We start from the raw sequence: 124149 nt of genomic DNA on the forward strand, positions 1-124149 counted from the left end.
CTAAATAATATTATATTAAGCTTTCTTATTCCTGTACTTCTCAACGTGGCCCACAAACATGAGATGAATGTCATTATTTTAAACGATTCATTGAAGTTTTTTTGATAATTGCAGGCTGTCTCTAAGATCTCTTCCAATAATAAAATTGGAAGATTCTGTTTGAGAAATTATGTCAAATCCTCTCACTAGCACAGCTGTCAGCAATTTCTTTTATGGTTGCTAAATCATGGACTGTCATATTACTCTATTTATTTGCAGAGGTTGCATTGTTTTTCACATGTATAAATACAGGTCTCTAGAAAGTCTGGAAAGCCCCATGACATTGGAGAGGTAAGGTAAAAGTCCAAAGTTCCAGCAAGAAAAAAAGTGGGAGAAATCAGTGCAGCCAAATTCAGAACTAAAGAGAAGAGAATAAAGACTCATAACTTTCTCATTGAAGCTGCCTTCTTACCAAGTCCAGAGGATCTCTACTCTGGGTAAGACTACGACTTATAAGGATTTCATGATTTATAAGGATCCATTAGTTTTCTCTAAGTTGACCATCCCCAAGATAGGCTGCAGAGCCAGCTACAGGATACAAGTCCAGATGAAATCCTGGCCTCTTAGGTGGCTGTGTGTACCTTAGTGTGCTCTAATTCCTGCTGTGTCAGATTAGGCTTCAGTAGAGGTGGAACAGATATTCAGAGAAGCCAGTGTTCTAAGATTGTTATTTCTTTCCTGACACCATCTTAAATTACCGTTATCTTTAAATATCTGCCTAATAGACTCTGTCACTTTCTTTATTGGGCCCAACATTTATAGCTCTAGGTAAATGAAGGTAGGCAACTTGGGATCTGCAAAAAGAGGCAACACATTATTATAATCGAGGACCTTATAACATCTTTGTGCCACCACCTTTCTGAGCCGGTGATTGATTGATTCCTATGTTATGGTAGCATAGTATATGCTATAGAACTGGACAGATGCATACTCTGTTTTCACTCATCTTCCATAGATACCCAATCTTTTTAGTTTCTGGTTTGCCCTTCTTGCTTGCCAGCAGATCCTGTAGGCCATTGCTATAAGAGGAAATGGGTCATGATCACAGAAAAATAAACGGCTTTTTTTCCATCTTCTGCTGAAGTGATGGGAAGCCAGATAATTTAATATAAACCTCCAGAGGAACAAGTCAGAAGTAACCAACTCTATAGTGGAAACAAACCACTCTTTATTATAGGATAAAAAAGAAAACTGCAGTATCTATCATCTATATTTGCTTGTATCTTAAAGAGATTATATATTTTGTATCATGATCACATAAGTTACAAGGATTGAGACATTCAACTTAAAAACACAAAATTAAAGCATTACTACAAGAAGGCTTTTCACTCCTTTTAACTTTACAAAATTATCAAAATATTTAATTTATCAAGGCCTGGATAAAGATAGCATGATTACAATTGTGCATATGCTACCCTCTATACAGCAGAGATCAGACAAAAAACAAGCCATGGTTTTTCAAAGAATGTTTCATGCTGTGACTTCATTACATGAAATAATTAAAAACAATATGCAGACTGATATACATGGAGGTAATAAAGAATCAATCTTCAAATGCAGAGAATTCAAAATCTGTTAACATAATCGAGTCAAAAATCAACAGTGTAAGTGTCAGGTGCGAGCTATCAGGCTTGCATGAATAACGTGTGAATGCTGATGCACAGTGAGAGGAGGAAGCCATTGGGTAACCTGAGTCCCACAGTCTGACCAGTCCCTGCCCACAGAGGGGCTTGCAAGAAATCAGGACCAAGAATGGGTTAGAATGGTATCTATGTTTCAAAGTATAGAGATATGTATAACACAATGTTTCCCAGGTGAAGATTACTATTACTATATACCTGAGCTCAGCGAGCTCAGCTTTGCTCAGTCCAAAGATCTAAATGTGAACGTGAAAAGCTTCCAAAGGAAATTTTGTAATTAAGTCAGAAGAGCAAGCGGGGCACCTAGGAAAAACTCCATTTTCTAGAAAATGACATACAAGATGAGCTGGTGGGAATGCAACCTTGTACAACTTTCTGTAGGGGAACTTGGCAATATCTACAAAATTATATACTCTCATCTTTTGACCAAGCAATCCCGTTGGTAGGACTCTATCCTGAAATTACTCCTGTAACAATATAAAAATACACATGCATAAAGTTAGCAGAGTTATTCACTGCAGCATTGTTTGTAATTGCAAAATATTTGAAACAATCTAAACGCCCATATATTGAAGAGTGATTGAATAAACTGGGGTATAATCCACATAAAGGAGTAGATACATGTTAAAAGGATTTTAAAAGCTTTCTATGAACAGATGTGGAGGGATTTCCAAATTTCTATATGATGAGATCTTCGTGTTAGAAAATGTGAAAAAGAAAATATGTACATTCTCATTTGAGAAAAGAAAATCCAAGAAGGGTAAACCAGAAACTAACAAGATTGGGTATCCACGGAGGATGGGTGGGAATGTGGTAGAAAGAATAGAAGACCACTGCAATGGGAGTGGAGTGGTAAGATGAAGGAAAAGTGACACTTCTCTGACTGTAACTTTTTGAAAAGCTCTGAATTTCAGAACCATGATATTTCACAAACTCAAAAAATAAATCATACTTAAAATCAACCAAGATACCAAGATGTGAAGGAGGCCAAACTGAAACACAAACAGTAACAAATGTAACTAACTGTTTTACAAATGAATAATTTAACCATACTGAAGAAGGTGGAGAAGGAAAAAGCTAACCTAAGCAACTTTGGAATGCAATGTTTTGAGTGTGTATGTAAGGCTAAAGACCAAAAGAACTGTACACTAATAATTTTCTATAGGAAGTAAATTTATTTTTCCACAGACTTATTATCAATTTTGAAACTACTATATGAATATACTAGGACTGAGCAAGGAAACAAATGTATTATGTGTTAGAAGACCAAAGTCTAGCTTACTTGGAGAAAATAGTTTAAAAAGGAAAGTCAAAAGCTTGAATAAGCTCAGATGTGTTGGATTGGAACTGGAAATATCAACAGAATCTCAAGACTTATTATAGAAATGTACAGATAAAAATAAATATAGGTGTGTCCTAGTATACATACATATATTTCTTAACTTTGCCCCTGAGTGGGTCTAGAAATAATGAACACACCTAGAGTGATATCTTGGTGTCAAAGTACCATTATCCATTGAAAGAAACCAAAGATACTGGGAGAAATGTTAGATTCTAGGGATAAAGCAGGAAAAATACAGATATTTTTTCTAGAATATGTTGTGGAGCCAAAAAGGAAAGAAGCGCTGAAAATATGATGGAAGCATGTAAAAAAAAAATGGATCCAGCTTGAAGAAGCTCTCAATGACAAAATCTAGGACAAGTTGAGTAACAAAATAAATATTGACAGTAAAGTATTGAAACCCTCAGAATAAAACTAATATCTCTGAGTCTGCATTGATACAAGTAAATGATTAAATGAGCAAACAAAATAAATACAGAAGGAACAGCCCTTGCTCATGGTAGAACTCCAGTTAATAAATATAGAAAGAATGACTATAATAGAAAATCCTATTTAGTCAAACACCACAAAAAGAATCATCAATAAAAACTAAAAGTAGTGGCTGAAAAAAAAAAAAGTATGATGAGATTGTATTTGCATAGTCTCCAAACTGTTTCTCAAAATGGAAACTTTTTAGTGACAAAGTGGCACATAACTCTTTAAGGTGGCGAAATCTGGCAGCAAGCACTTTAACCAAGTGATCAAAGTTAAGGCCATAGCACCAGTAAAAGTAATGTCAACATCATGAATCCCTTAATACAAGACACTGAAAATGGCAGAACATCACTTCTGTGACATTTGCAAAAAAAAATGCATAACTTCAATCAACGAGGAAACATCAGAAAACTCCAAATTGAAGGATATTCCTCAAAATCACAGGCCAGTGCTATTCTAAAATGTCAAAGACATGAAAGACAAAGAACGAATAACGAACTATCAAAGATGCAAGAAAACTACAGAAACATAATGACTAAATGCAATGAGGGATCCTGGATTGGATCATGAAGCAGAAGGACATTAGTGGGAAACTGGTGAAATGTGAATAAGGAGTGTAGATTAGTTATCATTGTATTGATGCTAAAACCCTGGTTTCAGTAATTGTTCTATGGTTAAGTAAAATATCTACATTAGGGGAAGCCAGGGAAGTGGTGTATGGGCACTCTTCATACCTATCATGCATCTTTTCTGTAAGTCTGTTTCAAAATGAAATTATTTTAAAGGGCAGACAGTGGCCCAGTCTATAGGACAGCCTTAAAGGGCCACAGGTCTTCTTAGAAATGCACAAGAAACAATGTTCAAGAATAGAAAACAAAGATTTATGCCCTATTGTAGATTTCAGCTCAACTGACTTACCAGACATTACTTTCCATTTCATTTTTTCCTTGCAGGCAAAGGAACGCCCTGAACATGGCATCAGAGATCCACATGCCAGGCCCAGTGTGCCTCATTGAGAACACTAAAGGGCATCTGGTGGTGAATTCAGAAGCTCTGGAAATCCTGTCTGCCATTACACAGCCTGTAGTAGTGGTGGCAATTGTGGGCCTCTACCGCACAGGCAAATCCTACCTGATGAACAAGCTGGCTGGGAAGAACAAAGGTGAGTGGCACCAGCAAAGCATGGATGAGCCCCATCTGTCCAGTTACACAGTCAGTATCTAGTATGAAGATGGGATGAGAGAAAGTTAGTGTTGGGGATAAATATTGATAGCTAACTTTGAATTCATCAGTGAACCCTTCAAATTCACTCTGGAGGATTGGAGTCAACTGACTCTTCTCACTTTGCCTTTATTTTCACATTTCATATGTAAATAAGGTATTAATAAAAAAATTAAATAATAATGCATTATTAAATATTTACTAAAATATTTATGTAGTGATAGCAAGTTTCCACAGAACTTTAAGATAAAATGAATGTTTCAATCCATATTGGATATTCTAATTTCTCTATTTTTTGTAATTAAGGTCACTATTGGTTATAATTTCTCTTATCTCTTTTACATGAGACTGTTGTCCAGTGTCAGGGGCTCAGTGTGGCTTACAAAGCACCAAGCTACCAGTCAGAAGGCTGATGTTAAAGTGTAGTTTGTATGTCTTTCTAACTAAGCCAATCAGTTACTATTTCTACTCTTCAGTTTCATCATTCAGGAAATGAGTGATTTGACTACCATATCTTGAGTTCCTCTGTTAACTCACAATAACAACAGATAGTCACTCTCCAAAGAAATGAATATATTCAGGAATAAGCAGGGGATTTATAAATTCTGGAAATGCATGCTATAACAAATAATAAACTCATCTGGAAATGTTAAGGCAGTGAGAAACTTTTAAAGGCAAAAAGGAGACATATATGCCAGTTGATGTAAAATGAAAGTTCATTGGTTTACAGGATCATATTGCAGGTGGGGACATGTGCATTAGCTGTTGCTTGAGAGAGTTTTATGCATAGAACCCTGACTGCAGGGACCCTGATGGCAGCAAGTAAGGCCACTTGCAAGATTGTGGTTAGGACTGGCTATTACTGGAAGTACAGAAGTAGCCTTTGTCGCAAGGTTGTAGTTTGGCAATGTCTTAATGGCAGTTTCCACTACAAGAAAGTATACATGAAAGCCCTTCCTTCATGAACTCCTGACTCCATTTTGTTAGGGTTTGGCATAAGTGACTCCATTTTGCTTCTGACAACTTTTGCAGTTCCCCCTTTGATCAAGATCTTTCTCTGAAAGCATCTCTGATCGATCATCCTGTAGTTTTATACTTTGTGTTCCCTAGTGCTTGGATGCACTTGATTTGGTTGGTTTGGTCCCAAGTCAGGGGAAAGTGATTGGTGACTGGGAGTCATTTTCAAAACCATTTTAGCCACATTTGAGCAACAAGGAGGTTTGGAAGGAGTGGGTTTCAGGCTAATTCTACCTGGAATTCATTATTAAGTCAATTTTTTCAATTCCACATTTTCAGCATATTCTTTAAGTGCTGAGCCAGCATTATTCTGTTAGGAGTGTCGTTTCTGCAGAAGTCAGACAGGTAACAGGTACAAAGCTTAAAGAAAATAATGCAAAGCAAAACCAACAGGAGCATAACAAATTCATTTTGGATGATGGTTCTGAACCAAGAGGCCAATTAAACAAATTAAAAGACCATGTGGAACTGGGTAAGATTTTTTATAGGCATTGAGTCTTTTATGTAGTTTGATTAGTGATTCTATTATTTAGCATCTCATAACTTGGTTAAATTAAAGCCAAGAGTGCTAACTCTGTAAAAAGGGATCACTGGTACAATCTGAACAAAAAGTTGTGTTAGGAATATTGCCAAAGTTATTCACTACATGGAAGAAAGCATCTGTTAGGTCATGTAAAGATTTGGGATTGGCATGACAGATCCAACATTCCATCAAGTACGCACAGAAGCTGCTGATTATGAAATTATAACTATAGCATTATCCTGTCAAGTGAAAAAGAAGGCACAAGCAAAGAAAATTTAAGAAGGATAAGAGTCTCATTTTTATAAGTATTGTTCTATCATTCTTAGAAAAAGCTGTCCATAGCATGAAGCCATCAACTTCTCACACTGGTTTACACACTAAATGTCTTTGGGTATGGCACTGAGTGGTTTGGTGAACTTTTTGTGTGGCCCAAACATGAGACATGAGACTCATCTCTTGAAATTTACATTGAGTTGTGTAGCTTTAGTGTATAGAGCTTCAGGAACAGAGCAGTTTTTTATTTTAGCAATTCCAGGCCAGAAAATTGGGTTGGACAAACCTAGAAGAATTCAAAATTTAGTCCAGGTTGTAGATAAATAATAATAAACTCAAAAGTAATGCATAGGGCTGCAATCTAATAACAGATGAACTATAGTTTTCCTTTCTTAATCATAAATTTTCTCCTCTAGTCGTTCCAGTTATTACCAAGATAAGGTTTCTTTGTTTGCAGAATAAATTTAACCTCATCAAACAAAGCCTGATTATTTATACAAGTACAGCAAGAACAGTCATGAGGCTCTTTTAAGTTTGCTTCGTTGACACTTTAAGCCAATTAAATAGAGCTCTTTCACATATCTTGGGAAAATTATTACATACACAAAACATGCAAACATAAATACATACACAAGCAAAGGTCACAGGGTTTTTCACTTTAAAAATTTTAGTCATAACATGGTAAAACAGAGATACAAACTCACTTGTTTGTAAAAAGGACAGCTAAATCCAAACTTATTTTTCTGAAAAAACAGAATAAGTTAAGGTTACTTGCTCAAATGGCTAACCTTTTGAGATTTTCCATTTGCCTTTAACTGTTAATTCTATGAAGGCTGTGGACTAAATTTGGGGTAAACTGCAGCTTCTACAGGAGTTTTTTTTGGTTTTTGTTTTTTTTAACTTGAGGCGGAGTTTCGCTCTTGTTGCCCAGGCTGGAGTGCAATGGCGCAATCTCAGCTCACCGCAACCTCCGCCTCCCGGGTTCAAGCGATTCTCCTGCCTCAGCCTTCTGAGTAGCTGGGATTACAGGAGCCCGCCACCATGCCTGGCTACTGTTTTTTGTTGTTGTTGTTGTTGTTGTTGTTGTTGTTGTTGTTTGTATTTTTAGTAGAGACAGGGTTTCTCCATGTTGGTCAGGCTGGTCTTGAACTCCTGACCTCAGGTGATCCACCCGCCTTGGCCTCCCAAAATGCTGGGATTACAGGTGTGAGCCACCACACCTGGCCAGTTTGGTTTTAAGTATAAAAATATTTGTCTTCCTTTTAAAAAAAAATCAGTCTCAAATGAGTATAGTGGTTAATTCATCAGGTGTTTATATTTTAGCTAGAGCTGGTGGAAAAATACATGCTCCAAGCAGTCTTGAATTTAGTAACAAATTTACCTTTCTTTTGTTTGCGTTTTGCTTTGCTCAACTAGTCAGCATGGGTGGAAAATATTTTAGGAATATTTTTTAAAAGGTTATTTTCAGTTTTTCTGTTTTCTCTGGTCCATATGGAAGTGAAGACATTTTCTACTCACAGAGAGACCTATTATTACTCTGAGCTCTAGATTTTGGCCAAAGCACAAAGGGGTTAAAAAGCAGACCTAGTTGATTGGAGAGCCTAACTTTTATAAATACTTATCTAGTTCTTTTCCTTTTTTTTCTCCTTAGGAATGGGTAGGTAACCAAGCGAAAAAGTAAGAGGAAAAATAGAGCAAAAATAGAGAAGTTAGAAGCCTCTATATGCCAATCAGAAATACATCTCATTGTTTCTGAGATGTTTGGGATCCCTTCCAATTTTAAATGATCTTCTTAAAGTGCAGTTCTTGAAAGTTCATCTGGAATGTTCCACATAATGGCCATTGTAATTCTAAACTACTTTTGGTGTAATTTCCCCATCAATTGAGAAGTGTGCATGAGATGGACCATAAATATAGCTGGCTAGAGTCCCAGGAGAAAGATTATTCTGACATGCCTTTAAATTTGAGTATCTCATTTTGTTTCTCATTAATCTCTGAAGAGAAAAAAATAAAATCCTATGAATCTGGTTGGGAATGTCAGGAGTTTGGACTGGTGTTTTGTTTCACAATGTACCTGGTCCAGGGTATTTATTTTAGTTGGTGGACAGTCATTGCCTTAGTTGTCCAACCCATGACCACATTTTCCCTGCTGCATGGACATTTTCTTAAGTGTGGCAGATGCTCTAATGGTAACCTTGCCCATCCATGGCCAGTTTACCTTCACACAAAATACTTTATCTTCAGAGACTGGAGTCCCTCATTAATGATGGCACTGCTTTAATTGCTTTAAATTGGTCAACCCATGCCTATGTTTGGTACATTTATTTTTGCTCTTGGCAGATGTTCAGAAGTAAGAAAAGACTCAATTCACCCAATTTTTAAATCAAGCAGGCAGACATAACAAAATATTAAACCAGGCATGCAGAAGTTAAAACAAACAAACAAACAAAAAAACACAGAGTACTCACCAGAAGGACAATGTTCTTATCTCATGAAGGGCTTCCCAGAAAAGACAAAGTTGTTTTTAGGCTAAGAAGGGATTCAAGGCCTTTTACTGAGGTGACCTTATCCAAATAAGATCCTGAACTAGACAAAAAGAAGGGATTTTAACCCAAGGGGAGACTCAACACAGTAGAAAAGGTCAGCTGTGGAAATGAAGAAATCAAAGGGCTCAACAAGTGAATACCATGCATGGTTTCAGGGGCTGATGATCATTCCAAGATGAGCTCACTTTGGGTCCTACTTCTGATGCCAGATTATGTCAAGCTAAAATAACAAGAGAGAAAGTAGTTCTCCAAAGAAATGAGTTTATTTAAGAATGAGCAGGGGACCATATGCATACCAAATTCAGGTATGCACATTATAATAAATCATAGGTGCATCCAGGGTGGTTGAGACAGTGGGAAACTTTAAAGACAAAAAGGAGAAGTACATGCAGGGTGTTCTGAAACAAAAGTTTATTTGTTTACAGGAGCTTACTCACAGGACTTAATATGTGTGCTGGCTCTTGCCAAGAGAGAGTCTTCACAGAAGGCACCCTGATTGCAGGGACTCTGATTGCAAGTTAGACCACTTGCAAGTTTACATTTAGGACTGGCTATTACTGGAAAGATGTCCTCAGAACATTAGCCTTTGTTGCAAGGTTGTGGATTGGCAACATCTTCAATGGCAGTTCCCATCACAGGAAAGTGTGCGCGAGAGCTTTTCCTTCATGGTCTGCTGACTTCATTTCATTCAAGTTTGGCATTTTGATGCTGACAACTTTCACACTTTCCACCTTTAAAATTCTAGAACTCTTTTACTAGTCCAAGGTATAACTTTTTAATTCCTGCGGTATTCTAATACCTCATGGATTTTCTTAAATATTTTCCTGATTTTTGTCATCATCCATCTGAAACACTTCAGTGGGTTCTGTTACTAACAAATCTGGTCTACTGGGCTACATATTCAGGGGTTCAAATCACAGACTCCTCAACTACATTTCAAGATTTTATTCTCACTACTCCACTCCTGGAAGCCATTTCAACAGACTGTACTAGAATGGATGCTTTATACTGTCCTTCCCATGTCAGAATCTCCTCTATTTGGATAACCTTCTGTTAACGTGGGACCTGCATAAGGAAAAAGAATCACTACATGAAGATGAACCCAGTACCCGGACCTCTTGTATCAGCCCTCTCTCTAATTTTACTTATGAATGCATGCTTTTTTCTTCCTCTTGAGTGTTGCATAAAAATACACAGGTATCTTAGTTTGTGTCTGCCACTATGACAAAATACATTAGACAGGGTAATTTATAAATAATAAAAACTTATTTCTCGTAGATCTGGAGGTTGGGAAGTCCAAGATTAAGGCACAAGGAGATTCAGTGTCTAGTGAGGGCTTGTTACTCATAGAGGGGGTTTCCCACTGTCCCCATATGGCAGAACGGACAGAAGGAACAATGAAATTGGTCTTTTTATATATATACTTTAAGTTCAGGGATATATGTGCAGAACATGCAAGTTTCTTACATAGGTATACACGTGTCATGGTGGTTTGCTGCACCCATCAACCCATCATCTGCATTAGGCATTTCTCCTAATACTATCCCTCCCCTAGCCCCCACCCCCCAACAGGCCCTGTTGTGTGATGTTCCCCTCCCTGTGTCCATGTGTCCCCATTGTTGGACCCCCACTTAGGAATGAGAACATGTGATGTTTGGTTTTCTGTTCCTGCGTTAGCTTGCTGAGAATGATGGTTTCCAGCTTCATCCATGTCCCTGCAAAGGACATGAACTCATCCCTCAAGGCCTTTTATAAGGGCATTAACTTTATTACTGAGGACATGACCCTTCATGACTTAATCACTTCTGGCTTTTTTTTTTTTTTTTTTTTTTTGAGACGGAGTCTCACTCTGTCACCAGGCTGGAGTGCAGTGGCACAATCTCAGCTCACTGCAGTCTCTCTGCCTCCTGGTTTCAAGCAACTCCCCTGCCTCAGCCTCCCAAGTAGCTGGGACTACAGGCGTGCACGACCATGCCTGGCTAATTGTTTGTATTTTAGTAGAGACAGGATTTCACCATGTTGGCCAGGATGGTCTCTATCTTCTGACTTTGTGATTCACCTGCCTCGGCCTCCCAAAGTGTTGGGATTACAGGTGTGAGCCACCACACCCAGCCCACTTCTTAATATCATCACCTTGGGGTTTGGTTTCAGACTTCACTGAAGTTCCAACGTATGAAAGGAGGATTGGAGGGACTAACTTCAGACCATAGCAACAGGTTAATAGAGTTTACATTAATTCTGTAATATAACTTATTTGAGCCCATATAGACATGAAGTGAATAGGGGACCCAAGTACTTCCTGAGAAAGTCATTTATACAAATAAAGATTTGATTGATTGTCTTTGCTGAAATGGAAGCAACCCGTTTCCCCTGCCAGGAACTTAACGTTCCTATACATTTAACTGGTATAGGCCTTGTCTGCCTGGATTCTGCTGTCACTATATGTTGTTTCTCCTCTTCCCTTGAAGGCTTCCCTCTGGGCTGCACAGTGAAGTCTGAAACCAAAGGCATCTGGATGTGGTGTGTGCCCCACCCCTCCAAGCCAAACCACACCCTGATCCTTCTGGACACGGAGGGCCTGGGTGATATGGAAAAGGTAAGAAAGAGACATAGAGAAATCTTCTTTACCTTTGATTCTCTATTTATGTTTTTATGCATAGTATCAATCCAACTTCTCTGGCCTATTCCTGAATCACAAATCTGATTATGGGAAACAAAGCTAAATTTCATTTCCTGGAACTTACTTTCTTGGTAAGCACAAATATTTTGGACTATTGGTGATACATCTTCTTATTTTTAACAGTTGGATGAATTATAAAATTTAATAAATACTTACTGCATGGCAGAAGTCTAGGGCTGTGTGCTATATTAATACAGAATCCTGAATTTCAAAGCTCTACGCTAATCAATGAACCAGGTAAATGCTCAGAGCCTAGCGGCGAAGACAACATTGTGACCATTTAGAGTGCTCAGATGCTGAAAGTGAGGGCCTAACCTAATGATACAATTTAGGAGAAAGCTTCCTGGAAGAAGCTGTAACCTGTGGGATTAATGGGTGCTACTAGTTAAGGTGTGTGGGGTTCGTAGGCTTGAAGGTAGAATCAGGAAAATAGAGTTTCACTGAAATAACCTGTTTTTAAATGTCTAGAAAAGCACTAGCTAGCCGGGCACGGTGGCTCACACCTGTAATCCCAACACTTTGCAAGGCCGAGACGGGTGGACCATCTGAGGTCAGAAGTCCGAGACCAGCCTAGCCAACATGGTGAAACCCCATCTCTACTGAAAATGCAAAAATTAGCCCAGCGCAGAGGCGGGCACCTGTAATCCCAGCTATTCAGGAGGCTGAGGCAGGAGTATCGCTTGGACCCGGGAGGTGGAGGTTGCAGTGAACCGAGATCATGCCACTGCACTCCAGCCTGAGTGACAGAGTGAGACTCCATCTCAAAAACAAAACAAACAAACAAACAAAAAACAAAAAAAAAAAAAAGAAAAAGAAAAGAAAACCACCAGCTATACCGGGAACATTTATAAAATTTTTACCCAATTTACTGGGCTAGGCAATGTAGTCATCACTGACTTCTAGAATAGTGTGAGCTAGCCCCACACAAAAATTTGCAAATTGGCTAATTCTAGATAATTTTGCTTTATAGTATTAAGTGCAGTCTTTTCCTTTATTTATATTAGTCTGAGTGTAAATTGAAAATAGGATTAGTCAGAAACGACAGGGGGATGTTACCACTGACCCCACATAAACACAATATTAAGAAAACCTCCATGGACATAAACTAGACAATCTACACAAAATGGACAAATTTGTTGACACATATACCCTCTCAAGACTTAACTGGGAAGAAATTGAATCCCTGAACAGATAAATGACGAGCTCTGAAATTGAGGCAGTAATAAATAGCCCACCTACCAAAAAAAAAAAGCCCAGAAACAGATGGATTCATAGCTGAATTTACCAGATGTACAAAGAAAAGCTGGTAGCATTCCTACTGAAAATATTCCAAAAAATTGAGGAGGAGGCACTCCTCCCTAACTCATTCTATGGGGCCAGCATCATCCTGATACCAAAACCTGGAAGAGATACAACAACAAAAGAGAAAATTTCAGGCCAATATCCTTGATAACATCAATGCAAAAATCCTCAACAAAATACAGGCAAACTAAATCCAGCAACACATCAAAAAGCTCATCCAGCATGATCAAGTAGGCTTTATCCCTGGAATGCAAGAATGGATCAAGATATGCAAATCAATAAATGTGATTCATCCCATAAACAGAAATAAAGACAAAAACCACACAATAGATGCAGAAAATGTTTTCAATAAAATTCAAAGTCCATTCATGGTAAAAACTCTCAATAAACTAGGTATTGAAGGAACATAGCTCAAAATGATAAGAGCCATATATGACAAACCCACTGTCAACATCATACTACATGGGCAAAAGCTGGAAGCATTCCTCTTGAAAACCGGCACAAGAGAAGGATGCCCTCTCTCACCACTCCTGTTCAACATAGTATTGGAAGCCTTGGCCAGGACAATCAGGCAAGAGAAAGCAATAAAGGGCATCCAAACAGGAAAAGAGGAAGTCAAACTCTTGCTGTTTGTCAATGACATGATTATATGTCTAGAAAACCCCCTAGTCTCAGCCCAAAAGCTTCTTAAGCTGATAAACAACTTCAGCAAAGTCTCAGGATACAAAATCGATATGCAAAAATCACTAACATTCCTATACACCAACCACAGTCAAGCTGAAAGCCAAATCAGGAACAAACTCCCATTCATAATTGCTGCTTAGGAATACAGCTAACTAAGGAGGTAAAAGACCTCTCCAAGGAGAACTACAAACCACTGCTCCAAGAAATCAGAGATGACACAAATAAACGGAAAAACATTCCTTCCTCATGGAGAGACAGAATCAATACTGTTAAAATTTACCTTACTGCCCAAAGCAATTTATAGATTCAATGCTATTCCTATTAAACTACCATTGAGATTCTTCACAGAATTAGAAAAAAACTGTTTTTAAAAAATTCATATGGGACAGAAAAAGAGCTCAGGCAAAAAATAGCCAAGGCAATTCTAAGCAAAAAGAACAAAGCTGGATGCTACTCGACATCAAACTATACTACAGGGCTACAGTAACCAAAATACATGGAACTGGTACAAAAACAGACACATAGACCAATGGAACAGAACAGATAACCCAGAATTTAAGACTGCACAACTACAACTATCTGATCTTTGACAAACCAGAAAAAAAAAAAAAACAATGGGGAAAAGATTCCCTATTCAATAAATGGTGCTGGGATAACAGGCTAGCCATATGCAGAAGATTGAAATTGGACCCTTTACTTAGACCATATACAAAAGTTAACTCAAGATGGATTAAAGACTTAAATATACAACCCAAAACTATAAAAAACCTGGAAAACCACCCTGGCCATATCATTCAGGACATAGGCATGGGCAAAGATGTCACGATGAAGACACCAAAAAAGCTGTAGTAACAAAAGCAAAAATTGACAAATGGGAACTAACTAAACTAAAGAGCTTCTGCACAGCAAAAGAAACCATCAACAGAGTAAACAAACAACCTAAAGAATGGGAGAAAATATTTGCAAACTCTGCAGCTGACAAAGGACTAATACCCAGCATCTATAAGGAACGTAAACAAATTCACACACACACAAAAATACATTAAAAAGTGGGCAAAGGACATGAACAGACACTTTTCAAAAGAAGACATACATGCAGCCAACAATCATATGGAAAAAAAAAACTTAACATCACTGACCATTAGAGAAATGCAAATCAAAACCACAATACTATCATGATCACACCAGTCAGAATGGCTATTATTAAAAAGTCAAAAAATAACAGATGCTGGTTAGGTTGTAGAGAAATAGGAACACTTATCCATTGTTGGTGGGAGTGTAAATTAGTTAAACCATTGTGGGAGACAGTGTGGCAACTACTCAAAGACCTAAAGACAGAACTACCATTTGACCCAGCAATGCCATTACTGGGTATGTACCCAAAGGACTATAAATTGTTCTATTATAAAGATACATGTACGTGAATATTCATTATGGCACAATAGCAAAGACATGGCATCAATTTAAAGGCCCATAAATGATAGACTAGATAAAGAAAATGTGGTACATATACACTATGGAATACTACGCAGCCATAAAAGAAGAACAAGATCATTTGCAGGGTATGGATGGAGCTGGAGGTCATTATCCTTAGCAAATGGATGCAGGAACAGGAAACCAAATACCACATGTTCTCACTTATAAGTGGGAGCTAAATGATGAGAACACATGGACACATAGAGGGAAACAACACACATTGGAGCCTATCTGAGGGTGGATAATGGGAGGAGGGAAAAGATCAAGAAAAAAAACTAATGCGTACTTGGCTAAATACCTGGGAGATGAAATAATATATGCAACGAACCCCCATGACACAAGTCTACCTATGTAACAAATCCCTGTTGTGCAGTATGAAAGCCAAAACATACTAATTCTATTTTTTTCAAAAGAAATTTTTTTAAGTGTTGTTTTTAAGCATTTGGAAAGGAAAGAAATAAGCCTTTATTGTGACAAAATTATTTCTTTTTTGTCACCTCTATTTCTAATTTTAGTTATTTACTAAACACATATAGCACTAACTATGTGCCAGGAACTATTCTAAGCACTCAATAAATAATAACTTGTTTAATCATACAATGACCCTATGAAATATGTACTATTATTATCCCTACTCGACAGATAAGGACACTTAGTAGAGAGAGGTCAAGAAACTTGCCCACGGTCACACAGCTACCAGCGGTCAAGCTGGAATCTAAGCCAGGCATCCCATCTGTGAAATCTGTGTTCTTCACTTTGCTTCCTCCCTAAGTGAAATTTTAAAATCTTCACATATGAGGAAGTTAAGGTACATTTTTTTTATTATACTTTAAGTTCTAGGGTACATGTGCACAATGTGCAGCTTTGTTACATATGTACACACGTGCCATGTTGGTGTGCTGCACCCATTAACTTGTCATTTACATTAGGTATATCCCCTAATGCTATCTCTCCGCACTCCCTCCACCCCACAGTAGGCCCCAGTGTGTGATGTTCCTCACCCTGTGTCCAAGTGATCTCATTGCTCAATTCCCACCTATGAGTGAGAACATGCGGTGTTTGCTTTTCTGTCCTTGTGATAGTTTGCTCAAAATGATGGTTTTCAGCTTCATCCATGTCCCTGCAAAGGACATGAACTCATCCTTTTCTATGGCTGCATGGTATTCCATGGTATATATGTGCCATGTTTTTTTACTCCAGTCTATTGTTGATGGACATTTGGGTTGGTTCCAAATCTTTGCTGTTGTGAATAGTGCCAAAATAAACATACATGTGCATGCGTCTTTATAGTAGCGTGATTTATAATCCTTTGGGTGTATACCCAGTAATAGGATGGCTGGGTTAAATGGTATTTCTAGTTGTAGATCCTTGTGGAATCACCATGCCGTCTTCCACAATGGTTGAACTAGATTATGGTCCCACCAACAGTGTAAAAGTGTTCCTATTTCTCCACATCCTCTCCAGCACCTGTTGTTTCCTGACTTTTTAATGATTGCCATTCTAACTGGTGTGAGATGGTATCTCACTGTAGTTTTGATTTGCATTTCTCTGATGGCCAGTGATGATGACCATTTTTTCATGTGTCTGTTGGCTGCATATATGTCTTCTTTGAGAAGTGTCTGTTCATATCCTTTGCCCACTTTTTGATGGTGTTGTTTGATTTTTTTCTTGTAAATTTGTTTAAGTTCTTTGTATATACTGGATATTAGCCCTTTGTCAGATGGGTAGATTGTAAACATTTTCTCCCCTTCTGTAGGTTGCCCGTTCACTCTGATGGTAGTTTCTTTTGCTGTGCAGAAGCTCTTTAGTTTAATTAAATCCCATTTGTCTATTTTGGCTTTTGTTGCCATTGCTTTTGGTGTTTTAGTCATGAAGTCTTTGCCCATGCCTATGTCCTGAATGGTATTGCCTAGGTTTTCTTCTAGGGTTTTTATGGTTTTAGGTCTAACATTTAAGACTTTAATCCATTTGAATTAATTTTTTTATAAGGTGTAAGGAAGGGATCCAGTTTCAGCTTTCTACATAGGGCTAGCCAGTTTTCCCAGAACCATTTATCAAATAGGGAATCCTTTCCCCATTTCTTGTTTCCCCATTTCTTGTCAGGTTTGTCAAAGATCAGATGGTTGTAGATGTGTGGTATTATTTCCGAGGGCTCTGTTTTGTTCCATTGGTCTATATCTCTGTTTTGGTACCAGTACCATGCTGTTTTGCTTACTGTAGCCTTGTAGTATAGTTTGAAGTCGGGTAGTGTGATGCCTCCAGCTTTGTTCTTTTGGCTTAAGATTCTCTTGGCAATGTGGGCTCTTTTTGGTTCCATATGAACTTTAAAGTAGTTTTTTCCCCAATTCTGTGAAGAAAGTCATTGGTAGCTTGATGGGGATGGCATTGAATCTATAAATTACCTTGGGCAGTAGGGCTATTTTCACAATATTGATTCTTCCTAACCATGAACATGGAATGCTCTTCCATTTGTTTGTGTCCTCTTTTACTTCATTGAGCAGAGGTTTGTAGTTCTCCTTGAAGAGGTCCTTCACATCCCTTGTAAGTTGGATTCCTAGGTATTTTATTCTCTTTGAAGCAATTGTGAATGGGAGTTCACTCATGATTTGGCTTTCTGTTTGTCTGTTATTGGTGTATAAGAATGCCTGTGATTTTTGTACATTGATTTTGTATCCTGAGACTTTGCTGAAGTTGCTTATCAGCTTAAGGAGATTTTGGGCTGAGACAATGGGGTTTTCTAGATATACAATCATGTCATCTGCAAACAGGGACAATTTGATTTCCTCTTTTCCTAACTGAATACCCTTTATTTCCTTCTCTTGCCTAATTGCCCTGGCCAGAACTTCCAACACTATGTTGAATAGGAGTGGTGAGAGAGGGCATCCCGTCTTGTGCCACTTTTCAAAGGGAATGCTTCCAGTTTTTGCCCATTCAGTATGATGTTGGCTGTGGGTCTGTCATAAATAGCTCTTATTATTTTGAGATACATCCCATCAATACCTAGTTTATTTAGAGTTTTAAGCATGAAGGGCTGTTGAATTTGTCCAAGGCCTTTTCTGAATCTATTGAGAAAATCATGTGGTTTTTGCCTTTGGTTCTGTTTACATGATGGATTATGTTTATTGATTTGCATGTGTTGAACCAGCCTTGCATCCCAGGGATGAAGCCAACTTGATCGTGGTGGATACACTTTTTGATGGGCGGCTGGATTTGGTTTGCCAGTATCTTATTGAGGATTTTTGCACTGATGTTCATCAGGGATATTTGTCTAAAATTCTCTTTTTTTGCTGTTGTGTCTCTGCCTGGCTTTGGTATCAGGATGATGCTGGCCTCATAAAATGAGCTAGGGAGGATTCACTGTTTTTCTATTGATTGGAATAGTTTCAGAAAGAATGGTACCAGCTCCTGCTTTTACCTCTGGTAGAATTCGGCTGTGAATCTGTCTGGTCCTGGACTTTTTTTTTTGGTTGGTAGGCTATTAATTATTGCCTCAATTTCAGAGCCTGCTATTGGTCTATCAAGAGATTCAACTTCTTCCTGGTTTAGTCTTGGAGGGTGTGTGTGTCCAGGAATTTATCCATTTCTTCTAGATTTTCTAGTTTATTTGGTAGAGGTGTTTATAGTATTCTCTGATGGTAGTTTGTATTTCTGTGGGATCGGCGGTGATATGCCCTATATCGTTTTTTATTGCATCTATTTGATTCTTCTCTCTTTTCTTCTTTATTCGTCTTGGTAGTGGTCTATTAATTTTGTTGATCTTTTCCAAAAACCAGCTCCTTGATTCATTGATTTTTTGAAGGGTTTTTTTGTGTCTCTATCTCCTTCAGCTCTGCTCTGATCTTAGTTATTTCTTGCCTTCTGCTAGCTTTTGAATGTGTTTGCTCTTGCTTCTCTAGTTCTTTTAATTGTGATGTTAGGATGTCAATTTTAGATCTTTCCTGCTTTCTCTTATGGGCATTTAGTGGTATAAATTTCCCTCTACACACTTCTTGAAATGTGTCCCAGAGATTCTGGTATGTTGTGTCTTTCTTCTCATTGGTTTCAAAGAACATCTTTATTTCTGCCTTCATTATGTTATGTACCCAGTAGTCATTCAGGAGACAGTTATTCAGTTTCCATGTAGTTGAGTGGTTTTGAGTGAGTTTCTTAATCCTGAGTTCTAGTTTGATTGCACTGTGGTCTGAGAGACAGTTTGTCATAATTTCTGTTCTTTTACATTTGCTGAGGAGTGCTTTACTTCCAACTATGTGGTCAATTTTGGAATAAGTGCGATGTGGTGCTGAGAAGAATGTATATTCTGTTGATTTGGGGTGGAGAGCTCTGATGTCTATTAGGTCCTCTTTGTGCAGAGCTGAGTTCAATTACTGGATATCTTTGTTAACTTTCTGTCTCATTGATCTGTCTAACGTTGACAGTGGGGTGTTAAAGTCTCCCATTAGTATTGTGTGGGAGTCTAAGTCTCTTTGTAGGTCTCTAAGGACTTGCTTTATGAATCTGGGTCCTCCTGTATTGGGTGCATATATATTTAGGATAGTTAGCTCTTGTTGTTGAATTGATCCCTTTATCATTATGTAATGGCCTTCTTTGTCTCTTTCGGTCTTTGTTTGTTTAAAGTCTGTTTTATCAGAGATGAGGATTGCAACCCCCGCTTTTTTTGTTTGTTTTCCATTTGCCTGGTAGATCTTCCTCCACCCCTTTATCTTGAGACTATGTGTGTCTCTGCTCATGAGATGGGTCTCTTGAATACAGCACACTGATGGGTCTTGTCTCTTTATCCAATTTGCCAGTCTGTGTCTTTTCATTGGAGCATTTAGCCCATTTACATTTAAGGTTAATATTGTTATGTGTGAATTTGATCCTGTCATTATGATATTAGCTGGTTATTTTGCTAGTTAGTTGATGCAGTTTCTTCCTAGCATAGATGGTCTTTACAATTTGGCATGCTTTTGCAGTGGCTGATACTGGCTGATCCTTTCTATGTTTAGTGCTTCCTTCAGGAGTTCTTGTAAGGCAGGCCTGGTGGTGACAAAATCTCTCAGCATTTGCTTGTCTGTAAAGTATTTTATTTATCCTTCACTTATGAAGCTTAGTTTGGCTGGATATGAAATTCTGGGTTGAAAATTCTTTTAAGAATGTTGAATATTGGCCCCCACTCTCTTCTGGCTTGTAGAGTTTCTGCCAAGAGATCTGCTATTAGTCTGATGGGCTTCCCTTTGTGGGTAACCCGACTTGTCTCTCTGGCTGCCCTTAACATTTTTTCCTTCATTTCAACTTTGGTGAATCTGACAATTATGTGTCTTGGAGTTGCTTTTCTCGAGGAGTATCTTTGTGGCATTCTGTGTATTTCCTGAATTTGAATGTTGGCCTGCCTTGCTAGGTTGGGGAAGTTCTCCTGGATAATATCCTGAAGAGTGTTTTCCAACTTGGTCCCATTCTCCCCATCACTTTGAGGTACACCAGTCAGACAGAGATTTGGTCTTTTCACATGGTCCCATATTTCTTGGAGGCTTTGTTCATTTCTTTTTACTCTTTTTTCTCTAAACTTCTCTTCTCACTTCATTTCATTCATTTGATCTTCAATCACTGTTACCCTTTCTTCCACTTGATCAAATTGGCTACTGAAGCTTGTTCATGCATCACGTAGTTCTCATGCCATGCTTTCCAGCTCCATCAGGTCATTTAAGGTCTTCTCTATGCTGTTTATTCTAGTTAGCCATTCGTCTAATCTTTTTTCAAGAACATCCTCCTTTAGCTTGGAGAAGTTTGTTACTACTGATTGTCTGAAGCCTTCTTCTCTCAACTTGTCAAAGTCATTCTCCATCCAGCTTTGTTCCATTGCTGGCGAGGAGCTGCATTCCTTTGGAGGAGAAGGGGTGCTCTGATTTTTAGAATTTTCAGCTTTTCTGCTCTGGTTTCTCCCCGTCTTTGTGGTTTTATCTACCTTTGGTCTTTGCAATGGTGATGCACAGATGGGGTTTTGGTGTGGATGTCCTTTCTGTTTGTTAGTTTTCCTTCTAACAGTCAGGGCCTTCAGCTGCAGGTCTGTTGGAGTTTGCTGGAGGTCCACTCCAGACCCTGTTTGCCTGGGTATCACCAGTGGAGGCTGCAGAACAGCAAGTATTGCAGAACGGCAAATGTTGCTGCCTGATCCTTCCTCCGGAAGCTTTGTCCCAGAGGGGCACCCGGCTGTTTGAGGTGTCAGTGGGCCCCTACTGGGAGGTGCCTCCCAGTTAGGCTACTCGGGGGTCGGGGACCCACTTGAGGAGGCAGTCTGTCCATTCTCAGATCTCAAACTCCGTGCTGGGAGAACCACTACTCTCCTCAAAGCTGTCAGACAGGAATGTTTTATTTTATTTTTTTAAAATTTTATTAACTTTCATGGTATTTCATTAAGTTCAGGGGCACCACTGGACTTAAAATATTTTTTAACTTCTTTATTTTATTTTATTTAGTTTGGGGGTAAGCCTGAACTTAAATTTAAAGTTAAAAAAAAAGGAAAATAGAGGCCAGGTGTGGTGGCTCACACCTGTAATTCCAGCACTCAGGGAGGCCAAGGTGGGTGGATCACCTGAGGTCAGGAGTTCAAGACCAGCCTGGCTAACATGGTGAAATCCCATCTCTATTAAAAATACAAAAATTAGCTGGGCATGATGGCAGGTGCCTGTGATCCCAGCTATTTCAGAAGCTGAGGTGGAAGAATTGCTTGAACCCGGAAGGTGGAGGTTGCAGTGTTTGCACCATTGCACTGCAGCCTGGGCAACAGAGCAAGTCTCCATCTCAAAAAAAAGAAAAAAAGAAAATAGAATTTTTGGCTTTCATACTGCAAAAATTATAAATGTGTGTGGGGTCTCATTTAGAAACAGTGAATTTAAACATACAGTACTAAAGTTATCAATCATCATTTCAGTGTACAACAAAGATAAAATATTGATTTGAAATAGATTGTAATGGGCATAAACTTTTTTATTTGCAAAAGTATGACTGTTCAAGGGACCAAAATATACAAATATATACATGCTTGATGGAAGCAAAATTACTTGTCGGCCTTGGAATTTGTGGATTTGGTCAGCATTTAATTCTATTTAAGGGACCTTCATGTCTTGCCCTGAATATTATTTCCAGCCTTGTCTTCTCCACATACCCATTCACTCATGCAGTTGAATTAAATAACTCTGTAATGTCATTATATGATCATACCCTAACAATTTTGACTTGGGTTCTGTTGGGTCTCTCACCTTTTTAATTCTTTCATTTCCACAAGTCCTGATTTTATGTACTCCTTAACGTCCAGCTCGTTTCAACCTACTGCCATCTTATTTGAGTTAGACATAGTAACTTCTTGCTTGAACTCACAGAGCATTTGTTTCTCTTTATTTTCCTTCCTTCCCACTTCTCATTTTTTGGATTGTTGTCTGTTTTGTTTTTTACATTACGACTTTCGTTCCACTCCTGGCAGAAGTTATCATCTTGCTTGCATTTTTATGTTGACAATGCTATCTGCCACTCCTGAAAGTCATCTTCTTGTGATTATGGAACTTTGCATCCACAAAATCAAAGGCAGCATCTGCATTTTGTACATAGCTGAATAATTTTTGGTGAATTCAATTGATTAACATTGGCATTCCTAATATAGGCATGATTGAGAAAATTTGCAAAAGGATTATTGTTCACTAATTACTACATACTTACTATGCTGTAGGCACTGCATTAAATATTTTACACATTGACAGTGTCAATTGCTACTTTTAATATCTAAAGAAAGAGAAGCCCTGAGAAAATCAATATAAATGGCAAAAATACAGCTTGACTTTAACATGATCTTCAAAATTCATATTACATGCCCTACTATTCAGCTATATATACTACAGCTGAAATAGTGAATGAACAACCAAATGAATGAATTAATAAGTGAATGAATCAAAAGGAGACTCTTAAGTCCTATCTGTAATGTGCTTTCTAGTGTCACAAACAATATCAGATTACGTTTGGAAAAATTTAAGTTTATTGCATACAAAAAGTAGAGAGCATCATTCAGGAGACTTCATACCAAGATGCTCTCCTCATAATGGTTACAGCACCACTGATAAAGCATAAAGGAAGAAATATATTTACTTATCGTGTGATTGGCTTTATACATTAACAATATTTTTAGGGCAAATAGAGATGTTTAGGCGCTTTTTCTATAGCTGATTTATTTAATTTCACTGAATCATGCTGGCAAGCATATAAAGCTTACATTTGTGTTTCCTTTAGACACAGCATTTTGGGAAAACTGGAATGACTTCAGTTTTGGTTACATGGATACAAGTAGTTGACCTTGAGATGTATCTAAACTGTGGCTTCCATTTTTTTTTTTCTTTAACACTAGAGTGACCCTAAGAGTGACTCGTGGATCTTTGCCCTGGCTGTGCTTCTAAGCAGCAGCTTTGTCTACAACAGCATGGGCACCATCAACCACCAGGCCCTGGAGCAGCTGCAGTATCCTTCCAGGAAGTGAAGAGCCAGGTTTTATGGAGTTTAGGGGAATGGAAACTGATACTGTGTCTTCTTTGTTGTGACTCAGTTGTCCTGGTTGAGTAAGAAGAGAAACAGTGCAAAAGGGAATGTGTATAAAACTTGTTTCTAAGTGAGATGTGCAAATGATGGTGTAGGGTGCTATCCTTCCTTAGCTGAGATCCCAGCTACGTGACTGAGCTAACAGAGCTAATCAGGGCAAAATCGTGCCCCAGACCTGATGAAGTTGAGGACTCCAGCGAGTTTGTGAGTTTCTTTCCAGACTTTATTTGGACTGTTCGAGATTTTACCCTGGAGCTGAAGTTAGATGGACACCCCATCACAGAAGATGAGTACCTGGAGAATGCCTTGAAGCTGATTTCAGGTATCAGAGCATGGCCTAGATGGGAGAAGGTTCAGTAGTGGGTGGGATCAACTAGGACCTACCGTTCAACACCTGACACAAATTTTTATATTGGACTGGATTGAGGCCCTTGCTCATGGTGGTTGGTGATTGACAAGTGATTATGATTTTTGTGGTTATTTTTGCTTGAAATTTCCCAGAGGCTGAGGGTCAAATTCATTGAGAAAACTTAAATCTCAAAGTTCTATCAAATGATTTTAGACCAATAAGTACCATGAAAAATATATTGAGGATTACAATTAGTATTATCACATCCTAAGACTCATATATTTGTGTTACTTATTAACTTCAAGTGCTCCTCCTATTCTATTTGGAGAAAATTAACTAATAAGCTTGGAAGCTGGTAAACACAGAATCGCAAGAAGTCAAATGATCCAATTTTGGAAATATATTTCACTCAGTCTATTTTATTAGCCTGGATACTTATAACCTTTAGAGAAAAAGGAGATTCATACAGTTAATGATTCAGGAAATTAAAAAAAAAATACACAGACATATGCTTCCAGTAGGACTGTCAAATCCTTTATTTTACCGTTTTCATAACATCACCTACTTCATTCTACAGTCTCATATAATATGTTGTCAATCTATTATACATTTGTTAAACAGATTATATTTAGTGGAGTGGATACCTGTTGGCACCTACAATCAATATCCATCTTTGTTCATTTGTTCATCCTTTCAACAAATATTTGTTTTGAATAACTGATATATGTCACAGAATCCCTCTGCAAGACAATGTTAGACCTAATATAATCTGACCTGAGTATTTTCCGTCTCTTTCAAACATTTTTCCCAGCCACATCTTGTCCTTGTTTCTAGCATTTAAATTTTAAGCCCAACATTTCATTTCTGACATGTGGACAATAAGATTGAGAAAGTCCATGATGCTATGTAATATTAGCCAGAAACAGGAAGAAAAATATGACAGGACCTCATTTCTATATGGATTCTATTTCAAAACGTCAAATACATAGAAACAGAGAGTAGAACAGTGGTTACCAGGGCATGGTGAGGGAGGAAATGAGGACATGTGGGTGAAGGGTACAAACTTGAAGTTATATAGGGTGGGAAAGTCTAGGGCTCTAATATACTGCAGGAGAACTATCCTTAACAATATTGTATTTTACATTTAAAATTTACAGAGATTAGGTTTTAGGTACTCTTACCACAAAAAAAGGGAAGAAAAGTATAGAAAGTATTGGATATATAATTTGCTTACTTAGTAGTAATTTCACTATGTACATGTATATCGAAACATCATGTTATAACATGATAAATATATACAATTTTTAAAGAAAGTACTTCTTATCATATTTTAGTTAATCATAATTCAACAAACATTTTAAAAATCGTCAGTCTACCAGACATCATACAGTAGCTGAGGAAACCAACCACAAATTCCTTCACTTGAGGTGGATGCATTCCCTTCATTTCCAGGAGTACCTTTTTGACTCTGCTTTGTGCAGAAATTGACTTTTCATACCTTAAGTAGATTAGCATAAGTTTGGTTGCATGAGAGGTTTGATTACATAGAGTAGATTCACAGACACAAGAGACTGTAGTGATTGATGGAAGGAACTTTGGAAATGAAAATCTTCAGGCTCACTTAAAACCTGTTCTTCAGTAGTCACTTTTTCACTAATTCTGCAGGCAAGAATCCCCAAATCCAAAATTCTAACAAGCCCAGGGAGTGGATCAGGCATTTCTTTCCAAAACGGAAGTGCTTTGTCTTTGACCGGCCAATAAATGACAAAAAACTCTTACTCCATGTTGAAGAAGTACGAGAAGACCAACTGGATAGTAATTTCCAGATGCAATCAGAAAATTTCTGTTCTTATATCTTCACCCATGCAAAGACCAAGACCCTGAGAGAGGGAATCCTTGTCACTGGAAACCGTGAGTCTATTTCCCTATATGGGTGTTTACTGAGGCCTACTGTATCTCAAAAACTAGTAAACTAAGCTTATGAGCACGAACAACTGGTAAGGAGATAACATCTGTGTTATGAGGTGTGGGATAAGTGAAGGATTTTTTCTCAGTGAGGGTATAAAAGCTGTATTGTGAATTTACACAAAACAGAAAGTAAGTAGCATGTCATGAGTTTCTGCAAGCCTACTGAGATTTTGAGATACAAAATTCAGCGTAATCTTATAAACAAAGCTGGCTTCATGAACATGTTACCTGTGCAGTCTTTTAGTGCTCTGTACAGAAAAGAGCTTCTCACAGGGTTTGATGTTCTGGCACTGTCTTAAGTGTTTTTATAAAAGCACCTGCATTTACATTCAGAATTATGATCCACAAATGATATAATTTACTTTGCTGAATAAACGCTTTTAAATTTTTACTTAAGCAGAAAAGTTTTTTTTTTTTTCAAGAAACCCTTGCTACATATTGTTTGTGATTAGTAATTAACTTTGTAATGTGATGAGCTGGAGAACAAAATAGAAAGAATAAATAGGAACAACAGTCATGTTATCGTAGGAAACTGACTCCATAAAAAGTAGTAGTAGTAATAGTAGAATTGAAAGAAGGAGGAGGGAAAATTCATGTTAAATGGAATTTTTTCTGATTTTTAGAATGCTGATACATACCACTCGTAAAACAATGAGTGAAAACTTTCTATCTATTCCCTAAATTTCCTAAATCATTCAGGGCTGGGGATGCTGGTGGAGACCTACCTGGATGCCATCAACAGTGGAGTGACTCCTTGTCTGGAGAATGCAATGGCAGTTCTGGCCCAGTGTGAGAACTCAGCAGCCGTGCAGAGGGCAGCCAACCACTACAGCCAGCAGATGGCCCAGCAAGTGAGATTCCCCACAGACACACTCCAGGAGCTGCTGGACGTGCATGCAGTTTGTGAGAGGGAAGCCATTGCAGTCTTCATGGAGTACTCCTTCAAAGATAAAAGCCAGGAATTTCAGAAGAAGCTTGTGGTAATCTTTGTATTTTTTTTTTCTTGATTCCTGCCTTTCTGGAATGATACTTATAGTCCACCTTTTTAATGCCATGGTTCATCTCCTTCTTGTGGTAAAGGGAGCTTGGATTATTTTATGTGACTGAATTTAATGGGCTACAGTTTTTTATTTTTCTAAAATATGGGAAATTTATTAATTTTCTATCATGCATAAGAAATTATGATTGTAGCACATTTAACAACACATTTATACAACATACTAACTACATTTAATAACAATGTATTGCATTCTTGAAAATTACTAAGAGAATAGTATTTAGAATGACAAATATTTGAGTTAATATATATGTTAATTAGCTTGATGTAGTAATTTCATAATCTATACAAGTTAAACAGAATTCTTGTACACATTATGTTACATTTCAAAATAACCTGATGTAAGCATTATACATATAGAATTTTTTTTTATTTTAAAAAGGTAAAATAAAGAAGCACTTGCCTGACTGAGTGTGGAAAAAATGCCTAAGCTCACAGCTCCGTAAGTCAGAAGTTCTTTTTAGGGCATCTGTGTGCTCCACTCAGTGTATCACAAGCTGAAAACAAGGTGTTGATTGAGCTTACTTCTTACCTGTATGCTCAGGGGAACCTCTCTCCATCTTCAAGTCAGCAATAATGCATCAAATGTTTCTGTTGTTTCTAATTTCTCTGGCTTCCTCTTCTGCCTCAAGGTAAACAAAAAAGCTCTGCTTTCAAAGAGCTCATGTAATTTGGTAATTCTTAAATACTTTCTTGAGTGTACTCAGTACTACTTGAATACTCTCCATTTCTAAAGTCAACAGATATCATATAATGTTACCTAAACACTGGAGTACACTCCATCATATTAATAAGCGCAGGGACTATGGATAGTGTGGAAACCTCGGAGGGGAAATCCTGGGGGATATCTTAAATCTGCCATTGGCACTGTTATTGAATAACCTTCTTTCAGTCTGTCTATTACCAGTCCACAAGTGACAGAAATCCCTTAGTACATATTGAGAAAACCCAGATGCAATCATAGCTTAGAATTGTAAGCAAAAGATAATAATGTTCCCATATCTTCACATTTTAAGATCCTTTTTGGAAGAATTTCAAAAGAGTTCCAAGCTCTGTTCAGGGTACAATCAAGTCATTACTGGGATGTGATTATCCAGAAGGGTTGATTTTCTGTGTGCACATTTTATCCATAGCAATCCGTGTTCTCTAAGGACACTACTACTGCCACAACTGAATTGTCCCTTGCTTGTTGTTTATAGTTAGATCACTGTTAATCATACTTTTGCTGAAGGAAAGATAGAGTTCATGAACTTTCTACAGGTCATGCAGAGAATTGACCAGAACTGGAACTAAAACAAGTCTTCTGACTCTTAGTCTACACCATAACTCAGCCTGCTCTGAGGCCATGAGACTACTTCTTCCAAGAGGATCACAGTTGGACCTTCCCTTCTAACAGCTTCTTTCTACTGTTTTTCCCTACACTTTTCTGGCAGGACACCATGGAGAAAAAGAAGGAAGACTTTGTGCTGCAGAATGAAGAGGCATCTGCCAAATATTGTCAGGCTGAGCTTAAGCGGCTTTCAGAGCTCTTGACGGAAAGTATTTCAAGAGGAACTTTCTTTGTTCCGGGGGGGCACAATATCTACTTAGAAGCAAAAAAGAAGATTGAACAGGACTATACACTAGTGCCCAGAAAAGGAGTTAAGGTGAGGAATAAGGGGAGAAGGGGATGGATGACAGAGGATAGTCAGAGGGTCTTTGTTGCCTCTTCTGAAAATCTAAGAACACAGCACCATTTATCGACAAAAATTGAAGCATGGCAATACCTTGATATTTTAAATCTTAAAATCCACAATTATTTAGCTACTCTTACTAAAACAGAACTATTTTTTTTCCCAAAGAGGATTTAGAATCAGAAGTCAGGATGAAACAAACCATTTCTTTTATTTATCAAATAATGTGATAGTTTTTGTGCTAAGTACAGAAATACACTATGAAAGGAAAAACTTTGTTTTCAGAATCTTATGATTTTACACAAGATGGACAAATTAATACTCATTGGATATGGTGTGATTGTGGTTATCATATTGGTATACATTGATAGGGGTGATGATGATGGTGATGATGAAATGAATGGTTCATAGACATTGAGCATTCATTTTGTGTATCAGATATTATTTTAGGTGATTTTGTTGGATTATCAATTTCATTCTCAGAATAATGTAAATTAGTTACTACTATCTTCCACATAGGCAATTGAGAAATGTTAATGCATGGAGAGGCTAATAAATTTCCTAAGATGACACAATCACCAAGTGGTGGAGCTGATGGGCTGATCTATGTACTTGAACGCCACTGGAAACTCAGGATTTTCCTTTTTGAAGAAACTGTCCTGTGTTCTATGATGACTATACTAATTTACTTTCCTCCCAACGGTGTCTAAGTGTTCCCTTTTCTCCACATCCTTGCCAACGCTTTTTATCCTTTGACTTTTTGATAATCATCATTCTGTGTGAGGTGATATCTCATTATGGTTTTTCATTTGCATTTCTCTGAAGATTAGTGATGCAGAACATGCTTTCACATACTTGATGGCCATTTAAATGTCTTCTTTTGAGGGATGTCTGTTCAGGTCTTTTGCTCATTTTTTAAAAAATCAGTTTTGTTGTATTTTGTTTTGTTGTATTGCTATTGAGTTATATGAGCTCATTATATATTTTGGATATTAAGCACTTATCAGATATATGGTTTGCAAATATGTTCTATTCTGTATGTTGCCTTTTCTTTTTTCCTTTCTTTGTTTTTTCATTGAGTGGTAACTTAGTTTGATGTAGTCCCACTAGTTTCTTTTAGCACTTGTTTCCTGTGCTCTTGGTGTGAAATTCAAAAATATCATTGCCAAGACCAGTGTCAAGGAGTATTTCCTGGGTTTTCTCTTAGGAGTTTTACAGTCTCTGGTCTTATGTTCAAATCTTTAACCAATTTTTAGTTGACATTTGTGTGTAGTACAAGGGTCCAGTTTTCCCACCACCATTCCACCATTTATTAAAGATGCTATCTTTTTCTCATGGTGTACTCCTGACACATTTTTTTGAAAAGTCTTTGACTGTAAATGTGTGGGTTTGTTTCCTGGCTCTCTATTCTGTTCCACGGAGTTAGATGTCTCTTTTTATGCCAGCATTACACTACTTGATACCTTTGTAGTAGATTTTGAAGTCAGATAGTATGATGCCTTTGGCTCTGTTTTTCTTGTTTTGGCTATTTGGGGTCTTTTATGGTTCCATATGAATTTTATAATTGGTTTTCTTACTGCTGTGAAAAAACACCATTGGAATTTTGATAGAAATTGTGTAAACCTGTAGATTTTTTTTAGATAGTATGAACATTTTAACAATATTAATTTTTCCAGTCAATGTACATGGAATATCTCTCCATTTATTTTATGTCTTCTTCAGTTAATTTCATCAGCATTTTATGATTGACAGTGTACAAATCTTTTACCTCTTTGGTTACATTTATTTCTAAGCATTTTATAATTTTGATGCTATTATAAATGTGATTTTCTTATTGTTTCATATAGTTTGTTCTTAGTGCATAGAAATGTAGCTGAATTTGTATGCTAATTTTGTATCCTCCAACTTTACTGAATTTATTAGTTTAACAGCTATTGGTGGACTTCTGGTTGTATTTCCAAAGGAACTAAAGTCACTATCTCAAAGAGATATTTTCACTCCCATGTTCATTGCAGCATAATTTGCAATAGCCAAGACATGAAAACAACCTGTGTCCATCCACAAATGAGCAAGTGAAGAAAATGTGATATATATACATATCTATATGTAAATATAGATATATAAAATAAAGTATTATTGAATCCTAAAAAGAAAGAAATCCTACCACTGGCGACAACATGAATGAACCTGGAGGACATTATGCTTAGTGAAATCAGCCATTCTTAGAAAGACAAATACTGCATGACGCACCTTTATGTGAAATTATTTAAAAAGAGCGAAAGTCAGCTAGGCACAGTGGCTCACACCTCTAATCCCAGCACTTTGGGAGGCTGAGGCAGGTGGATCACAAGGTCAGGAGATCAAGTCCATCCTGGCCAACATGGTGAAACCCTGTCTCTACTAAAAATACAAAAATTAGCCTGGCATGGTGGTGCATGCCTGTAGTCCCAGCTATTCTGGAGGCTGAGGCAGGAGAATTACTTGAACCTGGGAGGCAGAGGTTGCAGTGAACCGAGATCACACCACTGCACTCCAGCTTGGTGACAGAGCGAGACTCCGTCTCAAAAAAAAAAAAAAAAAAAAAAAGAGTGAAAGTCACATTAACAGAGAGTAGAATGGGTGGTTACCAGACAGAGAGGGGTGGGAGGAAAGGGGAAATAGTGGTCAGTAGGTACAAACATTCAGTTATAAGATGAGTAAGTTCTGGATGCCTAGTGTATAGCATGGTGACTATAGTTAAAACAATGTACTGTATACTAGAAATTTGCTAAGAGAGTAGGTCCCTTGTGTTCCCACCACACACACACACACAAAAGATAACTGCATGAGGTGCAGATATATTAGCTTGATTATAATAATCCTTTCACAATGTATACCTATATCAAAATATCATGCTGTTCCTCTTAAACATAATTTTTACTTATCAATCAACTTCAAAAAACTTGTAAAACAAAATTAGAAATTAGCCTATATTATTAAAAAGGGAAAACTAGCACATACTGGTTAGGTTGTAGAGAAAAGGGAACGCTTATACACTGCTAGTGGGATTGCAAATTGTAAATTCCTCTGTGGGAAGCAGTTTGGAGATTTCTTAAAGAACTAAAAATAGAATTATTATTATTATTCAACCCAGCAATCCCATTACTAGGTATACACCCAAAGGAAAATAAAACATTCTACCAAAAAGACACCCACACTCATATGTTTATCACAGCACTATTCACAATAGCAAAGACACAGAATCAACCTATGCGCCCATCAATAGTAGACTGGATTTTTACCATGTGGTGCATATACACCTTGAGACACTATGCAGCCATAAAAAGAATGAAATCATGTCGTTTGCAGAAAAATGGATGCATCTGGAGGCCATTATCCTAAGTGAATTAATGCAGAAACAGAAAACCAAATACTCCATGTTCTCACTTGTAAGTGGGAGCTAAACAATGAATACACATGTACATAAAGACGGGATCAATATACACTGGGGAATACAAGAGGGAGGAGGCAGGGAGGGAAGTAGGGTTGAAAAACGACCTTTGGGGTTCTACATTCACTATCTGGGTGACTGTTTTGACTGAAGCCCAAACCTCAGTATCACGCAATATAGTCATGTAACAAACCTGCATGCGAACCCCATTGATCAAGTTGGGCTATTTGTCTCCACTCAAACCTCATATTGAATTGTAATCCCCAGTGCTGGAGGTGGGGCCTCGTGGGAGGTGTTTGGATCATGGGGGAAGATCCTTTATGGCTTGCTGCTGTCTGTGTGATAGTGAGTTCTCTGGAGGTCTGGTCATTTAAAAGTATGTGGCACCTGCACTCTCTCTCACTCTCTCTTGCTCCTGCTTTTGTCATGTGACATGCAAGCTCTTGCTTCACATTCCACCAGGAGTAAAAGCTTCCTGAAGCCTTACCAGAAGCCATGTTTCCTGTAAAGCCTGCAGAACTATGAGCCCATTAAACCTCTTTGCTTTATAAATTACCCCGAACTTAAAATAAAAGTTAAATAAAAAAAATTAAATGTAGATCCTAACTCTATACCTAAATCATTATTGCTCACTCACCCTAAAACAGTAGTGTCCAAAAAACTATTTTAAATTCAGATCAGATAAAAATAAATAGCTACTTGTAATCCTCCTTGGAAAGATACATATATCAAATCTGAGTATGATTTTTTACTTCATAAGTCACTACCAGTTAAACAGAAAAAAGTGCTTAATTCTGAACTGAAAGGTCCTTTGCATTCTGAGAACAAAGCCTAGTACAGGTCAGGTAATTTCACTTATCTGAGTTTCAATTTCCTCACAAAATGAAAAGAAGGTGACTGTTTAAGAAATCAAAATTCCAAGTGTTGACAAGAATATGAAGCAACTGGAATTCTCACACATTGCTAATGAGGTATAAATCAGAACATCAATTTGGAAAACTGTTTGGTTTTAATTGCTAAAATTGAAAAACAAATACCAAATGACCCAGCAAATCCGTTCCTAGATATATGCATTCACTTAAAAGACTGGGACAGAAATGGTCACAACAGTATCATTCACAATAGCACCAAACTGAAATTTTACCCTAATGTCCATCAACAATAGAACAAGTAAACTAGTGTATTCACATAATGGCGTACTATATCACAATGAAAATGAATAAGCTACAATCACACAATAAGAAAAAAAATTACCCAGTCTCAGGTATTTGTAGCAATGCAAGAATGTCCTAATACACCCATGAATCTAAATTTTTTTTTGAAAGAAGGGAACAAGGAAAATAACCGTCAAAAAATGCCTAGGTCCTTCCTTCTGTGATGTGCCCCACACACCCAAATTTCAGTCACTAATCACTTATTGGCTGAGGTATTTATGCCTCTTTTTCCTTCCCATGTGTGACTGTTAAGTCTATGCAGTGTTGTATTTTCCTTGATTGGTAATTTCCCATTTTGGACAGCCATGTTACTCCCTTAAAGTTTCAAATTCTTAAAGTTTCTCAGGCCAGGTACAGTGGCTCACACCTATAATCCCAACGCTTTGGAAGGCCAAGGTAGGAGGATTGCTTAAGACCAGGAGATTGAAACCATCCTGAGCAACATGACAGGACTTCCATCTCTACAAAAATAAAAAATAAAATTAGCCAGCCGCGGTGGCACACATCTGTAGTCCCGGCTATGCAGGAGGCTGAGGCAGCAGCATTCAGCCCGGGAGTTCAAGGTTGAAGTGATAATACCATTGAACTTGTGCTTGGGTGACAGAGTGAGACTGTCTCAAAAGAGAAAAAAAAGTTTCTCAACTGTTTAATTTTCCATTATATTCACCACTACTCCTGTAAATAGACTAAACAGTTACCTGTTCGGTCTTTTTAAGGTTTTAACTTTTTAAATTAAATTTGAATACATTGTTTACTTTTAATGAACTATTATCAACATTCTTAACAGTGATCAAAAGTAAATAAATAAATAAATAAATAATTAGCCTAGAAAAGCTTCCAGTGAGGTAAGAGCTATTAGGTAAAGTATCAATAGGTGTTATCCTAATTTGAAAAGGGTAGACAGGCTTTCAGGCAAAAGAAAAAAGAAAGCAAATAATGCAAACTATGGAGGATGTGTGTTTGTAGAACTGCATAGAAATCTGGTTGTCTGCACCGGGGGTGGGTGGTGAGCAGCATCCCTGGGAGAAGAGGCTGGACAGGCAGGAGGGAGGCTGCTACACAGGGTTTTCATGTCTCAACAAAGAGCTTGGACTTTTTCTTGTGGCTGTGGAAGGAAAGAAACCACTGTGGAATCTTAAGAATAATGTGAAGTTTACAAGGTTAGATTTGTGGCTTTGTTGAACAATAATTTCCTCATCACAAGACAAGATTTCTGCTGCCTGACAGGTCTTTGCTCCTTCTTGGTTCTTCAGGCAGACGAGGTCCTCCAGAGCTTCCTGCAGTCACAGGTGGTTATAGAGGAATCCATCCTGCAGTCAGACAAAGCCCTCACTGCTGGAGAGAAGGCCATAGCAGGTACAGGGGCAGGGTTCAGCTCTCAGGCAAATGGGTAGGTTCTTGCAACACTCTCTTGATGTTCAGAAAAAAGGATTTTCCTTATACCAGGAGCTTTCTTCTCATAGGGAACACATGCTCTGCTAAAACTGAAAATAACAAGGGGAGTTGGGATTGAACATCCAGCCACTTAGTTTCTTCCCACAACATTCTTAAACATGCTCTTGCTGACATGGCTAGTGACAGAATTCAGAGATTCTCAATTCCCCACCTTGGTGCTTTTTTCAAAGTCATTTTGGCCTCTGAACTCAGGAGAGTAGAACTCAGACAAGACTGTTACTTTCTTTTTTTTTTTTTCTTTCCAACTTTTATTTTAGGTCCAGAGGGTACACAAATAGGTTTGTTACATGGGCAAATTGTGTCATGGGAATTTGTTGTACAGATTATTTCATCACCCAGGTAATGAGCATAGTACCCAATAGGTAGTTTTTCAATCTTTACCCTCTTCCCATTCTCCACCCTCAAGTAGGTCCTGGTGTCTATTGGTCCCTTTGTGTCCATGTGTACTCAATATTTAGTTCCCACTCATAAGTAAGAACATGTGATATTTGGTTTTCTAGTCCTGCATTAATTCCCTTAGAATATTGACCTCCAGCTGCATCCACAGTGCTGCAAAGAACATTATTTCATTCATTTTATGGCTGTGTATGTTTATGTGTATGTACATCTAAGGCATATATGTACAACATTTTCATTATCCAGTCCACCACTGATGAACATTTAGGTTGATTCCATGTCTTTGGTATTGCAAATAGTGCACCGATGAACATGCACATGCATGTGTCTTTATGGTAGAATGATTTATTTTCCTTTGGGTATATAAGCAGTAATGGGATTGGCGGGTCAAATGATAGTTCTGTTTTAAGTTCTTTGAGAACTCTCCAAACTGCTTTCCACAGTGGCTGAACTAATTTACAAGCCCACCAGCAGTGTTTAAGAATTCCCTTTTCTTGGCAACCTTGCCAGCATCTGTTATTTTTTGACTTTTTAGTAACAGCCATTCTGACTGGTATGAGATGATATCTCATGTGCTTTCTACTTGCATTTTTCTTTTTTTTTCAGTTATTATTATTATTATTATACTTTAAGTTTTAGGGTGCATGTGCACAGTGTGCAGGTTTGTTACATATGTATACATGTGCCATGTTGGTGTTCTGCACCCATTAACTCATCATTTAGCATTAGGTATATCTCCTAATGCTATCCCTCCCCCCTCCCCCCACCCCACAACAGTCCCCAGAGTGTGATGTTCCCGTTCCTGTGTCCATGTGTTCTTATTGTTCAATTCCCACCTATGAGTGAGAACATGTGGTGTTTGGTTTTTGTCCTTGCGATAGTTTGCTGAGAATGATGGTTTCCAGTTTCATCCATGTCCCTATAAAGGACATGAACTCTTCATTTTTTATGGCTGCATAGTATTCCATGGTGTATATGTGCCACATTTTCTTAATCCAGTCTATCGTTGTTGGACATTTGGGTTGGTTCCAAGTCTTTGCTATTGTGAATAGTGCCACAATAAACATATGTGTCCATGTGTCTTTATAGCAGCATGATTTATAATCCTTTGGGTATATACCCAGTAATGGGATGGCTGGGTCAAATGGTATTTCTAGTTCTAGATCCCTGAGGAATCGCCACACTGACTTCCACAATGGTTGAACTAGTTTACAGTCCCACCAACAGGGTAAAAGTGTTCCTATTTCTCCACATCCTCTCCAGCATCTGTTGTTTCCTGACTTTTTAATGATTGCCATTCTAACTGGTGTGAGATGGTATCTCATTGTGGTTTTGATTTGCATTTCTCTGATGGCCAGTGATGATGAGCATTTTTTCACGTGTTGTTTGGCTGCATAGATGTCTTCTTTTGAGAAGTGTCTGTTCATATCCTTCGCCCACTTTTTGATGGGGTTGTTTTTTTCTTGTAAATTTGTTTGAGTTCATTGTAGATTCTGGATATTAGCCCTTTGTCAGATGAGTAGGTTGCAAAAATTGTCTCCCATTTTGTAGGTTGCCTGTTCACTCTGATGGTAGTTTCTTTTGCTGTGCAGAAGCTCTTTAGTTTAATTAAATCCCTTTTGGCTTTTGTTGCCATTGCTTTTGGTGTTTTAGACATGAAGTCCTTGCCCATGCCTATGTCCTGAATGATATTGCCTAGGTTTTCTTCTAGGGTTTTTATGGTTTTAGGTCTAACATCTAAGTCTTTAATCCATCTTGAATTCATTTTTGTATAAGGTGTAAGGAAGGGATCCAGTTTCAGCTTTCTACATATGGCTAGTCAGTTTTCCCAGCACCATTTATGAAATAGGGAATCCTTTCCCCATTGCTTGTTTTTGTCAGGTTTGTCAAAGATCAGATGGTTGTAGATATGTGGCATTATTTCTGAGGGCTCTGTTCTGTTCCATTGATCTATATCTCTGTTTTGGTGTTGAGCATTTTTTCATATGCTTGCTGGCCATGTGTATGTCTTCTTGGATAAATGTCTGTTAATGTCCGTTGCCCATTTTTTAATGGGGTTGTTTGCTTTGTTCTTAATTTCTTTAACTTCCTTATAGATTCTGGATATTAGACTTTTGTCAGATGCATAGTTTGCAGATATTTTCTCCCATTCTGTAGGTTGTCTGTTTACTCTGTTTATAGTTTCCTTTGTTGTGCATGAACTCTTTAGTTGAATTAGGTCCCTCTTGTTAACTTTTTGTTCGGTTGCAGTGGCTTTTGAAGTTTTCATCAGGAAATCTTTGCCAGTGCCTATGTCCAGAATGGTATTTCCTAGGTTTTCTTTTGGTGGTTTTATAGTTTTAAATTTTACATTTACATCTTTAACTCATCTTGAGTTGATTTTTGTATATAGTGAGAAGAAGGGGTCCAGTTTCAATCTTCTGCATATACCTAGCCAGTTAACCCAGCACCATTTATTGAATAATGCATTCTTTCTCCATTGCTTTTTTTGTTAGCTTTACCAAAGATCAGATAGTTGTAGGTGTGTGGTATTATTTCTGCTTTCTTTAAACTTTTCCATTTGTTTATGTGTCTGTTTTGTTTTGTTTTGTTTTTTGACCAGCACCATGCTATTTTGGTTATTGTAGTCTTGTAATATAGTTTAAACTCAAGTCATGTGATGTCTCTGGCTTTGTTCTTTTTGCTTAGGAGTGCCTTGGCTACTCGGGGTTTTTTTTTTGTTGTTGTTCCATGTGGATGTTAGAATAGTTTTTACTAATTCTATTTTTAAAAAGTCATCGATAATTTGATAGGAATAGCATTGAATATGTAAATCAATTTGGGCAGTATGGCTATTTTAACAACATTGATTCTTCCTATCCATATGCATGAAATAATTTTCCATTTGTTTGTGCAGTCTCAGATTTCTTTCAGCAGTGTTTTATAATTCTCATTGTAGAGATGTTTCACCTCCCTGATTGGCTGTAAACCTAGGTATTTTATTCTTGGTTATTCACAACAGCTATTGTGAATAGGATTGTGTTCTTGGTTTGACTTTCAGCTTGGACATTATTGGTGTGTAGAAATGCTACTTATTTTTGTACATTTACTTTTTTATCCTGAAACTTTGCTGATGTTTATCAGATGGATGAGACTTTGGGCAGAAATTACGGAGTTTTCTAACTACAGAATTCTATTGTCTATGAAGAGAGAGAGTTTGACTTCCTCTCTTCCTATTGGATAACTTTTTTTCCCCTTTGCCTGATTTCTCTGGCTAGGACTTCCAGTACTATGTTGAATAAGAGTTGTTGAGAGTGGGCATCCTTGTCTGTTTTTGGTTCTCAAGTGAAATGTTTCCAACTTTTTCACATTCAGTATGATGTTGGCTGTGGGTTTTTCATAGATGGCTCTTATTATTTTGAGGTATGTTCCTTTGAGGCCCAGTTTGTTGAGATATTTTAACATGAAAGATTGAATTTTATCAAAAGCCTTTTCTGTGCCCATTGAGAAGATCATCTGGTTTTTGTTCTGAGTCCCGTTTGTGTGAGGAATCAATTTATTATTAGCATATGCTGAATCAACCTTGCATTCCAGGAATAAAGCCTAATTGACAGTGGTGGGTTCGCTTTTTAATGTGCTGCTGGATTTGGTTTGCTAGTATTTTGTTGAAGATTTTTTCATCCATGTTCATCAGGAATATTGTCCTGCATTTTTCTTTTTTTGTTGTGTCTCTGCCAGGTTTTTAAAATCAGAATGATGCTGGCCTCATAGAATGTATTAGGAAAGATTCCCTCCTCCCCATTTTTTTTGGAATAGTTTAGTAGAATTGGTGCCAGCTCTTCTTTCTATGTATGGCGGAACTGACTATGAATCTGTCTGGTCTAGGGCTTTTTCTGCTTGGTAGGCTTTTTAATGCTGACTCAATTTTGGAACTTGTTATTAGTCTGTTCCAGGTTTCAATTTCTTCCTGGTTCACTTTTGGTAGGTTGTATGTTTCCAGGAATTTATCCATTTCTTCTAGGTTTCTTAGTGTGCATAGTGGTGTTCATAATAGTCTCTGAGGATTTTTTGTATTTCTGTGGAGTTGATAGCAATGTCCCTTTTGCCATTTTTTTATTGTGTTTATTTGGATCTTCTCTTTTTTTGTTCTTTTTTAGTCTAACTAGAAGTATATCCATCTTATTTATTCTTCCAGAGAACCATTGGTTTCACTGATCTTTTGTATGGTTTTTCTTGTCTCCACTTTATTCACTTCAAGTCTGATTTTGGTTATTTCTTGTCTCAGCTAGCTTTGTGCTTGGTTCACTTTTGTTTTTCTAGTTCCTCAAAGTGTAATGTTAGATTGTTAATTTGAGATATTTCTAACTTTCTACTGTAGTCGTTTAGTGCTATTAACATTCCTCTTAACACTGCTCTAGTTGTGTCTCAAAGATTCTGGTAGGTTGTATCTTTGTTTTCATTAATTTCAAATAATTTATTTCTGCCTTAAATTCACTGTTTACCCCAAAATCATTCAGAAGCAGATTAATTAATTTTCATGTAATTGTATAGCTTTGAGAGATATTCTTTGTATTGATTTCTATTTTTACAGCATTGTGGTCTGACAGCATTGGTATGATTTGGGTTTTTTTTTTTTTATTTGTTGAGAATTGCTTTATGGCAGAGCAAGGAGTCAATTTTAGAGTATGTGCCATGTGCAGATGAGATGAATGTATATTCTGTTATTGTTGGGTGGAGTGTTCTGTAGATGTCTGTTAGGTCCATTTGGTCAAGTGTCAAGTTAGGTCCTGAATATCTTTGTTAGTTTTTTGCCTCAATGATCTGTCTAATATTGTCAGTGGAGTGTTGAAGACTCCAACTATTATTGTGTGGTTATCTAAGTCTCTTCATAGGTCTCTATGAACTTGTTTTATGAATCTAGGGTTCTCTAGTATTGGGTGCATACATATTTAGTATAATTAAGTCTTCTCGTTGAATTGAAACTTTTATCATTATGTAATGCCCATCTTTATCCTTTTTGATCATTATTGGTTTGGAGTCTGTTTTGTCTGAAATAAGAATAGCAACCCCTGCTCTTTTTGTTTTCCATTTGCTTGACAGATTTTTCTTCATCCCTTTACTTTGAGCCTATTGGTGTAATTGCATATGAAATTGGTCTCTTGAACATAGAAGACAGTTGGGTCTTATTTCTTTATGCAACTTGCCACTCTGTGCCTTTTAATTGGGGTAGTTAGCCCTTGTACAGTCAAAGTTAATATTGATATGTGTGGATTTGATCCACACTTGATTGTGTTTTTGCTCTGTAGTGTCAATGATCCATGTACTGAAGTGTGCTTTTGTAGTGGCTGATAATGGTCTTTCATTTTCATGTTTAATGCTCTTTTCAGCAGCTTGAGTAAGGCAGGTCTGATGGTAACAAATTCCCTTAGCATTTGCTTGTCTAAAAAGGATTTTTTTTTTCTTATGAACCTTAGTTTGGCTGGATATGAAATTCTTCCTTGGAATTTCTTTTCTTTACAAATGCTGAATATAGGTCCCCAGTCTCTTCTGGCTTGTAGGGTTTCTTCTGAAAGTTCCACTGTTAGCTTGATGGGATTCCCTTTGTAGAAGACCTGCCCCTTTTCTCAAGCTGCCTTTAATATTTTTTCTTTTGCACTGACCTTGGAAAATCTGATGACCATTTCATGTGTTGGGGATGGTCATCTTGTATAGGATCTCACAGGGCTTCTCTGATTTCCCGAATTTGAATGTCAACCTCTCTAGTGAGGTTGGGGAAATTTTCATGGGCATTATCCTCAAATATGTTTTCCAAATTGCTTGCTATCTCTCCCTCTCTTTCACGGGTGCCAATGAGTCATAGGTTTGGTCTCTTTATGTAATCTCATATTTCTCTGAGATTTTGTTCATTCTTTTTTATTCTTTTTTCTTTATTTTTGACTAAGTTGATTTGAAAAATGGGTTTTTGAGCTCTGAGATTATTTCCTCATCTTGGTCTATTCTACATTTAATACTCTGATTGTATTATGAAATTCTTGTAGCATGTTTTTCAGCTCTATCAAATCAGTTTGGCTCTTTTTTAAAATGGCTATTTCATCTTTTAGTTCTTGAGTCATTTTACTGAATTCCTTCAGTTCCTTGGACTGTATCTCAACTGTCTCCTAAATATCGATAATCTTCATTGCCATCCAGATTCCGAATTCCATATCTAATATTTCAGCCATTTCAGTTTGATTAAGAACTATTGCTGAGGAGCTAGTGGACTCATTTGGAGGTAAGAGACACTCTGGTTTTTTGAGTTGCCAGAGTTCTGTCCCTGTTTCTTTCTCATCTGGTGGGCTGATATTCCTTTAGTCTTTGAAGTGTCTGTTTCTTTCATGGGGTTTTTTGGCTTTTATTTTGTTTTATTCTCTTGAAGATTCAACTGGTATAAGTTGGGTTCATTTGACCCGGTTTTTTTTTTTTCTGGATGATTTCAAGGGGCCAAGGCTCAGATCAGCACTCCTGAGCTGGGGGCTTGAACCTTAGTAGGCTGGGACCAGGCCCATGGCTTTGTTCTCTGGCCCCTCTAGGTTAAGCACCTGCTGTGCTGCAGGGGCCAACTTGCTACTGGTTAACTGGCAACAACACACCGATGAGGAGTGCTGGCAAAAGTACTTTCTCAGAGCAGTGGCAGTGGGGTCCAAGGTCATTGGTGAGCAGCAGCAGGGCAGTAGTGCTGCAGGTTCTGTGCATGTGCATTGGTGGTGGCAGGTTGACAGGGTCTCCACAGGTATGTGTACCAGCAAAGCGGTGGTGAGAGGCTGCAAGCGAGTGTGTGCCAGCAAAACAGTGGGGAGAGGGTGCATTGAGTGCACACTGGTGTGAGCCCATCTGCTGAAGCTCTATGATGGTTAGGTAGGGTATGTCAGCAAAGAAGATATGGTGATGGCTGCTGGGAAGTGCTTCAGTTAGGCATCTGACATTGCACTTTAAGTGGATGCAGCCAGGCAGGGACCATGAGAGAGGCTAGCAGACTGGGAGGTGCTCAGACCATACTGGATCCGTCCCACAGGCAAGATAGCCCAGTTCTATCCAGGACCAATAGTCGACAAAAGCCAAGGCCATGTATTTGGGCATGGCAAGCCTTGGGGGATGGGAGTTCCTGGTTGTGCTCCACTGCAGCCATTCCTGTGCCAAATATCTAGGCTCCACACTGGCCAGAGTCCTGTCCCTACCAAGTCTCCAAGCAGCTCTCTTTGCCAGCTCAAACATCTATGGGAGTTGTGGGGTCTCCTAAAGCTAGGATTTCAGAGGTCCATGGCGAGAGTGGGCCACTTCACACCAATTTACCTCACCCCTTCCCCAGGAGCTGCTCAGGATTAGGAATGAGTCTTGGTGCTTGGCAACCTGTGCAAGGTTCCCAGCTTCCTCTCCCTTCAGCCTTGGGTCTGCATCCTTCCTTCATCAACTCTCAATGCCTTCCTTCTGAAGTCCTGCTTGGAGTTTATCAGTCTTCTTTACGGTCTGGTCTCTCAGTGGGAGAAGCTCTTCCTGACTCCATCTACTTAGCCATGATGGTTCTTCTCCCACCTGACTGTTATTTTCTTCCCTCTGTAAAACCTCGGTGGAACAGCTAAGCAGGCTAAGAAGGAGGCAGCTGAAAAGGAACAGGAGCTGCTAAGACAAAAACAGAAGGAACAGCAGCAAATGATGGAGGCTCAAGAGAGAAGCTTCCAGGAAAACATAGCTCAACTCAGGAAGAAGATGGAGAGGGAAAGGGAAAACTATATGAGAGAACTGAGAAAGATGTTGAGTCACAAGATGAAGGTGAGTCTGGATGAAGCTTGGCAGTGCTTGAGGCACAATGCCAGTTCCTCATTTAGGGAAGAGCCAAAATTTTAAGCTCAGTCAAGATTCCAGAAGGAAACACAAAAGATATATTTCACTTAAATTTGAAATACATATGAATTCTACTGAAGCCTGTAAGTTTACAAGACTTCAGCACTTTCTGTCATGTTAGACTTTGGAGAGTACACATGACATCCCCCAGGGTGCTGGGCTGCTGTTTGTGGTGATTATAGGATGGTCTCACTGTGCCCCAATTAATTAGGACCTTAGTCCACCAGCCCTTAGGATTCTTGGCACAACCATCAAAAGGACCCAAAATACATCCATCTGGATGAAAGTATCAGATTTGGCTTGATATGAAATGATACTGAATGATCTCAGATTGCTCCATTTGTTTCTGTATCTGCCTGACTCATCCTATACAACTAGAGTAAAACATATTCCTTGTCCCAAACTGGAGCTTGACAACCAGTGTTTTATACAGGGTCAGCAGTCCCCATTATTTGCTAGATGAGCATGGCCTTGCTATATCGGTGGAAAGGGGAATCAATTAGAATTAAATCTGCACTCCCTCTCAAAGGGCATTCATTGTGCTGGAACAAAATTCTTCCCCACCTCCAGTGAGATGGTGCTGAGGAAATGTCACAAAGGTGTATATCATGGATACTCCCCTTATTTAGGTCCAGTCATCTGGAAATGTCAGACAAACTCATCAAAGATTTTCTAAGATGTTAGAGAAATGGACACATGTTTAACTAATGAAATTGTTAAATACAAACCTCGGTCTCTTAAAAATTGGGGATTTTCAAAAGTAGGCTCTTTTACTTTTATAGGTCCTAGAAGAACCGCTTACTGAAGGATTTAAAGAGATATTTGAGTCGTTAAATGAAGAGATTAATCGACTGAAAGAACAAATTGAAGCAGCTGAAAATGCAGAGCCCTCAGTGTTTTTACAGATTCTTGATGTGGCTGGCAGTATATTTATTGCAGCACTACCTGGGGCTGCTAAGCTAGTTGACTTAGGAATGAAAATTCTTAGCTCATTTATGTAATAGGCTGAGAAATCCTGGTAAGAAAATTATAAGCTGAGGTTTCTTTTGTTAAAATGGTATAACACTGTTGCTCATTTTAAAAGTATATGTGTTATTGCAGTTTCATTTAAGAAAAGTTTAAAATTAAAAAGCAAATTTCAAAGAATATTATGGCCTGAAGTTCATAAAAACAAACTTAATTTTGACTAAAGTAATAATTAATAGAAATGGGGAACAAGTTAGAAGATAAAATTATTCCTAGAAAAGATTTAAGTAAAGCAAAAGGACAAATGGTAATATAAAGAAATTATTTTCAATTAATGTCATAGTCACAGAGATAATTTAAGTTATAATTAGCTCTTGCAAATCAGTGAGAAGAGAGTAACGCCACATATTTTAAACAGGCAAAAATATGATAATAAAAATGTTTAATTTTACTGACAATAAAAGTTGTGCAAAGAAAAACTATGAGGTTCTTGCTTCAATTTATCATGGGCTTGAAAGAACAGTTTGACAGGGCACTGAGCTGGCAAGGGTTTGAGGATATTGTCAGTGTCTCATATTTGCTAGTGAGAGTGTGAACTGTTGGAATCATATATGAAATATTTAAGTGCACATACCTTTGATCTAGCATTTCCACATTTAGAAATCTATCATATAGATTGATTTACTCAAATTGAAAATGGTATATATAAAATAGTACTTATGTTGCAGCATTGTTGTAATGCCAAAAGACTGAAAAAAACATTAAAGCCCCTCTTTCAGGTACTGATAAGGGAAATCTTGGGAAACACTCGTAAAGGAATACTCTACAGCCACTAAAATGAAGGGAGAAGCTCTATTTGAACTAACAATGACAAGTCTCCAAAATGTATCATAAGTAAAAAAAAAAATGATGCACGAAGCATGTATAATTACTACCACTGAATTTAGAAAATAATAAATGTGTGCATATATTATTATCTCCTTCTGGAAAAATAGAAAATTATCTAGTATACATGGTCACAGCAGGAATGAACCTGAATAGTTGAGGTGAGAAATTAGAAAATAACTCATTTCACATCATATATTCTTCTGTGCCTTTTTTTTAATAAAAATTGATTGCATTAATGTTATATTTATTATCTTTGTTGAGTGCTTTAGGTTAACAAATACAGATTTCATTTAGTTCTTACTATAACCTTGAAAGGCAAATGTTATTATCTATGGATAATAAAAGGAAGATAGTGAGATTAATCTATTTGCCCAAGATCATCCGTTAGGTTGCCAAGTTATGACCTCAACTTGTATTTCATAACTCCAAATCCACTACATAGACTCTATTATCAAGGACTGGAATAATCAGTCTTAAAGTGGGTTGTCAGACATATCAAAAGCAAAACAAAGATAAGATTGTCAAGATGAACACAAATATAATATACTTAGTTGAAAAAAAGGATACATTAAAGGATTTTAAACTACTTATAAAGTCTTACTTTCTTGTATTCCATATAGGGAGCTCCATTTAGTTATAAAGAATTGCTGCCGCAGCATGGATTTGATCTTTGATCTGATTTGTTCAAGATTTTGGGAGGCCAAGCAGTGATTGCAAATTCTTATGAAAATCTCTTGTTCTTTCCTCTTTCAAGGCATTATGAAGCCAGAAGGAAGCTCCTCTGATGTGTGCACTCCAGAAGTCTTTCACTCTTTTGTCAATATGGTTTTGTCCCACTCTCTTGAGTCTTTCTATGCATTTGTCCTCTTCACGCAGGCAGCATTAACCAGGGTGACCTCAGCACAATAGTAAATTACATTCTATTGTAGCACCTCTACCAGCACCGCAAGCACATAGCCTCCACCTCCATCCAGCCTCTCAGGGAGCCGAAAGCAGTTTCTATATACTAATCCACCAAAAAAAAAATCATATTTCGTGATCTTCTGTGTCTTTAATATTTTATACGAACTTATTATTGATATGTATTCAAACATGGACAAAAATTATTATTAAAATTAAAAAGGAAATAATAATGAATGGATGGGAGAGTTCCCATGATAGGAAGAAAGTGATTAACACCACTAGAAATAGCATAAGTCAGCTCAACAGGAAAAGCTCGCTCATCAGAACAAGGAACTAAAAAGGGCACAAGACATGCATCCTAATTTCGTTTTTATTGTGACCTTTCAATAAAGATTTCAAAGTTTATTCCAAAGTATACTTTCAGATACAAAGTCCCCTGGGATGTTGCTTGGAATGGTCTCTAAATGCTGTCCCATATTTATAAAGACGATGAAGTAGAAGGAAATTTTTTTTTCAACTCAACATTTTAGGAATTTGTTTTGGCTTTCTAGTTCTCAGTACTTGAATGAACTCGAATGAACTCCTTATAAGTCCATAAGCTGGGCATATTCTCTTGACTGAGGGCCTTTGCAAAAGGGGCAAAGATTTCTTAAAATCCTGCTTCCTCACACTATATCTGTTATTTCTCAGCCCCTGCTCATCCTTAAAGTGTCCTACTTCCTAAATTTCCAAGGCTGGATGAGATGCCCTTCCCAGTTTTGCCATGGCACCATCTTGTCACTCCTACCATTGAAGATGTTATATAATTGTAACATTGAAAATGCCTATTTACACCCGTCTACCACCTTTGATCTCAGGTGCTAGGTCTTCTTCATCAACTTAGGTTTAGTTCCAAGCACAAAACCCACCACATAAGCTCAGGTGTGAGCTAAGTACATAAGCTACCCTCCAATATGGCCCCAATTTACCATAACCTCACTGTATTCCCAATTTCTAGAGCTCTCAAAATAAAGGACACAAGTTTAGAAACTAGTGCAGAAGGGAGTCACTGAATTAGAAAGAACATGCACACTTGTCTGAATTTACCCTGTTCTCTCTGAGGGACTGGACACCACATGGCCCCTGTGTTCCTCAAGTTTCTCACCTATGATAATCACCCTGGAATGAAGTTACTGCCTTTGGCTCACAGGGCAATTACAATGTTTAGCATAGTGAAGGAAGGGCCAGAAACTTAGAAAAAAGGGCTCTTTTAGCTAATAAACAAGTATTCATCTTTACCCTTAAACTATACATAATTCACAAAGATTCAGTTGTCCCTGGAGCTATTTTATGGTTCCCCGATATAAACGATAGATTTTATTGTTGAGAAGAAAAAAAGCAGCTGATTTCCTAGAATTGCTTCTATTTTGAAATAACCCTGCTCTACTTTCACTTTCAATGTCACCAGTATTCACACACACACACACACACACACACGATCTTACTCTCTTCTCTCACTGTTTATTTTTTTCTCTTTCTTTTAGAGACAGTGTGGAACACAGATATAACGTGATATTAATTAAATTGATTTTTCAAGTTAGAATCTCACATAATGACTTGCTAGTTTGAAGTTGCTCAATGGTTTTAGTTAAACATTACTTAATCTCTTTCTCTTTTTCCTCCTTGGACAAAGGGAATAACAAACACCCCATATTTTGAAGCAGTATTGTGTTGTTTAAATAATATATGTAAATAATCTGGCCTAGAAAGTAATTGATAAATAAGAAACGTTATTGTTGTTCACTCACCAAACACAGAGGTATTTTAGTCAAGTTGTTGATAAAGACAGGTGACAGCGTGCTGGCAGTCCTCAGAGCCCTCGCTTGCTCTTGGCACCTCTTCTGCCTGGGCTCCCACTTTGGCGGCATTTGAGGAGCCCTTCAGCCCACCACTGCACTGTGGGAGCCCCTTTCTAGGTTGGCCAAGGCCAGAGCCGACTCCCTCAGCTTGCAGGGAGGTGTGGAGGGAGAGGCGCCAGCGGGAACCGCGGCTGCGTGCGGCGCTTGCGGGCCAGCTGGAGTTCGGGGTGGGCGGGCCAGCTGGAGTTCCGGGTAGGCGGGCGTGGGCTTGGCGGGCCCAGCACTCGGAGCCGCCGGCCAGCCCTGTTGGCCCTGGGCAATGAGGGACTTAGCACCCGGGCCAGTGGCTGCAGAGAGTGTACTGGGTCCCCCAGCAGTGCCAGCCCACCGGCGCTGCGCTCTATTTCTCACCGAGCCTTAGCTGCGTTCCTGCAGGGCAGGGCTCGGGACCTGCAGCCCGCCATGCCTGAGCCTCCCACCCACTCCATGGGCTCCTGTGTGGCCCCAGCCTCCCCGACAAGCACCACCCCCTGCTCCATGGCGCCCAGTCCCATGGACCACCCAAGGGCTGAGGAATGCGAGCGCACAGCACGGGACTGGCAGGTAGCTCCACCTGCAGCCCCGGTGCGGGACCCACTAGGTGAAGCCAGTTGGGCTTCTGAGTCTAGTGGGGACGTGGAGAGTCTTTATGTCTAGCTCAGGGATTGTAAATACACCAATCAGCACCCTGTGTTTAGCTCAAGGTTTGTGAGTGCACCAATCGACACTGTGTATCTAGCAGCTCTGGGGGGGCCTTGGAGAACCTTTATGTCTAGCGCAGGGATTGTAAACACACCGATCAGCACCCTGTGTTTAGCTCAAGGTTTGTGAGTGCACCAATCGACACTGTGTATCTAGCTGCTCTGGGGGGGCCTTGGAGAACCTTTATGTCTAGCTCAGGGATTGTAAACACACCAATCGGCACTCTGTATCTAGCTCAGGGATTGTAAATACACCAATCGGCACTCTGTATGTAGCTCAAGGTTTGTAAACACACCAATCAGCACCCTGTGTTTAGCTCAAGGTTTGTGAATGCACCAATAGACACTGTGTATCTAGCTGCTCTGGTGGGGCCTTGGAGAACCTGTGTGTCCAAACTCTGTATCTAACTAATCTGATGGGGAGGTGGAGAACCTTTGTATCTAGCTCAGGGATTGTAAACGCACCAATCAGTGCCCTGACAAAACAGGCCACTGGGCTCTACCAATCAGCAGGATGTGGGTGGGGCTAGATAAGAGAAGAAAAGCAGGCTGCCGGAGCCAGCATTGGCAACCCGCTCGGGTCCCTTTCTGCAGTGTGGGTGCTTTGTTCTTTCGCTCTTTGCAATAAATCTTGCTACTGCTCACTCTGGGTCCACGCTGCTTTTATGAGCTGTAACACTCACCACGAAGATCTGCAGTTTCACTCCTGAGCCCAGCCAGACCACGAGCCCACTGGGAGGAACAAACAACTCCAGATGCGCGGCCTTAAGAGCTGTAACACTCACCGCGAAGGTCTGCAGCTTCACTCCTGAGCCAGCGAAACTACGAACCCACCAAAAGGAAGAAACACCAAACACATCCGAACATCAGAAGGGACAGAATCCAGACGCGCCACCTTAACAGCTGTAACACTCACCGCGAGGGTCCGCGGCTTCATTCTTGAAGTCAGTGAGACCGAGAACCCACCAATTCCGGACACAATAATATGGGTTTTAGAGGAAGACTTGGGTTCAAACCTTACTTGGTAGCTTTGTAATATTAACAAGTTGTTAAATTTCTTGGTAACATTGTGGTGAAATTACTGTAGAATGCAAGGGGGAAGGGTGCAGTGATTCAAACCTGTAATCCCAGCACTTTGGGAGGACAAGGCAGAACAATCACCTGAGACCAGGAGTTGGAGACCAGCCTCACAACATAGTAAGACTTCATATCTCACACACACACACACACACACACACACACACACACACACACGCTGGTATGATGCCTCATTTGTAGTCCCACCTATTCAGAAGGCTGAGGCAAAAGGATAACTTAAGCCCAGAAGTTTGAGGTTAGAGTGAACTATGATTGTCATTGCACTCCAGCTTGGACAACAGAGCAAGAACTTGTCTCTAAAAAATAAACAAATACAAAATAAGAATACAATGGTATGATTTATATAAAGAAGTTATCACTGTGTCTGTATCAAGTGTGCAATAAATGAGAGTTACCTTCATCATTATTATTTATTAAATGTTAAGTGTCAGGACCTGGGTTAGGTGCTGATAATTCAAAAGTATATAAGACATAGATATTCCCTCAGGGCGCTTAACAGTGCTCAAGCTAATATTCAAGGTAATTGGACCTAAGAAAATATTATATGAGGCTTTCTCATCCACATGCTTCTCAAACTGGCCCACAAACATGAGATAAATAGCACTATTTTAAATGACCCAATGAAGGGGTTTTTAAAACTTAATATAGCATGCAGTCTCTAAGATCTTTTCCAATGATAAAGTGGAAAGTTCCTGGTTGAGAAATCATGACAAACCCTCTTACCAGCACAGCTGTCAACAATTCCTTTTATGGTGAATGAGTCACTGCTTTAGTTGATACTTTGTTTCATATTAGTGCATTTCTTTGCAGAGGTTACCTCTTTTTCTTGTCTCTCGTCAGGTCTCTGACATTGACAGAGCCTGGACGTTGGAGGAAGCCCCAGGACGTTGGAGGAGTAAAGTAAAAGTCCACAGTTACCGTGAGAGAAAAAAGAGGGAGAAAGCAGTGCAGCCAAACTCAGAAGAAAAGAGAGGAGGAAAAGGACTCGACTTTCACATTGTAACAACCTTCTTTCCAGTGCTAAAGGATCTCTGATCTGGGTAAGACTGGGGCAGGGGTGGGAAGATATTTACCAGGGTTCATCAGTTTTATCTAAATTGACCATTCCCACGATAGGCCGCAGCTGAGCCTGCTGTGGGACACAAGTCCACATACTATCCTGGCCCTATCAAGTGGCTGCAGGTTCCTTAGTGCTCTCTGCTCCTGCTGTGAACTAGTCTCCAGCAGAGGTGGAGCCTACATAGAGAGATGGGAATGTTTCTAAATTGTTATTTCTTTCTTGACACTATCTTAAATTAACTTTATCATTATTAGTATCTGCTTAATAAAGTTAGGGCTCCATCACATTCATTATTGCCACTTGTAGAGCTCTAGGTAAATGAAGGTAGGCAACTTGGGATCTGCAAAGAGAGGGAACAAGTTATTATAATTAGGGAGCTTATACAATCTTTGTGCAGCTACTTTTCTGAGTCAGTCATTGATTGATTCCCATTTTAAGGTGGTTTACATCATGCTATAAAATGAAACAGAAGTCTTGCCAGAAGTGTCTGTGAGCCATTGTTGTAAGAGAAAATGGGTCCTGACCACAGAAAAATAGTTTTTTTGCCATTGTCCCCTGAAGGGATGGGAAACAGATAATTAGATATAAGCCTTCATCAGAGCAAGTCAGAAGTAATCGACTCCATATTATAAACAAAGCACTCTTTATTATAGAAGAAGGAAAGCTGTAATGCTTACAGTCTATGATTGTTTGTTAAAGAAGTTATAAATGTTATATCATGATCATTTTAAGTTACAGGGATTGAGACATTCAAGGCAAAAACACAAATTAAGATGTTACTACAGGAAGGCTTCTTGCTCATTTTAAATTTACAAAATTATCAAATTATCAAGGCCTGGTTAAACAGGATATGCCTACAATTGTGTATATACTGCTCTCCATGAAGCAGAAGTCAGAAAAAAACAAGCCCTGGTTCATCAGAGAATGTTTCCTGATGCTGGCTTCATTACCTGAAATAACTGAAAGCAATATGCAAACTTATATACATGCAGGTAATAAAGAATCAGTCTTAAAACACAGAGAGGTTAAAATCTGGTAACATAATTGAGTAAAAAATCAGCAGATTTTCTACATGTCAGATTTGAGATACCAAGCTTTAGTGAATAACAGGTGAATGCTGATTCACAGCAAATATTAAGAACAAGTGATGTCCTGTGGTAGCTCAAAGGGCTTCCTGCATAGTGATAGGAAGAAGCCACTGGGTAACCTGAGTCCCACAGTCTGACCAGACCCTGTCCGTAGAGGGGCTTGGAAGAAATCAGGACCAAGGCTGGGTTAGAATGGTATCTATGTTTCAAAGTATGGAGATATGTATGACACAAGATTCCCCAGGTAAAAGTTCCTATTACTGTGTACATGAGCTTAGTGAGCTCAGCTTTGCTCAGTCCAAATATCTAAACGTGAATGTGAAAAGTTTCCAAAGAAAATTTTGTAATTAAGTCAGAAAATGTGACATATCTAGAAAAAAAATCTATTTTCTGAACAGTGAGATACAAGATGATCTGGTGGGAATTCAACCTGATACATCCTTCTGGAGAGGAACTTGGCAATATCCAACAAAATAAAATGCTCTTACCTTTTGACCTGGCAATCTCACTTATAGGATGCTATCCTAAAGTTACTCCTATAGCAATATAAAAATAAACACTCACAAGGTTAGCAGAGGTTTTCATTGCAGCATTGTTTGTAATTGCTAAATATTAGAAACAATCTAAAAGTCTATACATAAAAGAACGGTTGAATAAACTGTGCTATGTCCACATAAATGGAGTAGATGCCTGTCAAAAGAATTGAGAAATCTTCCTACGAACTGATATGGAAAGACTCCCATATTTCTAAGTGATGTGATCTTTTTGTTGGAAAATGTGAATAAGAAAATATACATGTATATGCTCATTAATGAAAAAAAGTCCAAGAAAGGTAAACTAGAAACTAACAAGATTGGATATCTATGGAGGATAAGTGGGCATGAAGTGGAAAGAATAGAAAGACAGATGGAATGGGAATGCAGTGCCAAGATGAAGGGAAAGCGACACTTCTCTGACTACAGCTTGTTGTAAAGCTCTGACTTTCAGAACTCTGATATTTCGCATACTCAAAAATAAATGCATACTTAAAATCAACCAACAAATGAACCTAACTATATTACAAATAAATAATTTAACTACACCAAAGAGAATGGAGAAGGAAATAGTAGTCTAAGCAACTTTGGAATACAGTGTTTTGACTGTATGTGTAAGACCAAAGACAAGAACTTTTAACTAATAGTGCACTCTAGTTAGCAAATTTATCTTTCAAACACTTATGAGTTAGTAACTTTAAAACAAATTATATGTACTAGAATTGAGCAAATAACTAAATTTATTATGTATAATGACACACTCAGAGAAAAGGTTTTAAAAACAAGGGGAAAACATGAATACGTTTTGTTTTGTTGAATTGGAATTAGAAATATCAGAAGAAACTTAAGCTTATATATAGAAACGGATAGATGAGAAATAAATGTAGATGTGTGTATTCATGTGCTGGTATATAAACATAGATTTCTTAACTTTCCACCTGAGAGGGCCTAGAAGTAATGACTACACCTAGTGTGATAATCTTTTTGTCTATCTACCATTATCCAATGAAAGCAACCAGAGCCCTTGGGAGAAATGGTCGATTCTAAGGCTGAAGCAGAAAAAATATTAGATAAGCCTGGCATATATTGTAATGTCAGAAGGAAAGACGCACTGAAAATATGATGGAAGCACGTCCATAGAACCTGGGCTACAGCTTGAAGGAGCTCTCAGTGAACTAATCTGGGACGAGTTGAGCAATGAGATAAATAGTGATAGTAAAGTGTTACCCATATGATAAATCTACACTGATCTACTGTAGATCTACACTGATACAACTAAATGATTAAATAAGTAAATAAAATAAATAGAGGAGAAAGGGCAGTTCTTGCTCACATTAGAACTCTAATAAATGTAGAAGGAATGAAAATAGAAAATTACTTTTAGTCAAACATCACAGTAAGTTATAAGCAAGAATTATCAACAGATGCTAAAAATAGTAACTGAAAAAATTATGGAAGTATGATGAATCTTTATTTGCATAGTCTTCAAACTGTCTCTTCAAATGGTACTTTTTAGTGACAAAATGGTACATAACACTTTGTGGTAGAGAAACCTGGCAGAGAACACCTTAACCAAGTGATCAAAGTTAAGGTCACAGCACCAGAAAAAGTCATGTCAACATCATGAATCCCTTAATACAAGACACTGAAAATGGCAGAACATCACTTTGGTGACATTTGCAAAAAAAAATGTATAACTTCAATCTAATAATAAGGAAACATCAAAAAACCCAAATTGAGGGATATTCTACAAAATCATAGCCAGTCAACTTCTAAAATGTCAAAGACATGGAAGACAAGGAAAGAATAAGGAACTATCAAAGATGCAAGGAAAATACAGAAACATAATGACAAAATGCAATGAGGAATCCTGGATTGGATCATGGAGCAGAAGGACATTAGTGGGAAACTGGTGAAATGTGAATAAGGAGTGTAGATTAGTTATCACTCTACCAATGTTAAAATCCTTGTTCTATGGTTATGGAAAATGTTAACTTTAGGGGAAATGATATATGGGAACTTTCCATACCCATTGTACATCTTTTCTGTAAGTGTATTTCAAAATAAAGTTATTTTTAAAGAAAGCCAGTGAACCAATTTGTAAGACAGCCTTAAAGAGAAACCAGGCTTTAAAAAACGTATATGAAAAAATGTTCAAGCATAGAAAACAAAAATTTAATCCATATTGTAAAGTTCAGCATAGCTAGCTACCTAAAAACTGCTTTCCATTTCATCTTTTTCCTTGCACACAAGGGAACAACACCCTGGACATGGCTCCAGAGATCAACTTGCCGGGCCCAATGAGCCTCATTGATAACACTAAAGGGCAGCTGGTGGTGAATCCAGAAGCTCTGAAGATCCTATCTGCAATTACGCAGCCTGTGGTGGTGGTGGCGATTGTGGGCCTCTATCGCACAGGCAAATCCTACCTGATGAACAAGCTGGCTGGGAAGAAAAACGGTGAGTGACACCAGCAAAGCTCTAAGCCCCTTCTGTCCGTACACACGGCGAACATCCAGCTTAGGGATGTGAGAATAGAAAGAGATGAGAATGAATGTTGAAAGCTAACTTTCAGTCCATTAATGGGCTCTTTACATTGACTTTGGAGGATTACAGTCAACTGACTCTTCCCACTTTACTTTTATTTTATACTAAGGGTATAAATGTGCTTTTCTGGAAGGAACACAATGTTAATAAAGAAAATTAACTTCTATAATAAGGACTTATAAAACATTTATTAAAATGTTCATGTAGTGACAGCAAGCTTTCAATGAACTTTAAGAAAAATATGAATGTTTCAGTGTGTATTAAATATCTAATTTTCCTGTTTCCAGGATTGTAATTAAGATTTATGCCAGTTGTATTTTCTTTTATCTCTTTTAACTTCAATTATGTTAACTTTTATCTCAATTTCCAGAAACACCTACTAAGTAATTTCTTTTCCCTTTTATCCTCTCCTTCTTCTACAGGCTTCTCTCTAGGCTCCACAGTGAAGTCTCACACCAAGGGAATCTGGATGTGGTGTGTGCCTCATCCCAAGAAGCCAGAACACACCCTAGTTCTGCTCGACACTGAGGGCCTGGGAGATATAGAGAAGGTAAAAAAAAATAAGTATTTTAAAAATTTCACTTAGGTAGATTAAAATCTACATAAACCAGGTCAGATCGATAACCATCTTTGCACAATCACTCCTACTCCTTGATTTAGGGCTCTAGTTAATTATATTAATATATTATTTCTTAAAATTTGTGTGGTATAAGCATTCAGAGTGCACAATAAGTTCAATTGATTAATTATGGGTAAACCTATGAAATAATGGCTAATGATGTTTTCAGTTATTTCTCTTTCATATTATAGTAAAATGTTTTGGTGAGGCTGCTGAAGGTGCTTATAAACTTCAGTAGACGTTTTACAAACATGTCTGACTTTTTACAGTGGGATCCCACAAAGGTAGTAAAAACGTTCACATCCACACCAGCACCAGTAGAAAGAGAAGCAAAGTGTAAAATCTAATGATAACATCTTTGCTCATTAAGGATAATATATTACTACTGTTATAAATCTTAGACATAGAAAGCTTTTATTAAAGGAGCTTATTTTAACTACTGTAAAAAATGTCTTACTATGATGTGCCATGGAAATGGAATAGAGTCATAAACTAAGTTTAGGATACCAGTTTGAATTTTAGTAGCTGATCAAAATAGCTTCTGCTACCAAGTGCTCATGTGTTTCCTGCTGACATATATTTATATATAACACCTTAAATTATACATCATAAATATTATAAATTTGTTCTACAGGTAGAAAAAAAATACTGCATAAGGAAGTGAGTTACCTAAGTTTTCAGAACTAATGAGAGACAGAGTTGGAGTTCAGTCAGTCTTCAGCTATCTGAATTGATTGTACATTCTGCTAGTCATTCTTCTATGTGGCTTCTACAATGACTTACAGGGTGACAATGAGAATGACTCCTGGATCTTTGCCTTGGCCATCCTCCTGAGCAGCACCTTCGTGTACAATAGCATGGGAACCATCAACCAGCAGGCCATGGACCAACTTCAGTATCCTTTTTTGTGGTCCAGAACAGCAGTAAACCTAGAAAATAACAGCTTCATTTTTTCACCAAGTACAGAGGCAGACAGACAGGTACTGAAGAATTCATAAGTCCTCTCTTTAATAAATCTCATTATGCTGAACATCTCATTCTATCTCAATCTCCATCTGAACTTCAAGTCTTCCCAGTTACATGTCTCCTTAGATACTCAGCCACCCAAGACTCTGTATATCCTCTATCTGACTTAATCTCCTGTGCCTGTCCAAACCTTCAATGTCCTCTAGAACTCATGTTCTCACTTCTGCAACTCTCTATATTCTTATCATCTGCTCTAAGTGTTGCCTTCTAACTGATACCTAGCTATATACTATAGATACTATTTCTCCTACAGACCTCTCCAGTGGTCTTATGTGATGACTATTTTTAATCCCATACCTTGCATATCATAAGTGTAAGAGATGAGTTAGGTATCCTCCTTGCTCCATATTAGAGTTCTGGACACTTTCTCATTCCTTTACCGTTAAAAAGAGAATCTTCTTTAATATATATGCCCTCAGACTACACCACTATTCTTTGTTGCAATTATCTAGTAACGTTCCAATAAATACATCCTTCATTCATTAAAGATTTTAGTTCCTAGTGTCTTTTTAGAGAATAGCAACCAATAGACAATTATTTAACACCCTGGTGTCTCAGTTCCATCACCTTATTGGAACTCTCCACCCTTATTGTCATTCTCCACTCTCACACATTACTTAACCTAGTTCAGTATCAATGACCTCACCATTTCCATTAGCTTAGTTTCAAGCATTATACTGAATTAGATTTCATCAAGATCACCTTCATATTCCTATATGTAATGCACAGTTCTCACCTCATTTGATCTTCCAATCTTCCATAAGCCTTTTATTTCTCTAGGAGCATTACATAAATTTGATCCCTTCCACCTTTCTGAAATGCCTGTTTCACTTGGAATTGGTTCCTATTAGAATACCACATTTCCTAATTTTCCACCTTCCTTATTGGTAGACTTTTTCAGATTACTTTACTCTATCCTCTTTCTCCTTTTAGCCTCTAAATATTATAACACTTAAGTTCTTGTGCCTCTTTTCTTTTTCTGCTTTCAGTCCCCAGATGATCACATCCAGCTTCAAGGCTTTCAGTAGCACCAATATGTTTATCACCATCAAATCTGTATTCCCAAGCATGAGCAAATTCAAACTTTTGTATCCAGCTTCTGGTGAAACATCTCCATTCAGATGTGTAAGAGACATCTTGAGCCTAAAGTGTACAGAACAAAACTTAATTTTCCTGTCCAAAACAACTCCTTCCCAGTCTTTCTAATCACATTAAATTCCCACATCATTCATAGAAGTGCTCAGATCAAAAACTTAGGAATCATCTTGGATGATTCCATTCCTTATGTTTTGGAAATTATTAATCATCAAACTCCTTCAGCTCCACTATCAAAGTTATTTCTCTAGACTAGCCAATTCTCACTACTTCCTCCATTGCCTCTCATCTTGGTTATCTTTTCAACTACCTAATTGTTTTTTGTATTAGTTTTGTTTGTTTGTTTGTTTTTGCATACACACTTGACTCAGAGATGCAATGCCAGCCAGTATGATTTAAAAAACAAAAAACGATACTATATCCTCTCTTCACTTAATAACCACCAATGACTTCCCATTAACTTTCTATTAAATTTCAAACTTCTTACTTTGGTTTACAGAGCTTGCATATCCCAACCTCTATTTATTTTAAGGCTTCTGCCCTACCACACTGGATTTCTTGATATATGTTGTACACACTCAGTAATTTCCTATCTAAGGGCCTTGCAGGGTCTGTGATCTCTGTCTGCAATGTTCCTCCATTGGATTTGTACATGACTGGTTTCTTCAATTCATTCAGATCACTGCTCAACTACAATGTCAGAGATAATTTACCTGGAAAACTACATGAACCAGCACCACATGCAGATACACACCATTATTCTCTGCCTTCCTTATTGGTAGATTTGGGAGACACCAGAGTATTAGATGAATGTCTATTGGTTGCTAGTTTCTAAAAATACATTAGGAGCTAGTTGCCCAGTTTATTTTCCTTCAAGACAATTGTTATCAATACCTGATAATTTATTTTTGTTTACCTGTTCATTGTTTGTCTCCATCATTAGAATGTAAGCTCTATAATGGTAGCATTGTCTCATTCATTACAGCGTTCTTAGTCCCTAGGGCAGTGCTTGGTTCATAGTAGGTGCTCAATAAATGTTTGTGAGTGAATGAATTCTGTAAATAAATGTTTGTGAATGAATGAATGAGCTAATAAAAAGAAACCAAATTATTTTAGGTAAGCATTAGGATAAAATGTAGTATAAAGAGTGGCATTTTCTGTAGTTTTCTTAATTTAGCATCTCAGCTATGTGACAGAGCTGACAGATCGAATCAAGGCAAACTCCTCACCTGGTAATAATTCTGTAGACGACTCGGCTGACTTTGTGAGCTTTTTTCCAGCATTTGTGTGGACTCTCAGAGATTTCACCCTGGAACTGGAAGTAGATGGAGAACCCATCACTGCTGATGACTACTTGGAGCTTTCGCTAAAGCTAAGAAAAGGTTACTGGGTCTGATGCTTGGTTGGGTAATAAAGAGAGAGCAAATAATATCAAAATAACCATTTCTGTGTAGTGCTAAAAATTATAATTTTTAACTGTATTTTTCTGACTGTTCTGCTAGAGGAAATGGAAACATTGCTTGACTATATCAGTTGGAACCAATTTTAAATTGCATTACCTACCTCTTCTCGGAGACTTTCCTTTCTCTACCCCTTTAATTTTTTATTTCTTCTTCCTAATTAATTTCCTCCTTACATGGGCTTTGTGAAAATTATAAAATTGAAAGATCATATTTGAAGTAATTAATTTGAAGTTTTACTACTTCTAATTTTCATTCCTGTAGGTACTGATAAAAAAAGTAAAAGCTTTAACGATCCTCGGTTGTGCATCCGAAAGTTCTTCCCCAAGAGGAAGTGCTTCGTCTTCGATTGGCCCGCTCCTAAGAAGTACCTTGCTCACCTAGAGCAGCTAAAGGAGGAAGAGCTGAACCCTGATTTCATAGAACAAGTTGCAGAATTTTGTTCCTACATCCTCAGCCATTCCAATGTCAAGACTCTTTCAGGTGGCATTCCAGTCAATGGGCCTCGTGAGTCACTCTCTCCACCCACTTCCTACCTGGACTTTCTCCTTCTGCCCATTGTAGAGGATAAAATGGAAAGCATAAGGGTCACTTCTGACAAATGCATAGTCTATTGATGGCAAGGAAAATACAACATGAAAATCATATTATAAATTTTACATGAAAACTATAGTATCTCATATTCCTTGCAAGGAGAAAAAAAAGAAAAGAACTAGAATTGAGTTCTGTCATGGTAAACTTCTCCACCAACTTCTCAGCTCTCTCTTTATCAAATAAACATCCAGGATATATATACTGAGCAACAAAGAAAAAAGCAAATACTATATATAAGTGAGACTTTGCCACTAACCTAACTGCAGTACAATTCCTTTGTTCAGCAATTCTAAAATATTTAGGGAATGCCTATAATGTAATGTACCAACCACTGAGTATAATGATGGATAAAAGAAAAGTGACTTTTATCCTCATTCCAGCGTAATAGGAGCAAAAGATACTTCTGTAAAAAGTAAAAAAAAAAAAAAAAAGTATAATGATAAATAGTAGTTAACACAATGCATAAAAATAATAGGCTGCTATGAAAGAGTAAAGGGAGAGGCAGGGAGATATAATTTAGAGTGTGAGAGAATGCTTGTCTGTGAAACTCACATGTAAGATGAGAACTTAAAAATGATTGAGTTGGCTGGGCACGGTGGCTAATGCCTATAATCCCAGCACTTTGGGAGGCTGAGGTGGGTGAATCACTTTGAGCTCAGGAGTTTGAGACCAGCCTGGGCAACATGGGGAAACCCTTCCTCTACTAAAAACACAAAAATTAATCAGGCATGGTGGCTAACACCTGTAATCCCAGCTACTCAGGTGGCTGAGTCTGAAGGATCACTTGAGCCTGGGAGGCAGAGGTTGCAGTGAGCGGAGACTGCACCACCGCACTCCAGCCTGGGAGACAGAGTGAGACCCTGTCTCCAATATATATATACATATATATATATATATATATATGTATATATATGTATATATATATGTATATATATGTGTATATATATATAAAATAAATGGTTAAGAGCTAACCAAAGCATATAGAGGAATAGCTTTATAGCAAATAATGTAATGTGGAAATGCATAGGGCAGGATAGAACTTTGCAACTTCAAGAAAATAGAACACAGGAGGCTAATGCCTGTAATCCCAGCATTTTGGGAGGCCAAGGTGGGAGAATTCCTTGAGCCCAGGAGTTTAAGTTTAAGACCAGCCTGGGAAAAGTAGCAAGACCTCATCATTATGAAAAAATTAAAAATCAGCCAAGTGCAGTGGTGCTTGCCCAGAGTCCTAGCTACTCAGGAGGCTGAGGCAGGAGGACCCAGCATGAGCACAGGAGTTCAAGGCTATGGTGAGCTATGATCATGCCCTGCACTTCAGCTTGGGTAACAGACCAGAATTCCATCTCAATTTTTTAAACGAAAATAGAAGAAAGACAGGCGACTGGAACAAGAGAAGACTGAATAAGAGTGGTGTCATAATTGGAGGGGTATAAAGGGGTCAGGTCTTGAAAGGACTGGCAGAGGACTTTGAGGAGATTAGAGTTTGTCTAAGCTCTAGAGAAGATCTTGAAGAATTTTTGGCAGTGAGGTAAGATTAATTTATGTTTATACATATCTTTCTGAATATTTTGTAGATAATTTGTTGGAGTAGTGAAAGGGAGGGAATGAGAGGATGGATGCTATTTGCAGTGGTTGAGCCATAAATGGGCATTGGATTCGTCTCAGATTATGACAGTGAAAATGGTGAAAATGGACAAGATCCGAACATACTTTGGATATTAAATCTAAAAGGCCTGTTGATAGAGGGAATATGGATTTATGAAGGGAATAAGAAGGAAATGCCAAGCCTGTCTCCAGCGTTTCGAGTTTAGCAATTGCTTGAATGGCTGTGTTATTTAATGAGATAGTAGCATCAAGAGGAGAAATAGTTTTTCAGAGTGGATGAAGTTTTGATATTTAGATTATTTAATATTGAGTTTCTTCTGATTTATGCAGTAAGGAATATAAGATAGGCATTAAAAATAAGGTGCAAAACTTATTTTTAATCCAAAGCTTAAAAGAAATGTCAAAGCAGGAAACAAAATACACCAGCCATCCATACAGATGGTACTTAAAACCGCAGAGAGATGAGAAGGTCCAGGATTGAGTCAAAAAGAATCATCTTTTGTTGTGTGACCAACCACTCCAGTTTGCCTAAGATGAGGTTTTCCTGGCATGTGAGACTTTCAGTGCTACACCCAGCAAAGCCCTGGCAAACTCGATGAGTTGATTATCCTATCTGTAGTTCTGATGAGAGAATATCTAAGAAGACATATTTACCTAAGCCAGACACCAGACTAGTGACTAGTGGTCTGCACCACTAAAATTAATAAAAATAAAAAGGCTAAGTTTTCTCATTGACTTTTTTCATAAATTAGTAGTGAAGAGAGAAAGGGAATAGAGGGAGAGGTGAGAGAAAAGAAAGGTAAGAAAACACATTGACCTAGTATCTCAGCCCCAAAATATCCTAACCTATTCATTTCAATATCTTCCTTTTGGGTGAAGGAAATAGGAAAGAGCCACTCCAATTTCCTCTGTGATTAGAGGTTAACAAATTATTCCATTACTATTCTTTATCCAAAACTTATTTAAAAGTATTATTTGTGACACTCACTTGAAAAGCACACAAAATATTCTGTCCCACCAACTGATAGTCACATTTTTTTAAAAATTCCCTTTTGCAGGTCTAGAGAGCCTGGTGCTGACCTACGTCAATGCCATCAGCAGTGGGGATCTACCCTGCATGGAGAACGCAGTCCTGGCCTTGGCCCAGATAGAGAACTCAGCCGCAGTGGAAAAGGCTATTGCCCACTATGAACAGCAGATGGGCCAGAAGGTGCAGCTGCCCACGGAAACCCTCCAGGAGCTGCTGGACCTGCACAGGGACAGTGAGAGAGAGGCCATTGAAGTCTTCATGAAGAACTCTTTCAAGGATGTGGACCAAATGTTCCAGAGGAAATTAGGGGTATATTTGGTGTTCTACGTCATGAGAGGCAGAAAAATATGGGCCCTTCATGGGAAAATAATTCTTTCTAGACCCCAAAATAGTTACACTCAGTTATGTGTACATATTTGAAATAATCATTAAAAGACTAGAATGTGCATAGCCTTAGACCTTTAAAAAAAGACACCTAATTTTTTACTAAAATTTGCTTTTGTTAGTTTTTCCTCTCTGGGTCCCATATTTTAAGAAAGTAAGTAGATGGTACAACTGCATTGTTAAAGACTATTTTAACTTATTTTGTCCTTTTAAATTAAAAAATACATTGTTTTTATGTTCCCTGGTAATTATCAGTGGGGACTAAATTATTTTTAAATAACCCTAATAATTTTTTTAAATGTGAGCCAATGGCAAAATATTCAGAAGGCCAAGAAAGAGAAATTAATTATATAAATTTTATTAGAGAATGTTTTTAATGTCTGCCTCATTCCAAGTGAACAAAGTATTTTTGCATGCAGAATGACCACTTGACAAATGAAAGTCCTTTCCCTAGCTAGGAAGGCAGGATCTTATAAATGATACGTTGCTACAGTCAGAGGTTCTGGTGAAGCTAGATAGCCGATGTCAGCAATTGTCACCCTTCCAACCTAAGGAGGAAAGAGAAAGCTTCATAGTTAAGTTATCTTGAGTGATTTAATGTAGATAAATGTGCTGTTCTATGAGACTTTCCAAATACTGAAAATACCTATGGCACAATCTTCATTACTTTCATTAGCCCTATGCTGAGAAAATACACAAAAATATTCTTATATTAAAGAATGTACTAAATAATCATGTACTCCTTACTGAGCACTTCTAAAAAGTCCCCGGGCTTAATACTTTACATCACCTCATATAACCCTGCAGAGAAATCTATGAGATGGGTATTGTTCCTCTGCTGCACAGACGAGGAATTCTCAGTTCACAAAGACTGAGTGTCACAAGCCACAGTGTAGTGTATCCGGGAACTCCAGGCAGGCTGCCTGACTCCAGTGTTTGTGCTCAGAACTATTCCTGAAATGAGAGACTTGGAAAGATAAAAGTTTTGTATGAAATAGTGTATGTGCTTTGAGAATCATTCTCTGAAACAGGAAAACTGGGAGAAAGGAGCTTTAGGAAATCACAAACAGAGAAGTAGATAAATTTCTGCAATAAGCACAACTTAGGGATATTCTAGGATCTAACAGCAATGTGAGGAGCATGGCCCTATTTAGAGGGCCACAATTTCTGAAGGAGAAGCATTTTCCAGTCTCCACGTAGTTAACATCCTCCTCATGGCTTTACTGAAACATCTGTGCTGTTTTGTTACTTCACAGGCCCAGTTGGAAGCAAGGCGAGATGACTTTTGTAAGCAGAATTCCAAAGCATCGTCAGATTGTTGCATGGCTTTACTTCAGGATATATTTGGCCCTTTAGAAGAAGATGTCAAGCAGGGAACATTTTCTAAACCAGGAGGTTACCGTCTCTTTACTCAGAAGCTGCAGGAGCTGAAGAATAAGTACTACCAGGTGCCAAGGAAGGGGATACAGGTAAACTACACTGTGGGTACCATTTCTTGGGACTCGCTGAGGGGATGCTTTTAAAGCCCACTGGGAAGAAGGTAAATGGCACTGCAACTGGTGCCTAGGGCCTCTGCCTTTCATTTTTCCATTTACTGATTCATTCAATAAGAGAGCCCACCATAATAGGAATTCCTCCTCAGAAGCACAGATGTAGCCCTCAAAAAGAGGTTTATCGAATTGACTCATTTATTTATTCATCTAGTCATTCAACAATTATGTATTTTGACCTAACTGTATACCAGGAACTTGTCAAGTTGCTGGGGATACGGCAGTTAAAAAAAAAAGTTCAAGCTCTGTCAAAGTACACACAGGCAATTAGCAAATGATAGCTTATGAACAAATAATAATAACAGTTAACATTTATGTTGCACTTACTGTGTTCCAGGAACTGGGCTGAGAGCGTTATTCATTTAATACTCAGAGCAATTCTATAAAATATGTATTACTAATATCCAAAATTTGTAATTTTTTTATTTTTTTACTTTTGTGGGTACGTATGGTACATAGTAGGTGTATATACTTATGGGGTACATGAGATGTTTTGATATAAGTATGAAATGCACAATAATCACATCATTGAAAATGGGGTATTTGTCGACTCAGGTATTTATCCTTTGTGTTACAGACAATCCAATTACACTTTTTTAGTTATCTTAAAGTGTACAATTAAATTATTATTGACTATAGTCACCCTTTTGTGCCATCAAGTTTTATGCTATCAAGTATGTTGTGCTATACTTGATTTTATTCATTCTTTCTACTTGTTTTTACCCATTAACCATCCCCACCTCCCTCCCCCCACCACCCCATTACCCCTCTCAGCCTCTGACAACCATCCTTCTACTCTCTATCTTCATGAATTCAATTGTTTTGATTTTCAAATCCCACAAATAAGTGAGAACATGCAATGGTTTTCTTTCTGTGCCTGGCTTATTTCATTTAGCATGATGACCTCAAGTTCCACGTTCTTGCAAATAACAGATCTTATTTTTGTTTATCAGTTCTAATAGTTTTTTTGGTGTGGAACCTTTAGATTTTTCCAAATATAAGATCATACCATTTGCAATAAAGGAGAGTTTGTCTTCTTCATTTCCAACTTGGATGCCCTTTATTTCTTTCTCTTTACTGATTGCTCTCGCTAGTATTTCCAATAGTATGGCAAATAACAGTGGTAAATGTAGGCATATTTGTTGTATTCCAGATGTTAGAGGAAAGTATTTTTGTTGTTCTTCCCATTCAGTATGATAATAGCTGTGAGTCTGTCATACATGGATTTTATTATGTTGGGGTATGTTCCACCTATACCCAGTTTTTTTAATGTTTTATTAATGAAGGGATATTGAATTTTATCAAATGTTTTTTCAGCTTGAATTGAAATGATCATATGGTTTTTGTCCATTCTGTTGATAGAATTTATCACATTGATTGATTTGCATATGTTGAGCCGTCCTTGCATCCCAGAGATGAATCCCACTTGGTCATGATGAGTGATCCTTTTAATGTATTGTTGAATTTGGTTTGCTAGTACTTTATTGAGGATTTTTGCATCAATTTTCATTAGAGATATTGTAGAGTTTTTAAAATTATTTCATTTCATATAGGTTTTTGGGGGAACAGGTGGTGTTTGGTTACATGAATAAGTTCTTTAGTGGTGATTTCTGAGATTTTGGTGTACACTGTACCCAGTGTGTAGTCTTTTATCCCTTGCCCCCCCTCCTTTCCCACAAGTCCTCAAAGTCCACTGTATCATTCTTATGCCTTTGTGGCCTCATATAATAGCTTATCTCCAATTTATGTGTGAGAACATAGGATGTTTGGTTTTCCATTCCTGAGTTACTTCACTTAGAATAATAGTCTGCAGTTCCATCCAGGTTGCTATGGATGCCATTGTCTTTTTCCTTTTTATGGCTGAGTAGTATTCCATGGTGTGTGTGGGGGGGTATTATATGTTTTACATATATATGAAACAATTTTTTATCCACTCATTAATTGATGGGCATTTGGGCTCATTCCATATTTTTACAATTGCGAATTGTGCTGCTATAAACATGCGTATGCAAGTATCTTTTTTGTGTAATGACTTATTTTCCTCTGGGTAGATACCCAGTGGTGGGATTGCTGGATCTAACCCACAATCACTCTTTCTTCATTCTACCTTTCTCTGTATAACCAGGCCAAAGAGGTGCTGAAAAAATATTTGGAGTCCAAGGAGGATGTGGCTGATGCACTTCTACAGACTGATCAGTCACTCTCAGAAAAGGAAAAAGCGATTGAAGGTGAGAACAGCTGAAAACACTCTACATGATCGGAAAGCTCTCAAAATGTTAGTTAGCAATATTGGTCCACCTGGAATTATTATTGTAGAGAAAGAATGGCAAGTATCATTCATAGTTCTATGAGAGTTTTCTTAACTAATCTGTATGATCATTGGTTTTCTGGTTACCCAAGGCAAAATTACAAGAAGTTTTCTCAATGATGTAAGGATAAGACAAACAAAAACGAGGGAAAGGAAAAGGGAACACCTACAATTGAATATTCATATTTTTTTCTGCTTATTTTTCTTCCACAGTGGAACGTATAAAGGCTGAATCTGCAGAAGCTGCAAAGAAAATGTTGGAGGAAATACAAAAGAAGAATGAGGAGATGATGGAACAGAAAGAGAAGAGTTATCAGGAACATGTGAAACAATTGACTGAGAAGATGGAGAGGGACAGGGCCCAGTTAATGGCAGAGCAAGAGAAGACCCTCGCTCTTAAACTTCAGGTATTCAATTGCATCATCTCAATTTTCTCTTCCAGTGCCCCATATCGAAAATGAAGTATAAGGTTGAGAACCTAATGCCTCCCAAAAAATTTTCTAGCCCAGACACTACTACATTTTTCCTTCCCTAACTATTTTTATGCCAGTCATCTCTGGTTAGTAAAGACTGTTTACTTGCAGGATACAATCACATGGAATTCTTTATTATGCTATCACTAATAAACATTGCTAGGCACTGCACAAGTATTTTACATTATGTGATCAAATTTTCCTCTAATGGTAGAGGAACTATTAGTTTCTCATTTGCTAAATGAAGTAATTATAATCTCATGAGCAATAAGTAACTTTTCTGCATCAGACTACCTAGAGAAATATCTAGCCAGTCTTTCCTACTGAGAGGGATCCATGGGGATTTTGTTTCTGTCATGCCTGCTAAGACTTTATGTCTGGAAGCACTGTTATGAGTAGAAAGATTCCCTAACCAGGCCAGGTGCAGTGGCTCACACCTGTAATCCTAGCACTTTGGGAGGCCGACGGGGGCGGATCACCTCAGGTCGGGAGTTCAAGACCAGACTGACCAACATGGAGAAACCTCGTCTCTATCAAAAATACAAAATTAGCTGGGCATAGTGACGCATGCCTGTAATCCCAGCTATGCAGGAGGCTGAGGCAGGAGAATCGCTTGAACCTGGGAGGCGGGGGTTGCAGTGAGCCAAGATGGCGCCATTGCACTCCAGCCTGGGCAACAAGAGCCAAATTCCATCTCAAAAAAAAAAAAGAAAGAAAGATTCCCTAACCATCTACCCACTTAAGCACACTGGTTAAGTGCCCATGGTGCCAATACTTTCTTGTTCTCTGGGCTCTTTTCCACATTTACGTTTGCCCAGAAATACCCTATGGGCCACTGTAAGCCCTGATCTCCTCAATTTATTTCTGTTACCTCCGAATTTTGGAGACCTGTACTAAATTCCCTGATCAAACACTTGCCCTAGTCTTGAGTTATGTAGTAACCTACCAATTGGAAATCATCTATCTTTCATACCTTCCTAGATATATATTTAAGAGTCCATTCTATATAGATCAGACATGAACAACAACAACAAAAAGAACAAGAGAAAGTTATGGTTTTTCCAGAAAGACTGTTGCATGAGTGCAAATGGTGAAGGGACCGAGGAATAAAACGCTGGGTCACTAATATTTTAGAAACTGTAGAACAACAACATTTTTGAAGCTAAAAAAATCATAGAAAAATTATTGGCAGGTATAGGAGACTCAGAAGAGAGTGATAGTCAAAAATTCTTGAAGGATCAATATAAGTACCAAAAGGGGAACTAATTTGGTGGAAATGTGTTAAGCTGGATAGGCTTAGTCTCCACTTTCCCTTTTAGGAACAGGAACGCCTTCTCAAGGAGGGATTCGAGAATGAGAGCAAGAGACTTCAAAAAGACATATGGGATATCCAGATGAGAAGCAAATCTTTGGAGCCAATATGTAACATACTCTAAAAGTCCAAGGAGCAAAATTTGCCTGTCCAGCTCCCCCTCCCCAAGAAACAACATGAATGAGCAACTTCAGAGTGTCAAACAACTGCCATTAAACTTAACTCAAAATCATGATGCATGCATTTTTGTTGAACCATAAAGTTTGCAAAGTAAAGGTTAAGTATGAGGTCAATGTTTTACCTACAGAGCAGTTCAACTCATGCTTATTTATAGTACTAACTTTTAATATGATCTTTAAATCCTATATTTGAAATCATACACAAGGACTCAAGAGAGATATTGTGTAACTAGGATGCATTTTCCAATGAGATATCTTGCAGTTTCTGTTCCGGGTAGATTTTTTTCTCTCATATGCAACACCCTTACTGTATATTCAGTCCTATACTCTGATTCGGGGATTTAACTATGGTCGTAGCATAGGGCTGAAGTGTTGTGAATATGATGAAAATGTGATGAGACCAAACAAACCATGGGGCACAGTTGAGCATCACTCCTGCCAAGTGGTCTTTGTATGGCATGCTGGCTGCAAATAAAGGAGATCTGGGACACTTAACTAGGCTTTAAAGTACAGACAGTGCACAGTTCTCATTTGGGTGGAGGCTGCATGATCTGTGGGCACTAGCAGAGAAAGTGGTTGCCTCTGTGCAGAATGCATTTATGAGTAGAGGCTCCACCTTCTCTGTCCATGTAAACCCTCTAGGTAATTACTGCCCCATTCCCAGGCCACCTAGATCTCTCTTCTCTAGTCTCCCTTAGTCTTTTCTCTTTCCTGAAGTTTAGAAAATAACTTCTACAATCACAGAAAGGAAAGCTTTAACTCAAACTCAAATTACTTTCCATTCTTCTGAGGACCAGGACTATAATCTTATAAAGCCTAAAACTTGACTGCATTTTTCTCTCTGCTCCTCTGCTGTGACATTATATCCTCAAAGCTACTCAGGGTAAATGACTTACTAGGAAAAAAAAATGACAGATTGAAAAATCAAGAATAATTCATTAATACAAAACATTATCCTACTACAATTGTTTCAGGATGTGTATTATTCAGAGTTCTTCATGGCAAATAACAATCTGCTCAGCAATTTAAGTAAAAAGTAATTTACTTTTTAAGACCATTAGGTTGCACACCGATGCTCCAGAATTGTGAGGGAGCCATACTCTACAGCTATTCCACCGAGGATAATACTACCATTGTAAAGGCATCTCACGGGAAAACAACACAGCTACCATGAACCAGCACCATGATGTCTGGATGAAATGCTGGAAGCTTCTGCAGTGTCAGCTATGAGTAAATGGATGCCACCACCTTCACATTTTCAGTAAACAAATACTCCCCTACCCCATGAAAAGTTGCATCTTTGAGCTGCTCACATCTCCAGCTAAGCCTCACAAAAGTCAATCTGCAGGGAAGAATCTAAATCATATGCCTACCCATGGGAAAGTCTGAGAATTAGAGTATTTTTGTCTTCTACTTTTGGAGGAAGAAACTAATAACGTGGGAAATTTTCCTGTATGTTTAAGTCAACCAGTTTTTCCATGCAGATGTATGGAGATAAATCTTATAGTAGGAATAACCTAAGACTTGAGTTAGTATTTTTGTGTACATCAGATACAACACTCTTCTCATCTTTTTTGTCATTATTTTTCAATGTTCTTTTAATCTTTCCACTGTTGTTTCATGTCATGCACTTTGTTAATATTCTTTAAGTTATTCTTAGTTTTTAACAATGATACTTAAGAAAGACTTAATAGGACTATAGAATAGGTACTCCCTATTCCCCAACCCTGGGAACACAATATAACATATTAGTTCATTTGTATTTAAGATTTATCTTGTTTACGCCTCAGTTTAGTTATTGCTCTTACCTTTCAAACAGTTAATATTTTGTATCTAGTTCTGTGAAAGCAAAAAGCAACTTTATTCTTTCTTACAATTCCCCTTTTACTTAATCGGAACATTTCTTTCCTGTTTGTTCATTAGTCACTCTCAGATAAATGAATAGTCTCTTTTTCTAGAAAAAAAAAATAACATTTGACCTAAATTTTTAAATGTCTGAGTTTTGATTTAAAGTTCCTCCCCTTGTATCTTGCTCCCCCTCAGATTCCACTCAGTCACACAGCCCAGGCCTGATTCAGCCTTACAGGCACACAGTGAGAAAGGTGTGCAGCTTTTTATTTTCATTTCCAGCTCTCCCTCCCACTGGGTACACTAGCTCATGTTGATGATGCCTTCAAGTTGTTAACACTAGAGTGCAGGGAATTAAGGAAAAGAAACCTTACATGATACATAACTGATCTGGTGTTGGCACCTTCTGGTGGTGGCTTAAGTCCTTAAGGATGATTTGGGTTCTTTGCTGATCCCCCTTGCCAGGACCTCCCAATAGCACGTCCCTATTGTAGTCCACTTCTGATTCCTTTCCTCAAATTCTCTCTTCTAGAGATCCACTCATTCAATATATTCTTGGTGTTGAGATCAATGCCTCTTGACATGTTGACATCTTGTGCAGGATTTCCTTCAATATGACCCAAGTCCAGAACACCCCAGTGATTATACCCATGAGAAAAACTCATGCACACCAGTTTAGCCATACACTGTAGGAACAGGATTCCCCCAACTCTCTTTTCTTTCCTATTTTGCCACAAACCATTCCATCCCAGACTATCACTTTTAGATGTTTTTAGGCATAAGTTGGGCACCAGTACTAGTGTCCCCAAACCCCAAAGAGCACATATCAGCTTTTCAAGAGGATCTTTTAAGTGCCCAATGCTACTTAGTTTGTAAAGATAGTAAGAAAGAAGCACCTCTCATTGCCCTATGGGGAAAATGAGCAGAGATAAAGAGAGGGTGGATATCAATGCACACCAATAAGTCTCTCAAAAGAGTTCTCCATTGCTAATCTATTCTGATCAGTCTCTTTAACTCATCTTATATGCCCCAGATGCAACTTGGTGTAAGACTTACACAATCTCTCAGTACTATTATTTTAGAAAATGAATAATCAAACATTCATAATTGGAGGGGAAAGGTAGAGATACACATACTTAGTTCCAGATTGTTCTAGTCCACTTTCTTTCCTAGCCTACTTTGAAGAACAAGGAGCAGTTATTAAACATAATTTAACCTTCTTTTTTTTAACAAAGTGAGTTATCATTTGAACCAAGTGCCAGAACCTTGTGGCATTATGAACTGTCATAAAATGTGGTTAAAAGTCTTAGTAGTCTGCGCAGTGCATTCTGGGGACCGAGGTCGAGCCAGCCACTGCTGCCGTCGCCTGAGGGAAGCAAGAAGAGGCCGCGACCGGGAAGAAAACGCTGAGTCGCCACTGGAGAGAAGTGGACTCCATAGCAGCAGACCCCGCCAGAGAGGCCCGCCCACCCGTTCGCCCCTCCCCCTGCCCCGTTCACAATGCAGCCTGCTTCTGCAAAGTGGTACGATCAAAGGCACTATGTCTTCATTGAATTTTGTGTTGAAGACAGTAAGGATGTTAATGTAAATTTTGAAAAATCCAAACTTACATTCAGTTGTCTTGGAGGAAGTGATAATTTTAAGCATTTAAACGAAATTGATCTTTTTCACTGTATTGATACAAATGATCCCAAGCATAAAAGAACGGACAGATCAATTTTATGTTGTTTACGAAAAGGAGAATCTGGACAGTCATGGCCAAAGTTAACAAAAGAAAGGGCAAAGCTTAATTGGCTTAGTGTTGACTTCAATAATTGGAAAGACTGGGAAGATGATTCAGATGAAGACATGTCTAATTTTGATCGTTTCTCTGAGATGACGAATAACATGGGTGGTGATGAGGATGTAGATTTACCAGAAGTAGATGGAGCAGATGATGATTCACAAGACAGTGATGATGAAAAAATGCCAGATCTGGAGTAAGGAATATTGTCATCACCTGGGTTTTGAGAAAGAAAAATAACTTCTCTGCAAGAGTTCATGACTGAGAGAATTCCTGAGTTGATCTAAAAGCAGATGCTGTAGCTGCCTACTTTAACCCATTTTTCAACCTGTTTGTTTTTTAAAGGGCTTCACTAAGGGTTGATATGTACCATTGTAGGGGGCAATTTTAAGTCAGCTAAGGCAATAACCTTATGCATGAACATTTCCCAGACTTTCATGAAGCTGTTGAGGTCCTAGGCAATTAATGCGGCAGTTATGATAAATAAAAACATCTCACCTAAGTCTCCTTTTCTTCATAATATAGATACTGACATGATGATAGGAAGCTCTCAGCTTAGGGAAAGAGAGCTAAATTTTAGATTATAGAACATGGATTCAAAAGTGGCTGAACAAATTGGCTGACACCTTACTGGTAACCTGCTATTCCTCTGGTGTTATCCTTCAGGATTGTTCCACTAAAATTTATTTTTCAAAAAATTTACTTCACATTATTCTATGTAAGTGATCAGTTGTCAGTGTTCCAGGTGTATCTTAGCTAAAACTAGAGAATGCCCTAACTTAGATGGTTTTTGAAGCCTGTACATTTGGTATTGTTTGACCCTTAAGCTTTTACATCTCTTAGCATGGAAGACGAAGAAAGCTGTACATTGTTGCTTGAGAGTCTGTACATTTAGTCCAGATTTGTATTTGCACTGTCAGTATGGCAAATGAGTGAAAAATGTTTAATACACTATTGTATTTTTTTTTTTTTTTTGAGACAGAGTCTCTCTTTGTCACCCAGGCTGGAGTGCAGTGGCCCGATCTCTGCTCACTGCAAGCTCCACATCCCGGGTTCACACCATTCTCCTGCCTCAGCCTCCCAAGTAGCTGGGACTACAGGCGCCTGCCACCACGCCCGGCTAATTTTTTGTATTTTTTAGTAGAGATGGGGTTTCACCGTGTTAGCCAGGATAGTCTTGATCTCCTGACCTCGTGATCTGCCCCCCTCAGCCTCCCAAAGTGCTGGGATTACAGGCATGAGCCACCGCGCCCGGCCGGATTTTTTCTTTTTTTGATTCAGCTTATACCAGGGCTGAAAACCTCAATTTATGTTCATGACAGTGGGGATTTTTTTAAATGCCTACATTCTTTCTAATAAACTGTTGGAAGACTTTAAAAAAAAAGTCTTAGTAGTATATTTGCTGTAAAATGAGGATGATAACTTACATCAACAAGCTTGTACTGAGGAATAAATTAAATTTCATAAATAATACCTATAAAGAATTTAACACAATATATACTGTATAATAGGCACTAAATGTAATATATATATATATATATAAATTTTATTTATTTTTTTTTTTTAGGCAGAGTCTCACTCTGTCACCCAGGCTGGAGTGTAGTGACGCAATCTCAGCTCACTGCAATTTCTGCCTCCCGGGTTGAAGCAATTCTCCTGCCTCCACCTCCCAAGTGGCTGGGATGATAGGCACACATCATCATGCCCAGATAATTTTTGTATTTTTAGTACAGATGGGTTTCGCCATGTTGGCCAGCCTGGTGTGGAACTCCTGACCTCAAGTGGTCTGCCTGCCTCAGCCTCCCAAAGCACTGGGATTACAGGCGTGAGCCACTGCACCCAGCCTGAATGCAATATACTTTTTATTATAACACTAACCCAGGGTTCAATGCTGCAATGAAACTTATGTATTATACGGTGAAAGTATGATTTAAAAATTACTACATGAAAATATAATTCATCTCAGTAATATTTTAAAACTTATGAAAATAGCATGCCATTTTCCACCTCTCAATTTAGTTAATATTAAAAAGCCTTATTCCACCTGTTTCGGGGGGTGGTGAAGGGATGGAGGCAAATTTATTAATACATCTCAAAAGCCTTTAATAAGAACATCATCTCTGACCTTCATGCTCCACTCCCAGTTTCATTCTTTTAATCAAAATACATATGGAAGGCTACATCCTTAATTTGGTGCTAGGTACTCATCAGTATACAAGACATGTCCTTTCCTTCACTTGCTGCATCTCTAAGTGACTAACCTGTTCCAATATGAGTATGTCAAATATTTGAGGAAGTTAGACTTAAAAACAATATGATTCCTCCTCATTCTTGGCTTTTCAAAATGTCACCCAAACCTGAAGTAAGTGAGATTATATTTCACATGATATGATGGACTTTTAAAAACAACAACAAATGGTATCTAAGATTTCTTCCAAAAATAAAATTTGAAGATGTTAATGCAACTACTAGCACAGCTCCCAGAAAATTCTTTATAGTTTTAATCCACTGCTTTGCACTCAGGACTTTCAGATTTAGTTTGTCTAGTCTATTGCAGAAGTTCCTTGTTATCTTTCCTTCTAATTGTCTGTTCTCAGAAGGTAACTTGGAAAGCTCCAGGACATTATAGGGGTGAAATAAAAACACAAAGATCCAGCCAGATATAAGGTCAAGATCCTTATCTGGAATATGTATCAAATATAATGGAGAAGGCAAAATTGCATCTTGAGCAGACACAACTTGGTTATGAATAGAAGTGTTCTCTGCAACCTTAAAAAATAGTCCCTTTGAAGTGCATTTAATATTGTAGTTCCATTTGCAAAGTAAATTTCTTCCTATTAAACATGCAGGGGTGGTATCACAAGATAGGAAGGAATGTTTATGCAGTCAAACCCCAATAGTTACAGTTAAGGGCTGAGATACAGGGAAAATCTGTGGAGTATTGGAAATACCACCTGTGTAATATGCTTACTCCAAAGAAAAGGTTGAGCAAAGATGGCAGGGTTTAATGTAGAAAGAGTAGCAACCTTATTTACCAGGAATTGATGAAGTTGACCATCTATATTAGTATTGTATTTACTGTGAGTGTTTAGCATAAGGCAGAATATTGGATGGTTTTTCCTTTTCTGGTTTTTGTGAGAACATCGATTGATCTGAATTAGGAATTTTTCCATCTTTGTTTTTCTCTTGTAAGATGGGACAATCTTCTTTCCTATGTCCTATTAACAATATCCAAACATGTCCTTGTCAACAAGTCACTTGTTATAAAATGGGTAACCTAGCTGTTGGATTAGTAGTGCTACAAGTTTATTTTGGAACCTTCTTCATTTTTGTTCTAAAGCCCTTTCAAAATGCTGTGCCAGGTATTGTACTGCAGATAAAGGGGCTATTTCCATTCTAATTGGTTTTCAAATGTGGTCTCCAATTTCAGGCTTAACTCCATTGGCGAAATGAGATGAAAGAGTAGCTATTACATGGACATCTTCCTTAGCTTACAAATGTTGGAAGGTATTTTCTAGTCTATTCTGAAAATCTCCTGAAACTCATCAGTTTGAATGACTGAATTACGGCCCAATTAATTTTTGTTGGAAATGTTTCAGGTCTGGCTTTTAGGAGACTTCAGCCTACTCTTATAGCCTTTAAAAAAAAAAATTTTTTTTGACCCTCAGATTTACTGTGGAAAGAAGGATTCTGTAGCTCCCTTTCCAGGAAAGCATAACCAGCTTTTGTCATCCAGGATTTAGCATTTCAGATTTTAACCAACATGACTACAAGTTGATATAGGTCACACATAGGTCAGTGTGTTAGACTGCTTGTGAGACAGCCAGGTGGGAGGGGGTCCTGGAGAAACTCCAACAAGCCAGCCCGCTGAGGTGGAGCCTGGGGAAATTCAGGACGTTTGCAGCAGGGAGGAGCCCGAGCCTGGCCCCTCCTCTTCCTGGGTGGAACCTCAGATTCAAGTGCCTGGCGGGAAGCCCTCTAGCAGAGGGACTCTGGCTTTGCGAGAGTCCCTGTTTCCCCTCTTTTTTCCCTTTTCACCCAATAAAACCCTGCTTCACTCACCCTTTAAACCTCCTGGAAGCCTAAATTTTCATGTCCGTGGGGTAGACAAGAACCCCGTCTTTAGCTGAACTAAGGAAAAGTCCTGCAACACTAGGGCTGTCCGAAAAAAAAAAGCCATATACTGGGTGGCTTAAACAACAGAAATTTATTTTCTCACAGTTCTAGAGGGTGGGAAGTGTTCTCTCCTTGGGCTGCAGATGGCTGCCTACTTACTGTGTCCTCATCTGGCCTTTCCTCTCTGCTTTTTCACAGACAAGAAGAGAAAGATCTCTTCTTCTTCTAATAAGGTCATTAATTCCATCTGAATGTCCTCACCCTCATGAGCTAATTTAACCCTAATTACATCCCAAAGAGCCCATCTCCAAATACTGTCACACTGGAAGTTAGGGCTTCAACAGTTGAGTTTGGGGGAACAAAGCAAAAACATTCCATCTATAACAATCAGGTAACCCTGGGTCATGTTCATCCAAAAGAATTCTAAATTCTATGAATATTTGCCAACCTTATTTGAGTTTAGGGAAATCTTTTATTAGAGTTCTTAATTCAGCTTAATTCAGTACAAAGTTTAAACTTTATAGTTCCCTTCATACCTGGATCATGAGAAAGAATTTTTAGAAGTATCCACCAAAATAAGGCTGAGACAAAAAATTTGATAAAAGTATATTGGAAGACAAATATGAGGATAAATCCTGGAAGACACACCAACACAGTTGGGAGTTTTCCAGAATCTGCTACAAGTCGGAAGGCTTTTATAGGAACATATAGGAAAGTTTAGAAGAAGGGAAGAGGACTCTTCATGTTAACATTTTTTACTCAGGGACAGGATGTTGCCATGAATTACAAGACCTCCCCAACATGGGTACCTTTGGAAGCCCGTTTACTTTTAAAGTAAGCTGTCAAATGTGACCTGTATCAGAGGTCGTTGGCATTTGGGGGTTTCAGGAGAGTTGGGAAAAGCTAGAGGTCTGAGTAAGAGGAGGAAGGAGTATGAGGTGTTGAAGCAGGGAAATCAGAAATATAAGGGGCAATAGAGAAAGCTGAATATGGGGAGGTAGATGTAGGCAAAGAAGAGCAGGATTTACTAATAAAATTAGTCATTTGTTACTACTTAATTTTTTCAAATTGCTCATTGGCTTTGACCAATGAATTTGTTAGTGAAGCAGTTTTTTATTCAGAATTGCATTTGGAGACTTCTGCATATCAACCAAAAGTGCTACCCATTGGGCCAGAGAAATTTTATCCTCTTTCTTTTTGAAGGTGCCTCTAAAATGAAGTTTTATTCAAGACAAATGTTCCTCAGAGTGACTTCTGAAGGACCGAGTCATCTTTGGTGCTAAAAACTCCCCACCTCTACATGCCTACATATCAGTTATTTTTCTCCTCAACTTCCTTAAATGACAAGAGCTAAGCCCTTTGGAGAGCTAGCAACGGGGATCCCTTTCCTGTATGTTGCTCCCTTGCCTTGCTCAGGCTGCAAGCCTATTAAATGTTGCCTGATAAAAATTTCTGTTTGGTCCAGTGTTAATTTCTATTTACACAAGAGCCAAGAAATCAGGGTCCAAGCTGCAGTAACAAGATGACTTCATGAGACTGGTGACAGTCTGTAAGAAGGTAATGCCTGTGCACCTCATGTCTGGTGCCTCCAACCTGAAAGCTGACCCTCTCCAAATGTAGACCCAATAATCTTCACTATCCAGCAGGAAGAACATTAGAAAAAAAAATGTTTTATGGATGAAGCCTGGGCTCTGAGGACAAAAATTTAAATGGAAGGAGACGCTCATCTGGTTTTATTGGTGACTGACCCATAGCAAAATTTGTCCTAATGGATGCCAGTTCCATGAGGACTGAAAACTCACCACTCTGTGAGGCCAGAAAAGTCCAATACACTATCTGTAAGTCCAAAAGCGTGGACTATCTGTAAGATAACAGAGAATTGAACTGAACGGTAATGCCATGTCAAAAATTATGCAAATTTAATTCATTTAAAAATACTACATATGCTCATGGAACTCTACATGACAGAATCTGCCTTAGGCTCCCGGTTGAAGTCATTCCATTATAGAACAACAATATCTAGTTTTAAAAATTCACTGGAAAGTTTCAATCAAATATAAATTTAAATTTTTTAAATACATCTATAAATTGATCATAAAATGTGAATTTGAATAGAAACATAGAAGAACTGCCAATACTAAAAAAAGGGTTTAGAATAAATGGAGCAACAGACCATGATCTAAAGTGAAAGCAAAGAAGTAAAAATATTAAATATCTATTGACCAATTTATATTGGCCTACTGTATCCAATACAATGCCAATGAAAATTTTGTAGGAACTTCATAATATGATCCTAGTTTCTGTTCAAAAATGGAAGGATGAGCCAAAACAATGTGTATTAGTCTGTTTCCATGCTGCTGATAAAGACATACCCAAGACTGGGCAATTTACAAAAGAAAGAGGTTTAATTGGACTTACAATTCCACGTGGCTGGGGAAGTCATGGCGGAAGGCAAGGAGGAGCAAATCACATCTTACATGGATGGCATCAGGCAAAGAGAGAACTTGTGCAGGGAAACTCCCATTTTTAAAACCATCAGATTTCATGAGACCCATTTACTGTCACAAGAACAGCATGGGAAAGACCTGCCCCCATTATTCAATCATCTCCCACCAGGTCCCTCCTACAATACATGGGAATTATGGGAGCTACAAGATGAGATTTGGGCAGGGACACAGAGCCAAACCATATCACAATGTATTGGAAAAAATTATAGTACCAGATAACACAACAAAATGTAAATTATAATCATTTTAAAGTATGGCACTGAGTATAATAAAAATCAGCAGACAATGGGACTAAATGGATGATCCAGAAAACATTTCAATACAAATAAGAACAACTCTCTAGCCATTATTTAAAAAAAAATCTATTGTACATAACTGACATTAAAATAAGTACTTTAAATTTTTTTAATAAGAAAACTTATTGTAAATTGACAATGTATGATTGTATATATTTATAAAGTGCTAAGTAATGTTATGTTCATGAATACGATGTGGAATAATTAAATTAATTAACATATTCATCGCCTCAAATATTTGTCATTTTTGTGATAAGAACATTTGAAATTTACTCACCTAGCAAGTTTGAAATATGCAATATACCATTATTGACCATATTCACCATGCAGTGCAATAAATGTCAAAAAAAAACCACACAAAACCTAATTACTCCTGTCTAAATTAAATTCTTTATCCTTTAACCATCATCTCTCCATTTCTCCCACCCTCACATTCTGGTAACCACCATTCTACTCTCTGCTTCTATTAATTCAGTTGTTTTAGAGTCCACATACAGGTGGGAATGTGTGGTATTTGTCAGTCTTTGCTTGGCTCATTTTGCCAGTTCCATCCATGTTGTCTCAAGTGGCAGAAAGGACTTGTTTTTAAGGCTGGATAATATTCCGTTGTGTATATATACCACATTTTCTTTATCCATCCACTTGTTGAGAGGCACTTAGGTAGATTCCACAACTTGGCTATTGTGAATAAATGCTGCAATGAACATGGAAGTGCAGACATCTCTTCAATGTACTGATTTCAATTTCTTTAGATACAGACTCAAAAGTGGGATTGCTGCACCATATGGTAATTCTATTTTTTGATTTTTTTAGAAACATCCATATCGTTTTTCTTAATGACTGTACTAATTTACATTCACACCAATAGTGTATCAGGGTTCCCTTTACTCCATATCATCACCAACAATTGTTATCTTTCATCTTTTTGATAATAACCATTCTGACAGTTGTGAGATGATATCTTATTGTGGTTTTGATTTGCATTTTTCTGATGATTAGTGATGGTGAGCATTATTTCATGTATCTATTGGCCATATGTATGTCTTCGTTTGAGAAATGTCTATTTAGGTTCCTTGCCCATTTTTAAAATTGGATTATTTGTTTTCTTGCTAGTGAGCTGTTTGATTGTCTTATATGTTTTGGGTACTAAGCTGTTACCAGATACATGCTTTCCAAATATTTTCTCCCAATACATAGGTTTTTTGTTCACCCTGTTCATTGTTTCACTTTATGTATAGAAGTTTTTAGTTTGATGTAGTCTTATTTGTCTATTTTTGTTTTTGTTGCCTGAATTTTGTGAGTAAAATTTAAAAAATCATTGTTCTAATCAATGTCATATCATTTGTCCCACGTTTTCTTCTGGTCACTTTTCAATTTCAAGTTTTGTATTTAAGTCTTTACTCCTTTTTAAGTTCATTGTTATATGGTGTGAGATAAGGGTCCAATTTTGTTCCTCTGCGTGTGGATATTCAGCTTTCCCAACACTCTTCATTGAAGAGACTATTCTTTTTCAACTGTGTATTCTTAGCACCTTTGTTGAAAATGAATTGACTGTACATGGGTGGGTTCACTTCTGGATCCTCTATTCTGTTCCATTGAGCAAAGTGTCTATTTTTAGGCCAGTACCATACTGTTTTAATAACAATAGCTTTGTAGTATAGTTTGCAATCAGGTAGTTTGATACCTCCAGATTTGTTTCTTATGATCAAGATTTCCTTGGCTATTTGGGAGTTTTTTGTAACTCAATGTAAATTTTAGGATTTTTTTCTATTTTTGTGAAATAGACATTGGAATTTTGATAAGAATTGCAATGAACCTGTAGATCACTTTGGGTAGCAATCTGAACATTTTAACCATATTCTTCCAATCCATGAATATGGAATATTTTTCCATTTATTTATGTCTTCTTCAATTTCTTTTATCAACATTTTTTAAGGTTTTAGTGTACAAGTCTTTTACCTCCTTTGTTAAATTTATTTCTAAGTATTTTGTTTTATTTTATTTTATTTTATTTTATTTTTGTAGCTATCATAAGTGAGATTATTTTCTTGGTTTCTTTTTTAGATAGTTTGATGATAATATATAGAAATTCTACCTAATTCTTGGATGTTGATTTTGTATTCTGAAACTTTAATGTATTTATTTATTACTTCTGATAGTGTCTTGCTGAAGTTTTTGGGGTATACATACATAGAATAATTAGCAAACAGAAAAAATCTCACTTTATTCTTTCCTATTTGGATGCTTTTTATTTCTTTCTCTTTCCTAATTGCTCTAGCAAGGTCATCCAATACTGTGTTGAATACAAATGGTGAGAATAAGCATCCTTGTTTTGTGCAAGATTTTAGATAAAAGGCTTTCAATTTTTCATGCTTGAGTATAAAGTAAGCTACAGGATTATGGTATATTAATATGTTCTTTATGGTATTGAGTTACATTATTTCTATACCTACTTTGTTGAGAATTTCATTATTAAAGCATGCTGAATTTTATCAAATACTTTTTCTGCATTTAATAAAATGATCATATGGCTTTTGTCTTTCATTGTGTTGATGAGATGTATCACATTTATTGTTTTGCATATATGGAACCATCTTACTTCTCAGGGATAAATCCCACTTGGTCATGTTGAGTGATACTTTTAATGTGTTGTTGAATTTGGTTTGTTTATATTTTGTTGAGGACTTTTGCATGTGTATTCATCAAGGATATTGGCCTATAATTTTCTTCTCTTGTAATGTCCTTGTTCAACTTTGGTATCAGGGTAATGCCGGACTTGTACAAAGAGTTTTAAAGTATTCCCTTCCCTTCAATATTTTGGAAGAGTTTGAGAAGAAGTAGTATTATTTCTTCTTTAAACGTTTGGTAGAATGCAACATTAAAGACAGCACATCCTGGGCTTTTCTTTGATGGGAGACTTATTATTACTGATTCAATATCCTTACATGTTATTGGTCTATTAAGGTTTTCTGTTTCTTCATAATTCAATATTGGTAGATTGCATGTGTCTAGGAATGTATCCATTTCTCCTAGGTTATCCACTTTTTTGGCATGTAGTTGTTCATGGTAGTCTTTTCTGATCCCTTGTATTTCTGTACTATAGGTTGTAATGTCTCCTCTTTCGTTGTGATTTTGATTCTTCTCTTCTTTTTAGTATAGATAAATATTTGTTGATTTTCTTTATCTTTTTAAAAAGCCAATTCTTAGTTTTATTGATCTTTTATATTGCTTTTCTAGTTTCTATTTTATTTATTTCTGCCTGGTCTTTATTAATTCCTTCAGCTTACATTGGGCTTAGTTTATTCTGCTTTTTCTACTTTCTGGTGGAGTAACATTGAGTTGTTTATTATAGATCTTTTTTTGATATGGTTTCTGTTTCTATAAACTTTTCTGTTAGAACTATTTTTGCTGGATTCCATAAGTTTTAATATGTTGTGTTTCCATTTTTATTTGTCTCAAGATATTTTTAAATTTCTCTTTTAATTTGATCATTGACCCATTGGTTGTTCAGGAGCATGTTGTTTGATTTCTATGTATTTGGGAATTTTCTGAAATTATTCCTGTTATTGACTTCTAGTTTTATACCATTATTGTCAGAAAAGATACTTGGTATGATTTAAAATTTCTTAAATTTGTTAGGACTTGTTTTGTAGCCTAATGTGTGATCTATTTTAGTGATGATCCATGTGTGATTGGGAAGAATATGTGTTATGTTGCTGTTAGGTGGAATATTCTGTATATGTTTATTAAGTTAACTTGGTCCGAAGTATTATTCAAGTCCAACGTTTCCGTCTTAATTTTCTGTTTGGATGATTTGTCCATTGTTGAAACCGGAGCACTAAAGTCCTCTACTGTTATTGTATTGCAATCTTTCTCTACCTTCAGATCATTTAATATTTGCTTTATACATTTAGATGCTTTGATGTTGAGTGAATATATAGTTGACCCTTCAACAGTACAAGGGCTATGGACACTGCCTCACCACACAAACAAAAATCTATGTATAATTTTTGACTTCCCCAAAACTTAACTACTAATATCCTACTATTGACCAGAAGCCTTACCAATAATATAAAGAATTGATTAACCCATTTTTATATACGTATTATATTCTGTATTCTTATAATGAAGTAAGCTAGAGAAAACAAAATGTTATTAAGAAAATCATAAGAAGGGTGGACATGGTGGCTTATGCCTATTATTCTAACACTTTGAGAAGCCAGGATGGGAGGATCTCTTGAAACCAGAAGTTCAACACTAGCCTGGCCAACAAAGCAAGACCCCTTCTCTACAAAGAAAAAAAAATTAGCTGGGTACAAAGGTGTGTGCCTGTAGTCCTAGCTACTTGGGAGGCTGAGGTAGGAGGATTACTTGAGCCCAGGAGTTCAAGGCTGCAGTGAGCTGATTATGTCACTGTACTCCAGCCGTGGGAATGGTAAGACCCTGTCTCTTAAATTTTTTTAAGAAAATAATAAAGAAGAAAAATTTATTTACTGTTCATTAAGTAGAAGTGGATAATCATAAACATCTCCATCATTATTGGAAATACTTTTTGTTTCTTTCTTCCTCTATTGCTGTCTTTCTTTGAGTTTTCATGAATTTATGTAGTAGTATGTATTGAATCATTTGTTTTTGTTTTGTGCATCTATTATAGACTTTTGCTTTGTGATTACTATGAATATAAAACATTTAACTTATAACAGTCTATTTCAAGCTGATAACAACTTTGATTTCATGCGACAACTCTAATTTTACTCACCCCACCATACACACATTTTGTTTTGGATGTCAGAATTTTCATCATTTTGTAATATGTATCCCTTGATAATGTATTTTAGCTGTAGTTGTTATTAATAGTTTTATTTAAAAATAGCTCACATGCTTCCCCTAAATAGGCAAGGTGGGCATCTTTTCCCTTGGGTGAGACCATGGGGAAGGCGTTTTGGCTAAGTGGAACCACTGTTTGTCCTCCTGAGTTAAGCAAAACTAGCTGTTATTCTTCACCAAAATGCACAGAAGATGGTGTCTCCCTGCCTAGGCAGGTCTTTGGGATCGGCTCTGATAATGGGCTTGAAGACAAGCCATCTAGGGACTCAAGCCAGTTTGAACGTCCCACCAGGCTTCTGAAAGCAACCAGATCAGCTTTGTACATGGGCTACACTGGTTCCTGAGATCTCCAACTGGGCATCACAGCTAGCAGAAACAGAGGTACCACCAAAGACTGCAAGCTGGTCACTGTGAACTACCCACCGTGCTTCTGAAAGCAACCAGCTCAGCTTTATGCATGGGCTATGCTGGTGGCTGATATCTCCAATTGGGCAACACAGCTGGCAGGAACACAGAGGTACCACCAAAGACTGCTACTCTCAGTGTTTTCCATGTGGTTAGACCAGAGTGAACTTGGGAAGATTCTCAGAATGCTAGGGAAGCTGACAGACCACCTCCAATTTTCTTTTTCCTGTGTAAAAACCATGGACCTAGGCCGGGCGCGGTGGCTCACTCCTGTAATCCCAGCACTTTGGGAGGCCGAGGCGGGCGGATCACGAGGTCAGGAGATCGAGACCATCCTGGCTAACACGGTGAAACCCCGTCTCTACTAAAAATACAAAAAATTAGCCGGGCGTGCTGGCGGGCGCCTGTAGTCCCAGCTACTCGGGAGGCTGAGGCAGGAGAATGGCGTGAACCCAGGAGGCGGAGCTTGCAGTGAGCCGGGATCGCGCCACTGCACTCCAGAATCGGCGACAGAGAGAGACTCTGTCTCAAAAAAAAAACAAAAACAAAAACAAAATGGACCCAAGGAATCCCCTCTGTGTGGTATTGTGCTGACGTGAGGGAATACGAGGGGCAGCGTGGTCAAAGTGAGACCATTTTTCTTACCCTTCTAATTCAGTTTTACTCAGTTCTGTGGACCCTCAGGTGTTTTAGGCTTGTTTCCAAGTACTGTACTGGGACTTTCACAAACATCTTCCAGTCTATGGTTAATCGCTAGTTGAAATTTCTGAAGGAGAGAGTGAAGCCTGAAATATATTTCATCATCTCGCTGATCTCATTTCTCAAAATAAGTCCTTGATGAATAAAAGTTTCTGTGATTACTGGGTATATACCCAAAGGATTATAAATCAATCTACTATAAAGACACATGCACACATACGTTTATTGCAGCACTATTTACAATAGCAAGGACTTGGAACCAACCCAAATGCCCATCAATGATAGACTGGATAAAGAAAATGTGGCACGTATACACCATGGAATACTTGATAGGTGCAGCAAACCGCCATGGCACATGTATACCTATGTAACAAACCTGCAGGTTCTGCACATGTATTCCAGAACTTAAAGTAAAAAGAAAGAAAACACCAAAAAATAGCTTTCTTTAGTTCAAGGGGATTAAATAGAAATCTGTCTTCACTGTTTCATTAGCTCTAGTGGTAGACATTAAATCTCCTTCTTGGAATTAAATGTCTTATGAATGTGTAAACACAGAAAAAAATATTTTTGGTGAACATTTTCTTAAATAACTTTGTGTTTCTAATGTGATAATCTGTATGTTATCTTTAAACCACTTAAAAGTATCTTTGGGCTGAAAAAAGAAGACAGACAAAGATCTGTTTCAGTTCTGAAATGCTATGATATCACACTTCAAGCTTTTTTCTTAAATAGCCTTAAGAGCCCTTAACACACTTTTTTTTCCCTAAAGTCAACGGAGATGTCATATCTTTTATCCACTAAGAATCTTTTTAAATTATCCACTACCAAACTTTATGATAATTGTCAGTAACCAATTCACCATCAATTTTAGACATATACAATGTGACAAGATATGAAGTAAAACTGTTCTCCCAAGACTCATAACCTGCCTTTGAAGGTAAACGCTGAAGGCTGCCCTAAATTTCTTTTATAAAAAATAATATTATTGGAATATTCACACAAAGTTACTACTTTAAAGACAAAAAAATTAGCGTGGTCTATAAATTATGTAGGTTTGTTAAAATAAATATTCCTGCTGTAGAAAGATAGGATCACTAGTGGAAACAAGGGTGAGAAAGAACAGTGGAGAAAGAAGGAGAGAAATCTGCATTCAAAAACCAATTCTACAACCTACTAGTTGCCTCACCTCAGAAAGTTACATACCTTTTAAGCGTCATTCTTCTCATATATTTGTTGTGAGAATGATGAAGATAGATATGAAAAACACTTATTATAACTAGGTTCTTTTACCTTAATACTGAAATAAACAGACTCTTAATACAGGAAAAAAAAAGTGTCCGTTGTATAAAATGGCCTTAGGATTGAACAGAAAGACAAGAAACATCTGTCCTAAAGCAAGATGCTATCAGCTTGAATTCCTTTGAACTCTCTATTCCAGTCACAGCTGGGATGAGAGGAGATATTGAGAGGATGAGTCAGTGTATCAGATGCATCTGACACAGTTCACCCCTTCAGCACTCTGATCACTGTGCCTGCCCTACATTAAATTCAGTCTGTTACCAAGTCCTCAAGTTCATAACCAGCTACAGTTCTACAAAAAACTTAATACACAGGAGTTGGTGGCACATACCACAGTTTGCTCCTGCAACTTCAATCAAAGGCAGAATTGACGTTCATCCTATCCCTCCCCTACCACTTATTTTATATTTCCTTCCCTTTGTCATCACAAGTAGACATTTCATTTAAACTATTTTTAACAACATTAATCTTATTTCTTCTAACTATATTTTTGTACCCATATTCCAAAAAACTAAAAGAGTGGAATTGGAATATTCCAAACACAAAGAAATGATAAATGCTTGAGGTGAAGGATATCCCAATTATCCTGATTTGATCATTGCATATTTTATTTTTGTATCAAAATATCACATGTAACCCATAAATGCATACAACTATTATGTATCCATAAAGAATAAAAATTAAGAAAATGCACATTGATCTGTGTGCATAATACACTCTTCTTCATGATGAATCCAAAAAGAAAATATAACTTGAAAATACCTTAGTATTTAACATTTTCAGTACTATGAGGTCAGCTTATTCCCTTATAAAAGAGAATAAGATCCATATAGCACATTCTGTTTATTTAGTGATGTTTTTAAAGAGTGCACACATCTTTAATCCTTACTTTTCATAATAGCTATATTATCATAGCACAGAGTCAGACTAATCCCACAAATCCTGTTCAATGGCATGTTACAATCAACTAGAATTTGTTTCATTTGTTGAATGTAGTCAGATAAATAATTTGAGTTAGAAAAAATATTTCAAGATTTTTTGTAATAGTGTTAGCTTGTAAGAATCAAGGATCAGTATTTATCCAATCTGGTATAAAATCTAATAAGGAAGTAGTTTTTAGAACCTGCTTTATTTATTTAACATTTCACTTTCTATGTGCCTATTTCTATTTCAATTAAGTCTTCATAATTTATTTTGGATACAATTGTCATATTTATTTTCACACACTGCCATTTTTCCAAGTACTCATGAGAGAATGGATCAAATTCAGCAAACGGTTTGATGATTCTCATAAGATTTTTATTATTTAAAGAGTGCCAGTTGAGGGGAGGGACCAAGATGGCCGAATAGGAACAGCACCGGTCTGCAGCACCGTGAAACCCACGCAGAAGGCAAGTGATTTCTGCATTTCCAACTGAGGTACCCAGTTCATCTCATTGGGACGGTTAAGCAGTGGGTTCAACCAACTGAGGGCGAACAGAAGCAGGGTGGGGCGTTGCTTCACCCAGGAAGTGCAAGAAGCCAGGGACCTCCCACCCGCAGCCAAGGGAACTATGCAAACAGGAGGGAACTGATAACCCATGGACACATTTATTAACATTCCTTCCTCCTCTGGGTGAGAGGGCCCACAAGTATCTGTAGGCTCAGGCATCCAAACACTATTATTAACATAAACCTCAACCGGAGGTTCCAACCATGTGACAGCCCTACTCAAATATAGTATGGATTATCAGTTAAAAGAGCTGTTTAATTTGTTACAACAAACTGTAAGAAAAAGAAATTTCCCATTTTGTATTACTCATATTCGAGCACACCCTAATTTACCATGGCCTTTAGCTAAAGCAAATGAACAAGCTGACTTGCTAGTATCATCTGCATTCATGGAAGCACAAGAACTTCATGCCTTGACTCATGTAAATGCGGCAGGATTAAAAATAAATTTGATATCACATGGAAACAGGCAAAAAATATTGTACAACATTGCACCCGGTGTCAGATTCTACACCTGCCCACTCAGGAGGCAGGAGTTAATCCCAGAGGTCTAAGTCCTAATGTGTTATGGCAAATGGATGTCACGCATGTACCTTCATTTGGAAAATTGTCATTTGTCCATGTGACAGTTGATACTTATTCACATTTCATATGGGCAACCTGCCAGAGAGGAGAAAGTACTTCCCATGTTAAAAGACATTCATTATCTTGTTTTGCTGTCATGAGAGTTCCAAAAAAAAAAAAAATTAAAATGGACAATGGGCCAGGATACTGTAGTAAAGCTTTTCAAAAATTCTTAAATCAGTGAAAAATTACACATACAACAGGAATTCCCTATAATTCCCAAAGACAGGCCATAATTTAAAGAACTAATAGAACACTGAAAGCTCAATTGGTTAAACAAAAAAAAAAGGAAAAGACAGTAAGGAGTATTAACACTCCCCAGATGCAACTTAATCTATTACTCTATACTTTAAATTTTTTGAACATTTATAGAAATCAGACCATTACCCCTGCAGAACATCTAACCGGTAAAAGGAACAGCCCACATAAAGGAAAACTGATTTGGTAGAAAGATAATAAAAATAAAACATGGGAAACAGGGAAAGTGATGACATGTGGGAGAGGTTTTGCTTGTATTTCCCCAGGAAAAAACCAACTTCCAATTTAGGTACCTACAACTTACAGATAAAGTTGTCATCCACCAAGAAAGCGGAGCCGCCAACTTGGGCACAATTAAAGAAGCTGACACAGTTAGCTGAAAAAAGCCTAAAGAACACAAGGGTAATCCAAACTCCAGAGAATATGCAGCTTGCAGCCTTGATGATTGTGTCAACGGTGGTAAGTCTCCCCAGGCCTGCAGGAGCAACTGCAGCTAATTATGCCTATTGGGCATATGTCCCATTCCTGCCTTTAATTAGGCCTGTCACATGGTTGGAAACCCCGGTTGTGGTTTACGTTCATAGTAGTGTTTGTATGCCTGAGCCTACAGATTCTCGTGGGCCCTCTCACCCGGAGGAGGAAGGAATGTTAATAAATGTGTCCGTGGGTTATCAGTTCCCCACTGTTTGCACAGGGCTGGCTATCTGTTGCCTAAAAGGCTACCGACAACATTGGCTAGTTAAGATTCCAGGTCATAATCAAAGACCAGTATCCTGTCATTTATTTTACAAAGTTTGGTTCAATTGGAACAGTTTAAGCCCAGAAAAGAGAGGTGTCAACAACCTCAATAATGGTCAAAGGATTTAGAAATATTGATTTGGAAGGATTGCATCACTGATCACACTGTGGTACTGCAAAATAATTCTTATGGAATCATCATTGATTGGGCCCCTAAGGGGACCTTTGCAGTTAATTGTACCAATCAGAATGATAGATGCAAGATAGGACTAAACCAAGAACTATATTATCAAAGAGATGACACCATTTACACTGAAAAACGTGCTCATTTTCCCATAATTTGGACCAATTTTGGTATGGCCGACCCACATCCAAAAATGATTAATCCAATCATAGACCCTAAACATCCTGAATTATGAAAGTTAATGATGGCCCAATCTCATATTCGGGTTTGGAAAAAAAAAATTATATTAATGGAGAAGGTGGGAGACATCAATTTACATATCAGTTTTGCTCCAGCCAAACAATACCCATTCAGAGTTGTGTCAAGCCTCCTTTAATGTTAATTGTCAGAAATATTAATATTCGACCAAATTCTCAAACCATTACTTGTCAAAACTGTTGCCTTTTCATCTGTATTGATTGCACATTTGGTGTAAAAACATCTGTGTTGCTGGTGAGGGCTAGAGAAGGAGTTTGGATACCGGTTTCCCTCAATAGACCTTGGGGAGCCTCTCCTTCCATTCATATTGTCACAGAAATGTTAAGGGGACTGTTTACCAAACCAAAAAGATTTATTTTTACCCTTATAACGGTCATTATGGGCCTTATTACAGTCACAGGTACTGCTGCGGCTGCTGGAATTGCTTTACACTCCTCTGTTCAAACTGCGGAATACGTAAATGATTGGCAAAAAAATTCCTTAATAAAAGATCACACATTTACACATTATAACAAATTTTATGCTCTGAAAACATTTTTAGAAAGAGCATATATTTACATATGTTTGGGAAAGGTATCTTGATATTAAATAATTAATTGACAGTGTTACATTTTCAATGTTCAAAATGAGCTAAGACTTTTATGTACATTATCTTATATCAGCCTCACTAAACTATACAAACTGGATATTGATGTGCTCAATGAGAAGACAATGGAATAAGGCATGGAGAGCTCACAAAGCTGAGGAGTGACAAAGTTGCTTTCCATGTGTGATATGACAGCACCTCCCTCTAGTGGTGACACCATGCTTTTCCTCCATATTCCTGATGTGACAAAGCTCAGAGTCACAGATTTGATGCCCTTTATTCTTATTTTTTGCTTCCAAATCATTTATCCTCTTTCTTTAGCTTTTTCTTACAGTATGAACACTACACAAAAACAGTTAAGTCATTTGCTTAGTATATGGTGTCAATAAAGCATGGTCTGACAACATTTATTTTTATTTATTTTCCAACTTTTAAGTTCAGAGGTACATGTGCAAGCATTACATAGGTAGATTGCATGTCACAGGGATTTGGTATATAAATGATTTCATCACCCAGGTAATCAGCATAGTACTTGATAGGTAGTTTTCAACCCTCACTCTCATCCCTCAACCCTCACTCTCATCCCTCAACCCTCAAGAAGGCCCTGGTGTCTGCTGTTCCTTTCTTTGTGTCCCTATGTAATAAATGTTTAGCTCCAACTTATAAGCGAGAACTTGTGGTATTTGGATTTATGTTCCTGTGTTAGTTTGTTTAGGATAATGAACTCCATCTCCATCCATGTTGCTGCAAAGGACACAATCTCAATCTTTTTTATGGCTGCATAGTATTCTGACAATACTTATTTACACCATATTTGTTTTATACAGATACAAAATGCTATGTAATTTATTTTATGTCCTCTCATCCTGAATAGACATTTTATAGATATATGTGAAATATCAAAAGAGACATTAGGCAAAGTACTAATGATACCAACATAAAAGATAACATTATTACATATTTTGTGCTCTGAAAACATTTTTAGAAGGAGCATACATTCAAATACTAAGTTTGGGAAATGTGTTTTAATACTTAATTGAAAGTGTTACTAAGTTTTCAAAGTTCAAAATGAGCCTCTAATAATGTGTTAAGACTTTTATGTACATTATCCCAATTCAGCCTCACGAAACAATATGAATTAGGTATTGATGTGCTTATTGAGAAGATGATGAAATGAGGCATAGAGAACTCACAAAGCTGATGACTGGCAGAGTTGCTTTCCATATGCAATATGCCAGCACCTTTCTCAAGTGTTGACACCATGCTTTTCCTCCATATTCCTAATTTGACAGAGCTTGAAGTGACAGATTAGATGCCCTTCTTCCTCTTCATTGTTGCTTCCGGATAACTTACCCTCTTTCTTTAGCTCCTCAACCCACCAGAAAACCACAAAACAACAACAAAACAAACACATAAAGTGAAGCACATGTCATCAGGCTGTAATACTCAAAACTCCTTTGTGCTAGGCATCCTGGATCTCCCAAGCCCTTTATTCACTGAATATTTTAACAACTGACCCTTTCTCTCCTTACCATTACTCTTGTTGATCTTTGGGCCCTTTCAGATATGGTAGACAAGCATCTCCCCAGCCTCTCAGTTCCTTGACCTCCTAATAGCTGAAAGTCTTTTCTATCATCTCACCTCAGCCTGAAACTTTTCCTTACCAGTAACTAAACCTCCTCCATAATCTCAATATCAAGAGTCCCACACAATCAGTCCCTCTCATGATCTGCCTGCTCCATGCTGATAGGTCAAATGATCAATTCTCCATCCTCATTTTATTTTATGTCTCAGCAATATCACAAAGATAATTATCCCCCTTCTTCCTAGATTCTTGTGAACTTTAGAAACTATGAGACAATAAATGTTTCAGTTCACTACATTTAGAGGGTATTTCTTATGCAATATCAGATAATTAATACAGAAACTTTTACCTGACTTGGAAGAGCATAGATTGTTATTGTCTGCTTTGTTGTTGTTGTTGTTGTTGTTGCTGTTGTTGTTGTTGTTGTTGTTGTTGTTTTCAGACAGAATCTCTCCCTGTCACCCAGGCTGGAATGCAATGGTACAATCTCAGCTCACTGCAACCTTCGCCTCCCAGATTCAAGCAATTCTCCTGCCTCAGCCTCCCGAGTACCTGGAATTACAGTCACATGCCACCACGCCCGGCTAATTTTTTGTATCTTTAGTAGAGACAGGGTTTCACCACGTTGGCCAGGCTGGTCTCGAACTCATGACCTCGTGATCTGCCCACCTCAGCCTCCCAAAGTGCTGGAACTACAGGCGTGAGCCACCGCATCCGGCTATTGTCTCCTTTTTGTTCTTTATATAAACTGAAACATACACAATGTTTTGCTGTATGACTGACTTCCTTAACTCAATATTATGTATTAAAATATATGTGACAGCTTTTGGGTTCTGTAATAATATTTCACTACAGATACTTAGGAGTGGAAGTATTCAATATATAGTATGCATTTTTTCACCTCATAGTATATAATATCAAATAGATTTTTAATATGATTGTCACAATTTATACTCTCATCAGCAATATTAAGACTCCCCAATGCTCTACATTCTTGCCATCATTTGGATATGTCAGCCTTTTGGATTATAGTCATTCTAGTGGGTACATGTAGATTTCATTCACAGTTTAATTTGGTTTTCCTTGAGAAAAAAAGACAATTACGGAAGTTGAACATGTGTTCATGTTTGCTGTTCATTAGGAGATCCTCTTTTGGATGAGCTTATTTAAGACTTTTACTTCTATTTTTTTGTAGATTTGAAGACTGCATTACATATTCTAATTATATATATAATACGTTTTTAATCTTTGATTTACCTTTTCAGTCTCTTAATTATATCTTTGTCAGTTCTCAATTTTAATGTAGTTAAGTGTATTGACTTTTTTTTTACACTTAATATTATAGTTTTGTATCAGTTTCCCAATCTGGAGAATGTGAAAATAATGTCATTGAATTTTTTTTTCTAAAAGTTTGATTGTTTTATCTTCCACATTTAGATCTATAATCCATTTGGAACTGCCTTATTTTTAATGTCAGGAGGGTAAGAACCAGGTTTTATTTCTTTCTAACATGTGTATAGAAGGCCTGACACCATTTATTGAGATTATCCTTTCACTATCGTTACCATAAATCAACTCATTATATGTATAGGTCTGGCAATTACATTGAATATATAGATATATTTGTGGAAAAATTAGACTCACAAGATAGTCAGTCTTCCAATCCATAATCATGATATGTTCTACCATTTATTAGCCCTTGGCATATTGCATAGTTTTCAGTGTATAGTCCTTGGCATATTTTGTTATATTTATTTCCATATTTTGTTAGATAAGTAAATTACTTTGAAGCATAAATACACATATAGAAAAGTGGACACATCATAAATATACAGCTCTGTGGATTTGAGCAAACTAAATATATTCAGAATGCCAGCACCCAAAGAAAATTCAGAATACAACAGTTTCCATGAAGCCCTCTTCATGCTCTACCACCTCCTCCTACACCCATCAAGACTACTATCCTGCTTTGGTACTTTAGGCAAATGGAATCTTAGAGTACATATTTCTTAGTATCCAGTGTCTTTTACTCAATAATAAACATGTAAGATTGGTAGATATTTTTGGGTTTAGCTGTAGGTCAATTGTTCTCATTGCTCTATAGTGTTTATTATATGAATATATCATGAATTATTTAACACTCAACTCTTGATGAACATTTGAGTGCTTTCACTTTTATGTCTAACTCTGGTGTCTGTGGTTATGCAGAGTTTTCCGTTATATTCCTATGCCATTTGGTGGTTTTCCAGGGCCAGCTGAGATGATGCTGTGTCACTGACAGATCCTTTCCAATAGGACTTTCCCAACCATAATGAAGAAGACCTCTCAGTTTTGGGTTGGCAGTTTAACATGAGATAGAATTGGACATAGTGCCTCATCTACCCTCACTCCCAAATGTAAGACAATTGAGAAAGCACATTTGAGTGTAGTAGAATTAGTTAAAGATATAAGTGTTGGAAGTTTTCTTCCTAAGATTTCTCTGACCATCATAACTTTGAGGGTAACCACAGCCCTTCACTCCACAAAAGCCCAGCCCACTTCTACCTTGCTAGTTTCAATCTGTCCTCTCCTATAGTCTATCATCTTCCCTCTACTCACTACCTTGTTTTTCAAAACAAACACAATTTTTTAACAAAGCAATTTAATAGTCATTTTTTCTTGCTTAGGTATCTGCTGATACTTAAATTGTTGGAGCTATGCCTCTTCTCCAATATGCATTTCAAGTTTGTTTCCAAAAACATACATTTCCCTCTCTATCAGGAATTTTGGAGCCTGACATTAATATTAAACAATGAACCTTATTTTTTACATTTTTATAATACATTATCCAAATAGCCATTCTGCTACAAGTGAAAAGGAAATTCTACAGAAAACCTATGGGAGTTCCACATAGTGCACAGACACCATTGCTTTGGAAACTTTGTGGCAAAATATGTCACAAGAGAGACATGAGCTTAAATCAAATTAGGCATTTTGAGGACCCTGAGGTTTAGGTGAATTTTTACCAGAGCATCAGGTGCACATGCCATGAAATGTCCTGGCAGTTGAAACAGCCCCAGTGGAAGAATATTGGGTCTGAAGGCAACTTCAGGTACAGTGGTTTATTTAATCCTTAGCAGATGGCTCTCATGAAGAATTCTATAGATTTATATTTTTAAAAATAAACTTATTGTTCTACAAGAACAGTAAAGGAGTGGATCTTAGAAATAAGCCTATTATGTAAGTAGCTATTCATTGATTTCAGTTTTAATCTCAATCACAATCACAGGAAACAACATCTCCAGCTGCCTTGGATTGACCAAAGAGCTTTTCTTTGGTCTGGAAACCCTTTATGCAAGATCTTATACAAGACTGTTTTAAACACAATGACTGGAAGTGTGTGCAAATTGCTGGGGACAGAGGAGAAACACCTTCCTTTTGCTGTTGTTTTCAATAGCAAGTGTTTAAGGCAGTCACTTCTTGAAATCTTTTTACAAAGAGGTTGGTCATTTTAGGAAGCTGGGGATTTTTTGGGCCTGCAGTTTAAGTTCCACAAGATGGAAAAGTCCTAGGCTGTTGTACAGCAATGTGAATACACTTAACACTACTGAACTGTACACTTAAAACTGGTTATGATGGTAAATTGTATGTAATATGTAAAGCTCATTAGAGAAAAATTTAAAAGGAAAAAAGTTAATACATCAACAAATTGATTATGAAATTTACATTTGAATTGAAATGTAGAAAACTACCAAATAATAATGAGACTAAAAAAGAGTTTTGAATACATACAGCAAGAAGCCATGATTGAAAACAAAGGCAGTTAACTAAAAATAGTGTCTATAAATCAGTGTATATTTGGCACACATCCAGTACAAATCCAGTGCTGGCACAATTCACAAAGTGATCCTAATTTTCACTCAGAAAAATTGGTTAATTATTGGGGAAAATTCACCCCCGATATTTCACATAGGTTCTTTTCTATTTTCTCTAAGTGTCAGCTGGTCTGAGAAATAAAGGGAAAGGGTACAAAAGAGAGAAATTTTAAAGCTGGGTGTCCAGGGGGACATCACATGTCGGCAGGTTCTGTGATGCCCCCTGAGCCGTAAAACCAGCAAGTTTTTATTAGCAATTTTCAAAGGGGAGGGAGTGCATGAATAGGTTGTGGGTCACAGAGATCACATGCTTCAAGGGCAACAAAAGATCACAAGGCAGTTGGAGGCAGGGTGAGATCACAGGACGGGGTGAAATTAAAATTACTAATGAAGTTTCGGGCACGCATTGTCATTGATAACATCTTATCAGGAGACAGGCTTTGAGAGCAGACAACTGGTCTGACCAAAATTTATTAGGCAGGAATTTCCTTGTCCTAATAAGCCTGGGAGCGCTACGGGAGACCGGGGCTTATTTCATCCCTTATCTACAACTGTAAAAGACAGACGTTCCCAAAGCGGCCATTTCAGAGGCCTCCCCTTAGGAACACATTCTCTTTCTCAGGGATGTTTCTTGCTGAGAAAAAGAATTCAGCGACATTTCTCCTATTTGCTTTTGAAAGAAGAGAAATATGGCTCTGTTCCATCCAGCCCACAGGCAGCCAGACTTTAAGGTTATCTCCCTTGTTCCCTAAACATCGCTGTTATCCTGTTCTTTTTTCAAGGTGCCCAGATTTCATATTGTTTAAACAATTTGTGCTGTTAACGCAATCATCACAGGGCCTGAGGCGACATTCATCCTCAGCTTACGAAGATGACGGGATTAAGAGATTAAAGTCAGGCATAGGAAATCACAAGAGTATTGATTAGGGAAGTGATAAGTGTCCATGAAATCTTCACAATTTATGTTCAGAGGTTGCAGTAAAGACAGGTGTAAGAAATTATAAAAGTATTAATTTGGGGAACTAATAAATGCCCATGAAATCTTCACAATTTATATTCTTCTGCCATGGCTTCAGCCGGTCCCTCCGTTTGGGGTCCCTGACTTCCCACAACAGTTAATAATAGGAGCCAAAACAATGTATTGGAAAAGAATTAGCTCCATTGTTAAAACACAACATAAATAAGTCATTTTAGTGTAGTACTGAGTTTACTAGAATAAACAGAAAATAGAACAGAATAGATGATTGAGAAACAAATTTAAGTGTATATAAGAACAACCGTCAGGCTATTTTTTTTTAGTTAACACATAATAGTTACACATATCTATGGGACATAGAGTGATATTTTGATACATATACATAATGTGTAATGATCAAATCAGAGTAATTAGCATATTCATTGTGAGAAAACATTTTAAATGGTCCACTTTCAAGACACTATAAATGTAAGTACTGGCAGGCAAATGGAACAAACCGCATGGCTTATGCACCTAGAAGGTCACAATAAGCAAACAGAATGTAGATGAGGGGTCAGCACATAAAAGGGAATAAAGTTGCGTTATTGGGAAATCAAAACTTAAGCGGGGAAGGGGAGGGAGTATAACCTTATAAGGGGGATATTGAAACTTAGGCGATGTCTGGGAAGATTTTGACCCCATAGTACTCAACCATCAAGGAACTGGGGTAGGGACTTGCATGATAGGAGATAAATTACCTGTTGTAACTGCCCCATGTGTGCCTGTCTACCATGTGCCCGATCTTGCAACACCATTATTAAGTCTCATTTTCACTGTTCTTCGTGCCTCTAAGTCAGTTCTTCGGGTTTGGACAGGTGAGCGTGTTTCTCACATTCATCACCTCAAACATTTATAATTTCTTTGTGTTAGATAGATTCAAAATCCTCTCTCCTAGCATTTTGAAAATATACAATAAATTATTGTTAACTATATTCGCCCTACAATACTATAGCACACTTAAACTTATTTCCCCATCTGGCTATAATATTGTAGCTGTTAACCAACCTCTCCCTACTGTCCTCTCCCCTCTACCTTTCCCAGCCTCTAATAATCACAGTTCTAATCTCTACTTCCATAAGCTCAACTTATTTTAGCTTTCATATGCGTGAGTATTTATCTTTCTGTGCCTGGCTTATTTCATTTTAATTATGTAGGCTTATCCATGTTTTCTTGAATGACAGGATTTCACTTTTATGACTGAATACTAATCCATTGTGTAGCTACACTATACTGTCTTTATGCATTCATCTGTAGTTGGATATTTAGGTTGATGCAGTATCAGCTATTTTGAATAGTGCTACAATAAACATGGAGTGCATATATTTCTTCTATATACTAATTTCCTTTTTAACTTTTATTTTAGGTTTCTTTTAGGTTATGTACAGTTTTCTTATATAGCTAAATTGCATGTCATGGGATTTTGGTGTACAAATTATTTCATCACCCAGGTAATAAGCATGCTATGCAACAGGTAGTTTTTCAATCCTCTCCCTCCTCTCAACTTCCACCCTCAATGTGGCCCCAATGTCTGTTGTTTCCTTCTTTCCTTTGGATAAAGACTTAATAGTGGAAAAAACTGAATCATATGGTAGTTCCATCTTTTTAGTGTTTTTGAGAAAGGTCCACACTGTTTTTCATATGGCTTTACTAATTTACTTTCCCACTAATAGCATATAAGAGTTCTCTTTTCTCCTCATCTTTATTAGTATTTGCATTAATTTTTTCAATAGCCATTCTAACTGAGGAGAAATGATATATCATTGTGGTTTTGATTTGCATTTCACTGATGATTAGTGAGGTTTAATTTCTGGGATACATGTGCAGAACGTGCAGGTTTGTTACATAGGTATACATGTGCCATGGTGGTTTGCTGCACCTATCAACCCATTATCTAGGTTTTAAGCCCTGCGAGCATTAGGTATTTGTCCTAATGCTCTCCCTCCCTTGCCCACTACCCCCAAAACAAGGGCCAATGTGTGATGTTACCCTCCCTGTGTCCATGTGTTCTCATTGTTCAGCTCTCGCTTATGAATGACAACATGTTATGTCTGGTTTTCTGTCCCTGTGTTAGTTTGCCGAGGATGATGGTTTCCAGCTTCATCCATGTCCCTGCAAAGAACAAGAACTCATTCTTTTTTATGGCTGCATAGTATTCTATGATGTACATATGCCACGTTTTCTTTATCCAGTCTATCATTGATAGGCATTTGGATTGGTTATAAGTCTTTGCTATAGTAAATAGTGCTGCAATAAACATAGGTGTGCATGTGTCTTTACAGTAGAATAATTTATAATCCTTTTGGTATATACCCAGTAATGGGATTGCTGGGTCAAATGGTATTTCTGGTTCTAGATCCTTGAGGAGTAGCCACGCTGTCTTCCACAATAGTTGAACTAATTTACACTCCCACCAGCGTGTAAAAGCATTCCTATTTCTCCACATCCTCTCCAGCATCTGTTGTTTCCTGAATTCCTAATGATCACCATTCTAACTGGCGTGAGATGGTATCTCATTGTGATTTTGATTTGCATTTCTCTAATGACCAGTGATGATGAGCCTTTTCTCATATGTTTGTTAGCCACATAAATGTCTTCTTTTGAGATGTGTCTGTTCATATCCTCTGCCCATTTTTTGATGGGGTTTTTTGGTTTTTTTCTTGTAAATTTGTTCAAGTTCGTTGTAGATCCTGGATACCAGATCTTTGTCAGATGGATAGGTTGCAAAAATTTTCTCCCATTCTGTAGGTTGCCTGTTCACTCTGATGATAGTTTGTTTTGCTGTGCAGAAGCTCTTTAGTTTAATTAGATCCCATTTGTCAATTTTGGCTTTTGTTGCAATTGCTTTTGGTGTTTTAGTCATGAAGTCTTTGCCCATGCCTATGTCCTGAATGGTATTGCCTAGGTCTTCTTCTAGGGTTTTTATGGTTTTGGGTTTTACATTTAAGTCATCAATCCATCTTGAATTAATTTTTGTGTAAGGTGTAAGGAAGGGGTCCAGTTTCAGTTTTCTGCATATGGCTAGCCAGTATTACCAGCACCATTTATTAAATAGGGAATCCTTTTCCCATTGCTTGCTTTTGTCAGGTTTGTTGAAGATCAGATGGTTGTAGTTGTGGGTGTTGTTTCTGAGGCCTCTGTTCTCTTCCATTGGTCTATATACATGTTTTGGTACCATAGCATGCTGTTTTAGTTACTATAGCCTTGTAGTATACTTTGAAGTCAGATAGCACGATGCCTCCAGCTTTGTTCTTTTTGCTTGGTATTGTCTTGGATATACGGGCTCTTTTTTGGTTCCATGTGAAATTTAAAGTAGTTTTTTCTAGTTCTGTGAAGAAAGTCAGTGGTAGCTTCAGGGGAATAGCATTGAATCTGAAAATTACTTTGGGCAGTATGGTCATTTTCACGATATTGATTCTTCCTATCCATAAGTATGTATGGAATGTTTTTCCATTTGTTTGTGTACTCTTTTATTTCCTTGAGCAGTGGTTTGCAGTTCTCCATGAAGAGGTCCTTCACATCCCTTGTAAGTTGTATTCCTAGGTATTTTATTCTCTTTGTAGTAATTGTGAATGGGAGTTCACTCATGATTTGGTGCTCTGCTTGTCTATTATTGGTGAATAGGAATGCTGGTGATTTTTGCACAATGATTTTGTATCCTGAGACTTTGCTGAAGTTGTTTATCAGCTTAAAGAGATTTTTGGGCTAAGATGATGCTGTTTTCTAAATAAATAATCATGTCATCTGCAAATAGAGACAATTTGACTTCCTCTCTTCCTATTTGAATGTGCTTTATTTATTTCTCTTGCCTGATTGCCCTGGCCAGAACTTCTAATATTATGTTGAATAGGAGTGGTGAGAGAGGGCATCCTTGTCTTGTGCCAGTTTGCAAAGGGAATGCTTCCAGCTTTTGTCTATTCAGTATGATATTGGCTATGGGTTTGTCAGAAATAGCGCTTATTGTTTTGTGATATGTTCCATTAATATCTAGTTTATTGAGAATTTTAGCATGAAGGGGTGTTGAATTTTATTGAAGGCCTTTTTGGCATCTATTGAGATAATTATGTGGTTCTGTTAATATGATGGATTACGTTTATTGATTTGCGTATGTTGAACCAGCCTTGCATCCCAGGGATGAAGCCAACTTAATCTTGGTGGATAAGCTTTTTGATGTGCTGCTGGTTTTGGTTTGCCAGTATTTTACTGAGGATTTTCACATTGATGTTCATCAGGGATATTGGCCTGAAATTTTCTTTTTTTGTTGTGACTCTGCCAAGTTTTGGAATCAGGATGATTCTGGCTTCATAAAACAAGTTAGGGAGGAGTCCCTCTTTTTCTATTGTTTGGAATAGTTTCAGAAGGAATGGTACCAGCTCCTCTTTGATACCTCTGGTAGAATTTGGCTGTGAATCTGTCTGGTCCTGGACTTTTTTTGGTTGGTAGGCTATTAACTATTGCCTAAATTTCAAAAGTTGTTATTGGTCTATTCAAGGATTTGACTTCTTCCTGGTTTAGTCTTGGGAGGGTGTATGTGTCCAGGAATGTATCCATTTATTCTAGATTTTCTAGTTTATTTGTCTAGAGGTGTTTATAGTATTCTCTAATGGTAGTTTGTATTTCTGTGGGATCAGATAAAGGGTGATATCCCCTTTATCATTTTTTATTGTGTCTATTTGATTCTTCTCTCTTTTCTTTTTTATTAATCTGACTAGTGTTCTATCTATTCTGTTAACTTTTTCAAAAAAACAACTCCTGGATTCATTGATTTTTTGAAGGGTTTTTTGAGTCTCTATCTCCTTCAGTTCTGCTCTGATCTTAGTTATTTCTTGCCTTCTGCTAGCTTTTGAATTTATTTGCCCTTGCTTCTCCAGTTCTTTTAATTGTGATGTTAAGGTGTCAATTTTAGATCTCTCTTGCTTTCTGATCTGGCCATTTAGTGCTATAAATTTCCCTCTTAACACTGCTTTAGCTGTGTTCCAGCTAAAAAGATTCTGGTATGTTGCCTCTTTGTTCTCATTGGTTTCAAAGAACTTCTTTATTTCGGCCTTAATTTCATTATTTACCCAGTAGTCATTCAGGAGCAGGTTGTTGAATTTCCCTGTAGTTGTGCAGTTTTGAGTGAGGTTCTTAATCCTGACTTCTAATTTGATTGCACTGTGGTCTGAGAGACTGTTTTTTATGATTTCCAATCTTTTGCATTTGCTGAAGAGTGTTTTACTTCCAATTATGTGGTTGATTTCAGAATAAGTACTATGTGATGCTGAGAAGAATGCATATTCTGTTGATTTGGGGTGGAGAGTTCTGTAGATGTCTATTAGCTCTGCTTGGTCAAGAGCTGAGTTCAAGTCCTGAATATTCTTGTTAATTTTCTGTCTCATTGATCTGTCTAATATGGACAGTGGGCTGTTAAAGTCTCCAACTATTATTGTGTGGGAGTCTAAGTCTCTTTTTAGGTCAGGTGCTCCTGTATTGGGTGCATATATATTTTGGATAGTTAGCTCTTCTCATTGCATTGATCCCTTTACCATTATGTAATGCCCTTATTTGTCTTTTCTGATCTTTGTTGGTTTTAAGTCTGTTTGGTCAGAGACTAGGATTGCAATCTCTGCTTTTTTTTTCTTTTCATTTGCTTGGTAAATTTTTCTCCATACCTTTATTTTGAGCCTATATGTGTCTTTGCATGTGCAATGGGTCTCCTGAATACAGCACACCAATGGGTCTTGACTCCTTATCCAATTTGCCAGTCTGTTTCTTTTAATTGGGGCATTTACCTCATTTACATTTAAGGCTAATATTGTTCTGTGTGAATTTGATTCTGTCATTATGATGCTACCTGGTTATTTTGCACATTAGTTGATGCAGTTTCTTCATAGTGTTGATGGTCCCTATATTTTGGTATGTTTTTGTGGTGACTGATACCTGTTTTTCCTTTCCATATTTAGTGCTTCCTTCAGGAGCTCTTGTAAGGCAGGCCTGGTGTTGACAAAATCCCTCACCATTTGCATGTCTGGAAAGGATTTTATTTCTCCTTCACTTATGAAGCTTAGTTTGGCTGGATATGAAATTCTGGGTTGAAGATTCTTTTCTTTAAGAATATTGAATATTGACACCCACTGTCTGCTGGCTTGTAGGGTTTCTGTAGAGAGATCCACTGTTAGCCTGATGGGCTTCCCTTTGTAGGCAACCTGACCTTTCTCTCTAGCTGCCCTTAACGTGTGTTTCTGCATTTCAACCTTGGAGAATCTAAAGATTATGTGTCTTGGAGTTATTCTTCTCAAGGAGTATCATAGTGGTGTTCTCTATATTTCCTGAACTTGAATGTTGGCCTGTCTTGCTGTTCTCCTGGATAATATCCTGAAGTGTGTTTTCCAACTTGGTTTCATTCTCCCCATCACTTTTGGGTAGACCAATCAATCGTAGATTTGGTCTTTTCACAGTCCCATATTTCTTGGAGGCTTTGTTCCTTCCTTTTTATTCTTTTTTCTCTAATCTTGACTTCCCGTCTTATTTTAGTAAGTTAATCTTAAATCTCTGATATCCTTTCTTCCACTATTGATTTGGCTATTGATACTTTTGTATGCTTCAGGAAGTTCTCGTGCTGTGTTTTTCAGCTCCATCAGGTCATTTATATTCTTCTCTAAACTGAATATTCTAGCTAGCAGTTCCCATAACCTTTTATCAAGGTTCTTAGCTTCCTTGCATTGGGTTAGAACATGCTCCTTTAGCTCAGAGGAGTTTGTTACTACCCACCTTCTGAAGCCTACTTCTGTCAATTTATCAAACTTATTCTCTGTCCAGTTCTGTGCTCTCGCTGGAGAGGAATTGGGATCATTTAGAGAAGAAGAGGCATTCTGGTTTTTGGAATTTTCAGCATTTTTCTGCTGGTTTTCCCTCATCTTTGTGGATTTGTCTACTTTTGATCTTTGAGGCTGATGACCTTTGGACTGGGTTTTTGTGGGTGGGGGGGGGTCCGTTTTGCTGATGTTGATGTTATTGCCTTCTGTTCGTTTTTTTCTCTTGGTTAGGCCTCTCTTCTGCAAGTCTGTTGCAGTTTGCTGGAGGTCCACTCCAGACCCTGTTTGCCTGGTATCACCAGCAGAGGCTGCACAACAGCAAGGATTGCTGCCTGCTCCTTCCTCCAAAAGCTATGTCCCAGGGGGGCACCGGCCTGCTGCCAGCTGGAACTCTCTGGTATGAGGTGTCGCTGTTGGGAGGTCTCTCCTAGTCAGGGACCCACTTGAGAAGGCAGTCTGTTCCTTAGCAGAGCTCGAGCGCTGTGCTGGGAGAATCCTCCTTGTCAGGATCCGCTGCTCTCTTCAGAGCCGGCAGGCAGGAAAGTTTAAATCTGCTGAAGCTGTGCCCAAAGCCGCCCCTTGCCCCAGGTGCTCTGTCCCAGGGGGATGGGAGTTTTTTTTATCTATAAGCCCCTGACTGGGGCTACTGCCTTTCTTTCAGAGATGCTCTGCCCAGTGAGGAGGAATCTAGAGAGGCAGTCTGGCCATAGCTGCTTTGCAGTGCTGTGTTGAGTTCCATCCAGTCCAAACTTCCCAGCCTCCTTAGCACTGTCAGGAGAAAAATTGCCTACTCAAAGCCTCACTAATGGTGGACGCCCGTCTCCCCACTAGACTCCATTGTCCCAGGTCAACTTCAGACTGCTGTGCTGGCAGTGAGAATTTCAAGCCAGTGGTTCTTAGCTTGCTGGGCTCTGTGGGAGTGGGACCCACTGAGCAAGACCACTTGGCTCCCTGGCTTCAGCCTCCTTTCCAGGGGAGTGAACAGTTCTGTCTCGCTGGGGTTCCAGGTGCCACTAGGGTACAAAAAAAAAATCCTACAGCTAGCTCGGTGTCTCCCCAAACAGCTGCCCAGTTTTGTGCTTGAAACCCAGGGTCCTGGTGGTGTAGGCACAAGAGGGAATATCCTGGTCTGTGGAGTGCAAAAACCGTGGGAAAAGCATAGTATCTGGGCTGGATAGCACAGTCCTTCAGGGCTCCCCTTGGCTGAGGGAGGGAGGACCCTGGCTCCTTGCACTTCCCAGGTAAGTCAATGCCCCCACCCTGCTTCTCCATGGGCTGTACCCACTGCCTAATCAGTCCCAATGAGATGAACAGGGTACCTCAGTTGGAAATGCAGAAATCACCTTCTGCGTTGGTCTCACTGGGAGCTACAGACCAGAGCTGTTCCTATTCGGTCATCCTGCCAGATCTAAGACATGTTGAACATTTTTTATATACTTGTTAGCCATTTGTATGTCTTCTTTTGAGAAACGTCTATTCATATATTTTGCCCATTTTTTAAATAAGATTGTTTGTTTGTTTTTGAGTTGAGACTCTTGTATATTCTGAATATTAGTCCTTTGTCAGTTGAATAGCTTGCAAATACATTATTCCATTACATAAGATGACTCTCCGTTCTGTTGATTTTTTTCCTTTGCTGCACAAAAACCTTTTAGTTTAACAGTCTCATTTGTCTATTTTTGCTTTTGTTGAGTGTGCTATTGAAGTTTTACCCATCAAATTGTTGCCTGGACTGATGTCCACAAGTGTTTTCCCTATGTTTTTCTGTGATAGTTTTAAAGCTGGGGGTCTTACATTTAAATATTTAATCCATTTTGAATTGATTTTTCATATAGCACATTAATATCCACATTTCCCAGCATCAATTATGAACATACATTCCCCAATGTATATTGCTGGCCTCTGTGTCAAAAATAAGGTGACTTTAAATATGTAAATTTATTTCTGAATTCTCTATTCTGTTCCATTGGTCTACGTGTCTGTTTTTTACTGTCAGGTCATTTTTTATAAAATTAAAACTCAACTCATTTCACATAAGTGACATGAAAGGAAATTCTTCATGGATAAAAGTTTGAAATCTTCCAATGTGCAATCTTGGGCTACATACAATGTGCAATCTTGGGTGACATGAAAGGAAATTCTTCATGGATAAAAGTTTGAAATCTTCCAATGTGCAATCTTAGGATACATATTTCAGTGTTCAGTGCTCCATTCTTCCACTCCTCTCCAGGCCTTTGCTTTTATGCTTTGAGTGCAAGTCAATCTTACCCACTAGAGTAAGTCCAGTTTAGGGCAGTGCCTGTGTCTAATTCATCTTCATACACTTCTCAGCACCTAGTACAGTGCTGTGCATGCAGTGTATTTGCTCTCTATACACACACATGCATATGGTTGTTTTTCTAGCTTGCAGGTCTTGCATCCATTTGATATGAGACTCAGTGACCCCAGCTGAATCACTGAATCCCTCTTGCTATGCACTCTATGGGCAGCTGCATAGAGCTCTTTGTGTGAAAATAAGCTTACTATCAAAACATTCCACACCTGAAATTCAGTCTGTTCATTGGATGCTGATATTGAGACTGCTAGGCATATATACAATAATTATTGCATCATGTAATAATACTAAACTGTGAATTAATTTGATCTGTGACCATCTACTAGAAGGATTCCATAGACTGCAAACCAAGTGAACTGAAAGTGAGGAAATGATGCTTCCTCACCCCCACCATCTAAATGAAAAATTCCCTAAATATTTTTTCCCAGCTGTCTGACATAAAAACAAAAAGCACAAAAACTGTCCCCAACACATTGCACTAAACAGAAAAGAGTGGTTTTCTTAATATCTAGTCTATTTCCCAGAAATGAAGAGCTTGTCCCTGCTTTCACTTTCAACTTGGGGCAGTTTTGGTAGTTTGAGTCTTTCTACGGATTTGTCCGTTATGTCTAATTTAATTTGTTGGCATACAGTTGTTGATAGCATTACCTTAAAATCTTTTTTATTTTTGTAAGGTCAGAAGTAATGTCCCCCTTTTCATTCTTGATTTTGGTAATTTGAGTCTCCTGTTCTTCTGCTGGGTTTTTTGTTTTGTTTGGCCAGTCTAACAAAACAGGTTTTTTTTTGCCAATTTTGTTGATCTCTTCTAAGAACAGCTTTTGATTTTATTGATTTTCTCTACTTTTGTCTTATATTCTCTATCTCATTAATTTCTACTCTTTATTTCCAAAATTCTTTATTATTTTCTTCTCTCTGGTAGCTTTGGATTTAGTTTGCTCTTCATTTACCAGCGTCTTAAGGTAAAAGATTAGGTTATTGATTTGAGTTCTAATATTTTCTTACTAATTTCTCTAGAGTGTATCATATATGTAATTTATGAGAATGTATATCACATTTATGCTAAATCAATTCCAATGAGAAAATTTTTACTCTTATAAGTCTAAAAATACTAGTTTTCTCACTCTTTTGATACTATTAAATACGTTAAATATATGTTCAAACAATATAATACATTGTTATAATTAATTCACATAATTTTATGTCTTTTAAAGAAGCTGAAGGGGAAGGTATAAATGTATAGAGCTTGTTATGTTAACTTACAGTTTCAGGTTCTCTTAATGTATTCCTGGGGGTTCAAGTTAACATCTGCTGTCATTTCTTTATTCCAATGCAGCTTCGCTCCTACTGTCCTCTCTTGTCCTGTTCTTAAGTATATCACGTTTCTATATGTTATGAGCCTGAAACACAATTATATACATATTGCTTTATACAACTGTCTTTTAAAAATTAGTTAAAAAGAGAAATAAGAAGAAATATGCATTTATACAGTCTTTTATAACTATATAATTATCTTACTGGTGCTCTTTGTTTGTCCATGTGGATGTGTATTGCCATCTGGAGTCATCTGCTTTCTGCCTGAAAACCTTCTTTTATTAATAGTATTTCTTGTAAAGTCAGTCATCTAGTAGTAAATTTTATTTATGTTTCCAGGCTTGAATATCCCCCCGGCCCACACTCTTTTTCAAATAAAGTCAGTTTCTGAGGGAAAAGCTTTGGAGCTCTGATTTTATGGACTGCCTCTCTCTCTCTCTGGAAAATATCTCTGAGTCATGACCCCTTCGAATGGGCAGAGGTGGTAGCTTCTGCTCTTTGCCAGTTGCCCCTCCCAACATGGAAAAACCACCCTACAAGTGAACCAGAGTGAGGGTAACAGGCCAGGGTTTCTCATTCTGCCATTCCTGAGCTAAAGCTGAAATCTTCTTGCAAAAATTATAACTGAGAATATTATTATGTGAAAGAGATCTGACCTGACTCTATCTTACTTCTAACCTCCAAGCTGTCCTTGTTCATCCCTGAGCATAGGCCGAACTGACATTGAAGGAATTTAGTCAGCCTTTTCCCGAAATAAAACCCCTTCTTCCCTGAGAACTAGACCAACTTTGCAAGACTAACAAATCAGCCATGAGATTAGAAATTGTGGTCTGAGAGTCATGCAGCTAGAGGCCACAAGATTCCAGACCTCTCCAATTGCCATCCAGGTCAATAAACTGGCTCATCTGGTCTTGTGGCCCCCACCCAGGAACCAACTCATGCAAGAGGACAGCTTTGATGCCCTATGATTTCATCCCTAACCCAGCCAATCAGCACTCCCCACTCCCCAACCTCCTATCCACCAAATTATCCTCAGAAACCCCCATACCCACATTTTCAGGGAGAATCATTTGAGTAATAATAAAACTTGAGAATCCCATACAGCCAGCTCTGCGTGAATTAAACGCTTTCTCTACTGCAATTCCCCTATCTTGATAAATCAGCTCTATCTAGGCAACAGGCAAGGAGAACCTGCTGGGCAGTTATGGAGCCTCTGCTCTATGAGTGGGACTGGGAAAGTTTGGGAGCCCTTGACTTCTGGTCACACTCACCAGAAATTTAGTCTTTACAGCTCACTATTGGAGGGGATGAAAAATTCTGGTGGACTGGCACTCCTGATGGGAAATGTTATCCCTGCTCAGAATGTGAGAGAAGAGGCAGCCCCACCTTCTTTCCATAGCCCCCAGTAGTGGACCTTTTGTCAACCCGAACTGAAAATGAGGATGAAGAGGCCCAAGGGTCAAGTGCCACAGACTCTTGTTATTCTTACCAGAGTTATAGGAGCTCTCCTTGAATAGATGTTTCATTGTGATGTATGCTTCCAGGACAATCTGCAGAGATTTTAAATGGTTCAAATAATTTTGACAGATGTAAGAATGTTATGCTCTAAAAAGTAAAAGACTTTAAAGTAGTTTTAATAATAAAGGAGCTACAGTGTTAAGGAAGGATGATAGAAAGAGTTTAGATAAAATTATTTTACAAAGTATGAATGAGAAAAGACACTATATCTGCAATTTATATACATCTAATATATAGTTTTAATGTGTAAGTGAGAAATGCTTGGCCGGGCCTGGTGGCTCACACTTGTAATCCCAGCACTTTGGGAGGCCAAGGTGGGTGGACCATCTGAGGTCGGGAGTTCGAGACCAGCCTGACCACCATGGAGAAACCCCATCTCTACTAAAAATACAAAATTAGCCAGGATAGTGGTACATGCCTGTAGTCCCAGCTACTTGGGAGGCTGAGGCAGGAGAATTGATTGAACCCAGGAGGTGGAGGTTGCAGTGAGCCGAGATCGTGCCACTGCACTCCAGCCTGGGCAACAAGAGTGAAACTCCATCTCAAAAAAAAAAAAAAGAAAAAGAAAAAGAAAAAAAAAGAAATGCTCACACAAGGTTGGGTCTGGTGGCTCATGCCTATAATCCCAGCAATTTGGGAGGCTGAGGCAGGGGGATCATTTGAATGAAGGAGTTCCAGACCAACCTAAGCAACAAAGTGAAACCACATCACTATAAATATATTTTTTAATGAAATGTTCACTCAGGCTTTTTACTATTTTATTTGCTTTTGCTGTAAAATAGAGATAATGCCACTTATTCTGTATGTTAGAAGTCATTACTGAATTAGACATAAAACACAAACAGCTCTCAGAAAACAATCTATAAAAATAAAATCACACTATAATAAATTTAAAAATAAAAAACCTATAAATAAAATATTTCTACAATTTTTCACTTAGTAAATAAGCAGCATAGTGAAGTGGTTCAAGAAGAGGGTATGGGATCATGAGTGCTTGCGTTCACATTAGTTACAGTGTTATGATTTTAGACAACTAATAAAGTCTTTCTGTGCTCAGTTTCTATAAAACCATGAAGAAATATTATGAGTTTTCAGTTGTGTGATTCATGTAAAGCCATCAGTACTGAGCCTAGAACATGAGTACAACATATGGAGCCCCCTCCTGACTGTGTGCTGGGCATTAAGTGCCAGGGGTTAGGTGTTCATGAGTGTGTTAAACATGTCCTTTCCTTATGTACTGCACCTCTCAAAGAATAGGCAGCTCCATTGTGAGTGTGTCTATTATTTTAGGAAATTGTAGCTGAAAATTAACATGATGCCTCCTCATTCTAGGTTTCTCAAACTGACTCAATCCATGAGACATGTATCATTGTATTCAAAACCTAATGGGCATTTTGTTAGACAACAAATGGTTTCTAAGATTTCCAACAACAACAAAAAAACTTTGAAGCTTCTGGTTGAGAAATCATTAAACCCTCCCACTGGCACACTCCTGTAATTCCATTTATGGTAGTGGAGTCAGTGATTTGAACGAAGTACTTTCAGTTTCATATTACTCTAAATCCATTACAAATCTGCTTAGCTTCTAAATATTTCATCAATGAAGAAATCCCAGCCCTACAACTTCGGAACAGTGAAATATTAGTCCAGGGATCCAGTGAGAGACACAGAAGTGCTAGAAGCCACTCCTCGTGAACTAAGGAGAAAAAGAACAGGTAAGAACTTTTACTACTTCTCATCAAGCAGCTTTCTCTCTAGCTCCAAAGGATCTCATCTCAGGGATATGGAACCTATAAGGTTGTGGCAGGGATGGGAAGGAATTTATAAAGGTCAGTTCATTTTCTTAAACATCATCAGAACCAAATTAGGCTGCAGATGAGCCTGAAGTGGGACGCAGGTCAGATGAAATCCTGGTGTTATCAGGGACAGCATGGCCTTAATGCCACTACAGTGTGTTGAATTAGGCACCAGTAGACAGGGGCTAAACTGAGCATTTGAAATGTACTAGGATAGTCTTTCTCTTTGTTGACATTATCTATGTTGACTAGGGATATGATTACGTTTCCATCGTCAGTGATGGACTGAATCCTGCTCCTATGCAGCTAAGAAATGGAAAGAGCTACAAACAGGTTCTTTTCATGGAAGGAAAGAACAGCAAATGAGAAGCAAAGTAAGCAGCCCACTGACACGGTTAAAGACAAAGAAAAAACTGAAACTCAGCCTGAAAGATGAAGATTCATGAAAACAGTATACTTTTTATTACACTTGTGAACTTTGTTTCAGAATGGATTACTTTCTTTAGAAATAGTCCAGACTCACTAATTTCCTAGTGCCCACTTATCCCCTGTCCCTTAGAAGTGAAATTCAACCCCACTGCTTCACTGAAGTGCTTCCAGTTTTGTCTTCTTTTAGTAGAGAGCAGGGCCTAAGGTGTTTCCTCTTTAATTCTCCTGTAATGCATCTCTACAGAAAATATCTTTGCTTACTTTAACCTCTCCATGCACTCAGACTACTTTGATCCTGCCTTCTGTAAAGTCTTTCCGTGAATGCCTTGTCAAGACACTAGCCTCATTCATCGCCTCTGGTCTGATAGCTCCTCTCTCTCTCTCTCTCTCTCTCTCTGTCACACACACACACACACACACACACACACACATTCCCAGCCCCTTATCCTCCTCCTCTCCACTCCTACTATTCCTCCTCTTTCTATTTCTCTTTCTCCTACCATACCAAATGGAAAACAGAACAAAACAGAAATCCTAAAGCTGTATCGCTGGAAATATATTTTATTTGAACAACTTCCTAGGTAGCTCTCTTTATCTGCCTCTTGATCTTTTAATCCTTATTATCTGGAGGAAATATTCAGTATTTGCAATTTTGCATTCATACCCTCAGTGAGTTAGAGGCTATCTTATCGTGACTCTAATGAAGCTTAAGTTTCAGGGCCCTTCTCTTGGACATGACCCTTAGGAGCCCTTGGAAGGTTCCCTAGCCATGTGTTTCACATGGTTGTATAGTTTTATAAAATTTGCTAAAGTATGTTACATTGTTACCACTTCCAGAATGTCAATGTGAGAAGCTTTGTCAATCCTCATTGCAGTGAAATAAGCATAACCATTTGAAGATGGAGGAAGGAACACATTTAAAAATCTTTGGAAATTTTTCTAAGGGTAAACATCAAACTATGAATACTGATTCACTGTGTTGGATGTTTATTCACTGTGAGAATTAATAAGTAAATCAATATTGAATTCCTTACATACAGCCAGGATGCAAATAAATCCTCTAAATCCTATTCTATCTCCCATTAATTGACTAGTGAAAATATCTAATAAGAATCCAAAAAGAAAGTTTTCCACAATAAATTAAATGAAATATTTGGGTCGTGAGAGTAGTTGAGTGTTGATAAGTCACTGTCGTGCTAACATTTTTTATAATGAGCTACTTTGACAATACTTCCATAACTTTCTCAAATGATACAGATTTTGCCTCATCTCTTTTGCTGTCACACACAAAACTTTTGGCCATACTGGAGAATCTTATGATTCTCCCTTATAATTGCAAAACACTAGAAATTCTCATTTATTTCACCTCTTCTCTTGCAGACAAGCGAACACCCTGGACATGGCATCAGAGATTCACATGACAGGCCCAATGTGCCTCATTGAGAACACTAATGGGCGACTGATGGCGAATCCAGAAGCTCTGAAGATCCTTTCTGCCATTACGCAGCCTATGGTGGTGGTGGCAATTGTGGGCCTCTACCGCACAGGCAAATCCTACCTGATGAACAAGCTGGCTGGAAAGAAAAAGGGTGAGTGGCATGAGCAAAGCTCTGCCAAGTCCCTTCTGTCCATCTACACAGTCAGCCTCTATTATGAGGATGTGAGGAGAGAAAGAGATGAGGATGAATACTGAAAGCTAACTTTCCATTCACAGTCGGGCTCCTTATCTTCATGCTGTTCTAGGGGATAAGAATCAATTCATTAATTATTCCCATGATACCTTAGTTTCCATTTCAAAAGCACAAATTATGCCTCTCCTAAAAGGAGTAAGACAGTAATAAAAATAATTAATGTACATAATAATAACTATAATAAACTATACAATGTTTATTACAATTTTTATGCAATAACAGAGTTCACAGTGATCTTTAAGTTTGAAAAAATGTTTCAGTCTGTAGTGGATATTATTTTTTATTGTTGTAGAAAAAACATAAAATTTAACCTCGTAACCATTTTTAAGTGTACAGCTCTGTGGCATTAATGAAATTCCCATTGTTATACAGCTGTCACCTCCATCCATATCCAGAAATCTTTCATCTTGCCTAACAGAAACTGTACTAACTAAACAAAAGCTCCACATAAACCCATTGCCTGCCATCATTCTACATTCTGTCTCTATGAATTTTACTACTACAGAAACCTCATATAAGTGGAATCATTCAATATTTGTCCTTTTATGACTGGCTTATTTCAATTCATATGTCTTCAAGGTTCATCAGTGTGTTAGCATGTGTCAAAACTCTTCCTTTTTAAGGCTTAGTAATTGTACGTGTATACTAATTTGTTTCTCTTCATCTGTCAATGGACACTTGGATTTCTTCCACCTTTTGTCTATTATAAATAATGCTAATAGGAACATGGGTGTCTGAATATCTGTTCAAGTCCCTGCTATCACTTCTTTTGGGAATATACCCAGAAGGGGAATTGCTGGCTCATGCAGTCATTGCATGTTAACTTTTTTTAAGAAATCACTATACCATTTTCCACAGTGACTGTACCGTTTTACATTCTCAACAGAAATGCACAAGGGTTCTAATTTGTCTACATCCTCACCAACATTTTTTATTTTCGGTGGTTTTTTTTTTTTTTTTATAGTGGCCATACGAATGGAAGTTAAGTAGTATCTCGTTGTGGTTTTGATTTGATTTCCGTAATGACTAGTGATGTTGAGCATCTTTTCATGTGCTTATTGGCCACTTGTATATCTTCTTTGGGAGAATGTCTATTCAAGTCCTTTGTTCATTTATTAATCTGGTTGTTTATTTCTGTTGCTTTGTAAATTTTTTTTTACATTTTCTAGATATCAATCCCTTATCATATACATGTTTAGAAAATATTTTCTTATATTCCGTGCGTTGCCTTTTTTAACTCTGTTGATAGTGTCCGTTAATACACAAAAGTTTTAAATTTTGCTGAAGTCCCACTAATCTATTTTTTCTTTTATTGTCTATAGTTTTGGTTTCTTATTCAAAAAATAATTTCCAAATCCAATATTATAAAACTTTTACCCTTTATTTTCTTCTACAACTTTTATAGTTTCAACCCTAATGTTTGGTTCTTTGATCCATTTTGAGTTCATATTTGTAAGTTATAAGGTAATAGCCCAACTTTTTAAGGAGATATCTCATTTCCTCAACATCATTTGTTAAAGAGACTCTCCTTTCTTCATTAAATGATCTTGACACCCATACTGGAAATCATTTGACCATATATATCAGAGTTTATTCATGGGCTGTCTTTTCTATTCTATTGGTTTATATGTCAGTCTTTATACCAGTACCACACATGGTTTTGTAATACGTTTCACAACTCAGAAACTGTGAGACTCCAACTTTGCTCTTCCTTTTTATTTTTATAATTAGGGGATCTCTGGAAATTTCATATGAAATTTATGGTGGATTTTTCTATTTATACAAAGTAATTGGAATGTTGGTAGGGATTATATCAAACCTGTACATCACTTTGGGTAGTAGTGACATCTTAAGAATATTAAGTCTTCCAATCCATAAACACAGGATGTCTTTCTAATAACTTATGTCATCTATAATTTCTTTAAAGGGTGTTTGAAGTTTTCACTCTACAAGTCTTCCACCTGCTTGGTTAAGCTGATTCCTAGGTAGTTTATTCTTTTGATGCTGTTAAATTGGATTGTTTCCAAAATTTCCTTTTCTATTTTTTACACTAGCAACTGATTTCTCCATATTGACTTTGCATCCTGCAACTTTGATGAATTGTTTTAATAGTTCTAATAGTTTTTTGTGGGATACTTAATGTTTTCTACAAATTAGATACTATCATCAGCAGACAGAGATAATTTTACTTTTTCATTACCAATTAGGATGCTTCCTTTATGCTTCTCTTGTCTAATTACCCTGGATAGGACTTGCAGTGTTCTGTGGAATGCAATTGGCAAAAGTAGGCTTCCTTTTCTTGTTCATGATGCTATAGGAAAAGCTATGACGTTTCATCATTAAATGTGAAGTGAGCTGTGGGTTTTTAATATATGGCCTTTATTATGTTGAGGTGCTGTCTTTCTATTTCTACTTTGTTGATTATTTTTATCATGAAAGCCTCCTGAATGTTTCCATGCATTGGATATTCAAATTTCCTATTTCTTTGATTGTAAGTAAGTAAGGTGAATACTGACTGTTGTTTCAGTTCTCTCTCTTAACCTTAAATATACTACTTTTTCCTTCAATTGCCAGAACTGCCTGTTACTAAATCCCCATCTCTGGTCTCCTCCCTCCCTTGCAGGCTTCTCTCTGGGCTCCACGGTGCAGTCTCACACTAAAGGAATCTGGATGTGGTGTGTGCCCCACCCCAAGAAGCCAGGCCACATCCTAGTTCTGCTGGACACCGAGGGTCTGGGAGATGTAGAGAAGGTGAGACTCAAGGATCCAGTTGTGGAGTAAGCCCCTCTTCTCTGAATATTTTATGCAGTGGTTAATTGTTTATTAACTATTAACTACAGGCTGTAATATGTGTGGGTTAACACAGATGCATAAAGGGAGCACAAATAATCCCAGTGTCATGAGTCTTATCCTGCACAGAACTTTAGTTAAGAATTTGGGTGCTAAAGCCACGTGACTTTGTATTTAAATTTAAATTCTGTCACTAATTCAGTAGCCTGAGAAAATTGACTTATTTTCGCCTCAGCATTCTAATCTTTAAAATGTATGGAAAAGACCTATGTTGGCCATATAGTATTATTTTGAATATTTAATAAGATAATACATTTCAGGTGTATATTAATTATTCGATAAAATAGCAACTAATAGTACCAATCTTATATGTGAATTCTGTTATTGAAAAAAAGAAGAGAAAATTTTAAATTTACATTGTACTCAGGCCTTAAAATGCCCACCAACCTTGAATTTTAATTTTACAATTATCTGTTGATGATCATTAGAAGACCTAGTAAGAATCATGGTAACCCAAAAACACTCGTCGAAAAACTACCCAAAAGCCACATCCTACTGAGAATAATTTTTGTATTTGTCTTCCTTTAATAGGTCATTAGTGTTAAAAAAGGAAAGAAAAGAAAAGAAAAAAAATCCTCTAACATATGAACATAGTTTTACTACTGTTACTCTGAAAAGTGCTGCGATGATGAAACTTGCTCCTGACTCCAGTGTGTCTTGACTTCCAGGGTGACAACCAGAATGACTCCTGGATCTTCGCCCTGGCCGTCCTCCTGAGCAGCACCTTCGTGTACAATAGCATGGGAACCATCAACCAGCAGGCTATGGACCAACTGTAGTATCCTTTTGTGACCCAGAACAGCACCAAGGTCAGAGGGGACACCTGTATTCATACACCAGCTGCCTGACTGTGAATCCTGATGAATCAAGCTCAAAAGGAGAAAACAAAAAATAATGCAAGTACAGAGGAGAGATCCCATGTATTCACTTTAGAACTGACACTTAGGTTACGAGCAAAGGAAAATGGAAGGTTTGGGTATGTGTTGAACTAACATGGGATGAGGTCCCTGTTCATTTTGTCACATTTCCTTAGTTAGCTACTCAGCTATGTGACAGAGCTGACACATCGAATCCGATCAAAATCCTCACCTGATGAGAATGAGAATGAGGTTGAGGATTCAGCTGACTTTGTGAGCTTCTTCCCAGACTTTGTGTGGACACTGAGAGATTTCTCCCTGGACTTGGAAGCAGATGGACAACCCCTCACACCAGATGAGTACCTGACATACTCCCTGAAGCTGAAGAAAGGTAACAGAGAGCTTCAACTGATAAATGAGGATGAGAAAACACAAGAAATTATCATTTTTCAGTTTACTATTGCTAGTTTTCCAGCATTTGCAGTTTTCTATGTCTTCAGCTGGCTATTCCTAGAAATCAATACTTGCTGAATATCCAAATTAATAGATGTTATTTTAAATTACATTTGTCATTGTTCTAGAACAAGTTTCTTGTTCTTTCACCTTTTTGTATGCTGTGATTAGGTTAATTTTATCTCCCTGCCTAGGGTTTGTGATCTTCTACTTAGCCATAGAGTATGGAGTACAATGGATATTTATTTAAAGAACATAGACTAAAACATGAACCGTGTGCTAGTCCAAGCATTGGCAAACTACTGCCCAAGACAAATCATGGCAAATCCTGCCTGCTAGCTGTCTTTGTAAATAAGGTTTTTTTGGAATAATGCTATGCCCATTCATTTACATATTGTCTAAAGCTGTTGTCACGCTCCAATAACAGAGTTGAATACTTGGAAAAGAGACCATCCAGCCTGAAGAGCCTAAAATATTTACTATTTGGCCCTTTACAGAAACACTTATATTAGGCAATTTTATAATTTTTTTAATGTTTTTCTAGGTACCAGTCAAAAAGATGAAACTTTTAACCTGCCCAGACTCTGTATCCGGAAATTCTTCCCAAAGAAAAAATGCTTTGTCTTTGATCGGCCCGTTCACCGCAGGAAGCTTGCCCAGCTCGAGAAACTACAAGATGAAGAGCTGGACCCCGAATTTGTGCAACAAGTAGCAGACTTCTGTTCCTACATCTTTAGTAATTCCAAAACTAAAACTCTTTCAGGAGGCATCCAGGTCAATGGGCCTCGTAAGTCCCCTTCCTAGTACTTCTGCTCATTGTTTAAGACTAGAGGAGCATAGAATAACTTCCACCTAGTTTCAGCATTGAAAAATCCCAATCTACTGCTATATTTGTGTTAAATTCTAGATGGCACCAATGTTTCTAACATATATTGTTAGTCACATTTCCAGTCTAGGAAAAGGCCAAAGGAAAAAAAGTTCTATTGCTTGAAATTGCCCTAGTGAACTGGACCTGCACTATGCAATAGAGTAGCCCCTAGACAAGTGTGTCTCTGTAAACATAAATGTAAATAATTTAAATAGGGAAAATTTAAAAGTCAATTCACATGGCTGTATTTCAAGGACTAATATTTACATGTACTTAGTGACTAGCACACTGAAAAGCACATATACAACATTCCCAGCATTACAGAAAGCGCTTTTGAACAATACTGCAATAAAATAAACTAAATGGAGGACTCTTTTTTATTGGAATAGTGTCATTTGTTTCGTACATATTGATCAAATGCTTACTATGAAAAGACTGAAGATACAGATATAAATGAAATAGATATGGTTCCTGTGCTAATGTTGCTTGGGGTTAAAATGGATGCAAGCATTCAATTAACACAAGTCTATGTAATCTAGTACAAGAACTCTCAAATGTTGGTATGCATACGTATCTTCTGAGGATCTTACCAAAGACAAAAGTCTAATTCAATAGATCTTGGACAGGGTCTGAGAGTCTATTTCCAGCAAGCTTCCAAGTGATGCTGAGGACATTGATGCTGTGAGGAAAATAGGTGGTATTTGACATGCTCAGAATTACATGGAATAGAGACTTTCTTTACCACCAGAAACATTATCATTTGTTCTCCATATGCAGGTCTAGAGAGCCTGGTGCTGACCTACGTCAATGCCATCAGCAGTGGGGATCTACCCTGCATGGAGAACGCAGTCCTGGCCTTGGCCCAGATAGAGAACTCAGCTGCAGTGCAAAAGGCTATTGCCCACTATGAACAGCAGATGGGCCAGAAGGTGCAGCTGCCCACGGAAAGCCTCCAGGAGCTGCTGGACCTGCACAGGGACAGTGAGAGAGAGGCCATTGAAGTCTTCATCAGGAGTTCCTTCAAAGATGTGGACCATCTATTTCAAAAGGAGTTAGCGGTAATTTTTGTCTCAAATGTATACGATTTAGGGTCATAGAAGCCAAAGTACTACAAGGAAAGAAAACTATTATTTATTTTGACGGAAGTAATTCCTCCTAGCTTCCATAATGGTGAAAACAACAGATTTGTGATCACATCAGTCAGAAGGACCAACTGTATTATTACAGACCCAAAGTTCTAAAACATTTTTTCCTGAATAATTTTCCCTTTACTTATGCATACAACTGACAACCAGAGCTTCTAATAAAATTACCTGCCCACTCTTCTCAGACTGATTTGATATTCTAGCCAAACACAAAGAAAATTTTCATCCTACTTATCTTGAGCAGGCTTCCGTTCAGCCACATTTATTCCATATGAAATCATTAGTCCAATATGCAAAAACAGAGTTTTCCTCTAACAGTTGACATAAAGCTGTCAATCTCAGCCCTGAACTCACCTCCAAAAAGAAAGCGACTTCAGTAGAAAGTGGGGTCAGAAGGAAGAGTGTGGTCCTGGTGAGGAGCCTGTCAGTTTCTCCAGCATCATTGACTTTTATTTTCAGAAATCATTCCCAAAATTCTGAGGTCAAGCTAACATCCTTTCCCTGTTACTCTTTTTACTTCCTATTTTTACATTAAAGGCCCAGCTAGACAAAAAGCGGGATGACTTTTGTAAACAGAATCAGGAAGCATCATCAGATCGTTGCTCAGGTTTACTTCAAGTCATTTTCAGTCCTTTAGAAGAAGAAGTGAAGGCGGGAATTTATTCGAAACCAGGGGGCTATCGTCTCTTTGTTCAGAAGCTACAAGACCTGAAGAAAAAGTACTATGAGGAACCGAGGAAGGGGACACAGGTAACCAAGATTTATCTGTCAATTATGGAAAGCTGCTGACCTGCCTCCTACAAACACCAAGGTGACCAAGCTTCATTGCATACAGATGTGCTTTTTTGTTTGCATAACATTCATGCTTTTATTCAATAACATATGCAAACAGGCTGTTATACCAGATATGTCCTAGGTGCTCATCAAAGAGAGTGCAGCCAATTAACTATTAAGTTATAAATTCAATTAGCAGATGAAGCACAAAGTTATTATTGTCATCATTACAGCTGGGCTTTTCCTGTTGCAAGAGACAGGAACCTAATGATGGCTGCTTAAACAAAAATGTAATTCATTGATTTAGGCTGCAAACTGGCTTTACAGGACAGGTGGGTCTAAGGTTTCAAGTAACATCATGAACTGTCTCTCTGTCCAGTGTTCCCCCATCCCCACAGTTTTCTCCCTCCCACCCTCCCTCTATCTGAGTCGCTCTGATATTTGCTTTCTCAATGATGGCTTCATTCCCCAGCAGGCTCAGCCCATATGGGACCACAGCATTAACAGTTCCAAACTTAGAGCCCTTAATCTAAACAGGACAGAGACTCTCCTTTTCCCAGTATCTATATTAGCCTACTAAAAATGACTGCTAAGTAGGATGCTCTGATCAGCTTGCCAGGAGCATGTGTCTGTCGCTCCGACAGGGAATTTGACCACCAAGGACAATAGGGCCAAGAGAAAGAATTCCCAGAGGAAAGGATGGCAGGAAGACAAACAGGAACACCTGCTTACAGCAATTTCCTACTTCTCACTCTGTGTTCTCTGGGTCCTAAGGCTGAAGAGATTCTGCAGACATACTTGAAATCCAAGGAGTCTATGACTGATGCAATTCTCCAGACAGACCAGACTCTCACAGAAAAGGAAAAGGAGATTGAAGGTGAGGAGTGAGTTAAGAAATTAGATGGCCTCAAAAGCTCCAAAAATTGAAATAACTTGACTGGATAAACATGGGACCCTTTAACTAGAGCAAGATCCACAAAGGCGTGTCTTACTTGCCGAGGTCATCTCTGAGTAGGGCATATGCAGTCAACAACAACAACAGGTAAGTGTATAAGGAAGAATGAGGCAACAAGATAACCCCACACAAATTTTTCTTCTTCCTTTTCCTCCTCAGTGGAACGTGTGAAAGCTGAGTCTGCACAGGCTTCAGCAAAAATGTTGCAGGAAATGCAAAGAAAGAATGAGCAGATGATGGAACAGAAGGAGAGGAGTTATCAGGAACACTTGAAACAACTGACTGAGAAGATGGAGAACGACAGGGTCCAGTTGCTGAAAGAGCAAGAGAGGACCCTCGCTCTTAAACTTCAGGTATCTAATTGCATCACCTTGAGGTTTCTGTTTTTCTGTTTTCTCTCCATTCTCCCCGATCGCAAACTTAGTGTGGCAGAGAGAACATGAAGCCCAGGGTAAGGACCCTGTTTGCTTACTTGTACTTTTCAATTCCTGTCTGTCCAGCCTGACTGGCTACTGCCAAGTCTGGTCACTAAAAGTTTTTTATTTGCAGTTGTGTAACATTCAGTCCTTTATCAGTATATCCTTCATTTCAAGGCAGCTATTATCTGCTAGGCATCATTAAAATATCTGTATCTCGGTGGGGCATGGTGGCTTACACCTGTAATCCCAGCACTCTGGGAGGCCAAGGCGGGCGGATCACGAGGTCAGGAGATTGAGGCCATCCTGGCTAACATGGTGAAATCCTGTCACTACTAAAAATACAAAAAAATTAGCTAGATATGGTGGCGGGCACCTGTAGTCCCAGCTACTCAGGAGGCTGAGGCAGGAGAATGGAGTGAACCCAGGAGGCGGAGCTTGCAGTGAGCTGAGATCGCACCACTGCACTCCAGCCTGGGCAACAGAGCGAGACTCCAAAAAAAAAAAAATCTGTATCTCTTGCTTAATAACATACGTAGCAAGAACTATATCCTTATTACTTAGAAGAAGAAACAAAGGTTCCAAAAACAATAAATAATTAAGTTCACACAGCTAGTAAATATATCAGAGCTGTCTTCATCACTTAGCGGAATCCACAATGATTATTTGTTTCTGAGACACCTACTATGAAATTAGATTTAAGAAACCTTTATGAGCAGAAAGGCTCCTAACCCTCACACCTGTGTGATACTCTGCTAATTCTGATTTTTTTTAATGTCCTGCTCCCAGTTTGTTTTGAGTTGTGAGCTATGTGCAGAAACTCAGTATGGTCAGTCTGGCACTCAGATTTCTTACCTGTCTTCTGCTACCCCTGACACCAAGGTGTGGCAGCTTAGACCAAATTTCCTAATCCATGATTCATATACCTTATGAGATTTTGAGGATACTTTGCTTATTTCGGTGGTATGTCATATACATAATAGGGTAAGGAACATGGCTGTGCTTTGGTCAATAATAGGCCAAAGTATGACATTTTCATCTTGCGTGACTCAGAGAAAATTAAATAACAAATCATTGAATGTGGAAACCAGATAGAATATTTCAATTTGCCTGATGCTACACTTTACTCAGCCTTCGTTTTCCCTTTTTAGGAACAGGAGCGACTACTACAAGAGGGATTTCAAAAAGAAAGCAGAATAATGAAAAATGAGATACAGGATCTCCAGACGAAAATGAGACGACGAAAGGCATGTACCATAAGCTAAAGACCAGAGCCTTCCTGTCACCCCTAACCAAGGCATAATTGAAACAATTTTAGAATTTGGAACAAGCGTCACTACATTTGATAATAATTAGATCTTGCATCATAACACCAAAAGTTTATAAAGGCATGTGGTACAATGATCAAAATCATGTTTTTTCTTAAAAAAAAAAAAGACTGTAAATTGTGCAACAAAGATGCATTTATCTCTGTATCAACTCAGGAAATCTCATAAGCTGGTACCACTCAGGAGAAGTTTATTCTTCCAGATGACCAGCAGTAGACAAATGGATACTGAGCAGAGTCTTAGGTAAAAGTCTTGGGAAATATTTGGGCATTGGTCTGGCCAAGTCTACAATGTCCCAATATCAAGGACAACCACCCTAGCTTCTTAGTGAAGACAATGTACAGTTATCCATTAGATCAAGACTACACGGTCTATGAGCAATAATGTGATTTCTGGACATTGCCCATGTATAATCCTCACTGATGATTTCAAGCTAAAGCAAACCACCTTATACAGAGATCTAGAATCTCTTTATGTTCTCCAGAGGAAGGTGGAAGAAACCATGGGCAGGAGTAGGAATTGAGTGATAAACAATTGGGCTAAAGAAGAAAACTTTTCTTATTGTTCAGTTCATCCAGATTATAACTTCAATGGGACACTTTAGACCATTAGACAATTGACACTGGATTAAACAAATTCACATAATGCCAATTACACACTGTATTTATAGCAACGTATAATTTGCAAAGATGGACTTTAAAAGATGCTGTGTAACTAAACTGAACTAATTCAATTACTTATTATTTAGAATGTTAAAGCTTATGCTAGTCTTTTCTAATTCTTAACAATCATATTTGAAATCTTTCTGAGTTTCCCCAGAAGAGAATATGGGATTTTTTTTTGACATTTTTGACCCATTTAATAATGCTCTTGTGTTTACCTGGTATATGTAGACTTTGTCTCATGTGTCAAAAGTCCTAGGAAAGTGGTTGATGTTTCTTATAGCAATTAAAAATTATTTTTGAACTGAAAATACAATGTATTTCACTAGGCTTCTTATTTCTGATTTTCTTTTTTGCAGTTATTTTTATCAGAAAATAAGGTTTTAGTCTTTATAGCAATGGCTGGTAATCTTTCCTGTAAAATACCAGATAGTAATGATTTATGGCTTTGCAGGTCATACAGTCTCTGTCTGAATTACTCAGCTCTGCATGTAGTGCAAACGCAGCCATAGAAAATACATAAACCAATAGGTGTGGCTATGTTGCAATCAATTTTTACTTTCAATAACAGGATGGCACCCATAAGCCATAGTTTGCAGAACTCTGTTTTACAGAAACATTGGTCAGAGTTTTATATACCTGCATTGTGTTACTCACATGTATAAAAATCATATGGATTAGACTATATATATTACAATCTTGAAAAAACTATGCGGTTATTCAAAATAACACAGTAAGAAAAAAGCAAGGAAGCAGCTAATGCCATTAAATCCACATTAATAATCCTGTCTTTCCTAATTGCTTTGAGGCCTTTTGTTACCTTGAACTACCTGTGATCCAATCACATGGCAAATGCCTCCTTTCACAATAGAGCATGGTGCTGCCAAGCACTGTTTCTTCACTTGAACTGAAACTTCATAGAAGACCAGGTGAGAACACAGAATACTAGATGAAATGTTCATGTAGATATGCTTTATATTTTCTTCCAAGCTCCATTGCTACAAAGGTGTAAATAAAATACATTTTTATGAGTTGAAGTAACTTCACAGTAGAAAAGAATAACTCTGCCATCAAAAGCAAATAATGGTTTCTTTGTAAACCAATAAAGTATAAGAAAATGAAAAATCAG

General features: G+C 37.8%; 4 protein-coding genes and 1 long non-coding RNA gene across 6 annotated transcripts; 4 read left to right on the plus strand and 1 right to left on the minus strand.

Annotated features, from left to right (window-relative positions):
- The first annotated feature begins 348 nt into the window (after positions 1-348).
- GBP7 (guanylate binding protein 7) lies at positions 349-44617 on the plus strand. Its single transcript, XM_009424758.5, has 11 exons — positions 349-476; positions 4449-4657; positions 11544-11671; positions 23586-23695; positions 23899-24095; positions 25788-26033; positions 26790-27070; positions 28581-28793; positions 34718-34820; positions 42907-43100; positions 43955-44617. The coding sequence occupies exons 2-11, from the start codon at positions 4468-4470 to the stop codon at positions 44171-44173; spliced, it is 1881 nt and encodes a 626-aa protein (XP_009423033.4). The 5' UTR covers positions 349-476; positions 4449-4467; the 3' UTR covers positions 44174-44617.
- A 5731-nt stretch (positions 44618-50348) lies between these two features.
- Positions 50349-68521, plus strand: GBP2 (guanylate binding protein 2). Of its 2 annotated transcripts, none has more exons than XM_009424787.5 (11): positions 50349-50645; positions 54540-54746; positions 55256-55383; positions 56238-56347; positions 58759-58955; positions 59298-59516; positions 62291-62571; positions 63903-64115; positions 66322-66424; positions 66718-66911; positions 68297-68521. In XM_009424787.5, the coding sequence occupies exons 2-11, from the start codon at positions 54557-54559 to the stop codon at positions 68411-68413; spliced, it is 1752 nt and encodes a 583-aa protein (XP_009423062.1). In that variant the 5' UTR covers positions 50349-50645; positions 54540-54556; the 3' UTR covers positions 68414-68521. The 2 variants fall into 2 exon arrangements, with proteins under 2 accessions (XP_009423062.1, XP_024202697.1); XM_024346929.3 differs by having other exon boundaries at positions 50372-50645; positions 59298-59540.
- Positions 68522-71730: 3209 nt separating this feature from the next.
- LOC104001457 (prostaglandin E synthase 3-like) lies at positions 71731-72441 on the plus strand. Its single transcript, XM_063816887.1, has one exon. It carries the CDS (start codon positions 71817-71819, stop codon positions 72297-72299), a length of 483 nt encoding a protein of 160 aa, XP_063672957.1. The 5' UTR covers positions 71731-71816; the 3' UTR covers positions 72300-72441.
- Positions 72442-92321: 19880 nt separating this feature from the next.
- Positions 92322-108854, minus strand: LOC107967228 (uncharacterized). Its single transcript, XR_001707570.4, has 3 exons — positions 108768-108854; positions 107228-107364; positions 92322-92439 (listed from the first exon to the last, which is right to left on the minus strand). It is a non-coding gene; the product is annotated as an uncharacterized LOC107967228 (long non-coding RNA).
- A 1035-nt stretch (positions 108855-109889) lies between these two features.
- Positions 109890-123331, plus strand: GBP1 (guanylate binding protein 1). The gene is made up of 11 exons (XM_001147994.7): positions 109890-110511; positions 112402-112610; positions 115336-115463; positions 116231-116340; positions 116608-116810; positions 117417-117659; positions 118518-118798; positions 119423-119635; positions 120434-120536; positions 120774-120967; positions 122182-123331. The coding sequence occupies exons 2-11, from the start codon at positions 112421-112423 to the stop codon at positions 122293-122295; spliced, it is 1779 nt and encodes a 592-aa protein (XP_001147994.1). The 5' UTR covers positions 109890-110511; positions 112402-112420; the 3' UTR covers positions 122296-123331.
- Positions 123332-124149: the final 818 nt, after the last annotated feature.

This window comes from Pan troglodytes, chromosome 1, assembly GCF_028858775.2.
Source record: "Pan troglodytes isolate AG18354 chromosome 1, NHGRI_mPanTro3-v2.0_pri, whole genome shotgun sequence".
NCBI classification, from domain to species: domain Eukaryota; kingdom Metazoa; phylum Chordata; class Mammalia; order Primates; family Hominidae; genus Pan; species Pan troglodytes.

Coding starts and splice junctions, on each gene's coding strand:
- GBP1 (XM_001147994.7), top strand. CDS start 112,421: ATGGCATCAGAGATTCACATGACAGGCCCAATGTGCCTCATTGAGAAC. Junction 118,799..119,422: donor TATTTCAAAAGGAGTTAGCG/GTAATTTTTGTC, acceptor TTTACATTAAAG/GCCCAGCTAGACAAAAAGCG. Junction 119,636..120,433: donor AACCGAGGAAGGGGACACAG/GTAACCAAGATT, acceptor CTGGGTCCTAAG/GCTGAAGAGATTCTGCAGAC.
- GBP7 (XM_009424758.5), top strand. CDS start 4,468: ATGGCATCAGAGATCCACATGCCAGGCCCAGTGTGCCTCATTGAGAAC. Junction 11,672..23,585: donor GCCTGGGTGATATGGAAAAG/GTAAGAAAGAGA, acceptor CTTTAACACTAG/AGTGACCCTAAGAGTGACTC. Junction 34,821..42,906: donor TGGAGAGAAGGCCATAGCAG/GTACAGGGGCAG, acceptor TCGGTGGAACAG/CTAAGCAGGCTAAGAAGGAG.
- LOC104001457 (XM_063816887.1), top strand. CDS start 71,817: ATGCAGCCTGCTTCTGCAAAGTGGTACGATCAAAGGCACTATGTCTTC.
- GBP2 (XM_024346929.3), top strand. CDS start 54,557: ATGGCTCCAGAGATCAACTTGCCGGGCCCAATGAGCCTCATTGATAAC. Junction 62,572..63,902: donor TGTTCCAGAGGAAATTAGGG/GTATATTTGGTG, acceptor GTTACTTCACAG/GCCCAGTTGGAAGCAAGGCG. Junction 64,116..66,321: donor TGCCAAGGAAGGGGATACAG/GTAAACTACACT, acceptor CTGTATAACCAG/GCCAAAGAGGTGCTGAAAAA.